The sequence below is a fragment of the Sciurus carolinensis genome, chromosome 2, assembly GCF_902686445.1.
Source record: "Sciurus carolinensis chromosome 2, mSciCar1.2, whole genome shotgun sequence".
Lineage (NCBI taxonomy): Eukaryota > Metazoa > Chordata > Mammalia > Rodentia > Sciuridae > Sciurus > Sciurus carolinensis.
Window position 1 is genome coordinate 151,601,241 of NC_062214.1, and position 103,163 is coordinate 151,704,403.

General features: G+C 40.2%; 3 protein-coding genes across 4 annotated transcripts; 1 reads left to right on the forward strand and 2 right to left on the reverse strand.

Moving 5' to 3' along the window:
- The first annotated feature begins 17,304 nt into the window (after window positions 1–17,304).
- On the forward strand, window positions 17,305–49,423 carry Abhd12b (abhydrolase domain containing 12B). 2 transcript variants are annotated; one of them, XM_047539578.1, is made up of 13 exons: window positions 17,305–17,435; window positions 22,228–22,355; window positions 23,138–23,240; window positions 24,883–25,002; window positions 27,251–27,281; window positions 30,318–30,363; window positions 30,470–30,599; window positions 31,034–31,071; window positions 32,935–33,014; window positions 43,990–44,072; window positions 45,178–45,255; window positions 46,292–46,409; window positions 46,523–49,423. In XM_047539578.1, the coding sequence occupies exons 1-12, from the start codon at window positions 17,341–17,343 to the stop codon at window positions 46,308–46,310; spliced, it is 951 nt and encodes a 316-aa protein (XP_047395534.1). In that variant the 5' UTR covers window positions 17,305–17,340; the 3' UTR covers window positions 46,311–46,409; window positions 46,523–49,423. The 2 variants fall into 2 exon arrangements, with proteins under 2 accessions (XP_047395534.1, XP_047395535.1); XM_047539579.1 differs by lacking the exon at window positions 22,228–22,355 and having other exon boundaries at window positions 17,321–17,435.
- Window positions 33,986–34,413, reverse strand: LOC124976722 (SS18-like protein 2). Its single transcript, XM_047539580.1, has one exon. The coding sequence runs from the start codon at window positions 34,396–34,398 to the stop codon at window positions 34,165–34,167; it is 234 nt and encodes a 77-aa protein (XP_047395536.1). The 5' UTR covers window positions 34,399–34,413; the 3' UTR covers window positions 33,986–34,164.
- A 568-nt stretch (window positions 49,424–49,991) lies between the features above and the next one.
- Window positions 49,992–81,854, reverse strand: Pygl (glycogen phosphorylase L). The gene is made up of 19 exons (XM_047539577.1): window positions 81,541–81,854; window positions 77,019–77,120; window positions 74,470–74,548; window positions 72,564–72,667; window positions 65,147–65,278; window positions 61,675–61,786; window positions 61,274–61,356; window positions 57,666–57,809; window positions 57,347–57,439; window positions 56,522–56,668; window positions 56,020–56,183; window positions 55,414–55,528; window positions 54,827–54,928; window positions 54,556–54,703; window positions 54,375–54,433; window positions 54,128–54,269; window positions 52,461–52,668; window positions 50,501–50,634; window positions 49,992–50,058 (listed from the first exon to the last, which is right to left on the reverse strand). The coding sequence occupies exons 1-18, from the start codon at window positions 81,781–81,783 to the stop codon at window positions 50,589–50,591; spliced, it is 2,223 nt and encodes a 740-aa protein (XP_047395533.1). The 5' UTR covers window positions 81,784–81,854; the 3' UTR covers window positions 49,992–50,058; window positions 50,501–50,588.
- Between the last annotated feature and the right edge of the window lie 21,309 nt (window positions 81,855–103,163).

Sequence of the window (103,163 nt, forward strand, 5' to 3'; positions counted from 1 at the left end):
GAAAATCTTTGCCAATCATACTTCAGATAGAGCACTAATCTCCAGAATCTATAAAGAACTCAAAAAACTCAACAACCAAGATTACAAATAACCCAGTTGACAAATGGGCTAAGGAAATGAACAGACACTTCACAGAAGAAGATCTACAAGCAATCAACAAACATGGAAAAATGTTCAACATCTCTAGTAATAAGAGAAATGCAAATCAAAACCACCCTAAGATTCCATCTCACCCCAATTAGAATGGCGATTATCAAGAATACAAGCAACAACAGATGTTGGCGAGGATGTGGGGAAAAAGGTACACTCATACATTGCTGGTGGGATTGCAAATTAGTGCAGTCACTCTGGAAAGCAGTATGGAGATTCCTTTGAAAACTTGGAATGGAACTACCATTTGACCCAGCTATCCCACTCCTTGGCCTATACCCAAAGGACTTAAAATCAGCATACTACAGAGATACAGCCACATCAATGTTCATTGCTGCTCAATTCACCATAGCCAGATTGTGGAACCAACCTAGATGCCCTTCAGTTGATGAATGGATAAAGAAACTGTGGCATATATATACAATAGAATATTACTCAGTCATAAAGAATGATAAAATTATGACATTTGCAGGCAAATGGATGAAATTGGAGAATATCATGCTAAGTAAGATAAGCCAATCTCAAAAAACCAAAGGAAGAATGATCTCGCTGATAAGTGGATGATGATACATAATGGGGCGTGGGAGGGGTTAGTTTTAGGGTTAGAGTTAGGGTTAGGGACGTGGGCAAGAACGGGGGAAGGAAGGACTGTATAGAGGGAAAAGAGGGATGGGAGGGGTGGGGGGAAGGGAAAAAATAACAGAATGAATCAACCAACATTACCCTATGTAAATTTATGATTACACAAATGGTATGCCTTTACTCCATGTACAAATAGAGAAACAGCATGTATCCCATTTGTTTACAATAAAAAAAAAAATAGCCCATACTCAAGATCTGTACTTTCTTTCTTCCAGGTAACTCAATTCACTGGGATTTATTTTCTGAGTTTTGTGGAACTTTCCCCCAGAATCATGCCTGCTGACTCTGGGGCCTCAGATCATCCTCATCTGATTTGGTCTTTCTGCTGCATCTGACAATGTTGACACCACTGTCCCCTGGCTCCCACGATGCCACTTTTGCTGGCTCTCCTGCCTCCCCTCTGATGACTTGATGGTGATCCTTTTGGTCACCACCTCTCCCTGGAGGTTTCCTTGGACAGGTGCCACCAGGGTCAGCCCTGTTCATCACTCCACTTGTACGCTCTTCCTGGATATGCTTGTTTACTTTGTAACAAGTCCATGAAGTGTCTCTGAAATGAGACTTCTCTTCCTGGGGTTGTTCCTATTGGAGTGTGTGGCCACACTGCCAGCATTCCATTGGACAGCTCCATATGCTTGTCCTGTGAGCTTTGTACACATGACATCTTCATAAATGAGCTCATCACCATCCTCTCCAAACTTCTGCTCCCTCTTTGTTCTCTATGGAGGAACCTGTTGCCATCAATCACTAGGTCATTTAGCCAGCTTTGGAGTCTTATAGTTTCCTCCTTCTGAACCCTCACCCCTCATTTCCAATCATCAACAGGTGTAATTTATTTTACCTTTAAGTCAGGTATCCTTGACCCCTTTTTAAAATCATTAAAACATTCAGCAATCTGATGAAGACTTTGTAGTGCTTTTCAGAATAAGCTTTTTAATTCATAAAATAAAGCAAAGGATTATAAAGGATACCATTTTTAAAATACAGTTTTCAAAATTATAACAGTATTGATATGTTGAAACAGATAGTAAGGTACTAATGAAGATCTAGTGTCAGGTCTAATTGTCAGCATTTTAAAGTAGCGATGAACACGAATGATACTTGCAGACAATTGCAACAACTGAAATATGATATGGAAAATAACATGAAAAGTCTGTGGTTTCTATTGATGATATAGTCATAGATATTGCTGACATTATAGTTTTCTTACATTAATAATGGAAGGAAATGATAAGCTTTAGTAGCAAGAAAGTGAAAACAAAGATAGAATATTTTTCCCACCCAAGCTTACAGACCTCCTGAGTCTATCCAGGTGAAGAACACCTGCTTTAAAATAACCTGACACTTGCCTCTTCTTTTCCATTCCACTGACCTAATTAAGGTCTTTATCTCCATGGGGGTTCCCACAAGCACCTGAATTGAGTTCCCCCCTCTTCTAAACCTGCTCTTATTCCACTGTTCTCAGTGTACCTGAGAAAAGCCACCCTCTGCGCAGTTACCTATTCCAGATGCCACCATCAGGCCTTTCTCTCAACAGTCCATCTATAATGATGGATCCAACCTGACACAACTATAGCCATCTTGCCCACCAAGTGTTCCTGGACATATTCCAAACCTTACAAAGTCATTAAGATAACTGAGCATGCTGTGCTGGTCACTGATGCTCAGACATTCTTTACTGATGTTGGACATACTAATGGTTTTTAAGAAAGCTCATGTACATTCCAGTTGTCCATGGCCCAGTTCTGTGTAACTTAGCATAAAACGCCTTCTCCTGCCTTGGGGCACAGGCACCCTCCTCTCTTGCTGCTGTCCAAAATACACTTCTGTCCCAGTCAATTGCACTTTGTGCAACCTGGGGTCTGTCTGCCACTTTTTCAGTGTCATGACTCTTTATACCTTTGATGCCAGTTCTCAAAAGTGGGGCTGGGTTTTTCTGAGAGCTCATGCTCATCTCAACCTCATCTCAACAAAGCTCAGACCCATTCTCCTCTCCACCCAGCTTTGCTGTCTCTTTTCTTAATCCAATTACTATAACGGCTTACTCACACTGTACTAGCTTGGCCCTACCAATCCTTCCAAAGGCACAGGTCCATCTGGAACCCAGATCTGATCAGAACACACCTTTGTTTTCAACCCTTTCACTGTTTTCAGGATAAAATTCAGACTCCTTAGCATGACTGCTCCTTTCTAACCAGCTCCTGCGACTCTGTTTTCCAGCCACCTATACTTCCTGAGTTGCCCAAATGCAGGATAATCTGGGGTTAGAAGCAAGGACTCTGGAGCCAGAGTGCCTTCTTTCAAATCCTGGCTCCCGCACTCGCTCACTAAATGGCCTTGAAATCATCACTGAACCCCTGTGCCTCGGGGACCTCAGATTTAAGAATGGGAGTAATAAGAGCACCTGCCCCATGAGGCTGTGAGAATTAAGTGGCAGGCCATGTGTGAAACGTTCAGGGCAGAGCTGTGATGTGCAGAAAGCCCACAAGCAGAGACCTTGATATTGCTTGCTTCCTCTTTCCCTTTGTGGGGAAGAGCCTTTTTCCTGTTCTCTTGCTTTAAGATGCAGGTGTCTTGTCCTCCCAAGAACCTTTCTGTAACCTGGGATGGGTTAGACTGACTGCCTCCTCTGGGCTCCATCACCCAAGGCCTGCCTGCTCATCTTGCCACAGGCTCATTGCTTACCTGTGTCTGGCACAAGCATGTGTGGTCCTCCAGACAGGGACCCTGGCTTCCTCATTTTCTTTGTAACCCTAAAGCTGCCTGAAACCAGGCACAGGACAATGTTCAGCAAGCACTTATTTGGCTTAATTCATTCAGGCTGCTGTAGCAAAATACACAAACAGATGACTTACAAACAACAGAAACTTACTTCTCACAGTCTTGGAGCCAGGAAAGGCCAAGATCAAGGGGTCAGTAGTATCAGGTGAGGGATGGGTTTCTTATAGATGGCCATCTCTTTGTGTCCTCGCATGGGGGAGGGGTCAACAAGCTCCCTCCAGCCTCTCCTACAGGGGCTCCAAGCCCTTTCATGAGGAATTCACTTCCAGAAGGTTTCACCTCCTCACACCACCACCTTGGGGGTTAGGATTTCAATATAAAAATTGGGGTGGGGGGAGGCAGCACAAACACTCACTATGTAGCAGTGACTGAGTAAAAAGAGAGAACACAGATCAAAGGACAAAGTGTTAATAAAAATAAAGAGAAGTCAGGTGCGTTGACACAGGTCTGTAATCCCAGCAGCTTGGGAGTCTGAGGCAGGAGGATTTCAAGTTCAAAGCCAGCCTCAGCAATTTAGCAAGGCTCTAAGCAACTGAGCATGACCCTGTCTCAAAATCAAAAAAATAAAAAGGATTGGGGTTGTGGTTCAGTGGTTAAATGCCTCTAGGTTCAATCCCTGGTACCAAAAATTAATTAATTTAAAAAATAAAGAGTAGCCAGTTCTCTTTCACTAGCCTGACAATCGGCTTTTCAAGGTGTTGTATAATGCATGAACCTATTTTAACTATTTCTCTGAGTGGTCATGTTATAAAGAATCCTTTTCAGGATAATCCTTTCTTCTTTTTTTAAGAAGTTAAGAACTTTCTTTAAAAAAAAAAAAATATATATATATATATATATATATATATATGTGTGTGTGTGTGTGTGCGTGTGTGTGTGTGTGTGTGTGTACCTTTTGTTGTTGGACCTTTATTTTATTCATTTATTTATATTTGGTGCTGAGGATTGTTGATGGACCTTTATTTTATTCATTTATTTATATTTGGTGCCATGGACTGAACCCAGTGGCTCACACATGCTGGGCAAGCACCACCACTGATCCACAACCCCAGTCTCAGGATAATTCTTGAGTATGACATCATCCTGCTTCTGAAACAGAATAGGGTGTGTGTGTGTGTGTGTGTGTGTGTGTGTGTGTGTGTAGGACCTGGACTGAGGAAGAAACCCTCAGCCTGCTCCTCAGGAAACAGGTATCTGGGGACACCATGGCCATTTCAAACTCTTTTAGCCCTGGGGACTACAACAGTAGGAGGAAAATTTTAAATATATTAAGAACAGAAGACAAAAAACCCACCTGCTATGTCGAGTCCCGACTGAGATGTGTCCAATATGTCAGTGACTCTGACTGGTTAAAGCTGCCTCTTTCCTTTCATTAGCAAATTATTTAAAAAAAAAAAATTCATTTGTTGAGAAAAGTGAAAACAATACAAAAAGGTAGAAAAGGAAAAGCAAAGCTACCTCACTCCCCCCTACTACTCCCTATAGGTAACCTCCATTTCAGTGCGGATTTTATTTATTTACTTCTTTATTTTTGTGGTCCTGGAGATTGAACCCAGGGGCATTCCATCCCTGGGCTAAAACCCAGATCTTTTTATTTTTTATTCTGAGACAGAGTCTTGCTAAGTTGCTCAGGTTGACCTCAAACTTACGATCCCAGAATCCCAAGTTGCTGGGAGTACAGGTATGTACCACTGTGCCTGGATTTGGTGCAGATTTTAAAATACACATGAGGTGGTTTAAAGTCACACATTCAAGAAGGGCCCTGCTATGCTTAAAAAAAACCAAAAATGTAAAATTATGCCAAGATTGGTCTAGAGAGTCAAACAGGATGGAAATGTTACAATAGAAATATTTTTTTCTCAAGTTGAAGAAATACATTACCTAAAACAACACAGGAGGACACTCTTTTCTTCAGAGAGGTCCTGTGGTGTAGAGGTATGGCATTGGTATGTGTCTCTGGACTCCGAGCTTCCTTTACTGGTTATTCAATGGGCCAATGCCCTGTGAAATGTCCACTTGATACATGAGGCTTCCAGTCCTGCAGGCTCTGAACTGGTTTTCAATGCCTGGACTGGAGGTCCTTGGCGGGATTAGGGAGAGTGATCTTTTGCAGGGCGACCTGCTGCAGGGTGCAGCAGCGCTTAGGAGCTGCTGCGGAAACATTCAGTCCCACACATCCTCCCCACTCCCTCTCTTTAAAGCTATCATAGCTCTTCCTACTTGTCCAGGCAGACAAAGGCAAAGGGAAGCCCAGCACCTGTACACTGGGGCATTGGAAAGCAGCAGCAACAGCTGTATGAAAGGAAAGTCCGGAGCAGGAGGGCAGCTGGGGCTGAGCCTAAAAATGAAACCAAGTCTGACAACCTCACAAAGGGCCTCTTGTGCAGCAGGTGCAGCCAGCGGGGCTGTTCTGGGGCCACATGGAAAGTGAGCCCCCAAACTCCCAGCCTCCTTCTAGAGTGTCATTCTCCAGCAGCCCTCAGTAAACACTCCCTTCCATCCCAGCTCTCTGTTCTTGACTCTGGCTGCCACCTCATTTGGGGATCTAATGATCAATTGGCTGTGGTACCTTTGTTTATAAGACCTCTTGCCAGCAGTGAAAGTAAAACAAGGGATGGGCCCATCTTTTTCTTCAGAGGTGGGGGATCTGCTGTGTCAAGTCAGAAAAGCAGTTTTCAGATACACTGGGATGAAACAGATCTGTCTTTGGGGAGGAAGAGGGAGTGTCCCTATGTTCCCCCACTTTATAAAAGGAGCCCTTGGGGACCTACTTGTCTAACAATGTTCTCAGCACCTATTAAGTGGATTCTCCACAAAGGCTGTCGTTGTTGCCTACTGTGCCGCACAGAGCTTGCTTTCTGTGCCCCAGGGGTTGGAATATCCTGTCTCTGCTTCCTGGGGTCAGGCTGGGCTGCTTAGGAAGAAGTTTCTAGGCTTTATAATGATCAAACTGTTCAATGAATTAAGAAATAAAATCGTCAACAGAAAAAACATCAGGGAAATTTGGGAATTAAGCATTAATGCAGAATAGAACATATGCAAGAAGAGTGAACTATAGTAATATTTAACTTTTAAAGTTAAAAAAAGGTACAAATGATTTTGAAGAGCTAACCATCATCTCAATTTCTAGATACAAACTTTCTCAGTGGAATCTCCATTGTTTATGTTGCTCACTGGCTCACTGCTGCCCCCAAGTGTCAGATCTAAAAAAAATCACCAAACTCATCCTTAATTTCATACTTTGCAAATAAATTGTGTAAAGCCCCCATCAGTCTATTAACTCCCATGACAATAAGCAGTATAGAATCAAAGCATTGTTTTGGCTTGATAGTGAGAGCTGGATAATCCAGGTGAATTTTCATCAAGTCTTTCATTTTAGAAGACCTCATTCTATTGCCCCTACCCCAATTCATTGTGCCTTTGCTAAAGGGATAAGTTTAACCCTTAGGAAGAGTGGTAATGATTATAATAGCAATGTAAGTTTTACTAATGATACCACATTCCTGAAAAACCATTTGCCTTAGATTTTATTTTACAGCATTCAATAAAAACCCTATATGTAGGGTGATTGAAAGTTTGCATAAAGGGTTTATGTGAGATAATTCGGACAAATGACCTAAATACTCATCAAAGCACAATCTCCTCGTGTTCACCTATACCTTTTGTGAGCATATTGAATTTCTGTTTTGATGGAAACTAGATCCCTCAATTAAATACCAAATCTTTCTGTTTCTTAACCAGAATCATGTGGTTTCTATGAGTTGCTTCTTGCATCATAGAAACTGGGGGCCAAACAGAATATCATGTCATCCTCAATGGCATATGGAAAGTGCCTTGTGTTCTGAATATATCAAGGGACCTGCTCCCTAATGCAGAAAGGGTGCAGGAGTCTCCTCTTCAATGTAACCTGCATGGAGGAAATGGTTACCTGTTCTCAATACTCATCCCAGAATCTTCTATGCTTGTAGTGGCACCTCCCATAGTCATCAGACTGAAGTCTGAGTGCTTCTCTATGGATCTTATTGGTCCTTGCTGTTCAAGGCAAAAATAGTTCACAGGGAGAGGGTTCAGGCTTCATCTCCTACCAAAGCAATCAAAATAAGTCTGGTCAAAGTCAGTACCCACACAAGCTCCTGTGAACTAGGTCAAAACCAACTTCATCATCCTGGAAGGTAAGGCAGGGATTATAGGACACACACTGAGTATGAATCAGTATTTCTGGGCTATTTAAATTGTCATGACCAAAGTCTTCCCTGAATTTCTAGTAATATTCCAGGTTAAGAAGAGCTATAGCCATTTATCCTTGGGAGACAGGTGCCTGTCAATGTCTCTGTAAAGGCAGCTGAGGATTTGTCTTGCAGGGGTTCAGGAATTTCTACCTAGGAGGAGCTTCAGGGTAATTATGTGACTGGCTGTCAGGGCTGGAGGGAGTGTCTTGATGTTACATTTACAGTTAAGTGCGTTGTTTTCAATGATGTATTTATTTGAGGTGATTCTGGGGGTGGCTGATGACACTGCCCATTGGAGAGAATTCACTTGGTTAGTCCTTCAATTTTTTTTAAACAATAGGCATCTTCTAAGTGTAGCAACCTGCGTGAAGAACTTTCTTAGTCTAGGTAGAAGTCTCTTCAACAAAACAGGGGCTCTGTGGTTGTTGAACAATTTTATAAGTCACAGAGCAGTGACCTGTGCTTCCCAGCGTGGCCACGCAGCCTGGAATGTCATTTCTCTACGCGCTCTCAGAAGCAGCAGTCTTGGAGGCCAAGCCCATCTTTAGCCTTGTGCCTTTTCCTTTGTCATGGACCTCTGCTGTGACCAGCCTCCCATCTGGCCAGGACCATGCTGCTTAAATTGCTGTGCATGTCTGTGAGGAGAGAGGAAGGTCAGGACTTGGACAAGCACTTGGAGTTTACCTGCTTAGATTGTTGATTAGTCTCAAAGGCTGGGGACATGTGCAGTTCTATTGAAAGAAACAATATAGCATAGAGTGAGGATAAGTATTGAATTCAGTTATAAGTAACTAAAAAAAAAAACAAAATAACAGCAGTTTTAAAAAAATGGACATCTCTCTTTGTTCTCCTCCTTCTTCTTAGAAGTTTGCGCGGCAGTCAGATCACTCTTTGAGTACGAGGACATGACCTTCCTTGAATGGACCCTGCCTACTTCTCTGACCTTGTCTCTTTGTCTCTTCCTAAGGTTTCCAAAGTTTCCGTCACACCAACCTTCTTGCTGGGGCTTGAACACTTCAAGTTTGGATTCTTTGCTATTTCCTCTGGCTCCTTCTACTTTGAGTCTTGTCATTCATATCTCAGATACAACAGTGTTTCTATCATCTGATTTACTTTGTTAGCGCTTACCTGACTTAGTATTATTTATTTGCATAGCTTTTTTTTTTTTTTTTTTTTTTTTTTTTTTTTTTTTGTCTACCCCCTCTAAAATGTCAGTATCACAAGAGCAGGGAAGTCTTGGTCAACTTTGAAACTCCAGGACTTAGAACAATACTTAGCACATACGCTGAATCTATGTTTGTAGAATAAATGAAGACTAAAGAATGTTCTCCCTGACCATAATATCAGTTCCTAAGGTCAGGGGTCATGTCTTACATTCCCACTCTCCTCTCTAGTGCTTGGCATGATAAAAGATTCCCACTTGATAAGTGGCATTGCATGAGGGAAGGACTCACCCAAAGATTAGACAGGTGGGTAAAGGGCAGGGAAGGGAGGGATCACACCTTTACACAAGGTGAGATGGCTGCACTGGGTGTGGAACGTGGTTCTGGGTGGGTGGGAGTGAGAACAGTTCAGTGAACCCTGCAACCAACCTTCACAGAACACCTTACGGCACATTTGAGAGACTGGGGTTCTTCCTTGTTGTCATCCTATAGTTCTGAATTCTATAGACAGACAGGGAGGCCTGTACAGAATGTATGTCATGGAGAGACTGGAGTCTTGTGGTATTGAACAACTGCTGGGTAGATTCAAGATTTTCAATTATTCATTCATTTTACAAAATATTTACCCAGTGCCTACTTTGTGCCAGACATCATGCTAGGTGCTGGGATACACATGGACCGAATGTATGCAATTTTGTTCCAAACTTAGTAAGTGATACAAAACACAAAAAGAAATCCTGCCATATAGGGCAAGACTATAGGATTGCATGTGATCAACTATAGCCCTTCTGCTTAAAACTTGTTTAACTTAGCAAGGCACAGTGGTGCAAGCCTATAATCTCAGAGACTCTGGAGGCTGAGGCAGAAGGATTGCAAGTTCAAGGCCAGCCTCAGCAACTTAGTGAGGCCCTAAGCAACTTAGCAAGACCCTGCCTCAAAATAAAAATAAAAAAGGAGTAGGGATGTAGCTCAGTGGTAAAGCAACCCCCAGGTTCAATCCCCAGTACCCTCCCCAACAAATTGTTCAACCAGTTGCTTCCCAGTGCTACCCAACATTCACCTCTGGATTAATGAGCTGTTGTTTGGTAAGTCATTTCTGATTGCTGGGTTGGGAGGACTCCTTGGAGAGTTCTTACCCTCTTTGACACTTAGCAGGCAAGAGAGGGAAGAGCATCCTCTACCCCCACCCCACCTCCACACATTTCTTTGTCTCTTACACTGTAAGGAAGGAAGGGAGTCTCCTGTGAGATCAATTTTTAATTCCGTTTGGTAGGAGTAAAGCAGAAGAGAATAATTGCATGAACTCCCAGGTATGCTTTCATATTAGTATTTATTAGTAATTAGACTTCTGTGTTGGTCTGCAAGCCATATGCCGATGGTTGTCCTATAAAGGAAGGAATACCAATCTATCTAGGAGCCTGACAAAGACAGTATCAAATATATTCATTAATAAATAATATGTAGGTTAATTTTTTTTAACTTCAAAGAAGAGCTTTCATATCTATGATCTCATTTCACACGACATATTATTATTTTAAACCTGCTCTCTGGAGGCAGGCGGTCCATGCAAGCAAGGCTAAGTGGGGTGAAGATCGAAGACCCGCCTCAGGCTACCTGACATCACGGCCCAGGCTGTCCACCAGGGAAGTCCCCCGGGGTCTCTCCTTGCTTGTTTAAAAACTAAAGGCAAAGATGAAAACATACATGAATTTCAAGCTGTGCTGGGTGTACACTCAGGCATGAACAGGGGAACCGAGGGAGTGAGGCTCCTTTCGGAAATGTCTTTGGAAATTCTATAAACAATGGGGAATAGATTAATTCAAACTGATGTCAGGCATTCAGAAAGCTCAGAATTGGAATCCTTTGGTCTCCTGGGACTGAACAGCCAGTTCCTGTTTACTTCATCCCCAGCTGTGACTTTTTTCCTGTCTTTGCAATTTCTTCATGTGTGTGCTTTCATTTTGGGGGAAGATATTTTTTTTCATATCCTCACCTAATCTTTTAGCTTTTCCTGTTTAACTCCCTCTGGGATAAAAGCCCCAGGTCATTATTTACCCTAAAGCTGGCCTGCAGACCACAGAAGTGCCTTTACTTTGGATTTGTTAGACATTCAACACACACACACACACACACACACACACACACACAGACTGATTTAGAAGTCAAGGAAAAAAAATTCTTGATGGTGTAATCGCTCTACCTCCCTGTTTATATTGTCCTAAAATGAACTGCAAAGTTCCACCTCACAAGAATCCAGCCATGTGTCACCTTCCCTAGAACAAATACTACAAAGATTGCTTCACAATTTCCTACCTGGATATCTGTATATCCAGGTGAGATATGACTGGACACTGTAGGTGTTGATAAATTCTTCCTCCCTGTTGACTCAGGAAGCAGAAATAATTAGTGCCTACCTAACTTGTGATGGAACTATTTTAATTCTGCTATTTTTGAGGGTAAATGGAAGAACTAGTAACCTAGTTTACAACCATCTATTGGGTCCCCCACCATTCTGTCAATACCCAGTTCCTGGGGATGTTTCACTAACAGGTTACTTTCTCACCAGATACTGCTGCTCCTTGATAATTAGACTCAGCTTGCCTGCTCTGCTGAATGAGTGCAGTCCTCGGTGAGCCTTGCATACAGTGGGCACTCAATAAATACTGAATGAATGTGACTCATCTTTCATCCATGGGTTTGAGTCTCAGATTCCTCTGTGTAAGACAAGAGAAAATAATTACTTATATATCTTATTATAATTACTTATATATCTTCCAATTTCAACTTTTTATGGGTCTCTTTGGAAAGTCATTTTAAATTATCTTCTATTTCTGAGGCTGTTTCTAAGCAACAGAATGATACCTCCCTGGAATCCTTACCTGACCTCTTCAGCCTTCAGAGATGTTTCCTATTGAGCCTGTGGTAATATGTATTATCTGTAACATGTGTTTATTTATTACCTAGTGATAACTCATAGGTTGTTATGTAGCTTTTTATATCTGTAGGTCCTTTCTGTGTAACTAGAGTATGAGCTTCCAAAGTCAGATACTATATATAATATGCTTGCTAAATATTTTTCAAAGAAATAGTACATCAAGATATAATAGCAATTCTATCTAGAGGGAATGCTGGGTTTGTAGGGAACAGAAGAATCGAAATGAATAGCAAGTTAATGCTTTAGGAAACTTGGTGTGTGATGAAGTTGTTCTTCAAGATAGGGAATTCTGCAAGTGGAACAGGTATGGAGGAGTGGGGAGAGAAAAAGAATTTAGATAAATGCTGCATTCTAATTTCCTGTTGGTGATTCTTGAATACTAGACAAGTAAAGATTTTGAGACTGAAGTCCTAGTCAAAGGGATGTATTTTACTGTGTTTATCTCACAGCTTCCCAAATGAATGAACATGGTTTTAGAAAACCTGGTATAAATAATGCAAGAAGGGAAGCAGAGCTGGAAAGGAATCCTGGAGTATAGCTAATGTGTGTGTGTGCACATGTGCTGAGGATGAACTCCAGGCCATGAGCATGCTAAGGGCATACTGTACCCCTGAGCTACACCACAGCCCCAAAATAACCAATTTCTAAGGAATAGCTGGAGGACCTTTGAAAAAGAGCAACTAGAAAGGTAGGAGGAAACTGTAACTCTGAGCTTGAATCCTGGCTCCGTCCTTCACTGATGTTAGAAAAACTGAGTCCCATCTGTTCTCAGCAAGGGGAACCATGGGCCATGCCTTGGAATGTGGAGGCTTCTTTGGAAGAAACAGCACTTTTGAGCCCTATCAGTTTCAACGGAAAGAGACCCATGATCTCATCACTTGCTCTTCTCAAAGAAATTACCAGCCCCCCCCTTTTTTTTTTTTGCTAAAAGGAAGCCATATTATCATTCTAAATCACAAGCACACAAGAAAAATCTAACATTCACTCTTGACCTTAGAGTAAGTGGCCTTTACATCATGTACAACCAGAAGAATGTGAAGTTATAATCCATATATATATAATATGTCAAAATACATTATACTGTCATGTATAACTCTTGTCACACGTCCAGTGTGGGTGAGGGAAAGGGTTTCTGTTGGAGGAATGGCTGGCTGTAAATTAATTGCTAAGAAACTTATTTAATAGAAAAAAACCACAGGAGACAATTATCTTTTGAATCAGAGGGCTTGATGGATTGAACCATACTAAGGATCTGACTCTAATAAGAAATGGAGCCTGTACTTGGTTTATTTATAGCAGTACAGATCAAAGGGGGAGCTTCTTCCCTGAGAAACAGGATGGGGTGGAATTAAGGAAGCCATTTTGCTCTGGCAGGTCATGTGACACATCTTGGACACGCAAATTCCAGCGGTGAGCCACTCTGCATGGAAACTACATACTTCAGGCCATCTGAAACAATCTCTCATGACTGCCAGTTCCTGAAAGTCAGATTTCCATGTCTGATGGCTAGTCCAAGCTGATTTTATTTGGTAGTCATGGATGGCTTCCTGCATATAACAAATAAGAACAAATAAAAAATAAATTTTTCATGTTGTACGAGAATAAAAAAATATATGCAAAAAAATAGAGTAAATGGTCTTAAATTAGGCCTGATACAGGGAAGGATGATAAAAACTTTAATGCAGAAAAATAAATGTTCTGAATGAGTCATTCCCTATCTTCTAGGACTATTTTTAAACTTCTTTTAAATGTTTCAGTTCAATCTCAACAGCATCAGATTCTTTTTTTTTTTTTTTTTCTTTTCTTTTCTTTTCCTATTTGTGCTCAGAGAGGGTGAGAAGGAGAACAAGGGAAAAGGCAAGACAGTAGTTTACACATTACACTGTGGGGCTGTATAATGGTGTAGCCATGTTGGAAAACATTTTGGCAACTCCTCAAAAGTTAAACACCAAATTGCCCATATGACCCAGTAATTTCACTACTAGGTATATGTTCAAGAGAAATGAAAATATATGTCCACCCAAAAACTTGTACACTTACAGCAGAATTATAATAGGCAAAATGTAGAAACAACTCAAATATCCATTGGCTGCTGAATGGGTAAGCAAAATGGCCATATTCATACAATGGAACATTATTCAGTCATAAAAAGACTGAAGTGTTACACTTGGATAAGCCTTGATAATATGCTAAGGGAAAAAAAGTCAGACACAAAAGATCACAAATTGATTCCATTTATACAGAATGTCCAGAATAGGCAAATCCACAGAGCCAGAAGGTAGATTAGTGGTTACTCAGGACAGAGAAAAGAAAATCATGGTGAGTAACTACTTGCTAATGGGCATGGATTTTTTTTTTTTTTTGTGGTGATGAAAATGTTCTAAAATTAAATACAGTCATGGATGAACAGATCTGAATATAGTAAAACTATTGAATTTTGTGCTCAAAAAGGGTAATTTTTTTTTTGATAGGTGAATTGTGTACCAGTAAAACTGAATTTAAAGACAAAGAAAATGCAGGAGGGATAGATAGAAATTTTCTATTATTATTCTCAGATAACAGAAAATCTACAATTTGTCATTTTCTGGTTCTTCAGTCCAAATGCTTTGCCACCAGCTGTTTATTTACCTTCACAGCTGTGTTGCAGTTAAGAGAACCATCATTCTTATCCCCCATTTCTTTGACTCCAGAATAATTTTAGGTGGCAAAATTAACCTGTTTCCAATTGAGATTTCTTTTTCTACGAGTGCAAATAACATCTAAACTATTGGTTCTGATATACTTGTACCAGTGACTTTGTTTTAACATTTACATAGTGTAGCATAGGATATGTTGTTCATTTATGTAGTTTATCTGCACATCTCTTCCTTTTCTTCTTTCTTTCTTTCTTTCTTTCTTTCTTTCTTTCTTTCTTTCTTTCTTTCAGGGATTGAACCCATGGACTTTTAACCACTGAGTTACATCCCCAGCCCTTTTTATTTTTAATTTTGAAACAAGGGTCTCACTAAGTTGCTTAGGGCCTAAGTCGCTGAGTGAGGCTGGCTTTGAACTTGGGATCCTCCTGCCTCAGCCTCACAAGTCACTGGGAATACAGGCATGCACCACTATACCTGGTTTATCTGTATGTTTCTTATGTTTATCTGTATGTTTTTCTGTATGTTTATCTGTATGTTTCTAAATGTCAGGTTTGGGCTGGAAGTATAGTTCAGTGGTAGAATGTTCACCTAGCATGTGTGAGGCCCTGGGTTCAATCACTAGCATTTGATCCCCAGTATCACTAAAACAAAGTCAGGATTGTTGATATATAATTTATATTCAGTCAATTTCACCCTTGAAAAGTTTCAAGTTTTATGAATTTCAGTGAGCATTTACAGTCACGTAACCACTGCAAAGCCTGAGACAGACAATTTCCATTACTCTAAAATGTTCTCGCATACTCTATTGTAATCAACTCCCTCTTTCTATCTCCAATTCCTGGCATTCCCTGATCAGATTTACTTAGGGCACTTTTTCAATTCTTGCTCTCATGGTTTTTTTTTTGGCACTGGAGACTGAACCTAGGAGTGTTTTACCACTGAGCTACATCCCCAGTCCTTCCTCTTTTTTGAGACAGAGTCTCACCAAGTTGCCGAGAGTCTCCCTAAGTTGCTGAAGCCGGCCTTGAATTTGTGATCTTCCTGCCCCAGCCTTCTGAGTTACTGGGATTACAGAGTTGTGGTATCACACTAGGCTCATGCTTCATTCTAAGATAAGTGTCTCTACAGGTGACATTCTGGTGTGCTTCCCTAGAGAGCCCAATGTGGTACCTGGCATCTAAAAGACATTTAGTCCATAGGTGCTGAATAAATGAATGGACTTTTGTTTTCTTAGATTCTGCCCAATCATATTGGAAACCCTCTCTGATTTCCCCTTTTCCACTCAAAAAGGGGCTACCTATGGTGGGAAAGCCTCTTCCCAAATCTTAATTTACATGATCTTACAAAACATGGGAAGAAGTGATTTTCAACTTCCTCCCATTTCCCTAGAAATTGGGCTTAGGTTCACAACTTTGTGGCCTCAATTAGTAGGCAGGTCTCTATTCTCTCAACCTGAACTGATGGAAATAGAATCTGGCACTATCTGGGCTGCTGTTCTCTCCTCCCTCCTCTACTAGCCATCTCTGGTTCCTCCATTTTCACAAGGCAAGGAAGGCCTAGAGTCTCATCCAGAGCTTCCCTGAAAAAGTTCTGTGAGATTCCAGACCATCTTTATGACCAACTCCTGGGGTGGAATCAGACATCTCCTTGAACCTTTCTCATCATGCAGGGTGTAGCCCTGTGCAAACTCACCTGCAGCTGCCTCATCAGTCAGACTGAGATCACATTGGTTCTTCTTGGTCTGATTCTTCTTCTGTCTTGATGTGAATCAGAAAAATGAACATTCCCAGGATGATTTTAAGAGGCAGTGAACAAAATCTCCTTTTGCCTGGCAAGTTCTGAAATGGTCTAATCATCAGAACTCTTTCTTGCAAAGTGTGTCTTTTCCTCCATACTGTCCTATTATCCCCAAGCAAATGGGTCTCCATGACTTTCTGGGGGCTAGCAGTCTCCTGCTCTGACCTCTGCCTAAACAGAACAGGCACCACATTTCACCTCTGGCGATGCTGCACCAAGGATGCATCTTCATTCAAGAGGAAGCCTTGGTGTTGGCTGGCATCACATTGTAACCCTTTTCTTCCCCCTTATCCCCACACTAGTGCCCTGTGGCTTCCCTGGAGCAGGTCTGGTAGACCCAATCCCTGCTCCTAGGAGACAACTGTGCAATGTAAGTCTGTACCAGGTACCAACCATCGCAAGGCGTGAACAAAAATGGAGTTCTGTTACATGCTGCTAAATAAACAAAACGTCAAAAAGATTTTACCTTTGGATACCTGGAGTTACTGTAGTTCATAACACGATGGATAGATTAACCATTACACAACCAAAGGATGTTAAAGAAATTCTTGCCACAGTAATGATATGAAGATCTATTAATTCAGTGCCTATTAAATTTTTGTTTTGGTTCTACCATGAGAAATGATACTACTTCATACAGGCTTCTTGCTCCTGCGTGCACACGGATGTATAATGGGAATCGAATAAAAATGAAAGGTTGCCCTACACTTAGGATACGTTTGTTTCTATTGTTCATCTGTGTATGCAAGGGGGAAGCCGCGAGCAGACCGTCCCAGGCAGAAGCCCACCCTTGGGCGGCCGCTGGCTCCTGAGGTGGGTGGGGCGCATCTCGCGGTACCTGGCTGCAGAGCGCCCCGCGCCTCCGCGATTCCCAGCCCGCCGCCAGGCGCCTGGGAGAAGGGCGGGCGTGGGCGCCGCAGGGGTGTGGCGGACGTGGGCGGCGACTCCAGGTGGCAGTTCCCCCAGCACTGGCGGTGGTAGCGACTGGGGACAGGGCACAGCACTGGATGGACTCTCGAGACTGTGAGGCCGATGCGGCTCCCGGGCCCCGCGCCTGCGACTGCGTGGCCACCTGGTGGGACATGGTCCTGAGGAATCTGCAGTGAGTACTCCCGGCTAGCGACGCAGAAGCCCGGATGGCAGGACAGAGGTCGGGCAAGGGCGACCGAGCCTCTGACCCTTACACTCTTACACCCTTAGGAGCCCTGCCCTAGCGCCCTCCGCAGACCCCAGGTCAGGCACTATGGCTCCAGGGGGCTGTGAGTTCCCGGGGCTCTTTGGCATGGTCTAATGCTGAGTCTGGACCCCTATCTGGGCCATTGATCTCACAGAATTGACTTTTCCAGAACTTAAAACTTTTTGGGGCTTCGAAATTGAGATTTGAAATAGAGGTTCAGATTCCTATACCAAAATCTCTTTTATCTGACTATTTTACTAACACACAAGATGGATTTTGATATTACTAATAACAGTGGCAATAATAATATACTGTGTGCGGTAATCTAAGCTGGTCTTCTTAGGTCAGAAAGTTGCTGCCTAGCTCCCGAATGTGAATGATCAAGTGTACATTTAAAGAACACACCTCCACAACGCTAAAGCTATGTAGTACATTGCAATCACAAAGTATTGTTGCCCACGCCAAGTTCTCATATTGTTTAAATCTGGAAATGTCTGTATATCAGAGGGATTTCTTTTTCTTTTCTTCTTTCTTTCTTTCTTCTTCTTTTTTTTTTTTTTAACGTTCTTCCTCCCATGGATTGAACAATAATCTTCAGTTACTGGAATTCATTAGTAATATATGTCAATCTTGTTTGAACAGAAACCTGGTATTGGTTGGAGACGTGGACGTAGGAGACTTGTATATTTCCTGTTGTTTTGTTGATGTGGGAAGATATTGGCATTTTTGTTTATATTTCTTCTTTTTATTCCTTTTTAACTTGAGCCGATGACAAAATATTCCAGAATTGCATTCAGACAGGAGACTTCACTTTGGAATTCAATGGTGACCACTGGGGATCTTTTCTCTTCCTTCCGTAGCTTAGGACCGTTAGCAGAGAGTGGCTCCAACTGGTCTAATGGTGCAGAACCCATACCTTAGTAGGACACCTTCAGGATATTCTGTGCACTTTTCAAATTTCACATTCATTGGACTCCCTGCCCAACCCCATATGGTTATTCTAGGAAAGCTGGCATTGACCACCTCTCCCGTGCCCATTTTCTATACACTTAATGACTGATTATTTAATTCATGCTAATAGTTCATGCTAATAGAGCATTGATTAGGTAGAGTTTCAAAGCTGCAGTTCACTCGCTTAGAGAACAATCTACTTTTTGTTGATAATGGGGTGGGAGGTGGGGAGTTGGGGACCCTGCTACTTGCCGTACTAATTAATTAAAAAATAACTCTCAAGTGATGCTCCCTGAAAGGATAAAGTATCAGTGTGTTTCTTTATCCAAACAGATTATTGATCTAACATAAGACATGCTAAGGCTGAGGCATAGACCTGTTTCTGGCACCTGGAATCCTTTTTGTTTCTTGGAGCCAAATATTCCTGGAGGACTTGCTGTGTGCCTGGTCCAGCTTATACAGCTGGGTCTATTGTCATGTGTTATGAAGCTCCAGGAGAACACTTAATCATATGATATTTTCAGTGGTAGTCTATTTATTTTTCAAAAATTTCATCTGACATAATTGCTGCTTAAGGTGGGTGGGTCCTTGACAGTAAGTCTCCATTGCAAATGATTTTCTTTAAACTGGGAAAAAAAAAAATGGAAAATGTTCCCAGTAAAGAAGCTGGCATGGGCCAAAGGGCTATTTTCCTCCTTATTTGCCAGTGTCACCCAAGTCATCACATTTCTAGAGAGCATAGAAAACTCCTTAAATAGGCAGATAAACTGAATCATTCTTCTCACAGTATTGGTTATCTACTATTTATCATGCACTTGCCTACATACTGGGTTCAAGGAATAAATGAAACAGGTTAAAAAAAAATCCCTGCTCTTTTAGAGCTCTCATTGATCCCTTTTCAGTTGTTGTTCAAAAATGTATAAATGCATTCTAATGTCATGTACAACTAATTAGAACAAATAAAAAAATTTAAAAAATAATGAACAAAAAGAAAAAAAAAAAAAGGAATGAAGCTCTCCCTTTCCCTCCAAAAACTATCCAAAATCATTGCTCATTAAAGAAATACACCCTTCTTTCTGCCTTCAATCTGTGGGTCAGCAGATATTTATTGAGCTTGGCTCTGTGCTCCAGAGTGGGATGTAAAAGAATCACATACCATGTGCTTTATGCCTGACACAGAGTGGAGAAGATGGTCTAATAATGAGGAAACTGTCAGGGAACAAGACAGGGTTAAGCTGAGGCCCCATTTTAATTTGCGGGAGGGATGGAAAGAGAGGGAAGGTCACCGTGGGAAGATCTGTCTTGGGAGGCTTCCACAAAGATGATACACTTGAGTGGGTGTGAAGGTATGGGGGTGGGATTTGGCTGGGATGATGTATCTTGGTACTCAGTGATCCACACGTGTTGGCTGCATGAATCGGCATGTAGGAAGGATGTGCAAAGTGTCTTCGTATTTGAAATAGCTGCCTGACCAAATGTGGTTGGGTTTGGGCTCTCAAAAGCTGGTTTGTAGACATCTCTGAGCAAGAATGTTATCAGTTCAGGTTCCACCAGGTTTCACCAGTCAGAATCACCCAGTTAGGTTCTGTGGTCTCTGTGGGATGCTGCACAGTTATAGCCACCGCTGATCAAAGGGCAAAGAACACCAAGGCACCAAGGTTGTTTGATGTGGCTGGCCGGTAGCAGGGATTGAGCTGAAACTGCATCCTCTGCTCAAATAAGGTCTATTAGCCACTGGTGACTTTTGATCCCCCACTGATCTAGGGGAAGTCAAATTGACAACCCCCTACTTAAAAGAAGCACCTTTGCATTATTGATGCTCTGAGGGATCTGGTCACTCTGTTCTTTTCCCGCAGCGCTTCTCACAGAAGTGCCTTGAGCTATTTGAGAGAAGGGTCTTGTATGAATTATTCCTTTAAAAAAGAAACACATTTCCCTCCACTGCTTCTGCTTCCCAAGCAGACCTTCAAAAGATAACTTAGCAGGAGACTACCCTGCCTACCTTCAAAAGATAACTTAGCAGGAGACTAACAGGCAGGGTAGCAGTGAGTGCAGGAAATCTGGCAAGAGCAAGCAGGAGGCAGCCCAAACTGTTGTGCCCAAACAGGGAGCAGGCACAACAACTCTGCTGACCTGTGTTCCCTTGTGCCTGTGCTGCCTTGATCTGTGGCTCAAAGTGGTTTCTTTAAGTTTTGATTTCTTATCTCTAAAATCAGAACAACAATGTCCTCTTCTGCCTGCTGCCTTCATGGGGTTATTTTACAGTATTATGAAACAATCATCTTCATTTGTTTCTTGCTGATTTTATGAGTAGGTCATTTCCCATGTGAGTGTTTTTGAAGAGCCATCTATTACCTTAACCCACATATCTTTCAGAATTGCTGGAAATCCACCAGGGATTCATTGTCTTCTCCCTTCTTGCCTCTTCCAAACATACATAAGTGCTCTGATTTTTAAATCATCAATACTTGAGGGAGGATTAATATTTTAGGGGGTCTTTCTTTGTCTTTGATTTTGTCATCAGAGGGCTCCTGAGAACACAGAAACAGTAAGGAGGAAAGAAGGTGGGAGGAAGTAGGGACCTCAAGAAAGGGCAAGGGTACAAAAGGGGAGAAGGGTATCGTAAAACAAGATTCTCTAAGAGCAGAACTATGCCAGAGGCTGGCCTTGTTCCTGGGGTTCTCTTTGCCTACCTGAAGGGCAAGTTGAACTCAGCAGGACAGTGACAACTTGCTGTAGTTATCACAGGGGTAAGGCAGACTTGGGGATGTGTGGCTCATTCATTGGCCTGCAATCTTGGGAAGGATTTTTAACTTTTTAGACTCCTTGTTTTCTGAACTGCCTCTGGGGTAGCAGAAAAATCAGGACAGGTGAACAAAATGCTTTCTATCTCTCCAACCTCACAATTCGACTACATTGGGCAGTTTCAATATTGATCGATTACAAAAGGGAAAGGATTTATTGAATAGATGATGTGGACAAAAGCTGGAAGCAGATAATATTAATCTCCTATTCCTTATCTGTCAAAGATAGGAGACCCTCTTGACCTTCTGGAGAGATGTGATTCAAGACAGAGGTGGCATTAGTGTTCCCCATGGACAAATCACTACTTGTAGGTTGATGATTCCCTCTTTGGTGGTTTGTGTCATAGAGGGCAGTAGAATGAGCAAGATGACCATGGTCCATCCCACTCCCTTCCAGGATACCCCTGCCCCTGCTTCTCACAGGTGCCCCTCCTCCAGGAATGTCACTCAGAAGTGGGGGTCTACTCTCATTGGGGTTTTTTTCCTCCTAAGACTCAGTCAGAAGAGAGAAGATCTAATGATGTCACTCACTGCTTTAGATAGTAGCAAAAACAGCTAATACCTGTAGTGCTGAGTTGTGATGTGATTTTAAACATGGAAACTATTAAGCTGTCTGCATCTTGTTTACTGATGACTTCAGGGTCCACTTTTGGCCCTCTATGGGGCAACGCTAGGAAGACAAGTCTGACCCTGGTGCACTCATCATCTCTTGCCCTCTTTCCCTGCCATACCCTGGTCTTTTCAGGGACTGGGCAGAGTTCTTGCTTTCCTCACTGGGTTCCTCTTCAGTGCCCAACTTTAGACAAGTGTGTGTAGTTATGTGTAAAAGATTTTGCTTAAATGCCAAGTTACCTGGCATGCCTAGTGTTAGTCTTTGAAATTTGATTTGAACTTTAAGAGAAAAAAAAAATCAAAAGGGGCTGATTTTGAAAAACTTTTGTGTGTTTCCTACTGTCTTGTAGATCTTTTCCACACTCCTGTTCAACACTCAGAGGAAAAATTGCTGCTCTGTATAACAGCTTTACGAGTAAACCATTAAAAGAACACATTTTTCCTCCTCTGATGGACATGCTGATTTTTTTTAATTTTTGTAAGTATATACTTCCCATGAATTTTCCCCAAATAAAAACTCACTGCCCTTAACACATTGCCTTATAACACATTGACAAGGACGGGTAAATTATAAATTTGTGGCTAGATTTAAAAAGTTTGAAACCTATTTAGTATTGACTTTGGAGGCTAGCATGATTCCTTTAAGTTGTTGGAAATAGGGAAATATACTTGTGTGATTTGTGACTGGGCCTTGTGATTGGAGTTTTAATTTAGGAGCTCAGTTCTCAAATTAGCTGTTGACAAGGATACCTAACTGCTCATGGAATTCTGATTTTCCCTTTTCTCTTATAAGCATCCCTTGAGTAGAAGGAGGAGGAGGAGACTGGGAGAGGAGGTAGAGAGAGACCACTGGGTGCTGTGTTAGTTAGGGTAATAGCCTTCTGGTATACCTCAACCATTTCTTGCCTTATGGATAATGACTAGGTTTCACTTCAGTGGCAGAATACTCATGGTTTTCTTCTGGGCCCTCTTAATTTATCAGAGTAACAGTCTCCTCTGTTTTCAGTTTGAGCCAAAGATAAGGATTGAATAAACTCTCTTAATCTAGCTTTAGGTTTTGTTTTTTTGTGTGTGTGTGTGTTTGTTTTTGCAGTTACTCTGCTGGCTAGTGCTAGTTGATAAAACTCTTTGCAAGGCATTTAGTGGCTTGTAACTTAGAAACCTATTCGCCTACAAAGACTAATCCCTGGTTTTATTTTGGTTATCATTAAAAGACATGGAATTTGATTCTGGTGGTTGATAATGATTTCTATTTTCCAGACAAAGCTCCATTTCTTGTGGATCTGAAGAAACCGGAGTCTAAGATTCCTCATACGGTGAACTTCTATATCAGGGTTGAACCCCGAGTGATGCTGGGAATCTGGTGAGTGCATGGATTGGACACAGAGTCGCTTGATGGACAGGGTTTTCCTGTTAGAAGGGCAAAGGAGAACAATGCTGCCTTACCTGTCTGTGTGGAGGTTGGTTCTCCTTGGAAATTGTTCCATAACACCTTCCCCTTACAGTGAAATCTGACCTGCTTGATTCTGCTTCTCAGGAATTTTGCTTCTGAGTGTGAAGTCAGATGCTGCCCTTGGTTCCTGTGCCCTGCCACCTCTTCTTGCTCCCCACCACCCTTGTTATGCCTTCTGCTCTAGACACACTCGCCCTGTGGCGCACACGAAGCCACAGTCCTGAGGATATTTTCCATCCCACCACTTCATTCTCTCTGGGCTTCCTGCATTCCTTTTTCTGCACAGCTAACTGTCTACTCATCTTTTCTGGGTTTTGCATGAACTGGTAATTTGAAATAAAACTTTTCCTTAGCCCCCATTTTAGTTATGTGCTTTGGTGGCCTTTTGTGCTTGTGCTTGTCTTGTCCACTAAGACATTTTCTTCTTGTTCTAATTAAGTAGATGTTTGTACTATTATTTGGTTGATGTCTGTTTTCCTTACCAGACCACAGCTTGCAGAGAAGACTTTGGTGGTGGTCTGTGATCAATTAAGCCTCATTCTTGGTACATGAAGAGCATGCAATAAATATTTGTCAGATGAAGTCATGAGCATTCTATTGTTTTTTCCTGTTATGCTAATCTCTGTCTTTTCTTGTTTGGTTCTACTACTTATTCTTGGCTGCTAAGTTTTCAGTACTCTGTTTTATATTTCATCTCCCTGAGTTTAAACCTCTAATCATAGAATGTTTGGGAACCAATATGGTTGCACTTGGTTTCTTAATGTGCAGGGAACAGGTCAGCTAACAGTGTTGGAATTTGGAAATCTTTTGGTTCTTTGCTTTTTTCCTTCTGGTCCTCAGTTTGATGAGATGGTTGTCCTCATTATGACCAGCTCACTCAGCAGGCAGTGGTACCTGTCCCTTAATAATCAAGAGAATGGAAGTTTTGTCATTTTTTGGCCTGTTCTGCAAGTCCCCTGTGACATGACATGTGACAGCATTTGCATTTTCAGGGTTCTTTCATTGGTTTAGCAAGATGAAGGAACAGGAGCTTGCAGGTATTAAAATCATAAGATAACTTGATTTCATTGATAAACTAACTGAACTTCATGTTAAAGTTTTCTTATCTGCATAAATTGATTTTTCTTTAAATTCTCTCCAACTTTTCTTTTCAACCAAACTAATGGCCGATTGCAAATATCTATTATGTTTTACTTGTTTCCAATTGTTTTGGTCATTTCAATGGACTGCACCTAAGAACTGGAGTCTTAGAAGCTTAAGGAGTACAAGAGTCAGGAGAAGTTAAACAGTAAATGGTTAAAAAGGGTCACCTTTGTTTATAAGGTGGTGGGTCAGTACAGATGTTTTGTGATATTATATTTTTATTTTAATTGGTGCATGTATTACTCAGGTAAAAATTTAAAAAATATTTTAGAATGGAATATAAATATAATGCATGAATGTATAAATAATATAAACACATACACACACAGGTGCCCCATAAGGCCCTCAGACTTTGGCAAAGAGAATTCCTGCCTTTGTACATGTTTGTGAAAACCTCCTTCCTCTTCAGGCACACAGTCCCCAGCTGTCGGGGGGAAGATGCCAAGGGGAAGAACCGTTGCTGGTATGAAGCGGCCCTTCATGATGGGAACCCAATTATTGTTTATCTTCATGGCAGTGCAGAACACAGGTCAGTGCCTCTGCTTGGATTTTTTTTTTTTTTTAAAGAGATTAAGAGCATTTCAGTGTCCTTGTGGGAGAGAGTGAAGGCAGGGTTCAGTTTTCAAACTCTGTTAACTTGTCTTCACAATTTTTTTTTTTCCTTTTTGAAATCTGAGGGTGTTCTGGCAAAAGACTTCTCTCTAGAAAATTATTTTGTGTGAAGAATAATGTGGGTCCTTAACTGGGAGGGAGAAAAGAATAATTCTTCTAAAATCTGGATGTTGATTTCAGAGAAGGCAATGGTTCTTTTATTCCTTAAGAATATCCGAAATGATGGATTAAATCTGTTGTCAGAATAAAAATGGAGTCACTTTTGTCAACAAAATAAATAAATAAAGCCAGAAGGTTGCGAAGAAGGGAATTGCCTGCATATATGGCTAATAACCTGATAATAAGAATTATTCGCAGGTCACTCTGCCAGAACCACAGTCTAGTACAAAGGCCGCTCCAAGTTTACACAAAAGTACTTGTGCAAGGCCATCTGCCCAGCAACTATCTGTTCAATCTCTGACTGGTGCTATCCTTGTTATTAATCCTTGTAGCTGATGCTTATCATTTCAAAATATCTTATATAATCCTCCTGATTTTGCATATATGAACTTCCCCTTGCCTCATTCTTTTTGAATACGTTCATAGTTTACTGTGGCATACATAGGCTCACGACAGTGCTCTGCTATTCCTGAATATTCTCCAAATACTCTTTAGAGAATCTCTGATAGTTACTTAGGTTGACAAACCCATGGATGACTGGAAAGGGGACAGGCATGCTTTATGGGGGAAAGGAAGATTCCTCTCCACATCAATGGACTTTTCAGAAGACTACAGTGGAAAGTCCTTTATTTAGCATTAATCCTGCTAATTAAAAGTATGAATTCTAAGATAAATCACTTGGAATTCTGACCACAGGAGTCGGGGACCATCTGACTCATTCTAGTCTGGAATATTCATGCCTCACCTCACTCTCTGGTCCCTACCTTGCTTGTAAGGAAGAATGTCTCCCAGAAGACTGGCTGTCCTTTGATGTGCTGTCAGAGCTGTCCCTGGGCCTGTCTCATTACATTAGATGATGGATATGAGCCATGACTGCACCTCCTTGGCCCCAGGGAGGGGTGCTGAGGCTTGGAGCCCACTGGTCTCCCTTCATCTCTGGAGGGAACTTCCAACTAAGTGACAAGCCCTGGAATCTGCCTCTTGGCTAGCGTGCCTATGTCTTTTTTCTTGCTCTCTTTTTCTGTCAGGTGATGTCTTTTTCTCATGACTTGCCTTTCCTCAAGGGGCTTTCTTGATGTGTCCATTTCAGAATCACATTTGTTGAGGTTTCCTGTGGAATTCGGCAGTCTTCGACACTGTTTAGTGTGGTGTAAACTTGGGCAGGATGCTGTGGCGTACTTATTTGAAGGATTACTGGGACCATATTGCCATGTGGCTGTGTAAATCTGAAATTGTCCTCGGTTATCCTAGAGTCACTGGTTCTAAGGTTCACCACATCTTCCTGGAGTCTTAGCTTCTTGTCAGCAAATGGTTTTGTAGGAATTCTCTGCCTTTTGACTCATTTTTGTTAATGTGAGAATAATCAATATAGTCATTTTATGGAAAAAAAACATCTTTTGTCCTTGTAGGGCAGTGAGCTTCACTCCTTTACCTCATCTTGCACTTAATGACAGAGAGGATGGGATACAGGCAAATTGTAATTTACTGCAACTTGACTCCATCGCCCCTTGTTCTGTTTTTTTTTTTTTTTTTTTTTTTTTTTTTTTTTTTGTGGTGCTGGGGATTGAACCCAGGGCCTTGTACTTGCAAGGCAAGCACTCTACCGACTGAGCTATCTCCCCAGCCCATGCCCCTTGTTCTGAAAAGTCACTTTCTAGAACTCACTTCCCTTTAGCTTCTAAAAATACTCCTAGAGATAAGTTTAGCTGTGAAGAAGTGAAAGGATATGAATTATCAATACTTCATCAGATGCTCACCTCAGAGAGCACTGGGCATCCAACACTCGTGTAGAGAAATGTCCAAAAACAGGGCCATTGATCACTCGCCTTGACACATCAGAGCTGGCTCTGCTACCAAGAAGCAGTTCTCTTGCTCCCAGTTGTTTATTTCTCTAATCTAAAAAAGAATGACATGAAATTAGATGCCAACAGCACTGGAGTGATTTTTCTTGAACTTGTCATCATAATTCCTAATTCTTTTTTTTTTTCCCCTAACCCCCTCTACAGGGCAGCCCCTCACAGACTTAAGCTGGTAAAGGTATGTCGAAAGAGGCCTCACAGAAGTTTCTTTCTTCCTTCCTTCCTGGGTGGTGCTGGGGATTGAACTCAGGGCCTCGTTTATCCTAGGCCAGAGCTCTACCACTAAGCTACATCCCCAGGCCCTGAAGAGGCCTTAAAGCTTCAGTTTTAGAAATCCCCGTTGATTCTGTTCTGAGTCATAACGTCTCCTCAGGTCTTTAGCCTGGTTATCTCCTGAGAGGTCCTAAGGGTGGGTTGTGGTGTCTGCGACAGCACACACTTTCATGTACTGATTCCCTTCATTTCAAAAAAAAAAAAAAAAAAAAAAGGTTGAAGACACTTAGCTTTTGCCCCCTGCCCCCAGGGTTGGGGGATAGGTTGAGAGAGTATATTAAGTGGAAAATTGCCTCTCCTTTTACAAGAAGTTATCTCTTTAGTGGTATAGAATAAAAATTCAGAATGTCTTCTTCTAAAAGTCCATCAAATCCTGGCTTTAGTCCTACATAAAGTTTTGTAGCCTGGTGGCCACTCTGTGCTCTTCTCATTCCTCAGTCCAGTTTGTTGAACAGTCCCTGCATTTCTAAGTGCGAGGAACATGGCTGGCTCTCCACTTAGCCATATCTACCTCAGAACTGGTCGGGTGAGCCGCCTGTTGATCCTTCGCCACATTCCAGTTAGGTAATCTCTGTTGCAGGTGACTGGGCTATTCCATTATTGACCCCGAGGCTTGGCTTCTCCTCCCACACACTGGCTCCTTCCTCAGTTCTTTCCAGTCTATAAACTGGCCTATAATCTGTCCTGTAATCTAGGCCTATAATCCTGCCAGCCTCAGTACCTCCAGCACTTCTTCACCCTCCCTCCCTGTGCAGTCAGGAAGCTCCTTTCCTGTCCACACCTCCACCCACAGCCCTGCATCTCAGAGGTAACCCTTGCTGAGGGATTGTGCTGGGAGAGTTTCGTCTGGGCAGGAGGATGTCTGTTCATTTGTGGGTTTGCTTTCTACCCCACATTGGTTCTTTGCTGTCTATACTTGGGATGTGGTGAAGCAGATGATCATGAGAATGTGTGTGTGTGTGTGTTTTTTTTCCCCCTCTCCCACTCAAAGTTGAATTGCATGACTTCAGTGTTCCCAGAAAGAAGAGATGTAGGTGTGAAAAGAAGGTGGCTAGTTCCTGTGGTGGTTAGGATGGGTGGGGGAGGCTGGTATGGCAGGATTTTTCCCCTGGGCACCTTCTGGGTATCAAGTACTGCCATCACCATCACCCAGTAGTACCAGGCTTCCAGAGCCTTTCCTTTCCTGCTTTGGATAGGTGCTTTTTTCAGAAAATAAATCTTTATTAAATTCTTCCTTGCTTGCTTCCTTTAATCACCTAATTCATCTATTCACATTTATTTGTATTTCTCCATCTTTATTTTTCTCTTTATATAAAGTTTTCGTCACTATGATTATATCTATATATAATTTTATGTTGTGTTCTTTTAATACAGTTTTGTAAACATTCTTCCATGCTTTTAGTCATCATGATTAACTGATTTAAAGCTTCCTTTTTATTTACAAACATTTGTTTACTTTATTCCTCCACTACTTTTGGATTTGTTCTTCTGAATTCATTTTAAATAGTATTGCTACAGAAAACTTTCAGCATGTAGTTTTTTTTTTTTTTTTTTTTTTTTTTTTTTCTTTCATGGGACTGGGGATCAAAGCCAAAGCTTTGCACATGTTAGGCAGGTACTATATCCCCAGTCCTTTTTCCTTCTTCTTTGGTATATTTTCCTAGAGATAAATTCTTAAGAGTAGGATTTGCTACTCTTGTTGTCCTTGAGTTGTACTGTCAAATGGTCCTTCAACACATGTGCCAAAGTAACACATGATTATTCCCTTTTCTCTGGATGCTTAGCTGCCATGTGTATTAGCTTTTTTTTTTTTTTTTTGAGGGAATGCAATTTGAATTAATATTTAAATTTCCATTTAATTTCTAATTATTAGTTTAATTTGTATTTAAAATTTCCTCAGTGAAATTTAGCTGCTCACATCTGTGCTGAAATAGGGGAAGCATAGTCTTTGAACATAGGCAGGCCCACGTGTGAGTCTTGGATCTGTCTCTAAAAACTGAGTGACTGAACAAATTACTGAAACTCTCCAGTGCTCAGTTGTTGGGTTTTGTTTTGTTTGTTTGTTTTGGTATGGGGATTGAGCCCACTTAACAACTGTATCACATTCCCAGCTTTTTAATTTTATTTATTTATTTTTTTGAGAGAGAGCCTTGACAAGTGGCTTAGAGACTTGCTAAATTGCTGAGATTGGCTTTGAACTTGGAATCCTCCTCCCTCAGCCTCCTGAACCACTGGGATTATAGGTGTGTGCCATGGCACCTGGTTCCCAGTTAATAAAAATCTATAAAATGAGAATAATATATTATTTATATACCATCATGAGGGTTAAATAAGTTTTTAAAAGTGTCTGCACATTAATAATTTATCCTTTTTATGTCTCTTCTCTTTGTCATTGTGTTTCACTTCACGTAAAATTATGTTTCCACATTCTTTCCTTCTTTATCAGGGACTTGGCAGTGGTTTCATGTGTTCCAGTGATCTCTAATTTTGATTGAACTTAACTCTTTAGCTGATCATATTTAAAATAAATATCTTCCCAGTGCTTGAGAGTTCTTATTTCTCAAGAGAGCGCTTTAAAAAACCAACATGCAATCAGGTATTTTAGTACATCATCCATGTAATTCTCCAATAACCCTAAAAGTAATGTTTTTTTACTTCTCAGAATAATGTTTTTATACTTAAATGTTAAGTAACTTGGCCAAGGTCACTCAGCTGGTAGGTGACAAGAGTCAGGGTGTGTCCCAGGTGGTCTGACCTGCCAGGCTGCTTTCCATGTTTCCCACTGAGACCGAGCTCCTCAAGTTTGAAGACATACACTAGATTTCAAAAATACAAATTTCCCCCATCTATCAAATCATCACGACTAGGGACATGGACATGTTGAGGAGCCTTTCCTGTTCACATCTTCAGTTTCAAGTGATGACAGTTCTTTGTTACCTAGGTGCTGAGTGACGGTGGCTTTCATGTTTTGTCTGTTGACTACAGAGGTATGTGTTGAGAACATGTTCAAAGATTTTCAAATAAGCAGGAGGCTTTTTGATAACGCCACATTTTGGAGGTAGTGATACTGTGTTTGCCTTTTTTTGCTGCCAGGATTTGGGGACTCTACCGGGAAGCCCACAGAGGAGGGACTGACTGCGGATGCTATTTGTGTCTATGAGTGGACCAAGGCAAGATGTGGTGCCACTCCTGTGTGTCTTTGGGGCCACTCTCTGGGTACAGGGTGAGTGAAAACTGATGATGTGTAATTTGGTGGATACTTGGGGCTTTATATCACATCAAAGTCAGCCAAGAACAGTGGAAGGGGCACTGAGCTCTGGGAGTCAGGAACTCTTCTTTGATTTCTCTCATACTCCAGAAGTGGCTAGAGACCTTGCTTATCTCAGTTTGCCTGTATGTAAAACAAGAGAGAGTCCTGTCGGCTCCATGGATCTATGACACTGAAGTTCATTCTAGACTTTCCTGGAGAGTTTTAAAGAAAAGACTTTTAAATTTAGGGCCTGTGGAACCTCTTGAAATCCTGTGCAAGTTTGTGTCTCTAACTAGAGAGCTCAGAGCTTTCATCAAATACTCATTCTGGATGTTTTGCATTTTGTATTGTTGATTTGACTATTAAGGCATCGCTTCACATATGTACTAATATTTATTGTTTTACAGAGTTGCAACAAATGCTGCAAAAGTTTTAGAAGAGAAAGGTAATGTGAAATGCTTCAGTGGTATAATTTCTTGGCTTCGGTGGGAAAATAAAAACAATCAAGAGACTGTTGTGTCCCCTTTGAACACAGAGATGCCAATGGCATCCCTTTTTGACAGTATCTGACAGTATAACAAACTTTCTTCTCTCCATTTAATATAAAATAATGGTTACTTTTGGGGGGGTTATCAAGTTTAAAATAAACACTAAGGAAAGAATTAAAAATACCTTCAGATGAATTCTCTTTGTGAAGTGCTGTTAATTAAAATTTCAGGAGAGGAAAATAACATTATGAAATGATAGGCAGGACTTGGTTTCTGCAGTCCTTCTTATAAAATAGCTATGTCAATGTTTCTCAAAGTGATTTATTTATTTACTTGGTACCAGGGATTGAACCTAGAGTGCTTTACCACTCAGGCACATGCCCAGCCCTTTTCATTTTTTATTTTGAGACAGGGTCTTGCTAAGTTGCTTAGGGTCTTGCTAAGTTGCTGAGACTGGCCTCAAACTTGTGTTTCTCCTGCCTGAACCTCCCAAGTTGCTGGGATTATAGGTATACACCCCCATACCTGGTCTCAAAGTGATATGAGAACAGCTCGTATGAGAATCTATTGAGTGTATTTGTGAAAAAATGTAGGTTTCCTGGATCCTAGGAGGTTTCACAAATTAGAATCTTTATGAATAGGGCCAGGTAATATTTTTTAAGATAAAAAATTAGAATATATATAGAAATGTTGGATAAATAAAAATATTAACTATCTGAATGCTATAGAGTTTCAAAATTCCAAAATCCAATTATCTGCTTTAAACTTTTTCTTTTGCCAATTTTTGCTTTTGTAGTGCTGGAGATTAAACCTAGGGCCTCATGCATTCTAGGCAAGCATTCTACCACTGAGCTACATCCCCAACCCCTTTTTCTTTATTTTTGTCTAGTTATTTTTGATTAAGTGCTAGTAATTATTTATGGAGACTCATAGAGATGATTTAAGACTTCTTCTGGAAATAATTTACCTTTCTTCTGAATGCAGTTGTGGTACAAATAGATTATCTTAATACAGTTGGAGATTGAACTGATTTGAAGCTGGGCTTCAGCCTTAATGAGAGCTGGTTTATTTCTAGTACATTATTATTCCTCTCCTAGGGTGTAGTTCTTTGAGATAACGACCAAAAGACTGAGAAATGTTCTTGGATCTTCCCTTTTGTCAGATCCTGAACTCTCATTTTCCCCTTTTGGTTCTGGAGAATACTGAAAGTTCTGTTTAGTTATATCAGCCATCACCGGTGCTTTCAGAGGTTCAGCTGATTTGAGGGGAAATGCAGCTCAAACTCTCTGGGCTTTTTTCAGTGGTATTGGCTCTGAAAATTCTCACTGATCAGTAAGTAATCCTTATATGCCTTCAAACATAAATATGCACATACACATACACATGTACAGAGCATATTCAAACTTTCTTCCCACATAGATTTTCTAATTGTTTTCATAAAGGAGATTGCTCCAAACAACCTAATCTGTCTCTGGCACATTTTAAACAACAGACTTCAGAATACTCTGTCTCCCTGTAGTACCTTGCTTTCTTAAATTGCCCAAGTCCTGGAAATCTTGTATTCATAGAAGATACTGGTTTTAACTATTATGTCCATAATAGAAATGGTGGAGAAACTTCGTTAAAAATGAACATTCTTGGCCCTTACTCCCAACATTTGACTCTTGAGTATGGTGTGGGGTCCAGGAAATTGCTTTATTAATAAACTTTGCAAATGATTTTTGAAGTAGATAGTTCATGTGCAAGATATCCCTTATCTAGGGAAGGTGGTGTTTGAATAGGAGAATTACTAATGTCTTTTTTATTTTATTATTTTCAAGGATGCCCAGTTGATGCCATTGTCTTGGAATCTCCATTTACCAACATATGGGTTGCAAGTATCAACTATCCCTTGTTAAAGGTAAGTCTCTGATTCAGATTTACAAGGTATCAAAGCATAGGCTATTTCTACACACATATGTTTATTAACTATCTTTCTTTTCTTACTTAGTTTTTCATGTTTCTAAGTTATTCTAACCTGAGATAGTTTATTAGCCAGTTACTATTAAAGGGGATGCAGTGGCTTTTGGTTTTGGTAGTTTATTTATTTTCTTCTAACAAATTGAGTGACTTAAGAGTGAAAGCCTTTTTCTCCTTTCATTAACTTTACTTGTCATCTTGTACAATTTTAATAGATAGCTTCTCTGTTATATTATTCCTTTTTAAATTAAAAATAAGCTTTCATACATCATTTTTAGCCCTATAAATGTTGGCCATATACCTTTCATGATTTATATATATATATTTTAGTTGTAGGTGGACACAATATCTTTATTTTATTTTTATGTGGTGCTGAGGATTGAATACAGGGTCTCATACATGCTAGGTAAGTGCTCTACCACTGAGCCACAACCCCAGCCCTCTTTCATGATTTTTTTTTTCCGAAGAAAATTGCACATCATTTATTATCAGATGATATTTGATAATACTAAAGAATCACTATGAATTTTGTTGCAATGATAATAGTATTATTGTTACATACAAGTCCTTACAGTTTTTGAGGGAACCAAATATAACACTTGTTACATGGAAACATCTATATCTTCATATTGTTCTTTTGTGGAAAAGCAAGCTTTATTTCAAAGTAACTTGAGAAGAGCAGTCAAGGGGAACACATTTACAAACTGGATAGGAGCACACAGATACTGTATCCACTTGGTAAAGGCTCAGTCAGAAGTCTCAGCAATTCCTGCAGATCCTCTAATACCTATTCAGTTTCCTCCTCAGGCTGAAACTAAACAGTAGTCTTGAAGATGCCTATGATGTCTTCGTTATCCAAACACTCTCCCTTTTAGGAAAGAGAACACCTGGGGTCTAGTTCTTGGTGATCTGATTAATTATTAATAAATATTTACATTGAGAATATAGTTAAGATAGTAGCTTTCTTCACATTTTCACATTTTTTCAAAGAACCACAGAGGTTTCATGTTTTAAGCAGTTGAGCTGGTAAAGATCCTGTCTCCATTTTATAGGAAATGGATTACATCCAATTACTCCTTACAACTGAAAGATCATTCCATTGCTTTTGAACTACTGGATGGGCTGGCATCTGTGATGGTAGCTAAATAAATGAGATTTCTATGTAACACATGCTGGTACTGGACACACTCGTTGGCTCGACCCTTGTTCTGATACTCCACAATACAGCGGATCAGCTGGTCATTCTCCTCCAGCAGCTGCTGGATAGTCTCTTGATTAACTTCCGCCTTGCCCCTCATCCAGTCAGGTACAAAGGCCACCGACATTGCTGGGGGCCTCAGTCGGCACCCTGCCTCAGAAAAAGACGCTGCCCAGTTTCCAGACAGACGCTATCTCCATACCACAGGGCCCACGGCGGGCAGGGCTACCCTCTCTACTTTGACTGGGTCCTCCAGCCTGCGGGGCGGGGCCCTCATGATTTTATCATAAGAAAGTTTCTAGATAATTCAAGAAAACTGCCAAATGCTTTTACACAGTATTACAGATAGAGAAAACAGTCTTCTCAAGAAAATAAAGTATTAAGAATTGGACTGCAAGATGTCATTTTAAAATCTGTTGTGTATATTACTCTAATTTTTATTTTATCCTAATTTTATAAGTTATTCCATGCCTATTGCTATAGAAATGTTAGCAGATGAGAGAGTAGGGGAGGCTGGGTTTTGGGGGGCATATATGACCCCAATTCTGTTGTTTGAGGCTCTAAGTCATTATAGGGATATATATATATATATATATATTTTTTTTTTTTTTTTTTTTTTTTTTGCGGTGCTGGGGATCGAACCCAGGGCTTTGTGCTTGCAAGGCAAGCACTCTACCGACTGAGCTATCTCCCCAGCCCCTAGGGATATTTTAATATAACTGTCTACTTTGGAATCTTTTGTATAGTAGACTATCATAGAATTTTCTGGAATTTGTTAACTATTTTCAGGGAAAGATAACTCTCACTACTTCCTGGGACACAAAATCACATAATCTCAAAAATACCCTTACTATTTAAATTTGGACTGAACACAAGCATCTGCTTTATAATCTAAAGTATGAATGTTGAGTAATTTAAGATTTAATAAATGAAACATTATCAACTGGTTCTAGACAATTGAATGTTTGTTTTAATATAACCATTAGTTGGACATCTATTATATTACTCTCAGTAATTGCTGATAAACTCATTAAATTGTAGATTTGTAACAAAGTTCATCATGAAAAGATTCAGTATTTTTGCCTAATTTGTCTTTTAAAAAATTTAGTTAATTTTGATATTTGGCAAAATAGGGAAAATACATGATTTAATGAGTCATTATAAATTAACACTGAGGTAAGTACCACCTAAGTCAAGAAATTAGCGTCATTGTCCCTCAGACATCTTCTCTTATTCCCAATCCAGTAAGCCCCATCTTATGTGATCCTTAGTCCTTAGATATAATCCTTACATGAACTTTATGGTAGTCATATTCAAGTACTTCTTTATAGTATTACTACTTGTGTGTACATCTATAAGGAATATAATTTGCCTGTTTTTGAATATTATATAAGTAGAATCATATAGAATGTATTGTATTTGTGGGAGTCATTGATGACATGTAGAGCTATAGTTTGGTCATTCTTGTTGCTATATAGTATTCCATTTCAGGGACATACCATGATTTATTGATCTATTCCATTATTCATGGACATTTGGGTCGCTTTCAGTGAGGCGCAATTAATATTGCAGTTGTGAGTATTCTTGAACCCATGTTCTATAAAATGTCACTGGAATGTACCTTAGGCATATGGTATGCATGCATTCAGTTTTAATAGTTACAGTACCAAGCAGTGTTCTAAATCACTTTACCACCTTATTCTCCCAGTACTTAGTTCTATGAGAATTCAATTTAAATCACATTTTTATCCCCACATTAATATATCATTGTTGTTTTAATTTTCATTTCTCTGATAATTAATGAGGTTGGGCATTTAAAATGTTTATTAGCCATTTGGATATCATTTCTTATGAAGTACTTGTTCATGTCTTTGCTGATTTTTCAGTGGAGTTCTATTTAGTTGTAGAAGTTCTTCATAGATGCTAGATATGAGTCATTAGAAAATTATTTGTATTGCAACTGTATTTTAGTATTTTGTTTTGCTTTTTTACTCTTTTCATAATATGTCATGATAAAGAAACTATTCCTAAATTTATTTTCCCACATTTTTATTGATACACTATAGTTTTATATAATGGTGGGATTTGCTGTTACATATTTGTACATGCATACAATATAGCAACATAATTTGGCCAATGTCATTTCCTTGTATTTCCCCTTTCCCTCCCTTTCTACCTCCCCCTAGTCCCTTTTTTATATTCTACTGACCTCCCTTGGATTTTTATGAGATTTCCTCATCATTATTCTTTTTCTTTATCTTCTCTAACTTCCATATCTGTGAACATACAAATCTTGACCTTCTGAGTTTGGCTTATTTTGCTTAACAGAATGTTCCCAAGTTTCATCCATGCTCTTACAAATGACATAATTTCATTTTCCTTTATGATTGACTAAAATTCCATTATGGACATGAACCACATTTTCTTTATTGATTGACATCTAGGCTGCTTCCAAAGTTTGGCTCTTGTGAATTGTGCAGCTATAAACATGGTATGCATGTATCATCATAGAATGCTGACTTTAATTCTTTAGGATAAATACTGAGGAGTGGTATAGCTGTGTCATATGGTAATTCCATTCCTAGTCTTCTGAGGAACCTCCATAGTGATTTCCATAGTGCTTGTACTAATTTACAGTCTCACCAATAGTGTAAAAGTGTTCCTTTTTTATTCTCATTCTCTCCAGCATTTATTATTGTTTGTATTCTTGATGACTGCCATTCAGACTGGTGTAAGATGAAATCTCAGTATGCTTTTTTTTTTTTTTTTTTTTTGTGGGGGTGGGGGGTGGTGGTACCAGGGTTTGAACTCAGGAGCCACATCCCCAGCCCTATTTTGTATTTCATTTAGAGACAGTGTCTCACTGAGTTGCTTAGCACCTCACTTTTGCTGAGGCTGGCTTTGAACTTGCGATCCTCCTGCCTCAGCCTCCTGAGCTGCTGAGATTCTGAAAGTAATACTTTGTTTTTTTTCCCATTGACTCTGATGTTGACCTTTTTTTTTTGTAAATAGGCTTTGGGATATCAAGGTAAGTTTCTTCTATCCTAATTTCTTCAGTGTTTTTATCATGAATGGGTGCTGAATTTAGTTAAAGGTTTTCTCTGCATCTATTGAGATGACTAAGAAATTTTTGTCCTTAATTCTATTTTTGTGATACATCAAATTTATTGATTTGCATATGTTAAACCATCTTGCATCTTTGGGATAAAACCAACTTGGTCATGATATAAAATCTTCTTAATACGTTGCTGAACATGATTTGTAATTTTTATTAAGAATTTTTGAATCAAAGTTTATCAGGGGGTAATGGTCTGCAGTTTTCTTTCCTTGATGTGTCCTTAGGTGGTTTTGATATGAGTGTGATTCTGGCTTCACAGAATGAATTTGGAAGTGTTCCATTCCTTTATATTTCATGGAATAACTTGAGGAGCATTGACATTAAAGGTCTGGTAGAATTCAGTTGAGAATCAATCTGGTCCAGGGCCTTTGAACCCTTTGTTGGATGGTATTTTATTATGACATCTTTCTTATTGTTAGTTATTAATCTATTTAGGCTTTCTATGTCCTTTTGATTCAATTTTGGCAGGTAGTATGTGTCTAGAAATGTGTCCATTTCTTCTAGGTTTACCAATTTATTGGAGTATAAGTTTTCAAAATAGTCCCTAATGATCCTGGGATTTCTGTGATGTCTGTTGTGATTTCCCCTTTTTCATTTCTAATTTTATTCATTTGGGTCTTCTTTTTCTTTTGGTTAGTTTGGCTAAGGGATTATCAATCTTTGTTTCATTGATTCCTTGTATTGTTTCTTTTTTCCCATTTTTTAAAATATTTGACTCTGATCTTAATTATTTCTTTTCTTCTCCTGGTTTTGGTTTGTTCTTCTTTTTCGAGGATCTTGAGATACGTCAGTAGGTTATTTGGCATCTTTCTGATTTCTTATGTAGGCACTCATAACTATAAACTTTCCTTTTAAAATAGTTTTTACAGTGTCTTAGAGATTCTATTACATATCACCATTCTCATTTGAGTCAATAATTTCTCTTCTAATTTATCACCCATTAATCACTCAAAAGCATTTGCTCAATCTCCATCTACTTATATAGTTTCTGTAGTGTTTTTTGTGTGTAGATTTCTAATTTCACTCTGTTATGACTTGATAAGATGCAAGAAACTGTATCAACTTTATTTTTTTGCATTTGGCAAGAGTTGTTTTGTGGCCTAAAATATGGTCTATTTTGGAGAAGTTTCCGTGAGCTGTGTGAAGAAAGTATATTCAGCTGTTGTTGCATGAAATATTCTATAGATGTCTCTTAAATCCATTTTATTTATAATATTTTATAATATTTTTCAAGTCCATTGATGTGCAATGTTTTTCAGGTTCTTTCAGGTTTTGGAACACATCATTCCAAGCCCTTCTGGATTTTATAGTTTGTGTTGAAAAATTGGAAGTAATTCTGATCTGATCAACTTGTTTCTAAATGTGACCCAATGTTTTTCTCCTAAGGCTTTTAAAATTCTATCCTTGTTCTGTATGTTAAGTATTTTAATTATAATGAATCATGTAGTATGAAGACGTTCTTTTTTGATCTTGTCAATTTGGTGTTCTGAATGCCTCATATCTGGATGTCCATTTCATTCTGAAGGTTTGGAAAATTTTCTGTTATTTCCCTGAAGAGGTTGGCCATTCCATTAGCCTGCATCTTACAACCCTACTCAATTCCAGTGCTTCTTAAAGTTGTTCTAGTAATGGTTTCCCAGAATTCTTGTGTATTCTGGTCATGGTTACTTATTTCTTTTCTTTAATACTGTCTGAATGTTCAAGGCTGACCACTTTTCTTCCACCTCTAAGATTCTATCTTTGGCATAGTCTATTCTATTAGAGAAACTTTCAGTTGACCTACTTAACTTTCTGTGTTTTCCATTTCCAAGTTTCTTTCCTTGTTGAATGTCTTATTCATGCTCTATACTGACTTCCTTAATTTATTTAGTTGTTTTACTGTGTTCTCCTGGAATTCACTGATCATCACTTAAAAAGTTATTTATCTAGTATTTCATCCACTTCAGTATCTTTGGGGTCAGTTGCTGGTGAATTATGAACCTTAGGAGGTGTCCTGTTACCTTGTTTTTTCATATTTCTTATATTCCTGTGTTTGGTTTTTATGCATCAGGATGGATTTCTCTTCCACCTTTATGTATGGGCCTTTTTAGGGCATTTTCTTTTCTTGCCAAAGTGTCCTAGAGTGATCTAGATTTAGGCTCCCTCATAGGTGTGGTATCCACAGCCTCTGTGTTAATTCCTTTTTTTTTGCTGTAGGAGTGGATGTTCATGAGTGGTACCTGAGAGCTCACTCCTCGCCATTTCTACTTGGGGACTCTCAATTGTTTGTTTTTTGTCTCTTCTATGTGCTAAAGTATAGCTGAAGTTTCAGTGTTATTAATTTGTGGAGAAATGTGTGCAGTCTTTTGCCTGAGTTTAGCTCAGCAGTAGAGTCTTTATCCTGTGAACTACTACTGTAGATTCCCAGCACTTCACAGAAGAGGGGGAAACGAACAATAGCAACAACTGAAGCAAACAATATGCAGCATTTAAATAAATACCCAGTACCCATGATGACATCTACAACACCTATTACCACAAAAACAGAAATGGTGAGGTCAGCAATTGCCAACAGTCAATACAATAATCATCAAGTAGATCTGGCATTAAAGTAAACTGCAAGTGTCAATTATGTCATCCACAGCAATAATAACTGCAACAACATGAATGGTGGGGGCAGTAGTTATATAAATCAATTAGTTAAAAAAATTGTAAGAATACAGTTCATGAAGAGAAAAGAAAATGGGATAAGAAGGTAGATGAGAGTTAATAATGTTCAAAATATGAACAGAGAGAATGCAGAAGAGATGCAGATGGTTATAAGGGAGGAGAAAAAATAGGAAAAGTGAAGAGGAATAAAGAGAACAAGATAATTTGGCTGTTAGTGGGAGAAGGAGAGAAAGAGAAATAAGAGAAACAAATAAAAACAAGATAAAATCAAAATACACCCAAAACCCTAACCCTTGAAGACAAGGCATGGAAAAATAACTACATTCAAAAGATGCTAAAAATGAGGGGGGAAAACAACAAATAAATATGTACATGTATATACATTCACAAACCAATCAGCACAGCAAGAAACACAGACATAGAAACATATGCGCATACTGAAACCCAACCCAATCCAATCAAATCCAAAACAAAAAGCAAAACAAAAAATATTTTTGGGCTATGTACTGAGGTGAGGGGAGAGATTAAAATAGGTACTGTGTGGCATTGAAAAGGAACCATAGAGGCTTTCCTAATTGGCACATACCTTGTAAGAAGAGGAAACACCTTCTAACTCCAGATGGATTGGAGGTGAACAGTCTTTGGAATGAAGGAAGGTGGCCAGATGTGGATGGGCTTGTAGTCAAGCTAGAAGCTGTTTTTAGTAGATGGTGAGGCAGTCCCAAAGCTTTATAATAGCAGGTTTCACCATGTAGATGGTATCTTAAGAATATTTATCTGGTGGCATTACAGAAGAGAGGGGAAGGTAGGAAGGCCAATTAGGAGCCCGTTGCTGTGGTCCGGGCTGGAGGGACAGTATGACCTTTGTGTCTCTAAGGGCATCCCTGGCTGGAAGGGAGTGAGGAATAATGGAGTAGATTGACTTGAGTCTGCTTTTCTTCCTACTCCTTCAGAATTTGAGATGAATTGCTGAAGGGCTTCTCTTACTGAATATTTCTCCAAGGAGTTCCCATTTCAGGAGTCAGAAAATCAGAAGACAAAAGAGAAAACAAATGAAGAAAGCAGGCCCTTAGTATGGAAGAAGATAGAGAAGAAAGGGGGGTGCTGCGTCAGGCTGTCCAAACTGTACCTGAATGTGGGTCACTTGCTCAGAGATCAAGCAAAAGAGCAGTCAGACAAATCCTGTGAAACCAAGGAAGCTTTTGGAAGCAGCAAACCTGAGCCCCAATTGTGAAGTAGAAATCTATATTTACTGGTGCTGGCTGAATTACCTAGAAGGACATAAATTACTTTGTAAAATCAGATAAAAGTTAAAAAATATCATTGTATTTAAAAGTCACTCTTCTCTGTATTACAAACAAGTCATAGTAGGAGACTCTAAAAAATGACTGTAGCCATGAGGCAGGTTCCAATGATTTCTTTTTCTTTTTTAAAAATTATGAAGCTGTAGTTTGTGTTCATTGGCCCTGGTTTACCTCTTCTGTGCTCATTTTCTTCCCTTGGTGGTGTCTCAATTACTGATTTGCACCCCTGCCCCCTGCTACTCCTACTCTCTCAAGTACAGTGAGAGTGTGTGTAAGACTTTGCTGGTCTTCTCTCTTTGCAAGTCTGTTTTAAGAAATTAAATCTGAAAATCAGGCACACTAAGAGGAAAAATTATATATAATATTCAAAATGTACACAAGGTATAGTTATGTAATAGATCCATTCCATCTTTTTTTTTATTATTGTAAACAAATGGGATACATGTTGTTTCTCTGTTTGTACATGGTGTAAAGGCATACCATTTGTGTAATCATAAATTTACATAGGGTAATGTTGTTTGATTCATTCTGTTATTTTTTTCCCCTTCCCCCCCACCTCTCCCACCCCTCTTTTCCCTCTATACAGTCCTTCCTTCCTCCATTCTTGCCCCCCTCCCTAACCCTAACTCTAACCCTAACACTAAACCCCTCCCACCCCCATTATGTGTCATCATCCACTTATTAGCGATATCATTCGTCCATTGGTTTTTTGAGATTGGCTTATCTCACTTAGCATGATATTCTCCAGTTTCATCCATTTGCCTGCAAATGCCATAATTTTATCATTCTTTATGGCTGAGTAATATTCCATTGTATATATATACCACATTTTCTTTATCCATTCATCAATTCATTCCATCTTTAATAAACATTTATTGAATGTGAATTATATACCAGAAAATGTTCCAGGTTCTGGTGATACCACAGGGAAAAAGAATTTCTGGATCCTTCTCCTGTGAAGTTTATATTCTTGCTGGAGAAACAGAAGACGAGTACACCATAAGAAAATACCAAATAATGAGAAGTGCCGTGAAAGCAATAAAATAATGTGATTGGGAACAAGTGGGTGGTGGAGGGCCAGAGTTATAGCTAGTTAGGAAAACCTCTCTGAAGAAATGTCCTCTGAGCTGAAACCTGGTTAATTTTTCCATGGCAAAATTGAGTGGTCTCAGGCCAAGAAGTGTTGAAGTGATCACAAGGCTTTGGGACTACTACTTTTGGGACTACCATATTGTCTACTAAAAGAGAAAAGTAAAGGTGAGATCTTGGGGTGGAATCAAGCTTGGCATCTTCCGGGACAAGAGGCAGCACCTCCCTGAAGGTGGGCAGTGGGGGATTAGTGACAAATGCAGCTGCAAAACAGGCAGCCATCAGGTGCTACAGGGCCTCAAAGGCCAAGGTGACACGTCTGATTTAACATGTGCCTTTGGAGGCTGCTAAGCAAAACAGTGAGATGATCTAATTTGCATGTTGAAGTGATCATTCTCATGTCTCTGTAAGAAATGGACTGTAGGTGAGGGAGGAAGCTGGGAACCATTTGGAATTGTGGCATAGTCCAAGCAAAAGATGAAAGTGACTTGGGCTGGGAAATAGTGGAAATGAAGAGAAATGAATGGATTTGGGATTTAGTGTGGAGGCAGGTTTCAAAGGCGAGGAAGGTGTTAAGACTGCTCAGGACTTCCATCCTTTTACTCTTAATTTCCAACTGAAGTGAATGTTTATAGGGCATATAATCTAATTTATGTGTTGACAATCAAAATAGTGGAAAAGATTTGGCTAGGATTCTCTTTTTTGGATTTTGCCATTAACGAAGAAATTCAAGAAGAATCAAATATGGCATTTGCAGGTAAATGAATGGAGCTGGAGAATATCATGCTAAGTGAAATAAGCCAAACCCCAAAAACCAAAGACTGTTTCCTCTGATAAGTAGGTGCTGGTCCATAATGGGGTGGGGGGAATGAAGAGACTTTGGATCGTGCAGAGGGGAGTGAGGGGAGGGGATGGGGTGTGGAGATAGGAAGAGAGGTGGAATAAGACGGACATTATTTCCCTGTATACATGTATGATTACACTACCGGTGTGACTCTGCACATGTTTAGCCAGAGGAAGGAGAAGTTATGCTCCATTTGTGTACAGTATGCCAAAGTGCATTCTACTGACATATATAACTAATTAGAACAAATTAAAAAATAAAAACAAATACAAAAATAAATTCAGTATTTATAGAATAACATGTTATCTTTGGAACTCCGTGGTTACTGTTAAAACCTCTTTTAAAGCATTGCAACATTATTTCAACAGTTTATAATGTTCAAATCCTCTCAAACCAATTGTCTAGATACTGCATACTTTTGCCAGAATTTTTGACCAATCAGAATATTGTTTTCCAATTAAACTAGTAAATTATGTTAACTGATTATCTACAATGGTAGAACTTTGTAGAACTTGTTTCTTTGCTCCTTTCTACTTTTTTCCAAATTTCTTACAAAGACATGAATCATCTTTTAAAATAATAAATTTTCTAAAAAAGTTCATTTGTATTTAGAAAGTTGCTACTTTTTAAGGTAGTATAGTTTGTGGTGATAACAAATGGCACAACTATGGAGCAAGTATTAATGTTGCTGTTTCTTCTTTTTTGAAAAAATAGATTTACCAGAAGCTGCCAGGATGTTTACGTGTGCTTATGGATGCCCTAAGAAAAGACAAGATAGTCTTCCCCAGTGACGAAAAGTAAGCTATGACGAGAAGCTCCATTGTTGCTCCATCTGTAGGATTCCAGGGTAGCTAATGTGTGACTTATGGTGACGATAGGTCTACATATTGTCCTTATTTTCTTAGAACATTGTTCTAAGCATTCTTAGATGGGCACTAGTCTTTGGGTAGGGTTTCTACATATTTTTAGTATTTGCTATTTCTCTCTTGTCTAATCCGCTGTCTTCACCAGTCCTGTTTTCCCTATGAAGTCAGAGTTGTGTATTTATGGCCTATAAGACCTTTTAAAGGCCCTGTAGGGTCTAATCTAACATTCCTTAAGGGATCCCTGACTTCAGGCCTCATTGCCCATGTAACCCAAACCCACTTAGTATCTATCCTCCTAACCCAACAGCAGATCCAATGAATTTATGAAATTTAAGAATCCTTCCAAATAGGTGGTTGTTAATTTTTTTTTTCTATTTTAACACACTTAAGGAAGTCCATCATGCTCAGAAGTGACATGAAGTCACTGTGGTAGGAATGGATGGGGATCAGAAGTTGGGAAGGACTGAGAAGCACTGTTTGAGAAAGTCACTGGGGTGGGCATCAAGTCACTGTTCGTGCCATAGCCTTTTTGGATAACGTATTAGGAGACTGACCAGGAGGCCAGTCAAAAACTTGTTAACGGCATGTCATCCTCTACTATTATAGGGAAAAGTAAATGAATTGCCACGAAGAGGTCTCTGGATCTGTGGTAGTTTTTATTACTTTTGGGTTTTGAGTTATTTCTTTTATAGCCTTTTAATTAAAATCTTCAGATAATACAAAATAAGGTGGAATAAGGAGACGAGGTCTTCTAACATGGTGCAAGTTCACTGGTTCAGTGTATTTCTTCAGTATTTCTAAAAATCACAGAGAAGTAAATTAAATTAATGAAATATTCAAATTTATTAAAAGGAAACTTTCCTGGAAAAAAGTTACCATATGAAATTTTTTTAATACCTGAAGCTGTTATTCTTCGGAAGGAAGGAGATTTCTTGTGTTTTAGGTAAACTTTGTATTTTGCTAAAGCTTTACTTAGAAAAGGAGAGATTCTGATGTACAGTTCCTGAATTGAATGTTTTTCTCTCACTTGTCTCAGTGTTAATTCCTGTCTTCTCCCCTGCTCATCTTACATGGAGAGGATGATAGAACCGTGCCTGTGGAGTGTGGAAAAAAGGTAAACTAAGAGCTCAGAGCTGATTGAAACTCACTATGTGCATTTCATATTTTTTTTTTCAGCCAGCTGAACTTTGATTAGCTTTAGAAAGATCTCTGACAGTATAGGGGATTCTGCACCCTTACACAGCCACGACACCTGGTTTTTCCACAATGAACATCAGTATTCATTTGGCTACTTAGCTCAAAGTCATGTTTGTGGGGAGAGACTGACCCTAATAAGCATCAGTGATTCCCAAGTGGAGAGACAATTCCAGGCTGTGTGGGAAGCTCCGTGTTTGTGTTAGTCAATTTTAATGTTGCTGTGATCAAAATATCTGACAAGAACAATTTAGAGGAGGAAAAGTTTATTCTGGCTCCCTGTTTTAGAGGTCTTAGTCCATGGCCGGTGGAGTCCATTGCTCTATGAGGTAGAACACTGTGGTGGAAGGGCATGGTGGAGGAAAGCTCCTCAGCTCCTGGCAGCCAGGAAGGAAAGAGAAGGATTGAGGAGTCAGGGACTGGAGATATAAGCCCTAGAGCATGCCTCCAGTGACCTCCTTCCTTTAGTCACATCCTACCCACCTATAGTTACCACCTAGGACATTAGTGTTTTCAAATTATTAAATGGATTATTATAGTTCTCATAGTTTAATCACTTCCCCTCCAAATATTCCTGCATTCTAACATAAGCTTTGGGGGACATTTCACAAACCACAAAATGTTGCTTCTATTGTAGTAGCTCTAAAAATAGGGATGCAGTTTTTCCTTTAAACAAACCTCTCCTGGAGTGGGCCCATAGCATTCTCTGTCCCTCTGCAGTGAGGGATGGGCAGAGAAAGGATGAGGTTTTATCATGTTCTATATTGGCTGTGCAGCCCTCTGTTCCTTAGCTGTAGAGGCAGCCAGATGGGACATGGAGAGCCCTCATGTCTCTGACTTAATGAGATAAACTCCCCAAGTTGGTTGTTTCTGTACCGTTTTAGGAAAATCATACTAGGAAGCCTATGGCTTCAAATTGTTTGGCTTTTGAGTCCCTGTCTTTCTTTCTCTTTCAGCTCTATGAATTGCACATGATTCCTATAGGCACAAAGAGAGGGTCAAGATGGTTATCTTTCCTCCTGGCTTCCATCACAACTTTCTTTATGAAAGTCCCATACTGTTAAGAACTGTGAGGTAAGAACTGCTTTTCCAATACAATTATCTTCCTGTAAAGCAATTAGGACTGCATTGACTTACTTGGACCTAAGGAGGGAAAGTGGGGGCTGATCTAGGTTCTCTTTCTGCAGAGATTTCCTGAGCGAGCAGTGGGGCATGAGGTCATGAGAGGCAGCAGCAATCTTCACTGAAGACTTGGTCCAAACACCACCGACAGTGTATATTTTCCTTATGCAACATATGAGTGACATGGAATGTTCTTGTTTAACTCATCATAATCTACTTTGAAACATGCTGAAACCTCATTGTTACAGAGAATCAGAATTTGATAAAATCTGGATCCCATCTAAAAATGTGTAGTCATCAGACATCCTGGGATATCTGTGAGTAAGGTGGTTGCTATGGTGGGAACATCTGTGTCTGGCCCTGAATTCATACGTCAAAATCTACTCACCAACGATATGATGTTGGGAGGTACAGTCTTTGGGGAGGTGACTGGATCCTGAGAGCTGGTCAGTCATGAACAGGATTAGTGTCCTTATAAAATAGGCCCAGAGGAGCTCTGTACCTCTTCCACCATGGGAGGACACAACAAGAAGGCCCCATCTATGAACAGAAAGTGACCCCACCAGACACTGTATCTGCCAGTCCCTTGATTTTGGACTTCTCACCTCCAGAACTCTGAGAAATGAATTTCTATTATTATAAGTTATTCTGTTTTTGACATTTTGTTAAAGCAGCCTGAATAGACTAAGACATGGTCTTTGATTTGGACTTAGCAACATTAAAAAGGCACTTCACTGTAGTTAAATAGCACTAAAAGTTCCAAGCAGTTTTCCAGCTTTCTGATTAGTTTAGGGAAAGTCCTAGCAGGTTTCTGATCCGCTATTCAGTAATAAGTTTTGGTACTCCCAGAGTCTTTAGAAATTGACACTTTATTTTAATCCTAAATACAGCCATACATGTTCCTTTCTGTTCCCAGAGATACTTGACTATTAGCTAACAAAACAAAACAAATAAATGAATGTTGTCAGAATGTTCAAATTTAATAAGAAGCTATTTTTTTAGAGCCATGTTATGATTCAATTTCCATTGGCTTTGTTCACCCCATTGCTAGATTCATTGGACAGGGAGATCTTTAGATCCGAAGGTTCCATGCTCCAGATGTCCCTGGCATATTCCTTAATTGTCCGGTCACTGGAGAATTTCCCCGAGGCAGCTATGTTTTTGAGTACCATCGTGTTCCAGGCTTTCTGATTCTGTGAACAAGATATGCACGTACAGCCTCAGTGCCCAGCAAGCTTCATGACAAACATCAGGCCAAGCACATTTCACGGAGAAAATGACAGGAGTAAACCGTAGTGAATTATAAACACATTCTCTCCATAGTTGACAGATAGGTATGGACTGTACTTTTCTCATATTCAGAGCATATTTCTCTTAGGAACAAAAAATAAAATTTTTTTTTTCATTTTAAGAGAAACCATGAATGTGACTCTCTAGTTGGTAATTCTGGTACACTTAAAATGCTTTGGCATGTAAGCCACATACATTTCCCATGCTATATTATGAAGGAGGACACCTCCCTTTAAATTATGGGGCAGGAAGAGACTAACAGTCATTGTCTGCAAGATGCCATGTCAAGAGATTTGACTTGAAAAACTCTACTCTAGAATGTTAGCTACAAAGCAGTGAAAGTCTGTTGAGCCACTTAGCTTCTCTTGCTTTTTGTGAAGGTACCTCGCCCAGTAGGTTTACACTAAATCCCAAATACTCCATTGGGGATCCAAAACAGGGTGAACAAAGTCACCTTAATAAAAATATAATATTGCAATTTCATGGTTTTATGTAAAAAAAAATAAAATGATGTTAATTTATAGCCTCATGATTTGCAAAGAAACTCTGAAAGTTCATTGAGAGTTACTCAAAGTCATTAACCATGAATTATAAGCCTTTAAGAGAAAGACTACATTATACCTTAAGGTACTGCAAAACTGAGTCGGAAATTAGTTCAGACTTTTGATACTTACTATGATAAGAGGGGAAACAAAGCTTCCTATCCTCCCTTTCTTCAACTGTTGAAATGGATAGTGAATAGCTTTCCCAATTATGTAGGTCATGTATACTGAGCCTCAAGAATGCAATTACTGTTAAGAGTGGAAAACTGCAGTTTGCACTATTAAACAAGCAAGATGGAATCAAATGCTGGGTTTCTAGACAATTCCTTTGGGATTGGGCCACAAATTTAACAGAGGAGATCCACTGTGTAAAACTGACACTTACATTTGTCCCTGTCCTTGTTCATATCTTCCTTTCCTTTTCTGTTCTACTTACATTTTCCTTTCTCTGTCTTTGAGTTCGTGAGGGCTATATGTGGCTGCTGTCTCCAAGTTCAAGAAGCAGGTAGTGGGCCACTTAGCTTAGCTCTAGTGCTGCCTCACTTATTCAAAGCTGTCAACCTGAACTTATCTGATGATATACTAATAGGGGATAGGTGTGACTCAAACCAGAAGATAAGAGCCAGAAAGCAGAAAGGCCTTGAATGATCCTGTTTGAAAACCCTAATGGGACATCCAGGATGACTAGGAACTACCTGTTTGTCACCTGTCATGGGAAAGGCATAGAAAGCAATGTTAGTGGTGCCCTCCCAGGAGTCTTGGCACAGAGTCACCTCCTCCTCTGGGACCTGAAATTACTAAGTCTCTCTTAGCAGACGTGACCAACCTTGACACATCTTTATAAAATATACCTAGAGGACTATTTGATAAAGGTGTGTCATTTTGCATGTGAGGCTTATTCATATGACTCTAGCCTTTAAACTTTTTCAGTATACTTTTTTTAAACATAAAACATAAAACCTCTCCTCCTTCTATACAATTTTATTCCATTTCTATAGCCCTACTCTAATAGTTGAGGAGAGGTACTTTGCAATTTTCAAAGAATAGGGGGTTGGTTCTTATTTCAATAAGCTAAAAGTCAACTTTAGAAATACCTTGGTGGGTTTTCCAAATATTAATGGTAGATACCACACACTGCTGGGTCAGAATCTCTGTGGGGTGGCAGGGGGTGGGAGTGTGGGGGGCACATCTGTACTTTGAAACAGCTGTCTTGGAGATTGTGATGTGCAAACACCCTGCTGAAGAATCCCGCAGTACAGGCTGCTCAAGGGAAGCCAGGCGAGACCTTGACTTGTTCATGCTATGCTCCCAGTGCCCAGCATAGTGCCCATCATGAAGACCCCAAGTGCTTCTCTGAGGCTTTATATCCTGAGCTTCCAGAATGTGCCTGCTACATGCTGCTATGTGCTCAATAAATGTGATTTTTACTTAGGTATCAAAAAAATTATAATTACTACTGAAATCTTGAATCCCAATCTCTGCCTAAACTTACGAAAAGTCACGTTTTGATCTGAACAACCTGAACAGTCACCACATTTCATTCTTCTCTTGTGGCACCACATACATGCTAGGCATACACTCTACCACTGAGGCATACCCTAAACCCTGCCATTTTTTTGTTTGATATTTAGGTTTAATGAAACAAAAAGTTTAATGAACCACAGTAAACTGGTTCTTTTACAAATCTTCACAATCTACTCACCATGTACAGCTGACTGACTTTTTCTTGACATCTGACATAGGCTTCATAATCTGCAAAGACTTTAAATCTGTTTTTTTTTTTTTTGTGGTTAGAAGGAAAAAAAAATGAAACAACAGAAAACTTCATTAAAAGATACAAGCTAAGATTCCACTTAAAATATTTTGCTTAATGTCAGACATGGCTGGTTTACTAAGCCCATATTTCTGTTCATAAGAATGTTTGCTAGTCCTCAACCTTTCTATGGTTTTTCCCACATGTAAATATGTCATCATATATATGCATTAGAAAGTTGAATATAACAGTGGAAGAAGCAAAAAAATGCCAGGTTTGAGGGTCTTATTCTTAAACCTTACTGGCACCATTGATGAAGATCCCCCCCAAGCCCCACCCAAGCTTAGTTAGTTGATCAGATCACAGACCTAAGCTAATCTACATGAGTGGGCTAAAGTTAAAGATGTTCTCTTCCTATTTCGCAGCCCAAATTGTACCATCTTTTTATAGGAACTCACCTGTCATGATAAAACAGCATGTTGATGATATCTTTGAAGAGGTCAGGTTGCTTGGGAGAAAAGAAGCCATTATCAATTTGATCAATGGCTAACTGTAGCTCTGGAAGTGCCTCATAATATTCTTTGCCTTGTATCTGTGGGGGAAGGATGGGTGATGATGACAAAAAGACTCTGTTAGTGTGTGTAATTAACCACATACCAGACACTGCAGTAGCTATAAAAATGCATTAATAATGGCATATTTGAAATCCACCATTTTGATTAATATGCACTAATAAAATTTTTAATTAAAAATTCATTTAGATATACTAACGTTTACATAAGCAATCATAGATTTCAACATGGGTACAGATAATTTCTTTTACTAGATCCTGAAGGTTTTTTTCCCTTCTAAATTTGATTCAGTCCTGTAACCAAAGATACTAATAACAGGAGATAATGAAAATTCTAGTCACAGAGCAATAAGCTAATCTGGTAGAATATGAAAGGTTCATTTGAAAACAGACTTTATGATTCTAAACAAGCATTGTCTTATAGGAACCAGTTGGTTTTGGGACTCACAGATTCTTAAAATTTGTTGCTATTGAGTATAATTTACTTCTAAGTCAGGAAATATATTCAATGCCCTCCAAATTTTGTGTTCCCCAGAGCTCCTTTGGGCATTACTTCTCATGTTTTGCTTGAACTCAGGTTGAAAAACGTACTTAGATATTAAGTGAAAACAAATATCCTGAGTACTTCTGTGTATTGCTATCTATTCTCTACCATGTTTTAGTTCATCTCTTTGAGATCTTAAGGAAGTACTAGATAGTGATTTAAATTTTAGGTAAAAACTTCCAACTAGATACTGGTTCATCTTTCAGTCAAAGTTAAGAATCACAATGCAAATTAAAACTACACTGAGATCCCATCTCACTCCAATTGGAATGGCAATCATCAAGAATACAAGCAATGATAAATGTAGGTGAGGATGCAGGCAAAAAAGGTACACTAATACCTTTCTGGTGGACTGAAAATTGGTGCAACCACTATGGGAAGCAGTATGGAGATTTCTCAGAAAACTTGGAATGGAACCATCATTTGACCCAGTTATCCCACTCCTTGGTATATAAACAAAGAACTTAACATCAACATACTATAGTGATGTGGCCACATCAATGTTTATAGCAGCTCAGTTCACAATAGCTAAGATATGTAACCAACCTAGGTTCAACAGACGAACAGATAAAGAAAATGTGGTATATATACACAATGGAATATTACCCAAGCCATAAAGAAGAATGAAATTATGGCCTTTGCTGATAAATGGATGGAACTGGAGACTATCATTTTAAGTGAAATAAGCCAATCTCAAAAAACAAAGGCCAAATATTCCCTCTGATATGTGGATATGTGGATACTGACTGACAGAAGGCGGGGATGGGGAGGTTGGGGGAGTGCAGGTTCACTGGATTGGATATTGTGGAGTGTGGGGAAGGGAGGGGGGATGAAAATGGGAAAGACAGTAGAATGAATCAGACATAACTTTCCTATGTTCATATATGAATACACAACCAGTGTAACTCCACAGCATGTATAACCACAAAAATGCAAAATCATACTTTACATATGTATGATATGTCAAAATGCATTCTACTGTCATGTATAACTAAAAAGAAAAAAATAAAACAAATTTTTAAAAAAGTTAAAAATCACAGATACAGAGACGCTCACTGAAGCTGCAGTGGCACTAACAAACAAACTTCTTCACGTACCTGTGCCTAAGCTTCCTTTATTTTATCTTCTGGATTTTAGACTAATCTGTGGCCAGGAGGCTCTCCTGACTCCTCAGGGGAGATGTTCTGTTGCCTCATCACATGTGATCCAGCCTTAGTGGGAGGTATGCACGGGTAGGAAGCCCTTTGAAATCACACACCCTCCTGGGCATCACCTGCCCAACAAAGAGGAGCTGTCCTCTCACCCTTTCTTGTCCAGAGCAGCCACATCATCTACCCTCATGCCGAAGATGAACAGGTTCTCTTCCCCAGCTTCCTCTGCCATTTCCACATTGGCCCCATCCATAGTCCCAATGGTCAGGGCGCCATTCAGCATGAACTTCATATTGCCTGTCCCTGATGCTTCAGTGCCTGCGGTGGAAATCTGCTCTGACAGATCTGTGGCTGGAATGACTGTAAGGAAGACACATTAGTGTTGGTGATTCTCTCTCTCTTGATCTTGTATCTGAGCATTTATCTAGCTGACCTGTTTTGATGATTAATATATGCCCATCAGGATAAACATTCAAGTGAGGTATAAGGACAGATTTGCTCTTTCTCCTTGATGTAGGCAACCACATTTGTCTCCTTTTCCCTTAGTTTTTTTATTGCTGCATTATAATTATCCATGATAGTGGGATTCATTGTCATATATTTGTACATGCACTTTTGTCCATTTGTGATGTGTTGTATAACTATATGCTTATACTACTATTTCTTGGTCTATAAAGTTTAAAGAGTATCTATAGACTGTTGAGCTATAAATGTTATCATTACATTTCTCTTCTCCCCTTTAATCCCAATATTTGTTATTGTTTTATTTTTATTTCTTCTGCTTTATAAAATATATTGAAACCTCCCTTTCTTAGTCCACAAAATGCAGAGAGGTCTCCAGACTCCTCTTTTGCAAGCTGAGGTTGGATTGCTGCTCTCTTTTTATTTCTCACCTCCCTCCTCCCACTCTCACTGCAGAGAAATCAGCCACTTGTATCTGAGGTGTGCCTGGGGCTAGACATCAAGACTGTCAACTCACCCTTATTTACACACAAATTAGAGCTGCCTGAATCCCATACCCACTCTTACTATAAAGGTCAGGGTCAATTCTCTGCTTTACTGTGAGATTATTTATGGATTAGATTTATATTTATTTGCATCCCTAGGAACGTAGCTCTTTTCTCTTTGGGCAGAGAGCCTTAAACAATTATCTCAAGGCACCCAAAAACAGAACAAAAAGAAAAAGCTGCCTGTCTTTTTAATTGGGGAAGTAATAAATACACAGTTGGCATTTGTGTGTGGTTGGTGCTTTGCCAGCATGTGATGCAAAGAAGCAAAGGTCCCAGAGGCAGGAAAAAGGAACAGTGGCTTCCTGCCATCCTGTCCCCACGTGGGAACATCATGTTTGATCCTAGAGTGCCCATCTGAAGCACATCTAAACCTCGTGCTTTGGCAGCCTGATGTCTGCCCTCCTCCCCCATTTTGACAGCCCTTCTTCCCATGCAGTGACCAGAGGAATATCTGAAGGTTGGGTAGTTTGTGTTCTCTTGCAAAACTGGAACTGGGAACTGAAAACCTTTCAAAACGCCATTTGTGCACCACCCTCTGCACCATGCCAGAGCTCAGGGCAGTCTCTACCTGTCCCCAGCTCTCACCAGCTGAGAGGAAAATGCATTTGTACATGTACTCTTGTGATACGACCCTGGAGACATCAATCTTATTGTTACTTGGGTCACCTTAATTGCTCCTGTCTTATTTTTCCTAAGAGTGACACCTTCTATCCTAAGTTACTAGCTCCCCGAAGTTGGCTACCCCATTTCCAGTATTATGCAATTCCTACAATTTGCCCTGCCCCCATGGTTTGCAATGAGGGCAGTACCTTTTTCAGCAAGAGACACTCTATAGTTCTCCAAAAAGATGACTTTCAACTTGCTTCCAACCATGGGGTCATTGTTCACCACCTCCGCCACCGAGGTGATAAGCTTTATGATCATTTTGGCCATGTGATATCCTGGTGCAGCCTTAGGGAAGAATGGCAAACACATTGACAGAAGGCACAACTAATGAAGTGGAGAAATGGCAAGGGATAAGTACCCTCAGGTCCCCATGGAGTGGAGTCAGCTTACTTTGCCACCAATTATAACCGTCCTTGGCACAAATAACTTCTTAGGGTCTTTCTTAATGCCTGAAAAAGATGGAGAAGTGAATAGAATGGAAAATAGCTGCTTGCAGAAGTGGTAAGAACTACCCGCCGGACTGCTGCTTCCACCTCCAAGGGGCTCCTTGGTGGCTACAGGGCAGACTCACGGTTGTACATGGTGATCACATGCAAGCAGTTCAAGAGCTGCCGCTTGTATTCATGAATCCTCTTCACCTGGACATCAAACAGGGAGGATGGGTTGATCTTCACTTTGTACTCCTTCTCCAGGAACTGGGAGAACTTCAGCTTATTCTCCTGTTGAGACAGTGCATGGGGCAGAGCCCTTCTGACTTGGAAGCTTTGGGTGTCTGTTTTTAAACCCTGATGTGTACACCCTTGAAGCCAGAGCCAGGGCAGTGACCCACCCTGGAACCTTACCTGCTTTACTTTGGCTATTTCCCGGAGGAAGACATCATCACCCAGGAAGCCATGCAGCTTCGTCAGCTGGCTCAAGTCTTTCACGTAGTCTTCCCCAATTTTCTTTCAGTGTAAAGGAGGATATGACTTTAGTTCAGGGATGGTAATTAAACCCAAATGAGCAGTTTCTGTCAGTATGTGGTGAGGGGCTCTCACTCACTATAAGAGTATAGTTCCTGGACCATACAGTTCATAGAATGGTTTCACTCATAGAAAAGGCTAGAAATTCTCCATGGGAAGAATCCTTTTGCTAGTATCTTAAATTAGTCACAGTGCTATTGAAATGTTAAAAAATAGGACATCTACTTAAAAAATTGACCAAGAACCCAGGTTCTGCTAGTTATTTACATGCTCTTTGTTATCCTCTTAATAACAGGGATACCATCTTCCATCTGCGTGTCATGCCGTTAACCACAATTAGCTACACAATTCGCGGGGCACGCTGCTGAAGCCAGCTCTGCTGCAGACAGCGTTTGTGAATTTTAAGTGCACTCATATGCCTCTCACTTTCCAGCCAGGCCTCCCATCATCTCAGCTCTTCCAATTACCTCTGCTATTAGGTCTGCCAGCCCCGGGTTGCAGAGTAAGAGCCAGCGCCTTGGAGTGATCCCATTGGTTTTATTCTGAAATTTATCTGGTTCTAGATCACTGAAGTCCTTGAATCTGGAGATGGAAGAGACAGAACACAGAATTTGGCTGCAACAGCAGAGTTCTGCATGCTGCATAAAGCTCAGAATTTATTCAAGAAGCCAAGTGTAGGCTTAGAAAGATTACATAAAGGTGAAAGGAGGGGCTGGTAGCAGCTATGGCTGTCATCCTAAATAGAAACTCATTTGCAATTCAAAACAATTACAAGAAAAGTTCCAAATCTAGTCACCTCCATCTGACTTCCTGGCATTGACATATATACCAGGATACTTTTTTGTTGTTTTTGTATTTTGGCTCCTAAGTCTAGAACTAGGAAGAAGAGGAAGGCATTTTTTTCTTTTCATCTCTCTCGCTCTCTCTTTTCCTTTTTAAAGAGAAGGGTTCTTTGTATAGAAGAAAGTATTTTTAAACATTTTAAGAGGGTCTTTCCTCATCTGGAAATACAAGCTTGCATTGTTCCATGAACGGTCCGCCTTAGACCTGCTGCCAAGGTAATGGAGGCTCACACTTTTGTCTTCACGATGTCTGAGTGGATCTTAGCCACACCGTTCACAGCATGGCAGCCCACGATGCAGAGATGGGCCATGTTGATCTTTTTGCCTCCTTCCTCTTCTATCAGGGACATCCTTCTTAGACGGTCCATATCTTTAGGAAACAAAGCCACGATTCTCTAGCCGAAGGAAGAGAAAGACATTGCTGGTAACCCAGGTTTAAGCAACACTGGGTTGTTACTCATTTCCCAAGCAAAACCTCTGATGCAGTGAATATAAAACTTCACTCCCATGGAGAGGAGCTGAGACAGCCCTAGGGTAATGCCATCCTTCCCTCTATTCTAGCACTTTCAAGATGTCCTAAACAGAGCCTCACTTGGACTTAAGTATTTTGCTGTATCATCAATGATTGAAAGGTGTTTGTGCTTCAGGTTTGGGAGAGGAAAACACTGTAGCCACCCTTAATATCTTAAGACGTCATTCTGATAAGGGATTGGAATCTCTAGAAATGACTTACATCCAAGTGCCTCTGATTTATCTCATAAATGATTTGCAAATGTCGAGGAAGCAACCTCTCCACCAGCTCCACTGGCCAGCGCTCCAGGGCTTCTGGGAGCACGGTGTGGTTGGTGTAGGCGAAGGTCTTCTGGGTGATGTCCCAGGCCTATGGGGAGAGGGGGGTCAGCTGCTTCTCCTGCTCTGCCGGGGTGCACCCCACCTCCGAAGGCCAAGCCTTCCTCAGCTCCCACCTGCCTGCAACAGGACAGCTCTGAGTGTGTGCTGTCAGACAACCTGATTCCACTAGGCTCCTGAATGGTCCAGATAATGGGTGCATGTTTTTGGGGGGTAGGGGGAAAATCTTTATGTAAAACTGATAAAAATCAATATAACATTCTGACAAATCTTCACTACTATTTTTATATATAATTTAAAATTAAATACACAAAGATTGAAGAGTAAAAACTAAAGGAACACCCTCAGCAGACACAAATTTTTCTATTTAAAATGCTGACTTTCAAAGCTATGGGGCTACTTTCAATTAGCCGTCTTCCGAGGTTAGAGAATTTAATTTCAAATCCTCTTAGACACAAATGTGCCAAACACAACATAATCCTTAATACAGCTACTGATCTGCCTCCCACTAGGCATATATTGATTTTCTAGTCTTATTCCCTGTGAAGCACAAGATGGAGTCATGTTAGCATCAGGACAAAATTATACCCTATCAGAAGTTAGCAATAGTATCTTATTTTGAAAAACTGAAAAGAGAACTTTTTTTGGTAGTCCTTCAGCCACAGATATTCTAGTTAATAGAGAGAGAAAAAAAAGCCAAGCAGCAGACCTTAGACCAGGGCAATTTTTCAATATCCACAAAAATCCTCATCAGCTCAGGAATGGCAAGTGCAGGGTGAGTGTCATTCAGTTGGATGGCCACCTGGGTGGTAAAAAGACATCAAGGGGAAAGTGACTGATGGTCCAGGGTCTGGCTGCCTTATCCTCACATGTCTGGAGAAAGCACTTAAACAAATGTCCAACTCCTAGGAAATACCAGAAGCATCTTATTCCCACCCAACTTTTTTAGCAGTGAGAGAGAAGAGCAAATGTGCTGGAAATCCTGGTGCCTCGCCTACCCTGTCTGCATCCACATACTGAATACTTGCCTGATCTGGAAAGGCATCAAAAACAGTTCCTGCACCGTTGGTGGAGCCAAACTTGGAGGCTTTGAAGCGTCGGATGACATCTTGCAAGGTTGCAGCCACCACAAAATACTCCTGCTTCAGTCTCAGCTCCTTCCCTTCAAAAAACTTCAAGCCAGACAGACTGAATGAAAGTGGTTTACATTGTAGGTGTGACTAAAATGTGATCGGAGTCTCCTGCCTAGGGCATGTCAAAGTCAAAGCCCTCTGGACAGCTGGTGAGAGATGGCAGGCGGAGTGCCATAGCGTTAGCCTTTGCTCTTCCCTGAAATCCATCAAAGGAATTTAACAAAGGTATTCAGACAAAGGATAAAGAGACTGTGAGAGACACCAGCAAAGACTTTAGAAGTTGGAAAACAGTTGAGTGGTAATTGAGACAAGACCCAAGACAGTCCAATTCTGACCTGGTAGTGGAAGAGTCATAAAACAACTCAATTTATACATCAGAGCCCTCCCCAAAGTCCAGGAATTGACAGCACCAAGTGTCTTTGAAAGTAGGGGGGAAGTTGGGGGCAAAGGTTAGTTGAAAGTCTAAGGAATAGCAGGCCTCAGCCCTCATCTCCCATTCCTCCATCTTCCTTTTCCAGCTCAGGCAGAAGCTGGATTTGTATTCTCTGGAGGTGGGAAGACAGGGGTCTCTGGACTGAGGCAACAGGTACAGTTGAAGGCAGGAGTCCCAGTCATCTCATACTGACAATGTGGAGAGAAGGGTCGAGTTTATGTACTGAGTGCTGAGACTTTCAGCCTTCTCTCCACCAAACTTCAGAACACAGGCAACCAAGATTAATTCCACAAGATATTAATTATTAATGTTAATTAATCAGATCAGAACTACATTGTTCTTCTTACCCAAAAGGAAAACTAGAAGGAAATTAACAAACAAACAAACATAAAACCCTGAGAGTGTTTTAGTATCCAGGCAGGCTGTGAATGTGAAAGCAGAGTGAAGATGTTTTCTGATAGGCAAGGTCTCAAAAAAATTGACTTCATCCACGTCTTCTCCCAGGAGGTGCAGGGAGCATATGAGTAGGGGGCGGGGGGGGGGGGAAGCAGAGGTGGGGGTAGTAAACCAAGAAAGAAAAAGACAGGACATACAGGAAATAAAGATCTCAGATAGTAGGTGAACAGGGGTGCTCAAAATGATGGGGAAGGATCCCAAGATGATGGTGGAACTGGAACCCAGGGAGCAGCCATCATGGAGAGATCCAGAAGACATTGGACATGGGTAGTGGAATACCTACCATGTTTGAATATATTGAGAGGAAATTAAAAAAAAAAAACTGGGGTGAGGTATGTGATAAATTAGGGGAAAGTACTCAGAAAACCAGGCAAGCAAACAGCAAAATTAATAACTAAAAAAAAAAGAAAAGAAACCTTTCAAGAAAGACAATCATTCTATGAGGAGAGTTCTCTGCACAGATAGCTGCTGGCTGCATTTATAGAGTCAGAATAGTGTGAGCCCTAAGGAGTGCATGGAAATTACCATGAACTTGTGTTGAGAGAACTGGGATGGGAATTGTGTGTTTGTGTGGTGGAAGTGTGTATGTGAGAATGTGAGATCTGTTCTCATCCTTCAGAGTAGGGAGTTGATAAACATAAAATTGGGAAAAAATCATGAAGTGGAAATAACCATTTGTTCTTCAGAAATATGAAAGTAAGAACCCCCAAAATCACCTAAAAGCAAAGGGATGTAGTTGCTTCTGGGGAGTGAGAAATGGGAGACTTGATTTTACAATAAGCCTCATAGAACTGTTCTCCTTAAGCTATGTGTGTAACTTTGACAAAAATTAAGTCATTAACAGATAATAGGAGTTTACAGGTGGTGGAATTAGGAATCTTTTTTAACTTTCTTCCTTATATTGCTTACATTTTCTTTTCTAATGGTATATATCATTGTAAAAATTGTAACAAAATACAACGTGACAATTTTTAAAAAATTTACATTAAGATGTATGTGCAGTACTTCGTGAATGTGGGTAATCTGGTAATTCTTCATTTGAGCTCCGAAAAATGAGTAGGAATGAACACAGAGGGTCGGAGCATTCCCTGCAGGCAGAGGAAACCAGTGAATACCACGAAGGTGGGAAAGAAGAGAGTAAACAGTCCTGGACAGCCGGGCCCTCACTGTCAGGGCAGGATCTCGGGAGGAGTCACAGGACTGGCAACCACACCAGTGAAAAACTTGGGCCACATACCTGAGACTCTGTACTTCTCTTGTACCTGATCAGAAGCCTTTCAAGGGTTTTAAGTTGGGGACAAATATCTCACTATTGGCAGAAAGAGGACAGGAGCACTAGCTCTGGAAGAGAGACTAAAGAATGGACTAGAGGTACTGCCAAGTTAGGGAGAAGGAATGAATTTGTTCTTGCATTATAATTCAAAAATGATTTTATCAACCCATTCTGAAAAACAAAACAAAACACAATCCTGAGAACTACTTTTACCCAACAACTCAACTTTTTACTCCACATTAACTTAATATATGTTGTCAATTACTGCACATAATTATTTCCAAATGAAGTCAGGTTTGGTCCTTACTGGAGGAGGAAGAGGGACTTGAAGTCCTTTTTGGCTGCACAGTTCTGCAGACCTGGGTTTGGGAGGCAGTATGGTCCTGCACTTGGAAGCATTCTTATTTTGACGGTGAAACAGAGCAACCTTTTCTTTTGGATTAGAGATTTATCTGAAATGTATTGAGTTGCAACTTTTTCCCCAAAGGAAAAATAACATACACAATTAGGTTCCTGAAAATGCTGCAGAAAATCCATACAACCTTCCTCCCTTCTTAGAGATTGTGGTTTATCACCAGAAGATAGCCCGTCCAAGGAGGTTTACATCTATGTCCCCAAGAACCCTGCTTTCCACCATGTTTTTGAAGCAGAGTGCTAATCTGCTTGCATCTGAGATTATGTTAAGAAAGAATCATTATAGCTTCAAGAAAATGATTTTTCTTATAGGGAAATTCAAGTTACATATGTTTGAATCAATTAAGAATTTATAGCAATCATCTGAGATCCAGTTCCATGTTTTTTTTAAACTAAGTTATTTTTAGAATAAAATTGGAATAATCACTTGCAAGAAAAAGTTTAAAGACACAAGTAAGTGCCAAAAGAAGCAGGTGTTTGTTCATAAATCTGTTCCCAGGACCATGACCCTACCAAGCTGGGGGACAGAAGGCCAGGAAAAGCCTTGTCAATGAGGGAAGAGGCCAGGCACGAAATCTTCAAGAGTTCTAACTTTGCAGATACATTTTCTATCTGGAAAGGAAGTACTGCTTCACTAGCAAGTCACCTTTATTTTTTTTTTATTTATTTTTTTATTCAGGTTCTGTTTTGAAATACATCTATGGAACTCCCCAATTAGAGAAGGGGTCGTAAATCAAGGGCAAAAATACTAATTGTTTTTATGAATTGTATGAATTTGTTTCCCTTAGTTGGATAGGAGGGGAAAGTTAGGCATTTCAGGAAGAGATATGGAGCCTATTCTGCATGTAAAGAAGAAAAACTTAAATATCACATGTGTATTTTATAGGGTTACTAAGTAGGCTCTTTGGTTGCCAGTGGATCACTCACATTGTCATTGGGATAGAGCACCCGGGAGATGTTCTCAGCCAAGTTTCGGTCCAGCACGGCCTGAATGTAGTCTCCAACATTAACTGAGGGGAATGTCAGAAAAACAATAAATAGACAAGCCAGGCTTGATCTCACTTGATATCATGCCACATGTGATTCCTTAATGTCCAAAAAATCCAAAAGGATCTCAGCAACCTTCATGCTGGGCTTCATATGAGGTCTGAGGGCCAGACTGAAGGATTGCTTTAAAAATGTCCTTCCCCACTTGCTCCATAAAACGTTTGCTTAGTCACTGAAGAATTCAGATCAGATATTCAAAAAAAGCTTTTTTTTTCAAGCTCAATTTGGTTCTGACTAGCAATCAATAAGACTAAACACGTGCACAAAGAAACCACACTCACAGTCTCTGAGGTTGAAGTCATTCGGTGCTCTGGCTGACCAGAGGCGCATGGTGTTAACGGTGTTATTCATATACCCAGGCACAGGGGTGTCATAAGGCAGAGCCAGGACCACCTGTGGGAGTGAACAGAAGCCATTGCTTTAGTTGGGTTTTATCATTTTCTTCAAGTGTCTGAAGTATGGTCAGTGATAAATCTTTTTAAGCCTGAGACCATTTTTCATTAAACAAATGTTTCAAGTGATGCTCCATTGTTTGGGTGGGGTAGTCCAGTAAGTTAATGGGAGTTCTATCAGCAAGTATGAAGATGGCAAAGCTCAAAACACCACTGGGGGCGCCACTGTTCAGTGATGGTGCAACAGTCAAATCTAGTGGCAGGATAAATGCTTGCCCAACTAGTAAATGCATTTGAATTGATACCAGCATTACTTTTCTAGAAGTGATCTGTCACAGAGTAACACACTACAGTTTGCATATTCCACTGGATGGGGTAGTAGAGATCCTGTGATTCCTCCCCCAACTGGAACATCCAAGTGGACGGTCCTTTATAGCATTTCTGTGTTGATGTTCCATGTGCCCTTGCCCAGATACAGATGCAGAAGAATGCTAACTGTGGTATTAGATTAGAAAAGGCATATCTTTCATATTCCTGATCAAGCTACTGCTCAATAATAATAAACATGCAAGCAAAGTGACAAATGTGAATCTGTACCCACCCAAAGGTAACAATTAGGATAAGTTTTGTGTAGGTTACTCAGTGATCTGATTGCAAACATGGTGAAAATCAGTGTAACAGGCAATTCGTGAAGACAGAACATCACATATGATATTTAAAATGTCATGCTACATTTTTGAAGTTACATAGAAAAGAGTTATTTTAGTGATTCCTACAACAATCTGCCAAGTCAGGTGGTAATTAGCTGAGTTGGGTCTAAGATACAAGTTTTGGAAAAATCTAAATCTTTGTGACAGTCATAGAAATAGAGACGAACAGGAAAATGAACCGTGTTTCACAGTGCATTTAAAAATCATGTGAGAAATGACTCATTTCCATTTCCTGCCTTGTCAGAGTCAAGCTCTGGAAGGAGAACGACAAGATAATTGAATTGGAGGAGGCTACATATCATTTGGTGTAACCCACTCATTTTGGACAGGAGGAGACTAAACCTGAGAGAGAAACTACTTACCCAAGGTCACAATCAGTGGCATGGTTGAAACCTAAACACACATCTTTTTAATATTGCCTGTTGAATTATGAATGAATGAAGCATTATGGCCCATACCAGTCACATATATTCAGTCATGTTTTCATGATTACTGTGGCTTCAAAATAATAAATCACCCTTATTTGAATATCATCCACTAAGGAACAAAGCTCTTGGGGGATGTTTAAAGAAAATTGTGATCAGTCAGGAAAAGTCATTCTCAGAGAAGGACTGAGTCTGGGTTCAGATGAGATTTGCATTTCTGACTCTTTTGAAATACACCACTTGAATCTCCTTTCAGACAACTTCAGAGAGAACCTGCCCCCTAAGAGCTCACACCAAAGCTGTGTGCTTTCTCCAGGAAGCTCCAGCATGACTGGAACATGAACTCTGTGACTCTTCTAGGGGACAATTTTTGATTCCAGGTTTCATTGGTCCGGCCACTTGCTCAGAATAGCACTGCAGTCTGAAGCTCTCTCTGAGAATCCTCTTCCTTCTGCTTCTCTTTCACAGCTGGCACTTCTGGGCCTCTGTCTGAAGACTTCCCATCTCATCCTGCTCTTTCCCTGTTTACCTTTCTTAGGCCTTCCTCCAGTGCATCACTTGCACCTCTAATTCTTTCTAGTCTCTGCTTCCCGGAGGACCCAAACATACACAAGATCAAAATGAATGGCTCAGTTTCCTGGAAGCCATCCCAGGCATGCACAGAGTGTGTCTGGCCTCATGCCCTCTGACCTCACTGGCTACAACCATGGGACTGATCGGTTGATGGCTGTCATCCATGAAGTCCTGCACGACCTGGCTCAGCTCACTTGTTTTACCTCTGCTTCATAACCTTGCTCTTATGGGCACAGAAACACACTCACTGAATTTTGGGATACCTTACAAACCAGCTAAAGTTGCTTTGTAAATACAAATTGTCTCAAGGACCCACAGTGTAAATAGAATGCTCCCATGATTTGTGTATAAACCATAAATTTTGACAGAAGCCACTGGTGAAGTGGCTTGTGAAGACACTTGTGTGAAATCTTTGGGTGGATTAACTACTGATTTGTTCGCAGCTTTCTTCATGATATATGTAACCAACTGCAACTTAGATTTTGGTCTATTGTTTAACTGAAATGAAAAACAAAACAAAACAAATCGGAACTTACATTCAATAACAGTATTACTTTACTAGCTATACCATTATAATTTCTATTTTAGTTCCTAGCGAGTCATTTTATATGCTAAGTAAATTCATACTCAGGAAATCTTTTTTCAAAAGTCTTATTTTTTCCGAATTATGAACTGCTCTACAAGAATTAGCAAAATAAACCGTATTTAAAAAAAAGTCAGCTACATCACATGGATCTTCGCTCTTTTAAGGTAAAATAAAGTATTTTCTTACGGAAAATAATCCATAAATCAACGAAATTTAGCATTACGATATTGACTTTGACTCTCAATTTTCAAATGTAAGGGCATCATTTAGTTGGGTTTTACTGTTTTCTTCAAGTGTTTGAAGAATGGTCAGTGAAAAATCTTTGTAAGCCCGAGACCATTTTTTATTAAACAGATGTTTCAAGTGATGCTACATTGATTGGGTGGGGTAGTCCAGTAGTTATTAAGAGTTCTATCAACAAGTGTAAAGATGGCAAAGCTCGAACCACCACTGGGGGCGCCATTGTTCAGTGATGGTGCAATAGTCAAATCTAGTGGCAGGAAAAATGCTTGCCCAACAAGTAAATGCATTTGAAATTGATAGCAGCATTACTTTTGGAGAAGTGATCTGTCACAGAATAACAGTACGGTTTGCATATTCCACATTGTTTTTCTGACTTTATAAAAAATAAGAATTTTGATAATCTTTTGAATAAACCCTGCAGCATTAAAATATTTATCTTGATGAAGTTGTAAATAAATGTATATATGGCAGTGGGATGAGGAATGGCATTTAAATTTATTCCACTTTGGCATCAACAACTTCATAGAAAACTGGAGAGCTAAGCATGCTGGATATTACAGAACTGATTAATTTCTGATAAAGCTGAATGCAAAATGACCCTGCTGAGTCACTTGACCTTGGAAACGTTTCTTCTCTCTTGGTGTCACTTCCCTTCTCTCCAAAATGAGTGGGTAACATTAAAGGAAACAACAGATTTATTTATAAAAATGTACCCTATCATTCAATATGAAACATACTCCTCTCAATATCATGTGCACAATACACTGGCTACTCTGCACCACGCTACCCTACAAAAAATGCTCATCATGAGGAGGCCAGAATACCTGAGTGTCGATCCACTTGGTCCCTGTTGGGGTTTGCTCTACTTTTCCATAGAAGTGCACGGGCAACATGAACTCAGGGCGGGCCTTTTCCCAAGGATTTCCATGCCTGAGCCAATCATCTGCCTCTTCTACCTGCAAAAAGGACACTGCTTAGAATTTATTTTTCAAGAAACGTGGACCCAACCCTTCAATTATTTCACAATAAAAATGTCTCGAACTGAAAGAACTAAAGAATATTGTTTTGGAGAGAAAGTGTGTTGGATTCAACAAACTCAGTTCATTTTTGTCTTACATTACAAAACAGCATACTCATATGTACTAGTGCATTTAAACCTCACAACAACCCCATAGGAGGGAACTATGATTGCCCCCTTTAAAGGATGAAGAAATGTAATTGCTCAAGGTCACACAGGGAGTAAATGGTAGAGCTAAGTGACTTCAGGTCTGTGTGCTCTAGAGCCTCTGTCTAAACATCTGTGGATCCAATTGTTCAGCTTGAGCTAAACAAGAGATACCCTCCAGGGATATTTACCCTTGGATATGTGGGCCTGATGGGTCCTACATGATAGCTTCAGTTAAGATTCTCAAGTCTAAAAAATATATAGAAATCAGGAAATGCTACTTAAAGAACAAACCATTTTATTTTAAAAGTAAAGTATATTTAAAACATGAGGCCTGGGGAGATAGCTCAGTTGGTAGAATGCTTGCCTTGCAAGTACAGGCCCTGGGTTCAATCCCCAGCACCGCAAAAACAAAACAAAACAAACAAAAAAAAAACATGAACCATTATATTTCATAGTTTTTTATGTGATTTTTGATTTGAAAATCATGGTTCATTTTGAAAAAGACATATATTAAGAAGTAAAAATTTATTTTATTGACAATTACAACATTTCCCCAAGTATTTATGCTCATCTAAAATAAAATGCTTCTTATAAAAATTTTAAACCATAGTTTTTATTAGGGTATCCTGGATAGCAAACAAATTTTGGTTTATCACAAACAGACCAAAGCAAGAACAAAAACAACATCAAACACACACACACATACATACACATGCATTTGGAGAGACATCGTTTTAAGGTAAATTGTGCAAATGAAATTTCTGAAATATTACAAATATATTTCAAAATGGAATTGTGTTCTGGCAAGAAAGAGGTAAAAAGTTCCTTTGCCAATAAGATCATGCTGGTAGGTAACAGGAGTGAGTGATGGGAACTTGAGGTTAAGGGGAATAATTCTACAAACTGGGTCCTCTGTGCTGATTCCTACATGCAAAAAAGAAGAAAGAGGGCTGGGGTTTGTGGCTCAGTGGTAGAGTGCTTGCCTAGCATGTGTGAGGCACTGGGTTTGATTCTCTGCACCACATATAAATAAATAAAGGTTCATCAACAACTAATAAAAATATTTTTTAAAAAAGAGAAAGAAAGAAAAAAAAAAGCAATTTACCTGCAGCCCTGCCTTCTTGCCTAGCTTAAGTCAGTAGGATATGTTACATTCCTCAGCAAACAACCTGTTATCTGCAGAAGTATAAGGCCCAAAGTCCCTACAAGAAGAACACAACTTACCCTGGAGTGGCAGACTTTTGTGACATTTACACAGGCCAGATTCCATAACTCAGGAAGATAAAGATAATTCCCCTTAACCATAAAATATGTAAGAACAGATTCATTTAGAACCCGTAAGCATGTTCAAAGTGACCTAGAGTTGTCATGTGCAGTGGGGTCTTGCAAATCTGATGTCATCTTGCTATCAGTCAAAAATCAAGAGGTGAACCTGGGCGGGACTCTCTGGAAACTTCCCTGGGACCCCCAATAAAACTGGAGGGCAGAAGGGCATGATATACTTATCCTCTTTGACAGGACCCACTCTCTCCCTTGAGAGTGTCCCCTTTTCCCTCTCCTATCTCTTCTAATAAACTCATGCCTGCTTCTCTGAGTGACATGTCTGAAATCTTTTTGGCATGACTGCAAGAACAGATGAGAAAGGACTACTCTGCTGCCTTAGCTCTGTGGCAGACCCTTTCCCTGTAACAATTCCAAATATGGTTATTTTACCTGTTTGATTCCCCACCGTCACCTCTTGGAACACTCACACTCAGCTTTGTCTTAAAAGATATTAGGAATTATGACACAATGCTGGATACCTCATGATCCTAAATGTGATCCAATGCCTGTCCCAGGCAGTGGAGAGAGAGAAATAAACATATCTACTGTCTTTTGGGATATTAGGCAAAACATTAATTTCAATAGTGAGGCAAGTAAATACACAGTCACTTTTTCAAACATAGCCATGACTTTATATCAAGAAGTAATGATGCATGGAAAGACAACATCATTAGGGAGAAGAGCTGGGAGTCTGAAACCTGCTGGAGGAAGCTAAGGATAGAAGGGAAATAAAGCCTAGGAAGGCTGGAGGTAGACTTGGGCTAATTTTCAAATCACATCTTGTTAAAATGCAGATTCTTAGTAGGTCTGGGACGGGGTCTGAAATACAACATTCCAACAAGCTCCTGATGCTGCTGGTCCCTAGTCCACACAAAGAGTAGCCTGGAGCTGCAAGGTGCTACTAAGTTAATAACTAATTCTGTGCTTCAGAATTCAAAACTAAACTCCATTATCCCAGCGCTAGAGAGAACAAACAATAAAATAAAAATTTAACAAGAAAACCACTGAAGTTTTCCAGTCGATAATAAGCTTGTCCAGTTCATTAACTAGGAGATCGCCAATAAACATGACAATATCAAAAAAGTAGCAAAACATCTGGACTTGCAAAATCCTTTATGCTGCACTTGGGTAAGGGCAGGTTTTGGGTTATAAAATACTTGGTCAGTGTGAACACTGCTTCCTGTCACAGGAAAGAACGATAGCCCGTTCGCCTCATTTCAGCACTCTGTGTTGCTGTGGAAAGCTCCTGAAGGGACTGGGGGAGGCAGGAGGAAGATGAAACAGCAAGTTTTCCTCTGGAAAGTTCTATGTATAGGAGAACTAACACCATCTTTTCTGCTGAGAAAGGCAGCAGGATCACAGGCTGTGCAGAGGCCCCCGCTGGGCCCAGTCCCTGCAGCGCCTGTGAAGACCCAGTTGTATTTGCTCTTTGAGAGAACACTTTTTTTTTTTTTTGGCAGTGCTGGGGATTGAACCCAGGGGTGCTCTACTACTGAGCCACATCCCCAGACAGGGTCTTGCTTAGTTGCCCAGGCTGGCCTTGAACTTGTGATCCTCTTACCTCAGCCTCCTAAGTCACTGGGATTACAGGTATGTACCATCATGCCCAGCAAGGACACACTGTTAAGTGACAAAGGACTAGTCAGTTGATCAGTCTTAATGTCACTAAATGTTGGCTTACTTTTTTCTTCCCAGTTTATGGCTGGTTTTAATTTCATGGACCTAATGAATTTGTAGGAAGCCCCATTTGCCTACTGATCTTTATTCTGAGTCTTTTGCTGATTTGTTGAAGGATTAGTAAGTAATACCCTCAATTTTACAAGGCTTGTTCTTAAGGTAGATTGAAACACTGGTGTTTTATAAGCACAAGTTCATCTCAGCAGATCTGGGGAAAGACAAAACTGCCCCTTGTTGCCCCCACCAAGTCCACAGAGGGAGTGGGATGGGGCTAAACCTTTATTCCACCTTGCTTTCTTTCAGTGGATTAACAAAGCACTGTGTGAATTAGATTTCCAGGTAGCCAGTGGTCCTGAATGTACAAGTGCTGAGTCAAATATGGCAGTGGAGGGGGTTGGGTAGTGAGGTGGGAGGAGAGTGTCATTCACAGTCAAATGGGCCATCAGATCTGCTCCCAGAGGCTCTGCAGGGCTGACCCAAAGCAAGTGTGCTCTCTCGAATGGGAAAGCAATGTAGGGCAGCAGCTCATCTTGGGTCTCTCCAGAGAAATTATTCAGTAGAATCTGTATCTTGGCAGCAAGCAGTGAAGCAGAGGCAGCTCAGGGGGCTCTGTTACTGAATTTTAAGAAATGCCTTCCCCTTAACTCTGTGATATAGAATACATGGAGAAACTGTGGACAAATAAAGGAGAGTTAATTAACCTAGCTTTCTGATAATACATTATGGTGGTATTCATTATAGCTAAGCTGTGAAATCAGCCTAGGTGCCCATCAGCAGATGAATGGATGAAGAAAATGTGATGTATATACACAGTGGAGTATTATTCAGCCATAAAGAAGAGTGAGATACTATTATTTGCAGGAAAAAGTGGATGGAACTGGAGATCATCATGTTAAGCGAAAAAAGCCAGACACAGAAAGTCAAGTGTCGTATGTTTTCTCTCATATATGAAAATATAAAAGAAAAAAAAGTAGAAGAGGAATTACTAGGGACTGGAAAGGGAGCTGGAGGAAGGGGGAAAGAAGAGGCAAGAAAAGGTAGAAGAAGGGAAGATGGATGTGATCAGGGCATAATGTATACCTGTGTGGAAATAGCACAGTGAGAACCATTGATCTGTACAATTAGTATGTGTTAATAACCATAGTAAAATATATAAATAATTGAGAAATGTTTCTGGAGAACTCCAAGGCTGGAACTGCCTTGGCATGGGTTCTAAGACTATTTCTGATGAGATTCCAGTGATCTGCATTAGAGTTCATGGTAAATCCAGAATTTTGTCAATGCAACTCTTTTCCTCAGGAGGGTTCACAATGAACACTTCCCACCCAGCAAATCTTCCTTGAAGAGACTAATAAATTAAAAGTCTATCAATCTTTACAGACCTTCCAGCCAAGGACCTTCTGCTCAGCCCTCTGTGTATCTGTCACTGGAAGAGCGAGGTGCCCATAAGTGGGCGTGACCATGCTCTTGAAGGGGCAGTGACTTTCCTGGCAGATTTTTTTTTTATGGAAATGTGTGGGTTTTTTTAACGGAGTGATATATTTTATATTTTCACTTATAAAATTATGTCCTGATTGAATTTCAAGTCAGAATTAAACACATGATAATGACTAGTGAAGCTAGGTTTGGAGTATGTGGATTGGCAAAAACCATTTGGTCTCTCTCTGTTTTCTCTCAGAATACTGAAAACATGCACTTCCTTGTTCCATAGAGAAGGGGACGGTTTTTCCTGGAATAAAGATGATTTAAAAGGTAGGGTGATTAATGATGAGAGAGGAATGTTTCATAAAACTTGGCAGGAAAATGCACCTGTGGCAGAGGGGGGAGAATTTTGAAATCTATTTGCTGAATTTCTCTGAAGTCATTCACATGACAATAGTAAAAAGCAAGAAATGAAATCCTGCATCATTCTGGAGAACAGTGAGTACCACACAGCGTGCTTTCAAAGACTGCAGATGGACAGCTGGCTCACTTGGTCAGGTCGCTGACATCTTGGTCAAGTTGGAAAATGCAGCCCAGTGAGGCTCTCGCATCAGGAAAGGAACTGATTCTCCCACTTATAGAGCCGCTTATGATTATAAAACATGTATTTCTTAAGGAATATAAGATATGTAGAAGAACAAATAGAAGATAGTAAAACACCTGCAATCCCATGTCCCAAAGATAATATTGAAGCCTTGATGTGTTCTTTACCCAGCACTTTCGTCCTTCTTGCCACCTCTCAATAAAGTCACCATATTCATTTACTTCTATATCCTTTCTTTCAACTAACATAAATGATTTCCTATTTCATTAAAATTAACTGCAATATAATGGGGTAAGGGCTATATTAATATTTTGTGGGATACCACAATTTATTAAATCATCCTCCTTTCCTTAGGCAAAATTAATATTTTACTGAGTGCTTGTTTGGGTGCCGGACATACTATCTATTTTCATACTCATTCTGTGAAGTTAGTATCTCAATTTTGCAGATAAGAAAACTGAGACTTAGAGAAGTTAGGTAACATAAGGGAGGCAGCATGACCTATAAGGGTAATGAGTTGGAATTAGGTCTCAAATTAGAAATCAGGGTCTTTTCCTCTATACCATGTTGGCTCCCAGTTTTAAAAATTCATTTAGGGGTAGCTAAAGATCCTTAGCAACCCTGGTCCTTAGCAAAACTTGGAATTTTGTTTATAATATGTTCCAAATAGTCTCCTTCTGAATATCTTTTCATTGTCTTCATGCCAAATCTTCTAGTTATTTTCTTCCTCAACCCAGAGGGTGTCCAGATACTAAGGAAGAGGACTGAGGACACTGTGACACTCCCTTTCCCCTGGCTTGTTAGCTCTAGCCTTGGTCCCCCTATCCATTCCCTCTGCCGTTAGACTTGGTCTTGTAATACGTGGTTGCTCAGAGGTCAAGCCTTTGGAAATCCAATCCAGACATTTTTGTAAATGGTGTGTATGTATGAGATGAAGATAAGGAGAAAGAAAGTCAAACTCACATTTAGTATCAGGGAAAACTACCCACAGTAGGGCTGACTATAGATGTAAAGAGCTAACAAAGATAATAGAAACAAATACCTAAGAAACTGGTTTGGTTATACAGAAATAACACTAGAGTCATCCGAATGGACTTGTGCACATTTCTACGTATCACTATACATACTAAAAATGTGCCAGATTTATTTGATGCAACAGTTAACAATGTCTGATTTCATCTTATGAAAAAAATCAAGATATTTAGCTTTGTATCTGATAAGATAGGTGTGTTAAGGAGGACAAGCCTCGGAGCATAGACAAGAATACTGAATGTGGATTGGGAAAAGATTCGTATTTTCCAGCTAATAATCTGGGGTAACTTCACTTCTTAAGAGACCAAGTTTTCTATCCTACAAGATGGAAACATGTTTCTTACCATCAAGGGTTACTGGGGAGCTGGGGATGTAGCTCAGTGGCAGACAGAGCATTTGCCTAGCAAGCCAAAGACCCTGCGTTCCATCTTTGGTACCACAAGCAAACAAACATGCAAAAACTAGAGGAGATCTGGGGTCAAGCAAGCTGCAGAGTGGAATGTCATACACTGTAGGTGGCCCACATTCAGGCAGTTGGTGATAAATATTTTCAGAACTCCCATCTGAGAACCCACTCTCAATGTCAATGCAGCAAACACCAAGGCTCCAATCTGCTCTTAAGAATGATAAAAATAACTCCAATTTGAGAAGCCCTCACTATGGGTAGGCACTCATTAAGTGATTATTTGAGATTATTTTTCTTAATCATCACAATAACTCTGAGATGGATGAACTATTATTCTTCTCACTTTATAGATGACAACTGAGAATCAAAGAAGTTAAGGAATGGACCAGGAAGGAGTCAACGAGTAAGAGCAGGTCCTGTGCTAGTTGCTGTGGATCTGATGGGAGTGATACCCACTGCTCTCTGCTGTCAGGGAACTTCTACTGTTGTTAAAAATGCCAGAGAAATTAGTAAATCTCTATGTTAAAGGCCCATATAGTTTAAAATATCCACAACACAAGAAGTCATGAAGTACTTCAATAGTAAAATTTAAAATGATGTTTCCTATACCTGCCACCCATCACGAATCTTCTGATTGAAGATTCCATATTCATATCGGATGCCGTATCCATAGGCTGCAAGTCCCAGGGTTGCCAGGGAGTCCAAGAAGCAGGCTGAGTTAAAGAATACCACAAAGGACAGAGTAAGCTTAGTGTAAATTTCAAGACTTTCCTCCCCAAACAGGCAGCTATAGAACAGTTTTCTATGAGAAATCACTTTTGTATTTTAAACCACAGAGACTGCTGCATAATGGGTATTGATTTTTTTTAAATAACATTTTTTTCTAATTATAAAACTAATACTATAGAAAATTAGAAAATATAAAAATGTATAAAGAAGAAAATAAATATCACCTGTTACCCTACCATCTAGAAATAACCACTGTGTATGTACTGGCATTTTGTTTGAGAACAGATAAGGAAGTTACCTGCATGAGATATGGTGATTATTGTCACCCACATTGTCCTTTCTAAGGGAAGCAGCTGCTACTGACCCCCTGCTTGAAAAGATAGCTGCAGGAGGGTGTAACTTACATGTGACCCAGGTCCTGACTGACTAGCTAGACCTCTGTGGCAGACTCTTTCCCCCCTGAATAATGGAATTTCACTGTTGTTAGGATACAGATGACCAAGGACTCCAAGAAGTCTGGACTAGGAAAGTGAACCTTGATCAATTGGTCTATTTTTAAGCCAACCATAGTAATTTTATTTTCTTCATCAGTGATTAGCATTGACCTGGGCATGCAATGACACTGAGTGGTCTCGCAGTTCTGCCAGGTGCAGGGAACGTCTATGAAGATTTTCCTTGCTGCCATCATCTTTTGCTCCATGGTGTGGTTTGGGTGGAGATTTAGGGGGTAGTGTAAAAGAACCACTGGAACCTGGAGTCCTGACATAATCATGATTCCAAATAAACCCTTCTTCAAATAGCTCAACTTCTGCAGTTCTTGCTGGTTGGATAATTTTTTGCTAGGTGTTCTATTAACGAATGACAGAGCATCTGATGCAGAAGAGCCAATCGTCAGGCAGGGTAGGGATTTATCTTGTGGCTGGGTGCAAACACTAATCAAACTGTCCCTGTCAGGAATTTGAACTGATAAAGTGTAAAGAGAACGAAGAACTGTATAGTAGGAATTAAAAACTAAACAGAGCATTGAAAGCTGTAAGAAAAACAAAAAGGTATAAATCAAACAGTTAGGTTCATGGGTGCAACTTGAAAACAGATTCACGAATGCAAATGACTGAGGCCTTCAAGTTATTCTGACATGTCCAGTCCCTGTGTCCATGTGGCCTGGTTCTACTCAGTTTCTGCTCTCTCTGGGTTGTGGCTATTTGGCTTTTTCTGGGTCCTGACCAGTTTCATCCTGAGTACCTGACCACAATAGGGTCCCAAACTTTCCAGTCAGGTTAGAGATGAGATCATCTAATGAGAGTTACTCAGCCTACTTTGCTACTTCACTTTTTGACTTTATCAGTCAGCTGAAAAAGCAAAGTCATTAAAATTATCATTGTTAAATGCACTTTCCATTAGTACTGTTGGTCTTCCTATAGCCCAGGAAGCCTAGTTATGCCCTTACAACTTAGGTCATACCACACAAATGTGTGAGTTGAGCCGCTGTGAACACAGTAGTGAAGTAAAGGAGACATTTGGAAACACTTAAGTGCACAAGGAGGATCTGGTTAACTGTGAGGTTTTAAGCAATGTCTCAAGGGTTTTGAGCAATGCCTTTTTTTTGTTCCTTTCTCTATTGTTTGTCTAGATTCAATTAAACCACAGTGAAAATTCAAGAATAAATTCATTTGCAATAGATCATGTTTTGCATTTCTTATAGGAAGCCTGCCTGGTGCTTTTAAACATGGCGTTTGAGAAACTATCAATTGGCCAGACAAGATAACGTACTTCCAATGTCACATACCAGCAAGCCTCCCAAGACCACCATTGCCAAGTCCAGCATCTTCTTCAATCTCTTCTAACTCCTCCATATCCAATCCAAGCTGACGATGAAAAGAAAACAATATTGGGTGTGAACACAAACACAGGCCATTTGGGTCAGGCACCAGGCTTATTTGTGTACTTGAACCAGTATCAGCACCCTTGCAGCTCATTCTGGCATCAGATGCTCACTGCAGTTACTGAGGATTGCAGGTGCCAATGGTATGATATGGTATAGCAACAGCATTGTGAAGAACACTGGCTCTAAACGTCCATCACAGACTCTCTACTTTCTTGCTGGTGACCCTGGGTAAGTTACTAAATCTGTCTATGTATCGTACTCTCTTATTTTAATAGGGTGAATGAAAACAATATATATCTTATTTAGAGTTGTTGGGAATTAAAAGAGATTATGCAAAGTATTAGGATTATGCAAAGTATTGGGAGTATTCCTGGGCAGATATTTCTCATAAATGTTAACTATTATGATGATGATGATGATGATGATGTGGGTGTACATGTTTTGTAGGGATACAAGTTTAGAAATAGTCCAGTACCAAGCTGACATTAGCTAGACTGTGGGATTTTGAACATGAGCAAGAGATACAAGGTAAACCTTTTCAGGATGGACTGAAGTTCACCCTTCCATGATCACAGCATATTTACTCTGTAGGGTCAAAAACTGTTAACCCCAAACTAGTGACTCACTGCCCATGAGATGTCTGGGGGTTTGATAGCCCTCAGGAAAGCCTCAATCCTGCAGCCAGGTGGATGAAGCTAAAATTTGCCACCTCTTTCTGGAGTGGATAAGAGACTATTGGAAGTCAAGGAGCATCTGTGAACTTGAAATGAACATGACTGGTTGTCCATGAACTCCCTACCCCCAGGTGTGAGAGGTCACAAAGGCAGAGTTCACTAGCACCATTGCGGGCTCCTATCAGAGTTCTGCAGCCTTTAGATCACTGTGGATTGCCTACTTTACAATGAGGAAATTGATAGCCAGATAAATTGAAAGACCCATTCTCTGTTGATTAGATGATAATCTAACCCAAAGTTGGCTAAAGGATGGCCTGTTGTGAAATGACAGTGTTCTTATCTGCCGGTCATACAACCATGAAATTGGATAGTTTTAAAAAGGGAAAATAAACCTATATTGAGAATATATGCAGAAGATGTAAATCTACTTGAAGTCACTGCTCCAGTTTTCATAGAACCACCTTTTTTGATCTCTACCCTTATACCCCAAATAGCTTTCTTATAAAAGCCTTGACAATTAAATCTTATAAAAGTTAAGCATGATTTTGCCTTATTTCACTAGGACCCCTAGTAACTAGAGCTTACTGGGGTCCTTGTGCAATCCAGCTGTAAGTGCTAGCACTCAGGATTTTTAAATTCTAAAAATGCAAGTAGGATCTGAACCTTGAGCAAGAAGCCAAGGAGCACTTCATCCCACTTGGTTTTATTTTTTATTTTTATTTTATTTTACTTTTTGGTACCAGGAATTGAATCCAGGGGCACTTAACCACTGAGTCACATCCTCAACCCTTTTTTGTATCTTATTTAGAGACAGGGTCTCCCTAACTTGCTTAGGGCCTTGCTGAGTTACTGAGGCTAGCTTTGAACTTGTGATCCTCCTGTCTCAACCTCCCAACCCACTGGGATTACAGGCGTGCACCACACTCGGCCCCACTTGGTTATATGCTAAGCCAAGGAAGGTATATTATTTTCAGCTGATATTAGGGGAAGTAAGGAAAAGGGAAGTGGAGGAGAACTGCAATGGTTCCTTCACAGAAAATGCTCTACCTAACCCACACAAGGCCACCAGCCGGACGTGATAAGAGCTGGTCACACAGGGGGACAATCCATCCCAAGAGAAAGAAACAGTCCAGTCTTGTTTAGAATTTGACTTTGTGAATATGAATTCTTCCTTTCAACCACCCTGAAAAGGTTAAGGACTCTTCATTTGTTGTTTGAAGCCTGAGGCTCAGGGAAGAAACAGTTAAATACATTCATAAAAACAAATTAGTACATTGGGGCTAAGACCTCAGACTTTCTTAAGGGAGGAAGTACATTTTATATCTCATTAAGCAACAAAGAACTAAGATAATAGGATTTTAAAAGCTCATTATTTTCACAAATTGTCTTTATATAGTGAAGCTGTCAAACTGTGATCAGTTTTTAAAAAGTGGACTCAAGACCAAACCAAAACTGTCAGTTCACATAGCAGAGACTTTTAAAGGCTTGTTTAGAATCTAATTTCTAAAATGTAATTTGTTGGGGGAATGCCGTCAAAGACCGCAAAACAAAATTCTCATGCATCATCACTAGTTCTCTAACTGCTTTTTCTGGACATTTCTTTTAAGCCAGAGATCACCAGTAATGTTTATTTCTAATGGTTTGTAATGACCATGTCTCCCCACCTCTCCCTTCCCCCTCTCTCTCTGGGTATTATGTGTGCTGTTTGTAAGGTTTCTGAAATGAACTTGAAATTTAAACGGAGGGAATGAGAGAAATGGGATGAGAACAAAGTACCTGGTAAATGGCCTCATCACAGGCATTTTGCAGGCCAAGGTTGATCATGGTGTTCTGTAATGTCCGGCCCATGTAAAATTCCAGGGAGAGGTAATAAACTCTCTGAAATAAAGAAAGAAAAGTCATGTTTCCATTATTAGGCCAACCACACTTGTCAACATGAAAAAAACCACAAGGTCACATGTTAGGCCACCAAGAAGAAACAAGCAGGTCTACTTTAGCACAGCTGCAACACATATGTATGATAGGACACATAAGAGTGTTCCTGACAGTGGTTTGGGAAAAACATTTATACCATTTTGGCAAAGTGTTCAATATTTTTTATTCCCAGGGAGTGGGGGGAAGCAAGTTCATCCAACTACTTAAATTTGTGTTTCCTGCCTCCTGTTCATGAATCTCACAAATAAAGCATGTTTTAGACAAAAAGAAGTTAAACTGCCACAACTCAGCATTCACTCTGAAGGTGAGGGTCAGGCAGACTGCTATGACCAACCATCTCGAGTCATGTAAGACACACGAGGACCAACTCCATACACTCTATGACTAGATAATATTTCTCTTTGACTGATTATTGCAAGAAATTTTACAATTTTAGAATTAAAAGTGTTCTCGAAAGTCTATGAACTGGGACTAGTTCCTTCTGAACAAAAATACCTAAGTTTTATTAGATTTACTCTTGATGATATAGGGAATTTCTCTATTGACTTAGAAAATGTTTGCTTTTGACATGGTAAAAGCCTGGTAGATAATATCAGAGTCAAAAGTGAGAGGTACAAAGTACAAAGTTCAGATCTACCTAAAACTTTTTTTTTTTTTGGCCCCAGGGATTGAACTCAGGGGCACTTGACCACTGAGCTACATTTCCAGCCCTATTTTGTATTTTATTTAGAGGGTCTCACTGAGTTGCTTTATTGCCTCACTTTTGCTGAGGCTGGCTTTGAACTCATGATCCTCCTGCTTCAGCCTCCGGAGCTGCTGGGCTTACATGCGTGCACTATTGTGCCTGGCATAAAACCTCTTACATACAAGCACAGTTTACTAATAGGAAAAGGGGGACGGGACGAATCCACAAGTAATTTCATATGGCTTTTTACAATATCTTATTCTATTCTCCATATTGGTTATGTTCTTCTCCATCAGGTATAAAACAAAAAAAATTTGTAAATGTATCAATATAAAGTTACCTCAAATTTTCGGAGTTCCCCCATTTCTATAAGAACCAAAAAGAAAAGTGCTTGATCAACCAGAAAATATATAAAAATTGTAATGGCATTCAGGATAATAAATATGTACAATAACAATAAATGACACACATGTGAAAAAAATTATTTGAAAATATTATTTGAAAATATCAATTTAGAAGTTTCACTCTTTCATTTTATGAAACAACTGAATTTTATCTTCACATGGATAGTAAGCATCCTGCCTTAGTGAGATCTCTAGCACTGGGTCCTCATTTTTTATCCAGGTTGAATGTCTATCACACTGTTATTAAGGTCTTACCAGCCCATGAGATACCTTTGTGGGATTGGGAAAAGGCACTTTCCTGAGCAGACTGAGGCCAAACAGGACAGGGCCCACTCACACCTCTGATTAGTGTTCTTATGCATGATGCCAGCCTGTTAGAGGAAACCGTATCTTAAGCCACAATGCCCACTTGTGTAATGTTAGCACAGCATTTTTTCATTCTTCCGTATGTATTTTCATTATCTCTAAAACATAACCACAATGTTCTGCCTTTTTGTTTAAAATGATCTATAAAAAGCATGTTAATGAATACAGTATATATCCAATACTTGAAATTGTGAGGTCATACCCTCAGGAATAATGATTATATTTGTATTAAATGTCTTTGCCTTCCTTCTAATGATTCCAAGTTAGCACCAACGGAAAACATTTTAAAGCATATAATATATTAAGAACATTCTAAGATATTTCCAGGTCTTCTTTTAAAAATACATGGTTGTTTAAAACAGAGTAAATGAGAGAGTCACTCCTTACATGACAGACTTTATAAGAACAGAAATTCTAGATAATTTCTTATTTCTCAAAACTAGTTTTTTGGACCCCCTCTGAACTTCACTTTATATTTGAGAACATATAAGACCTTGAAAATAGATCTCTGCCATCTTCAAATAGTTTTTAACATTTAACATTTCAGTTTGAAAAAAAGAGGAGATTAGATATGGTCACAAAGCATTTGCAAATGTAGGAAGGACTTTGAAAAAGAACTATTATTGCCTAATAGAAAAATATTTGAGCATTTCCAAGATACTTTATAAATTATATGCATGTGTCACTATTACTAATTTTTTGTATATTACACAAGAGTGGACATTTTCAAAAGGCTTGTAAAGATAAAGAAGACCTAACAATAACCAGCATTTTAAAGTATTTTAAAATTTTATTCCCAGAATTAATCAGTGGGACAGGTGGTGACAAAACTGAGACTTAAAGAAAGGCTAAGGTGGAACACAGAGACATGAAGGGACAAGCTCTCCAAGTAAAGGGCATAGAGTGATCAGAGGCCCAGAAGTAGAGTTTGGTGGATCAGTAAGATAGGCACTGGGCGGGGTGGGGGTGGGGTGGGGGGGTGGGGTGGGAGGGGTGGGGGATTGTTTAACACAAGAGGAGATGGCTAGGACAAATTCACCCAGTTGGAGAAAGGGTTTTAAAAGCTTAAGGACTGTGACTGGCTATGGGAGCCCATGATAACTGAGCAGAGGGCAAGGTGTGTTGCTTTAGGGAGCTTAGCAGGACTACAATGCAGGGAGTAGGCAGGCAAAGAAAAAAAATGAAAGTCTCATAAAATGATATGGAATACTAGGCCATTGGCTGGCACGTGCGAGAGTTCTGGCCCAAGGCACTGAATTTAAATTGCTGAAGACATCTTGCTGGCCAAAGAATTATGTCTACTAGCCACAGTCAATTCATGTTGCCAGCTGTACCATTTCTGGGAATCAAGGTCACCACTTAGAGACCCACTGCAATAGACCAGCAGCCAGAGCCTCAATTAGGCAGCAAGTGAGAATGGAAGAGAGTGGGTAAGAGGTTAATATCAAGGGAACCTTCAGATATCAACGGATTTTGGTAACCTGTTGAATGGGAAATACAGGAGGAAGTCAAAGGTGAGGCTAGATTTTTGTATCTGGGTTACTGTCAAGATGGCAATGCCATGAAAACTAGAAACGCAGAAGATGGGGTAGGATTAGGAGGAATATGATTTGAGTTTTTAACATATTGACTTTGAGAGAGAGGATGAGATTTAGGGATGTTTGCAAAGCATTGGGAAATGTAGGAAGGAGTCTGAAAAACACAAAGTGTTTTCTAAGGATACATGTAGATTTTTAATGACACATTTTAGCATTTTGCTACATATGGGTAGTTGGTCAGGCATCTGGGGTGAGCAGTGACTTTCTGGAAGTGTTACAGCTGTAATATCTTACTATTAGAATTTCTCTCTCTCTAAAACATTCCTATATTTCTTGGGCACTGGGATTATGGATCATTTTTCATCATACTTTTACATATTAAAAATCCTAATAAATATTTATATTTCTTATTGCCTCCAGGATATATCCCTATTTTTTACCCTTTCCTATTTACTCCAACCAGCTTTTCCAGTTTCATCTTCCAAGACAGACTCAAACACACCCTCCCTCCAGCTGTCAGAGCTGCTGTTTCTCACCCTTACTCTGCACACAGTCCCTTTCCCTCTCCCTACCCTGTCCCCCTAATTCTTCCCAACCCTCTCTTGTCCCCTTGTCAGATTCTCAGGAAGAAATAGTGGGCTCAAAGCACCCTAAGGTACTCTCCATTTCAGACCCCACGAAGTGGATGAGCTAAACCCCTGAATAGCATTCCTCCGCAGCTCCGGAGGTAGGTCTCCAGGGGGTAGGAGGTATTTTTCTAGGAAGTAGGAAGGAGTCTGTGGCTTTGCTGGTCTTAGATCTTCATCCTGCAGTAATCAAGTCCAGGAGCTTCACGCCCTACTCTCCTCAACTGGGGATATCTTTCCCTCTGCGCCAGTTTGGCATTCTCTTGGAGAAACCTACAACTTAAAACTATTTGAAGGAACTCTGTATTTGTCCTCCCTAAACATTAAGCTCTGCCATAGTAGGGCTTTTGTGTGTTTTATTTAGGGCTGAAAGTAGGGGCCTAAAATTGCGCTTGGCATTCCTGACGAGTGTAGATGCTCCAAAAAAGTTTGTGGACAGGATGTGGCTTAGGCATTTGCTCATCCGGTGTTCCCCGGGTAGGGTCGGACAGTATAGTGGTTCGGGTGGAGCTCCGATGGGCGGCGCGGCACAGACGCGACTGGGGCGTCGGTGGGGTGGTGGTATCCGCTTCCTGGACTGTCCACCCACAGCTCAGACTCGTATCACCCACGCCTCCCCCGGACTCCCGGGCAAGGACAGGGCGCGGATGGGACACGCTGGGGGTATCCCTTCCGACTGGCTTCAGACCCCCGGCCCCAGCCACGGGTGGAGACCCCGGCCGTCCCGCCCTCCCGGGTCGGTACCTTGGGGCACTTCTCATAGTAGTACTGCTGCGTGCGGATCCAGCGCCCCACCAAGTGGTCGCGCACCGTGTGAGCCAGCGCGAAGAAGTAGTCGCGGGGGGTGGCCACGTTGCGGTCCTTGACGAGCGTGAAGTGCAGGTGTCGGTTGAAGCTCTTCTTCAGTTCCGCCACGTTCTCCACGCCCACGATCCCGCGGATGCTGATCTGCCGCCGCTTCTCCTGGTCCGTCAGGGGCTTAGCCATGGCTGCGGGCCGCGGCGACGCACGAGCTGGACCAGCGACCTGAGGCGGCGGGCGGCAGGACAGGGGCGGGGCGGGCGCTTTTGAGGCGCAGGGAAGTTTGGGGTCCGCCCCTCGACGCGGCACGGTCCCGGAGCTCCCCCAGCGTCCGGCCTCCTGTCCACCCGTAGGCGGGGGTGCTGCGGGGGAGGAGCCGCTGCGGGGGAGGAGCCACTGTGCGGGTGTGGGCTGGGGACCAGGACCGGCGGAGCCTCTAGGCTGTTTACAGGGGAACCTTCTGCAGGTCACGTAGTGCTCGGAGGTTCCCTTCCGAATCTGCAAAACCTGGGAAGGCAGGGTTTGTCCTGCCTCCTTGCTCCAGGTCCCTGCGACTCCAGGAAGTGGTTTGTGTAGAAACACATTGTTGGCAAACTGTTGTTTACAGGCATATGTTTGCAATGCGATTATTATTACTTCCCACCTGGGATCTTGCTTTAACTTCAGGTTGTCTCACCTCCCTTCCCATTTCTTCGCGAATGCGGTTCCCCATGGTGGAGCCTCAGCGTGCCTCTGTTGTTCTTAGTTTTTTTATTTTTATTTTTTTAGTTGTTGATGGACCTATTTATTTATTTATTTGTATGTGGTGCTGGGAATCGAACCCAGCGCCTCACATATGCTAGGCAAGTGCTCTGCCACTCTGGTCACAACCCACCCCAGTTCTTAGTTTTTGAGGACTCTGGAACTCTGATTTCTGGTCTCCTAGAACCAGTCCTGGCCTGCCCCTAGCACTTTGCCACATTCTGTAGAGATGAAAGGATCAGAGAATCCTGGAGTCCACGCTTCGAATTTATTGCATGGTAGTGGATTTGCATTATGTTTGAACTGAAGGAGGGGGCAGAGAGAAAAGAGGAGGGAATGTGTGTGAGAAATGAAGGGATCACTCATTGGGCCAGCTGCTTTAGTCACGTAAAACAAACTGGTCTGTGTCAATCTACAGGGCAGGCTGATCTTTGCACCATTCACTTCCCGTTTTAGTGGTATTTGTGTGTGTGTGTATGTGTGTGTGTGTGTGTGTGTGTGTGTGTTTACACCTTGACAAAGGCAAACAGAACACATGGAATTTTAGGATGTCAGAGGGGTTTTGGTCAAAGCTGATTTGATGCAAATTGTAACCCTCCCTGTAAAAATCTTAAGTTCAAATATCATAGGTCTGGCTGCTTTTCCAGACCCCTGGTCCTCCCAACATCTGGGATTAGACTCTAGCCCTTGGTGCAGAGCTACGATCCTGAGGTGGGCCTTATGCTTTTTCTGCACTACTGACAGCCAGTAGAGGAAAGTTGGTAGAAGAATTGAGGGTGAGGATTTGCATTTGGATTAGTCTGAATTAAGAGAGTGGAGTGGAGCCCTATGGGAGTGGTTGATCTTAAAGTTAAGGAAGGCCTAGATCATAAACTTTGAGGGGAGCCTGAAGGAGAAATTCTTTTGTTGCAAGTTTTTTTTTTTTTTTTTTAATCCGTTTTGAATGGCCACAGCATAATCATAGCATTAAACCAGTTTTGGGTCATTCACACATTAGTGTGAAATACTGTAGTCAGTTCTGCTAACTGGATGGAAAATAAAGTAGAAGGCTAGATGTCAGTAGATCTTGCTCCCATGGAGGTCTCTAAGCAACAGAAGGCAATACTTGGCTGGGGAGTGAGAAAGTAGGGATACAAAAGAAGAGTTGGAGGACAACAAAAGCAAACTTATTTTTTAGTGTCTTAGTTTTACTTAAGATTATTTCAAGTAGGTGGATCCTAGCCCACCTGTGTAATTAGATGTACTGAAATTTTGTTGGAAGCCCAGAATAATGATGAACTAATGAACACACTATTTTCTTGATTCACCCTCCAGCTAGTGAGCCCACTCTCTTGAATTGAACATCTCTCTGTGGGGAAAAACCATCAAGTATTCTAATTGTCAAATCGAATGTGCAAACTGTAGAATATGGGGAGGGAAATGGGGGTACAGTCCCATGTTGAAGAGGACATAATAGCACCAGATGATTTGAGGTTCTCATAGACTTCTTCTTCCAGGACAGTAAATTCACTGCCTAACAATTATTTGCTTCTCATTTCCTTTTAAGTTTTCTGAAAACTCTTTGGTGTTAGTATTCAGCACTTGTTAATCTGCATTTTAAACAGAAAGTAGATTCCAACTTTCTTCAGGTTTAGCATCTAACCAGAATTCAATGAGTTGTCTTCTAATTACTGTGATAATTTCCCAATTTTTGTTCCAATGTGAACCTTATTTTTCAAATTTTCAGCTAAAATGAACTTATTTCCAGAAAAACTATATAGGTTGGGTGGTACATGACTATGGGGGGGAAAAAAGCATGGTACAGATATAATTGAAGTTTGAGAAACAAGGAGGTTGATGGTCATGGAAGTCCCTTCAAAGCCCACCATCTGATCCATCTATATTAGTCCAGAAACCTGAAGCTTCAAGAAGTTAAGTTACTTGAACGAGAAGATTAAAGCCTTTAAAAATCAGGTGTTGTGACACGTACCTATAATCCCAAAGACTCGGGAGGCTGAGGCAGGAGGATTGCAAGTGTGATGCTAGCCTTGGCAACTTAACCAGACACTGTCTCAAAATAAAAGACAAAGGGCTGGGGATGTGACTCAGTGGTAGGAATGGCCCTGAGTTTAATGCCCAGTAGGACACCACACCAAACCACACCTAAACCTCTCCTTTAGCCTCTTCCCTGACCAAAACACTAAAAATTATGGGTGCTTGAAAAATGATCAGATTTAAGTTGCCCACATGTTTACACCAGCCTCGTTAACAATGACCTGTATTATTCCTGTTTCTTCTCTCCTGCTTCCTGGTGGCTGCTGTAATGAAACAGCATTTGTGAAAAGTTGAACAAACTGTCCGAACCTCACAGGACAAGCACAAGTCCCCCACTGTCAGAAACGAATCATGGAAAATGTGTTAGTTTGAGTCTTCACAGAAGCAGATACTAAATCGGGATTCAATTTGCAAGGGTTTTATTAGGGCACATTTGTGAGACAGACACAAGGAGGGAACCAATTTAGCCCAGGAGAGCAGCAGACCATGATGCAAGCTGACCCAGAGTGAAGAAGAGAAGGAGGGGAGAGGAGAGGGCATGTCCCAGGCTGCCCTGTAGTCCCTGGAGGATACAGCAAGGCCACTGGGTGGTTCTGGAGCCAAAACCAGCAGGAGGAGGAGTCCCTGGCACTTTGCTAGTCATTGGTGGAATGTCCCCAGGGAGACCTGACCTCTGTGCAAACACAGTCAGGCTATCTACAGCCCTGGGTCAGTTATACACCCTACAGTTGTGTGTGTGTGTGAAGGGGTGTCTTTGAGGTCCATTTGGTGGTTACCACAAAAAGATACTATTAACCACTATGTCTCAAAGCAAGGCTTATTGTGCAGATATATCACTTTCAATTTCACCAAGGCTGTAACTAGCATTTTCCAAAGGGTTCTGTTTAGAGTCTTTCATACATTACCTCATTTAGACCTCTTACTAGTTCTGTGAGGCAAGGTCTATTTTTCTTCCCATTTCACAGATGAGGAAACTGAGGTTATATAGGTTGCTCAAAATCTTCACAAGTGAGTGGCAGAAGTGTTTTTCACTTTCTTAAACATTGATTCCACTCCCCTGAAACATGATTTGGGATCTGTTATGTAAACCCAAATTTTACTGCATCTTAGTATCTTAGCTAGCCAAATTATCTGTTCTTTTTTTTTTTTTTTTTTTTTTTTTTTGGTACTGGGGATTTAACTCAAGGGTCATTTGCTACTGAGCCACACCCCAGGCTTTTTTTTTTTTTTTTTTTTTTTTTTTGGAGACAATCCATTTCTTATTCAAATAGAATCATATTTAACAGTCAAGCTCATATGATTTTAAAACTTCTAAGCTCTGTTTTGGACTCAAATAGTTGATTGTCCATAGTCCTTAAAATAATGTTCTTGATCCAGGATCAGATGAGAAGGGACACAGCAATTTATTTTCATTTGTTTTCTACATTAAATTTTATTAAATAATTTCTCTTGACAAAACTATTCTGTAAATGAAACAAACTAGATTTTTAAAGGCAGCAAGTATAAGGAGAGCTGCTACACAATCCACCAACCTGAATACTCACTGCTTTATATCACAAAATTAAGTTGAGCTCACCAGATCAGCCCCCATGTCCTTCCTCGTCTTCCTCATTCTGCAAACAGAAATACTTCCAGGGGAATCCATTTCTTTCTGTCTGTAGTTCAAAAACTGATAATACAACTTAATAAGGTTACCCAGAATTTATGGATTGTTTTCTAGGATCCTAAACCTTTCCTTAAAGAAAGAAAAGAAAAAAACACCAGTTCTTTTTCATGTCATTTATTGAGAACAGTTTTCCTGCACCCATTTCCCCCCAGTGAATGTACTAACCTTATTTAAACAAAGATGGGTGAGTGAAGGAAGAGGAGAGATTTCAGAGGCAAGTCTGCGGTTTGAGAACCACCACACATCTCCCCTAACTCACCTTTCCACTCTTCCCCCTCACCTCTGCACACTTCGTTCTGTAGGTGAAACAGACACAGCACATGCAATGCTAGCTTTTCTTCTATCATGTTGTTGTTCTCATCATTTCCTTTCTTCGGAAACACTACCTTCCTCTCAGTCTCATTAAATCTTTGCTTGTTCATATCTAAACTTTCTTTTGAGACCCAGCAGAGAAGCTCAACTCCAATGGCCTTTCCTAACCCTCCTTACCTCTAAGAGGTACAGCATGGCAGTGACATATTATGGCACTGAGAACAAATATCGAAGACGCAACACTAACTGAATTCTGTCTCTCCTTGTAAAACTTCAGATCTGTCTGGGTAAGGCCAGTCAAATCTTAAAAGATTATAGCAATTGTGCATTAAAGATATTTATGGCATTTGCAAATAAATGGATGGAATTGGAGAATATCATGCTAGGTGAAATAAGCCAATCCCAAAAAACCAAAGGCCGAATGTTTTCCCTGATAAGTGATGATGATATATAATGGGGGTGAGGGTGGGGAATGAAAGAAGAATGGAGGAACTTTAGATTATGTGGAAGGAAATGAGATGGAGGGAGTATGAAAAATCATGGAATGAGACAGACATCATTACCCTATGTACATGTATGATTCCACGAATGGTATGAATCTACATCATGTACAACCATAGAAACGAAATGATGTATCCCATTTGTAAACAATGAATCAAAATGCAGTCTGTAAAAAAATAAACAAAAATAAATAATTAAAAATATATATCTGCTTCTAGTTTACGTAAACAATTTTAGGGCAAACATTCCATAAAGCATCTTTCCCATTGCTCCCAAGATTTCATGTCTTTCTGTTGCTGTGGGCATAGATGGTTTGACTCCATTCAGTCTTCTTTGGATCATGATGGAATTCCAGAACCTCCAGCAGTTTTTGTACTTCAAGAAGTAACTGGAACATCTTTCCCTGTCTTAGTTATTTTCATCCATACATCTGGTAGAAGCATCAGATTCGGACAAACAAGGATTTATGTCAGTATCTCTCAGTCCTCGCATCACCTGGGGCATCCTGTCTTCTTACTCAGGCTGATGCTTCACCAGCACCCAGGTCGTCTCCAGCTCCAAACACCCCCGGGGTCTTTTTAATGCTTTTATTTTGAGATAGGGTCTCACTAAGTTGCTTAGGGATTGCTAAATTGCTGAGGCTGGCCTTGAACTTGTGATCCTCTTGCCTTAGCTTCCTGAGCTGCTGGGGTTACAGGTATGCATCACTGAGCGTGGCTTCACTTGGATTTTTGTGTGTGCTGTTTGTTGACCTTTTGGTCTACATTTTTTTTTTGGTACCAAGGATTGAACTCAGGGACACTTAATCACTGAACCACAACCTCAGCCCTTTTTTGTCTTTTATTTATAGACAGGGTCTCACTGAATTGTTTAGGACCTCACTAAATTGCTGAGGCTGGCTTTGAACTTGTGATCCTCCTGTCTCAGCCTTCCGAGGCACTGGGATTACAGGTGTGTTCCCCACATCCAGTTTGGTCTACTTTTAATCAGTCTTGTATCCAAGGAAATGCCAGATGCCCAATGTGGCCCCCCACACAGGTCATTTACATCCTGGAGAGGAGAAGTGTAAAAGATGGGCTGAGCATTATGCCCAATAAGAGGTAAGTACATTTTTTTTTTCAGGTATTTTTCATATATGAGTCTGTCAACCAAGGTCACTATCCAGACTCTGCAGTTTTAAATTTTTAGAAAGATGACTGACAGCCTGGATTGATTATGCTTTTGAAAACTCTACCACCTGCAGACAGTGTGGGTGACCAAATTGCCATCTCTATAATTGGCCTTGACTGCAACCATTCTGTTGTTACTTGAGTGTAGTTGGCTTGTCTTGAAAAAGTGGATATTCCTGGCACTTTTACTTCCTGTCATACTTGATTTGCTCATTAGTACTGTAGTTTGGCTTGTTAAGAGTGGCCTAGTGGGAATTCCTGAAAAGCTAGAAAGATTTACAACCCATCTTTTTCCTAACCCTAAAGTCATGGACAGCCTCAATCTGCCTGTTGTAAAATATGCTGACACTGGAGTATCAGGGCCTCAATTTCAAATTCTGCAAAGCAAGGTAATGCTCCTTGTCCTTCTCACTCCACAAGATGGCTTAGCTCAGAAAAACTATTAGTAGAGACATGTGAGGAAATGCTAAAGGGACTATGAACATGTAAACTTCTGTAAGGGGATTACATTTTGAAGCATTAACCAAAGTTTTGATTTCCTCCCAATAGTTTACTTTTTCCCTATCTCCCTGAAGGGGCTATTCTAGCACTGGAAGTGATTATGAGCTCTGAAGAAGAACATGAACCTTCTTGGCTTGGAACAGCAAGTTAACATGTAGAAGTCAAGAGTGAGGGCCGAGGGTCTGAGGAGAGTGAGGAAGTAGTGAGATGATTTGGGGGTACGGGGAGAGTAGAGAGAGCCCCTTTCAGAGTGAGGAGCCTGGAATGTGCTTTCCTGAGGAGGCAGCAGAGACCCCAGGTAGCCTGTGCATCTCAGAGAAGCAAGGGACCTTAGCTCCATTTCTTAGGAAGAGCCAGGGCAGGTAGTAGGACCCCAGGGAGAACTTGGAGAGTATCAGCAGTCTGGGTTTAGTCGCGTTTACAAGGACTCCCCATCTCCAGGGAGACTCAGGGCAGTCACTGGCTGAAGGCTGATTCGGAGAATACCCAAGTGGACAGGTAGCAAGGTTGGAGGCTTCACATCCCCAATCCCAGCCACTTGACATTAGGGCACCCTTGGAGGGGGGACCTGAGTTGAGTGGACTGATTGAGATCAACGTTTTCCCCTTCTTGGAGGACTCAAATTAGAATAATATAAAAGTTACAAACTGTGTGCCTTTCACAACAGGGTCCGTATACTGCATGTATTTGCTTCACGCTCTGGTATGACTACTGCAACAAGACACATTTCAGAAAAGGCTTTCAATTAGGTGTGGGAAAGAATGAGGAGATTAGTTCTGGGAAAGTTTTGCAAACAGACATGAACAAATCCTGACCAAGGAAAGGAAGTGAAAAGTGTGCTAAGCACAGGATTTCAGCAGACATGCTTAAGGGATGGCCCCCTGTCACCTTGTCTTAGGGCCTGTGTGAAAGTAAACTCCTAGAGTTCACGTTTTGACCTGTCCTTTGCATGCAATTGATTAATCGCAGGAATTAGTCATACAAAACAAGCATTATTAGTTTTTAGAATTTTGTTCCATTGAGGGGACAAAACCGAAGAATCAAAATCCCCAGGTTCTCAAATGCCAAATACTTTAACTTAATTGGAACTATTTAATTATTCACCTTTAAAGTTCTAACTAGTAAGGTGCTTAGATACAGATGGGTAACATTTATTAGCTTAAAACCTCCAGAAATCCAAAGAGAGAATGGCTTTTTCTCACTTTATATTTTCAAGGCTGTGCATCTGGGTGTTATATTAAAAGCTAATCTCATATATAGATGCAGGACATTTTCCCCCTTCATTTCTTGTTGTCTTAGATGGATTGTAGTTCAATGAGCAAAGATTTGTATAGCATAGCCTATTTTTCAAATTCAGCATTTCAACTTTATTTATTTAGGAAAATATTTGTTCAGGCGCCTACTATGTGAGTCCAGCATTGTGCTGGGCATTTGGAATACATTAGTAAATCAAATTGACTGTGGAGTAAACAGAGACACTGTCTCCAGGGATCCATTTTCTGGGAACTGCCTTTCTATTTTTCTTACACTTAAGTATATGTCCATATATTTATTGTGAGAATGGTTACTTTACAACCTGACCTAGGCTTTATAACCATAATATAGGACTCCACTATGGTCATATCCCAGGTAAAAGAAGGATCTGGAAGCATTGGTCAATTTGGAACATCAACAAAGCAATCATTGAATGAGCACCAATCATTGAATACACAAGACTCTGTGTTTGAAAGGTATTTGGTCTCTGCCTTCCCAAGAACAGTAAAATTAGTTCAAGGTACCACACTTGCAAGAAAATACAAAGTAGACCATTGGACTATGCTAAAGAAAAAAAAAAAAAGTAGCCCAGACCTTAAGTGCTTTCTAAGGTCACAGGAAACCAAATGAACGTAACTTTCTACGTGTAAATCTTTAGTAAAAGGCAAAAGATTTATAGGATCTGAAGAGAAACCAGTGTGTTTTTTTCTCTTTCTTCTTGTAAGTTCCATTTTCTTCCACCCCTCTCTTGAATTAGAATATCTCAGTCTTTTAATCATAATACATTTTAAGATGAAGATCTGGAGTTGCATCCCATTCTTTCATGAGATATTTTTGATGAACGGTGTGTGAACTGCAGAGACAGGCTGACACCAGCAGGTGGAGGAATTTGCCATTGGAACACATCTCAGGCTAGCAAGTGACTGAGCGGGATGTGACTGCAATTTAAATCACGCTTTAGTTCTCTCTTTGTTCCAGATATTCATGCACCAGAACCTTCTGAAAAAATGACCCATAATCAGAAGAAGATAAATGAATATTGATTATTTTTATCTACTTATCCAAAGTATAAGGTGGATGGTACTTTATTGCTCTCAAAATCTTAGATATAAATATGTTGAAATCTAAAGCAATCATTTATTCTGATACAGAGCACTGAAGAAAATTTAAAAATGGACAAAAGCATAGGATTTTAATATCTTTATGCTAGCTTTAGAAAATACTCGAAGTTTGATGTATGAGTGGCATGGGCCTGCCAGTCAACCATTTCAATTAGAGGATTAGAATAGCAGAGTATGGGGCCTCTGCTGGGGCCTAGCACAGGGTTTTAAGCCTGTCTAGGCACATCTGTGAACTCATGAGACAGGCCTGAGTGAAGTCAGCATGCTCCAGGGAGATGGAGTCACCTGGGAAAGATGTTTGGTCATGTCCATTGCTGGGATATAGAGTCACATGGGCAGTTTAGCCATCTACAGGCTAAACTCAAGGGCATCTCAAGGGCTGAGAAGCTTCCTAGGTGAGAACTCGTCCTAAGGGCAGAAGGAGTTTGTTCTTAGCTTTACTTAGTTTTCAAATGGAACCGAGTCTGATGGTGACATTATAGCAGTTTCTTGATTCTGTTCCTTGGTCCAGCTACCTAGAAGCATGTATACCATGGATATATAGGGCTGTCAATACCCTGATACAAGCTTTATAAAAAATACTCAGGTCCCAGAAACACTGTTTTGCCTTCCAACAGGAACAGGTGAGTCATTCTCTTTTATCCTCTTCTGCATAACTTGGAGGAGGAGCTGGGTGAACCCTGGTGACTTGGGAGAGGGCATGCCAGCAGAGTGGGACCACATGGGGACACCTTCTGGACATTTCCAGTGCAGAACATGGGATTCTGGGCACAGGGCTTTTGGAAAGGCAAGCGCAAGCAAGAATGGGTGACATTCATGTTGGATTTTAATGGAATGTCCTCCAATTCAGACTCAAGAGACTGGAGAAATATGCATAAAATATATAGGTCATATATGATGTCATATATATCATACATTATATATGTCGCCATCCATGTTCTTAGAGATATTTACCAGTTGAACTTAAATAAATGGTATTCCTTAGGATGTATAAACTCTATGGAAACCTCTTTTTCTAGGGGGTGGTAATTTTTTTTATAGCTGTAAGACATCTAAAGACAGGTATATAAATCTTTAAGTTTGTATTACAAATGAATGACTCATGTGAACCCCACCCAGACTGAGCTACAGAACATTATGAAGTATGAGATATGGAGAACATTATCTCAGAAGCTCCTCCCATGCTCCGCTTTCTAGTCACTTTCTCTTCTATGGGTAATTGGTACCCTGATTTCCAATGCTTCAAATTATTTTTGCCTGTTTTAATCTTTGTATAAATGGAATCATATAGCACATCTCTATTTGTCTGACTTCATTTACTCAGTATTTTGTTTGAAGTTCCATTTATGTTCCTGACAGACATGTTTTCATCATGGTCTAGTATTTTATTGTATAGACATAGCACTATTTTATGTATCCATTTTACTGCTGATGGACATTTGAGTTGTATCCAGCTTTTGCTTCTTATGAGCAGAATGACCATAGCCACTTTTGCACATGTTTTCTTTTTTTTTTTCTGCCATTATTCTTTCATTTCTGTTGGGATTATAATTACTAGACCTAGTATATGTTTCAATGAGATTTTTTTTCTTCCTCACATGGAGAATGTAGTTTGGTGCTATGGTTGGATTCTCATTTGCGTGTGTTCTCCAAAGGTTCATGTGCTGGAAGTGTGTTCCCTAGAGTGGTGCTGTTGAAGCGATGGAGACTTAAGAGGAGGGCGCCTAACTGAAGGTGGTTACATCACTGGGGACACTGCCCTCTGAAGGGATTACTGTTTTTCTCAGGACCCAGTTTAGTTCCTACGAGAGAATGAGTTGTTTTAAAAAGATCAAGGCTGGCCCCTGAATCCCTTGCCTTTTTTATTCTTTATTCTGACCAGGGTCTTACTGAGTTGCTGAGATTGGCCTTAAACTTGTGATGTTCCTGCCTCAATTTTCCAAGTAACTGGGATTACAGGCATGTATCTCTGTACCCAGCAAAATACCTAGCTTCAGGTATTTTGTTACAGTAACAGAAAAATAACTAAGACATTTGGGTACAGATATACAGTTCTTTTGAAGGTATTACAGCAATGAAGAAAGTACATTTGACAAGGAGACTAGAAAATATGTAAGCATTATTTAGAGAATCTGGGTACTTACAATTTTGGTATTTATCAATGTTAAATACTTATTAGTTATCATAAGTTAGAATAAGTGGTAGTAATGTAAACTATTCCATTGCTTGTTCCAAATTAAAAAAAAAACTTATAGAATACTCTTTCATTGCTACCTAGAATTTTTAGAATGCCTCCTACTGCAAATTAATTTTTAATATTAGCTCCAGGAAGATATACTTAGGAAAGTAATTTTTAATTAAAGATTATTTCTATCTATTTGTGTACATGGTTAAAAGTTAATTATAGCACTCACTCTTTGTAACACTACTGAACACTGGACGACATCAGTGTGTTATCTAATTTTTAGTAATAAGTTAACAAATCTGTTTGGAGCATTGACCATTGTGTTTCACGAGTTTAAACTCTGAAGAGTAAATGGAAGGGAGTGGTGTTGAGGTTGAGTCCCAAGAGACAAATTCTGTGATGTGAACATATCCTGGAATGTCTGTGTCCCAAAGTGTCCCTGGGGTAAATTTATCCAGTGGGTCTTACCCTGCGGAGTTTGCATCTGAGCTATAGCAGCATTGCTTAGAAGATTTGTTGGAAACCGATATTTATTTTTACCATTTTCTAAACATAAAATAGCTTGTGTTTATTCTAGAAAATTTGGAAGGCAAATAAAAAATAAAGAGTAAAAATGATATGAAATAGAATTATCCTTTGTTAATATTTTAGTTATTTTCTTTCAGCTTTTGAATACCCATTTTAAAAAGAGCTTATTTATTCAACACACATACTTTTAAGAACTTCTTATATACTGATGATAAGACTGAATGGAACCAGAAATCCTGCAGTCCCTTACAGGGTCTCCAAGACTTGAGCTTACACAATGGAATCCACAACAAAGTGCTGTGGGGAGAGACCTCTGTGTGACTTTGCAGAAAAGAGCTTATATCAAAGCCCTAAGACAGTTGTCCTTAGAAAGACCTACTTGCAAGGTTGGCTCATAGCAGCACCTAGGAAGTTGGATTTTAGTCGTGTCCCCACTGTTCCCTCGTTGATAAGGATGGTTTACTGTGCTCAGATTGCACAAACTGTCTTATGCCCAGCTCTCACTTTCCTTCTGGGAGTCTGGAATTACAGAATGTGCTAGGTAGAGGGTGCCTATATAACTAGCCCCCCACAAAAATCTTAGGAGTGAAACCTAGTGAACTTCCCCAGTAGACAGGGTTTTGTATATGTTGCCATATGTCATTGCTGGAAAAATAAAGTATGTCCTCTAGAGAGAACTCTAGAAGCTTGTGCCTTGCTCCCTCCAGACTTTGTCCCCTGTGACATTTTTCTTTGATGATTTTGCTTTGTATCCTTTCACTGCAATAAACTATAACTGAATATAAATACATCAGAGTCCTACGATTCCTTCCAGCAAATCACTGAAGATGAGGGTCGCCCTGGGAGTCCTGACACAATGATCCACTGGGAAATTAGGTTATCAGATGAGTCATTGCCTCTGCTTTTACAGTGGCCTTTAGGATAAAGCTGGGAATGTGACTCTTCGAGTGGGTCGCCTCAAATGTGAAACTTAGGCAGGAGAAAAAGGTGTAATGTCCCAGGTAAATTACAGTCACAAAAGAGTTGGGAATACTACCTGTGGAATGACTACCTACCTGTTCAGTTCATATACTTCTCTGCCCTGAAATATCCTATTACCACCAGTATAGGATGGAAAAACATTCTTAGTACCAATCTAGTTCAATATCCTTAAACACAGAGCCAAACATTTGAGGAAAATTAACAGCATGACAGGCATATATTCTATGGACAGAATTGACCTACGAAGAGGGAAAAAAAAGTCAATACAGGAAACAAAAAAAAAAACTTAAAATAGTTTAAATATGTAATGAAGTTGAAAGATTTTTCTTTACATGGTTCTCCTTCCTGAGAACACTATATGTGTTAGAAGACATATTAATGAAATGGGTTGCTTAAGCGCTGACTTCTTCCCCATCAGTCCTGCTCTTTTGTTTACTCTCCAATCCCCAAGTCACTTAGTTTCCATTATACAGGCACTTCTCACTAAGGCTGACACTGATTTGTATAAATTAAGAACACTTATTTAAAGACCTGGCAGGTCATGGAAGAGAATTGTCTCACAGAATAGAAAATATTTTGAAAATAGATATCAGACATCAACTAGACAACCATTGTCAGAGGGAATTCCTTGCTGGCTTGCTTTCCTTGGGTTCTACCCTGTTTCCAAGTTCTTGGAGACCACCCTTTGGATTAGAGTGGCTTTTCCCATCTCCTCTTGCCTTGAGGCTCCAAACTTATCAGGAGAAAAATGTCCTTTAAAAAAAAACAAACAACCCCATCCCCAAGTTCAATCTGCACAAAGATGAAATACTCACATTACTGTACAGAATAATTTAACTTCACCGTCTCTCAATTACCCCTGCTGAACAGGGCTAGGTTTTCCTTTTGCATAATCAGAGTTTCCATTAAAGCATGGTGGGGACTGTTTCCGCCATGCTGCTTGACAAGGTCTGAGCATGGGGAAGGGCTTGGCAAGGCCACCATTCCAGGAAAATGCCACTGTCATCTCTCCTAGGAATTGGGTGTTTTCTTGTAATTATCATACTTATAACTATACAACTGCAAACCATATTCCCTGGATTGTTGTGATAAGAATTTAACCTCAATGAGTCTGCAGAGCTTGGGGGAGGATGAGGAATGCTTTAAAAAATATACCAATATTACACATATTAAGTCTGAAGGTATAGAGTTTGAGGAATTCTTCAAAAAACTACAGTTACAGGAATTGCTTGCTCCTATGCTGACCACACCTGCTCCAGTTAATGCTGACAATATTCTGACAAACAGAACAGGAGACTTGTTGTCCCCATAGTGTAAGGACTGCCCTACTTAGCTTACAGGATTGGGGGACGTTTGTGGTATCCACCTAGAGGGGAACAAGCAAAAGTATAAGGACCCACCTCCCACAGATCCACCTCTTCCCTATACAGGAGTGTACAATGAAAATGGTAAATGAATAATTAATATTAATGGTAAATGGACAAATGTCCAATGTTTGTCCTTCCTTCAAAGGCTTGGACGTCAAGGGCCACCCTGGGAATATAGGAGTAAAGAACAAAGAAACAGTATACGCAAACAACTAGAAAAATATTGTCTTAAGATCAAATGCCCTCATTGCATGTTAACTGGTTATGAGTAGTTTTTGCTGGTTTAGGTCTCACATGTGTATTACAGTAGGTAGAGGACAAATCAATAACATAAAGAATGTTAGGATAAAAATTAAGCAGTTACACTGATTGTTTGGCAGTAAATAACCTAACAGTTTAACTGAGCTTGTTTAGGTGATAGAGTAGACCTTTAAGGTTGAATCAAAAACATAATAATATGAGCTAAAGATTAAGTGCATGTTTTGCTTAGCAGTTTGGTAAAATTAACTTAAAACAAAATAGAGTCATTATGCTGACAGTAGGTCTGACAACAAAGGGTAAACAAAGGCCAGTAGGATGAAAAGAGGACACTACCTTTCACTGTAATGTGCTTATGTGAGTGATTTCAAGTAAATATAGCAAGTTGACCTTAATGTACCCGCTATGTGTTAGACACCTGCTGGAAAGTGTGGTTAATGACAAATCTTGTGGTAATTTCTCTATAACTTGTATCTTGTTTAATTCTGCTTTACTTAACACTATGAAGAAGAGCTAGAATAAATCTGAGCAGCACTTGCTTCAAGTTGCTCTAGGGATTCTGGTCATTCCTCTACTCTGACTCCACCCATTGTTTGGGGACCCTGCAGTTGCTGGGGCTGGCTCCTGGCAAAGCATTTTAATAAAAAAGGAGGGAAAAGAAAAAAAACTTAGTTTTCTCTGAGAGCAGTTTTCTAGTGTACTTAATGTAGCAAGGTCTGGAGTTTTACAAATTATCCTTCTAGTCATCCTGCTCCTTACTTCCTGTTTTAGTCAGCTTTTTTGTTGCTGTGACTGAAAGAATCTGACCCGCACAATTATAGTTTATTTGAGGGCTCACGGTTTCAGAAGTCTTCGTCCATGGAAATCTGCTTCCATTCCTAGAGACTTGAGGTGAGGCTGAACATCATGGCGGAGTGTGTGGCAGAGGGAAGCAGCGCACTTGAGATAGGGAAGAAGAGAGAGTCTCCACTTGGTCACATACAAATATACACCCAAAGCCACATCCAATTCCCACCTCCTCCAGCCACACCTACCACTTCAGTTACCACTGTTAATCAGGGGATTAATTCACTGATTGGGTTAAGACTCTTACAACCCATTCATTTCTCCTCTGAACCTTCTTGTATTTTCTCACATGTGAGCTTTTGGGGGACACCTCATACCTAAACTGTAATATTCCCTCTCTTTTATTCTGAAAAAGGTGATTTTTTTCTTTATGAATCTGAGTAAAATACCCTGAGCATGGCTGGCCTCTGAAGCTCTTCCCATCTCAGCTCTCCTGGGTCAGCACCATCCCACAGCAGAGCATATCTGCTGTTTCCTGCTGTGGTGCTACTGCAAGGGACTGAGGGGTCATCCTGAATGAATGCAAAAGGAGGAGGTGGGCACCCTCTTGGTCATGGTAGAGGCTCTCACTTGGCTGCGTGGGTGTCATTTTGAGCATTTCTGAGCTGACTGCTGAAACTGGGATGACATGAGCTTCCTTCTCTCTCCTTCCTAGGTGACCATGCTGTTCTGTCCCAGAGGGTGGAGCCTGTTTTTTTTTCAACAAGTTTCCTTCACACCTTGATCACAGTTAAGTTTCACAGTCCAGCCTCCTGTATGCTAAAAATTTTTAGGCACTGTCAAATGGTTAAAAGTTTCGACAGTGTTAGCAATCCCGTCAGAACATTTTAAGAGTTTGAAAAGGATTTCTTAGTGTGAAGTTGTAAGAAAACATATTGGAGATTATTACCCTAATTGGCAATAACCTGGACATTGAAGACCAGGAGGTTTGATGAATGAGGGAAATGGAAAAGAGATGGAGCTGTGTGGCTTCAGAGTCATGGGGCAAATCACACCTGTTGGGAGCTTTTAGGTATGGATTCCGTATTCCTGGTGAGAAGTGATAGGCACAGAAAGGAAAGTGAGAGGATGCCAAGGAGACACCTTGCTTACTTTGGAATTGTCTGAGGCTGCCCTTGTTATCTATCCTCCAGAACCTTAGGTAGGAATAAAACCCTAGAGAGGAGAGCTTCCTTATGCTGTTCCCATGATCCTCCACAGGGCCAATGCCAGCTTGCAAGGAGACTGGCTTTCTATCAGAATTTCTCCAGGTTCTGGACATAGATCATTTACATCTGTTTTTAATGGGGATATGGAGAAAAGGCCTATTTCCTTCTACTCCCACACCACTGTCTGATTCCAGTTGCTAATGTCTCCTGCTACCTTAGTGATCAGATTGAGATTAGAGGGCTTGGTCTGTGTCAAGTTTAAAGGTATGTGCATGGGTAGTTATGGCTGGTTTGTTCACAGGTCCACAGAACAGCTTATAGGGAACCAGGGGTGCATGGAACAATATTGAAGAAGACTTGGTCTCTGCCATATTCACATAAAGCACTGTTAAAACTTGAAACTTCTTTAAGTCTATTTTTGAGGATTCACAAAACACACATGATTTTAAAATTTGGAGTTTTAATTTGTTACTTCAAATCCCAAGTGGAACAGCTTTTCACAGAGGAAGAGTTGTGTGGCTTACTGGGATCATGCATGGATTAGCATTTCTCTGGTATTTGGAAAGTAGAAAACAATGGTTAAGAGTGAAGGACTCCAGAACTGAAAAGTGAAGGTTCAAATCCCAATATTGTCACTTACCAGCTTTATGACCTTGGGAAAATACATTTCCCTCACCACATCCTCACTGCAAACACAATGGCAATGTACATTTAGTTAATACTGACCATTCTCCAATGCAAAGATAATCAAGGGCTTTACCAAGCAGAATCCCAATGAGGTACTGTATTAGACACTTAACCTATTTTCTAACATAATCCTCACATACATTGTATGGTATAGATTTATTATCTCCACTCCAGTTTTAGAAACTAATGCTGTGGAAGTAATTAACTTTTTTAAAACTTGAATCTTCTAAGTGTTTGACTTGGACCAGGAACTAGGTTTCTGTGACCCCAGAGTCTATGTTGACACAGATTTTCAGATCAGTAATACTCAAGGAGTAAAATTTGTTTTGTTTTGTTTTGTTTTGTTTTTGTTTTACCAGCTGTGTGGTATTTATACCATGTGAAAATATTCCCAGCTCAGTGTCAAGTAGCTTTGAGGCAGTGACATCTTGTATTCATTGCTTGGAAAAGATGTATGCAGTAAGTTGGCTATGGCCCCAGTTTCTGCTGAGCTGTAGAAGTGCTGTTTTTGAGCTAAATCATTCCTGAGCATTTGGCATTATGAGACATAAAGTCAATACTGAAGAGAATTTTTCTTCTCACTGTTTATTCTCTGCTGAGATTGTAAGTGATTCTTTGCTTTCCCTTATTTCTAAAACATTTTGAGAAAAAAAGAAATGAGAACATATCCCAGAGATTAAAATCTCAGACCTAACCAGCATTCATTCAATCATTCAAACCCTACAAAGATGTAACCTGCCTTTGTTTTGTATAAGAACCACCTAAGGCTTCCTGCTATACTTGGGATTAATCCAAATACTTCATCGTGGTGTGGGGAAACCTTGCCCATTTTCTGCCCAGCATCCATCCCCTTTTCTGGAAACAGCACTTAAACTGGATCAGTGGCTGAGATTGGAAGTCCTGATGTGTCCCCCACCCTCAGCTCCCCATCCCAGCCAAGAAGCAGAAATAGGACCCACGCAAAATCAGACACGTTCTTCTGAAATCAAATCTTGAGCAGAGAAATAGAAAGATGAGAAAGAGCAGGAGCTTTGTGTTCCCTTGGGAGCTCTGAGAAGATCAAATATTCTTCAGTCTCTGCTTCTTCCATCCCTAGAGTTGTCTTGGGAAGTGCTGCCTCCTTTCAGAGCCACTCCACACCCTCTCATACCTCCCTGCTGTGTCTTTAGGTCAGCCATAATGGACTCCTCATTGGTGTGCCTGGCTATCTCCAGTAGTTACAACAGTGTTTGTTTAGTACCTGGTAGGTGCTTGCTAAATATTTATTGACTAAGTCTTGTATGTGGTACGCCCTATGTGCAAAAAAAATCACAACTTTATATAGCCTAGTGGTTAAAAGCATGGGCCCTGGAGTTAGACTGTTTGGATTCAAATCCTGGCTTTAATACTTGCCTGCTGTGCAACCTTGGGCAAGTTACTTAACCTCTTTGTGCTTAAGTTTCCTCATTTCTAAAATGATAAAAATAAAAATGCACAGTCTGGAGATGGGGCTCAGTGGTAGTGCACTTGCCCAGCATGTGTGAGATCCTTGGTTCAATCTGCAGCAATGACAAGGGAAAAGAAGGAGGAGAAGGAGGAGAAGGAGGAGGAGGAGGAGAGGAGGAGGAGGAGGAGAGGAGGAGGAGGAGGAGGAGAGGAGGAGGAGGAGGAGGAGGAGGAGGAGGAGGAGGAGAAAAGAAGAAGAAGAGGAGGAGGAGGAGGAGGAGGAGAGGAAGAGGAGGAAGAGGAGGAAGAGGAGGAGGAGGAAAAGAAGCAGCAGCAGCAGCAGCAGCAGGAGTCAACATATGTCAAATTATTAGGGTATTTCTAAATTATAAGGGGATTTTGTTAGAGATTGTAAAATGCACCACTGACTAAATATTAGCTTTTTTGGAGAAAACTCAAACCAAGAACAATATTGAATGTATGAAACTTTAAGATACTTAGCTAATTGTGTGAATGTATCTCCCAAATAGATGCTACCTTCCTCTTCAGACTAAGAAACACAATTGGGGTCCAAAGTGCCTATCAAGAGTGACCTCTGGTAGTTATATGTAATGATGTAATGTACATGTCCAGTGCACATGATGAGGACCATTAGCATCTGTGATGCTGCCCAATAAAGGATCCTGTGGGGTTTTTTGTGTGTTTATCTTCCCTTTGGCTATTTTGTTTGTATTACTGCTATTAAAAAACGTAGTAGCTGGAAACTTTTGACAGATTTGGACATCTGAATGATAGTCTTTGGAGAATCAGTTGGTCCCAACATTTGCTGAATTTGAAAAATTTGTGATCTGTTCTCAAATCTTGGCAATTTTTACTGCCTTCAATTGTATTTTCCAGTGTATGTTTATCAGTTTTGTGCGTATACAATATCTTTATTATGTTGCATTTAGTGGAATCTTGAAAAGACCTTTTATGTGATAATTATGAAGTGAATTTAAGTTTACCAGCTATCAGTGCAAATGACTCAACAGAAGGAAAAGACTGATGGAATGATACCCCCCATTTTATTATTTTTGCAAATGTGCAGGTAATAAAAACTGTTTCTGAGTGTATGCCACCCACTCATTCCTTACATCTGGACTTTCAACCCCAGAGGCATGTTAGAATTACCTGGGGATCTTAGAAAAATGCAGATTTTCAGGTTATATCCCAGACCAATTAAACTAGTGGTCTGCATCAGTATTTTTCAAGTTCCCTAGTATGCTGCAGAGATTGGTAACTACCACGTTACCAGTGACTGGAGAGTTTCTTTTAACATATGTTGTAAGATATGTCTTGTTTGGACAGAAGTTAAATGTGAAAAAAAAAGTTTGAAAAAAACAAATAAGAAAATAGGAGATCATTGTTGTTATTATACTAGTCCCAGGAGGATTTGGACCATGAAAAATGTCATATTGGGTTAGATAAGTTTTGTGGAAGAATTAAGGTTCCTTAATTGTTCTACTTTCTAGTGGTTTTGAGATTTTCTTCTAGGAAAGTGCCCCAGTAATTATTTCATTCCTTTAGTTACTGTCAGAGACCTGGAGACTTCCAAATTGGGGAAGAAAAAGAAAATCAAAAAGCAGATGGAAATATGCACCTGAATACACTCCTGTATTCTGTACCTTGTGGTCCCTGTGGGACCCTGATTTGGCATCTCGGGTCCCCTTGAACTGGCTCTCAGTGCTTCATACAACCCATTGGGACTCTTCCCTCTTCCCATCCCAAGGCATGGAAAGTAGATGCTCAAGTTCAGGGAAGAGTGTCTCCTCAACTGAGTGATGGACAGCTAACTTCCCTGCAGCATATGTATTACAGGTTGAGACTGCCTGGCATTTTAAATTCTTGGTTAGAGTTGAAATCTAGAAGCTGGGGAATTTGATTGTGGCATGGAGTTTCAGTTGGACCTCAGAAGTGTTTAAGACTGATTTCTTTCTGATGAAGATATTTGTGGTCTTTCTGTTGGTATATCAGGTGCACCACTGTAACCTAGATAAAGTTTGTATATTCTGCACAGCCTACCATTTCTGCCAAAATGCTAATGATGATACCAACCTCTTGAGAAGTTGCAATTAACTTCCAACTACTCATCATTTTAACCCTGCCCAACCAGTAAAGCTGGAGATTTACTTCACATAGGACAGCCCTGCTGCCCACCAGGCAATTAGGAACATGTATTGAGATCAATGTGAAGATCAGCATTGCAGTAGGAACAATTAGGGTCCTCATTTGTGCAGAAAACTTGCTCATTTTGAACTCATTAACTACTAGATTGAAAACAGTCTAGGAACAGAATGGAGAATAGTTCATATTTAATGCCTTTGTCTTTCCTTCAAAAGACATTAGTTCATTAAATAGTGGCATAACAATAAATCAATAAATTCAATAAATCATCAGTTCCAAAAATGGGTTTAGACTGGCTGACGATGGGTCTAGTGAGTTAAAAAAGAAAACAGATGGCTATGCTATATGTAGAGGAATAGAGAGGTTGGAGAGGAGTTTGAGAAAATTGAGAAGACTATTGCATAAAGTATTTCACAGTGACAGCCCACTTGAGAAAGATCAGATAAATATTTGCATTCTCTTTTGGTTATTAAGATTTTTAATATTTTATAATTGATGCTTTAATATCTGGAATATGATATGGTTATAAACAGTTGCATTTCTCAGTTAACCAATTTTTGAATAATATTTTCACCATTTTGAAATAATTTTCCTTTTCTCCTTTGCAATTCTCAACATGTATGAAAATCTCAATTTTTGAGTTATCCTGCAGTTCATCTTAGTATTACTGTACCATTTC

What these genes read in the sequence shown, in the direction of transcription:
- LOC124976722 (XM_047539580.1), bottom strand. Translation starts at nt 34,398, where the DNA reads ATGTCGGTGGCCTTTGTACCTGACTGGATGAGGGGCAAGGCGGAAGTT.
- Abhd12b (XM_047539578.1), top strand. Translation starts at nt 17,341, where the DNA reads ATGGACTCTCGAGACTGTGAGGCCGATGCGGCTCCCGGGCCCCGCGCC. An exon ending in ATGGTCCTGAGGAATCTGCA is followed by an intron (nt 17,436 to 22,227) that starts GTGAGTACTCCC and finishes ACTGTCTTGTAG; the next exon opens with ATCTTTTCCACACTCCTGTT. An exon ending in CGAGTGATGCTGGGAATCTG is followed by an intron (nt 23,241 to 24,882) that starts GTGAGTGCATGG and finishes CTTCCTCTTCAG; the next exon opens with GCACACAGTCCCCAGCTGTC.
- Pygl (XM_047539577.1), bottom strand. Translation starts at nt 81,783, where the DNA reads ATGGCTAAGCCCCTGACGGACCAGGAGAAGCGGCGGCAGATCAGCATC. An exon ending in CCAAGTGGATCGACACTCAG is followed by an intron (nt 61,787 to 65,146) that starts GTATTCTGGCCT and finishes TCACTCCCACAG; the next exon opens with GTGGTCCTGGCTCTGCCTTA. An exon ending in TTGATGCCTTTCCAGATCAG is followed by an intron (nt 57,440 to 57,665) that starts GCAAGTATTCAG and finishes TTTACCACCCAG; the next exon opens with GTGGCCATCCAACTGAATGA.